The sequence below is a fragment of the Indicator indicator genome, chromosome Z (genome assembly GCF_027791375.1).
Source record: "Indicator indicator isolate 239-I01 chromosome Z, UM_Iind_1.1, whole genome shotgun sequence".
In the NCBI taxonomy this organism is placed as follows: Eukaryota; Metazoa; Chordata; class Aves; order Piciformes; family Indicatoridae; genus Indicator; species Indicator indicator.
The window spans coordinates 36,541,408-36,653,361 of record NC_072053.1 but is presented as its reverse complement, the minus strand read 5'-3'; the positions used below and the strand labels follow the sequence as shown (position 1 = coordinate 36,653,361).

Sequence of the window (111,954 nt, the reverse complement as noted above, 5' to 3'; positions counted from 1 at the left end):
TTCATTTTTCATTACTAAGAAGGACTTTTTTTTATTTCTGGGTCTTATTGTCCACGCAGTATGATATCTGTTTCAATGCACAAAGTGCTATTGCTTTCAAACCAGCTCTGTGCATTAGACTATTTTTTAAAATAAAAATAATAATTTTAATCAAATTGTTGTAATGTAACAGCATCTGTATCCCAGTAGATGCAAAGGCTCCATTACATAATTGTAATTGCTAAGGCAGGAGAAGACAACTCTGTCATGGAGCAGTGTACTTGGGAAACCAACATGTTTAAATATTAACACAGATGTAATCGTTTAACTAAGCAGTCAGGACAAATACAACATAAGTATCTCATTGTTCTTTTTTACTATACGGCTAGTGGAGAGTGTCCACTTAGGTAGATTTACGAGTCTCATTTAAGAAGTGTGGTACATTGCCACAGAAGTCACGTATTAAGGGCCATGTCAGATGTGACACAATGGTAAATTTGTGATTGCAGGATCTGTTGCAGTACAACAAATGAGTGCAATGCTATTTATAGTTACATATACACCAGCATATTATTTTATATATGTGTATATGTAATCATATTTGCAAAGAAAAGTGCCAGCGTCTTAATCTCTCGATAAGAAACAATAAAGCTAAGACAGTCCACTGACATGGAAGGGATTTGCCAAAAAATAAAAAGCAGAATCCTGATCTGGTTTCCTAAATGGCAACAATCATATGCTGAGCTATTTTGAAAACTGGACCCCATTACATAAGATCTATGCTTGCAGGCTGGAGGAGCCTTAGCTACACAGTGTACTCAGCACAGTTAGTGACAGCTGGCATTTATTTCCCAAGTCATGCAATTCCCTTCAGAGCTGTAAAAGCCAATGCACCTCTGCTGAGTCACAAAATGGTTGAGTTAAGAAGGGGCCTTCTGCTCAAAACAGGGTCACTGAAAGCAGGCTGCTTGGAGCCATGCAGAATTGGGTTTTGATTTTCTCCACAGACGGATGTTCCACAGCCTCCCTGAGCAGCCCATTCCCTGACCTGTGTATTTCATATAGCCTTTATTCACAGGAGAGGTTTCACTGAAGTCACCAGCATATTTACATCTAGTTCCCACCAAGCTGAGAAAGGAAAATGTGCTGACTGGAAGTCATCTGAGATAGTGAACAGCCAGAAAAAAATAGCATAGTCCCCAGGCAGATATATTACTATCTAAACATGGGAACCAATATTAAGTGCTTAATGTTAGGAAGGTTTTTAAAGATGCTGGGTGGAAAGGATCTGTAGTATATAAAAGAAATGTATGTTATTGCTATCATCTCATTTGACTGACAGTTACATTACAGTTGAGGCATAGCACCTGCCTCAGACCTTCAATTTCTGATATTCTGTATCTTTTCATTCCCGGCTGTTTCACTCCCAGATCAGCTAATTCTTGCTTAGAGATCTACAAAACAAAACTGAGAACTATTTTCTACTAAGAAGTAGAAACATACTCAGTGTGTTTCTAAATCTTCAGCTGCTTCAGCTTTTATGGTTACCAAAGCAATCTTCTGGATAGCACAAACAAGACTAAGTTAAACACTCTGTCCTAAAAGCTTTAAAAAAAAACAACATGCTTTTTCTATTATCATTATCTTGGAATTCAATAGTGATTTGAAAAAAGTAGCAACAAACCTCAACTCATATTACTCAGTCCTGGGAAGGGCAGCTTTGTAGCACATCACTATAGCTCCTAATAAAAAGAGCATAGCAGAAAACACCAGTTTTTGCTATGGATAGGTAGTGCTTATTTCGTTAAAAGATAGTTATTTTTAACTGCCATTAAGACTGACATTCTGTTTTTCCTTTAAGCTTTTTGACATTCATTTCTTATGTCTTTATTAGTTATAGCCAGTTTCAGAAATAGAATTCATTGATAATGATATTTTTACATTAAATTAAAACAAAACATTACACACTATGGATGACCAAAAAGGAAACCTTTCACAGTGAAGTAGATTTTTTTTTTTCTCATGAATTGGAAAACCGGTGAGGTTAGTTTTAAGTTTTTTTGCATGAACAATTATATGTGAAAGATTTCCAGAATTTTTTTGGGGAAAAAAAAAAAGAGTATCTAAAATTCTCATATGGCTAAGCTGGTTAAAATTTTCTGCTGATGTTTCTTTCATTCATAAAATTTATATGCTTGGAAGTGACCTTAAGGATCATCTAGTCCAGCCTTTCAGGGTAAGAATAGGGTTTAAATGAGATGGGCCAGCACCCTGTCAAGCTGGGCCTTGAAACTGTATAATATAGGGAAATTCACAACTTCCCTTGGGAGTTTATTCCAATGTTAATAGTTCAAGTGGTGAGAGGATTTTTTTCTGACATCCAGTCCAAACCTCCCCAGTAGCAATTTGTCCCCATTGCCTCTTATCTTTATCATGTGACTGTAAAAAGGAAGTCTCCCTCCTCATGATAGCAGCCCTTTATGTGCTTGTGTATGGTTATGTGTATGTGTAAGGGAGATCTCCCTTAAGCCTTCTCTTCTCAAGGCTGAACAAACCCAGTTCTCTCAGCCTTCTTTCATATGGCAGGTCTGTAAGTCCCCTGATCATTCTTGTGGCCTTTCTGTGGACCCTTTCAAGCCTGCCTGCATCCTTCTTATATCTGAAGAGAATGACAGCACAAGAGACAGCAAATTTCCTTTTGAATCATAAGATGTATCAATGAAATGGTATCTTAAATCCATTACAGATGAGTATGTATACCTGTATCTGGACTGCTGCTCACAGTACTAATGTCACTCTAATGGACGCAAAAAACTTGCGCATGAAACATTTGCAATTGTATTAAAAATAGGTTTAACAGTAGGTCTGCCTTCTGCTGCATACTGTAACAGCTCCCCTGTAAAATGGCTGCTGATGTCTGCAGAGCAGAGCTCTCAGAAGCAGAAAGCAGCAGTATTCCAAAAGCAGAAGCAATCATAACGGCATAAGTCACACTCACTACATTTAAATAGAAGTTTCAGTACATTTGTAGTTCAGTCCAAATTTCTAGCCCTCAAGGTGGAAATAAGAAGTTTTAGAGTATGTATTTATGTGGGCATGATATTCAAACTCAGCTTTTATACCTGAAGTTTCAGTGCTTATGCCCAGTGGAATAATTTATGGCCATTTGCTATAGGTTTAAAAAGCCTTGCAGGTCTTCCTTTTTTGTCAGACATGAAATATGGTAAGGTGTCAAATTTAATTTTTCTCACAGCTCCTACATGCCAGTAGTTTGCTGTTAGAAGAGCTATTGGACTGAATCATCATGCTATTTCCATCAACGAAATGGAAAAAAAAAAAAAAAAGTGCTGTAGGGTATCCTCTTCTTCAAACAGATGGCAAATGTTTCTATGCAATCCAAAATGGAGTGGTTTGGTAGCACAGGGTATAATAGAGTTGGATGGTCATTGTTATGTTTTGTGCTGGCAGTTGTAGTTTAGTGCAACTGCTTACAAGATTTATCAGATGTCAAAATCCTGTTGGAATGAAACAAGAGCATGATGGTCCCAGCAATAGTAACAGTTAAAAAATGTTTAGCATGTGTTTGTATGTGCACTGAAGAGTCTGCATGTGTGCATGCAGGCAGAGAGATCCCTGTTTCAAGAGTCTGCTGAAAGCTGGTTTGGCATCTGCTCACACAGGTTTTGGCAGAACACTGGGCCAGTTCTGTCGCAGCCTGGTAAATGCTGCCATCAGCAGCATTTGGACCTGGCATACCTGCAAGTGAACTGTGCAAACTTGCATCCCTGCTGCTGGCACTGCAGGTAGAAAGCCTCGGGTACAAGGAGAGGTTTAGGCAGCTGAGGGCAGAAACTTCTATTTTTTTTCTGGAGATTATTGCAATGAATCACACCTGCCAGAATCACAGAACATTAGGGGTTGCAAGGGACCTTGAAAGATCGTCTAGTCCAACCCCCCTGCCAGAGGAGGATCACCTAGAGTAGGTCACACAGGAACACTTCCAGCCCCATTTTGAATGTCTCCAGGGAAGTACCTGGGATTGTTCTTTTCCAGATGCAAGACTCTACACTTGCCCTTGTTGAATGTCATTAATTTTCTCTCTGCACAAATCTCCAGCCTGTCTAGGTCCCACAGAATGGCAGCACAGCCTTCAGGTGTGTCACCCACTCCTCCCAGTTTGGTGTCAGCAGCAAACTTGCTGACAGTGCATTTGGTGCCCTCATCCAGGTCATTGATGAATATGTTGAATAGTACTGGTCCCAGTACTGACCCCTGACAGAGCCCTCTAGATACAAGCCTCCAATGAGATTCCATCCCATTGACCACAACTCTCTGAACTCTTTCCTTCAACCAGTTCCCAATCCACCTCACTACCTGATCATCCAGACCATACTTCCTCAGTTTAGCTGCAAGGATGCTGTGGGAGACAGTGTCAAATGCTTTACAGAAATCAAGATAAACCAAATCCACTGCTCTACCATCATCTATCCACCTGGTTATGTTGTCATAAAAGGCTATCAAGTTGGTCAAACATGACCTGTCCCTGGTAAAACCACGTTGACTGCTCCTAAGGACCCTCTTGTCCTTGTTATACCTTGAGACAGTGCCAAAGATAAGATGTTCCATCACCTTCCCAGGGATGGAGGTGAGGCTGGCCACTCTATACTTACCTGGGTCCTCCTTCTTGCCCTTTTTGAATACTGGGCTGACATTTGCTTTCCTCCAGTGCTCAGACACCTCTCTTGTTCCCCACGACTCAACAAAGATGATGGAGAGTAGCCTAGTAATGACTTCTGCCAGCTTCCTCAGCACCCATGGGTGTGTCTCATCAGGACCTACGGATTTACGGATGTCCATGTTGCTTAATTGCTCCCTAACCTGTTTGCAAACACCCCTTTAGATAAGGAAAACAAAGTCATCAAAGTTTTACAGACATGAGCAACACCTCTTAAAATGCAGGCCCTTGGTTTCACCTTAGGGACAGTCTAGTATGAACAATACTGTTAAAGACAGTTCTTGTTAATACGGGGGTTACATTAATCATTGGAAGTTAAGTAAATACTTAGGAACACATTATATTGAATGGTAAAATGCACATCCTCTGTATCTAAGAGCCTGTGCACTTTCAGCTCATTCTTATCTGTGTGGTCCCATCAAAGCTAGCACATACAAATTCACCTTTGCTCAAGACCAGAGAAAGGGTGAGGAGCAGGAAGAGAAGGTGATGTAAGAAAGAGCAACTAGGAGGGGATCAAGAACGCTGTGATCCTTTTTTAGGCATATTTTAGGTACCTTAAATATATCAATGAGTAATGTTTGATTTGCTCTAACACTACAAATTCAACTGCAGTAACAAAAAAAAAATAATAAAGGGATTGGAAATAGTTTACCTGTCATCACATGCCAAACATACCTTCTGCAATCACTTGAACAGCCAGAAATGAAGATTTCATAAGTTTATGCATCAGGACAGACATAAAGAGAAAAATTTTCGATCCTGATTTTCTCAGTCATATATTTTTTTTTATTAAAAAACTTAGGTACTATTCCCATAGTGCAAATAATTACATATATAAATTCTCTTCCCCCCAACACCCCCCTGCCCAATATAATGGTTTGAGCCTGTGTAACATTGTCAAAAAATACAGACCAGGGTAAGAGAAAGATCATACAGCTATGGGGTCACACCAGGTTTGCTCTTGAAGTGCTGCTGTTTCAAGTGGTTTTTTTATTAGTGCTTTGCAGGCACTAGAAAGACAAGTGAAGTTTACTGGACCAGAAAATAAACAAGAATTAGGAAGGATAAAAATGTACCACAATTTATCCTGAAAGGATATATTAAATACAGTTCCATGTGAAAGTCAAAGCTCATAGGTAAAGAATCTCATCTACCCAAGAAAAATTTCTAAAGTGTGTATCAAAATATGAATGCTTACATACACTCACAGGCACACACGCATATAGTTTACCTGTAGAAGCTGTTTCATGTGACAAGATGCTAACTTAATCTGCTTATCTTGATGAGATAATATGGTGAGCTAGATATGCTCATAGAAAACAACTTGAAAGAACTGGCCTTTCATTACTGACACTGCTACAAAGCATTTTGAAAGTCATTGCTTTTTCATTTTAGTCCTTGTTTTCTGTTTAGATAGCAATGTAAATCCTAAGTTCTTGACAGAGCTTGCTGCAGAATGTTTAGCTCTGCAAGACTGAAAGCTCATTGAAATCTCTTTGCTTTGACATAGTAATAACTGATAAATCTATCACACAGTTTTCATAAATGCAAATAGATTTTCAAGAACTTAACACGTACTTTCCTGCAGATGAAGATTAACTGAAGTTAACCTTTTTCTCAAATTATGAATCCTTGCAAAGCTGTTCCAATATGCAAGACTGCTCTGGTAACATGAAAGGTTGGATCAGACGAACTTTGAGGTCTCTTCCAGCTTGGGCTTTTCTATGATTCCATGAGGAATACATTATATCAGTTCGCAGGTGACTGCAGAAATCAAACCATCTACCAAGCTCATGCCTCAGGTAATCGATTTCAGTGGACATGCAGAACAGGATATGTGGTTCAATGTCTTTTCATGTAACTTTTGCTATTTTGTTTTTCCAGATGTTCAGTGGATCCAACAAGATGATTTTACAGAGTAATGTATCACTTAGAGCAACAATGGGAAGCAGAATAGAGGCCAGGTGAATTGCTTATCAAAACCCAGCTTCTGCATTAATGATATTTCTCCCATTGAGTTTAGTGGGGGTAGTGATAAAAATGAAACGCTGAACAAAATTGTGTGACTTGGGCATTTCAATCTCTGAGTAAATATTGAAGTGGAATTGTCATTTAAAGTGGTTTTTGCCCCTTAATATGTAGCTTGGAGAGACAAAAAAGGCAATGCAATTAAAATTAAGACGCAGTAAAAAGGAACCAAATAAAGTTAACTGATGGAATGAGAGTAAAATAAAACTGTAAGAAAAATTCTGTGCTTGGATGTTGCATACTCTGAGACTAAACTGAGATAAAGATGGTAAAGCCTTAATCACTATCAGGTAGCATCCTCAAAATCTTGAGTAGCTGATGAAAAGCACTCTAAAGAAGACATCCAATACTTTCAAACCCGTAATGTTTAAAAATCAAATCAAGATCCGTAACTTAGTAACTCAACAAATGGATTGCCTTGTATTTCAGGTGTACTTTTTACAAGAGTTAACAGCCATGATAGTCTGAAAAATATTCTTAAGCTTAAGTAAAAGAATCCTCATCAGTGAAGACAGCTTTTAAGTCGTTCATGTTTGCATTGTCTCTTTGCATGTGTTTTCCCTGTGAGAAAAAAGCACTTCACCAAATATTTAAGATGGCTTCAGTTTATAATTTTGTGATCCAGGTGACTACTTCGAAAGCTAAGAATGCCAGGCTTCCTGAGAAAGAAATGCATTTTCACAGCCTACACCAGTGACTACATTTTCATAAGAAACAGGAAGGACTATTGGAGGAATTTGTCCCATATGCTGTCTCCAGTGCCAAACCTCTCTCACATCATCTCTCTATTAGGAAAAACTGAATGTTACTGTCACTGCATCTAGCAGCTTGACACACCATCACTTCTCCATCTTCACCACTAACACTGTACCTACATGAAGACAACAAGAGAGAAGGCTCTTACTGGCTATAAAGAATCTACTGCACATACTGCCTCTATGTTACTTCATAAGGCAAACTTGTTTCATTTACTACTTTGAATAATGCAGGACAGAAGTCTGCCTGCTTGCAAGGACCACAGAAGAGCTGAGAGCATCCTCTGCCTGCAGAACCCCTGAGTCAACGTAAGCTGGGATCTAGCCATTAGTCTGTCCTCCAACCAGGACACTGAGCCTGTGCCACTATTCGACTTTTTTTCTATATTTTTACAGTTTTGCATAGTGCTAAGGCTCATTGCTTTCCACCAGGATGCTGCTCCATTGGGTCTGATTCTGTAAGCAGTGTCTTCCAGGAGCTTTACCTGGTGGATTTGAGCATACACAGCTCAAGCACAAGAAATTTAGTCTTTATGCACAGCTAGCTTAGTATGTGCTTTCTCTGAGGCACATCATTGTGCTTCACTATCCTATCATTGAATTACATGAGACGGAAATGCCCTAAGCACGTCATATGCTGCCCCACAAAGCTTAGGCCAGGAGTTAGTGTAATTAATACATAAATCTCCGGATCTGAGTCACACAGTGGATTTTCTGTTGGCCTCAGAAGTTCAGAGATCCTGAGTAAGCGTACACCTAGGGATTGAGAAACACCAGGCACTGGGAATTTGATTTAGGCTAGGTGAGCAAGGAATTGTTGTCTATCTTAGAGATGGAATTAATCACAGAAAATTTCTTGGTTTGAGTAACTCACAGCTACTTGTAATGATGCCAGCCTCACTGCCACTGCAGTACCAGATAATCGACAGTACCAGATAACTGATCATTTTAGACTGTGAGCAACTGGCTTTTTGAGCCATTCATGCAAGTGGGCAGAAAGACATCTGCTTTGATAGCCATGCTGTAGAATCTGATTTCTAGATCAACATAACACTTCTATGAGCCTATAGTCAGAACATGATGAGCACAATCTGCTTTAAATAAGACCACATTACAAATTCCTTTCTGTTAAATTTTAATTGCAACTCAGCGAAAGTTGCTTCTCTGTGGCACCTTGTTTGGACAGGAGCCTTTCAGTAGGCACAAATAAACTACTGAAGCAAAGATTTAAAAGCAGAATTGTGCACAGGTGTATGTTTTGCTTCTGATGAAATCTGTGATGTTTCCAATCTCAAAGTTCTTCTGAGTTGTGTGTTCTCTTGTTTTGCAACAGTTGGCAAGGCATGGTGTTCACAACAGCATAGAGCACTATAAATGCCAAGTCTGCAGGCTAATTATGGCACTGTTGCTGTTGAATGGTTGCCAAAAAGCCATGTCTCTACAACTACTGCACTGTGGCACACCTGTTATAAGATTTGGGTCTGACTAGACAAACTGTTCATTCGTTTTACTTACGTTACTCAGACTACAGTTTATTCTGCAAGTGCTTTTAATGTTTTCAAGGGGCTACTCAAGGAGCAATTACTACTCGGGATAAGTAACAGCAGTACAGTTTAGTTTCCTATGCTCAGTACTATTCTGCAGCTTTAGGAATTTCTTCTATTAAGATTATGCAGACACTTTGTAGCCAGTTTTAGCATGACTCAGCTGTGTGAGTATTAAAGGATTCAAAATTAATGGGATAATACTGAAAAGTCTCTATTAACATCTTGACTAAGAACTCAGTTCACCTCAAAACTAGAATTTGTTTAGAGTATTCCCAAAGAATGCTTGAAAATTTCATCTTTAGAGAGTCTTACCACATATATTTTGTGATCTACTTCATTCAGCTGCTTCTTGTACTGGTTTTGACAGATATATGATGAAATTTTTGTTTCTGCCCAGAATGCAAAGGGAATCCCAGTTCTCAGACTGGCTTTCTGTCACTCCTTTCACTTTTTTCTCTTCATGACTGCCGTTATAATACTCTACTTTCATGTGTATCTACTGTATATCATAAAGAAGGTTTCAAACCAATTATAATTACATTATTGGTTTGCTTTAATAGAAATTGAACATCTGTTAAACTGTAAAAGGGTGTTTCATATTTTCCTCCGCTCTCAGAAATCGTCTCACTCATTCTTGCTATTATTTTTCTAGACGGTTGTCTATAGCTACACATAAAATGCTACCACTGTAAGTTTCTTGGTATTTAAAAACTACCACAAAAAGAAAACATGTGAGCTGTGACAGGGAGGGAAGTTTTTTTGTTGCTGAACTATAAATAGAGCCACAGAACTATTTTACCTCTACCAAACAGTGCTTTAGCAAACAATTTATTTCACAGATTTTAATTTCTTTATGTAAAACTAACCTATGTAAAACATTTTTAGATTAACTAGTTTCACCAAAAGAAGTTACAAAACTTAGCTGCAGGAAATCAGATTTTTAAAACAACATTTAAAAAATCATTAATAAGCAAAATAGAAAACTGCAGCATGTACATTGACAGACTCAAATTAGTTTTTAGTGTTAGGAGGGAGTATGATCAGAGCCTATTTGGTTGAGCTGCTAAGAGTTAGAGCAATACAAATAAACAAAAGTAGCAGCTGGCACTATCTTCTCTGTGTTTTGGGAATGAACACAATTTTCAGGAAGATTTTATGTGCCAGTAAGATGCCTCACTGTGTCTAGAGTCAGGATGAAAATCATGTTTATCAAAATAATCAGATTGTGGCACCAGAATGTCAGCTTTATTTTCCTGCTAGTAAGAAATAAGTAAGAACTTTCCTTGGTTTCCTCTCAATCTTGTCTGCCTCATCCTGACATTTCAGTTTCAAAATCCATAACTCACAGTCAGAGCTTCTAGGGTGTTTCCCTTTTGAAGAGCCTCATTTAAATTCTCCTACAATTTTAAATAAATCTTCAGTATACACAGTAAGCCAAGAAACCAGGCAATGCTGCAGTCTAGTCTAAGATACTCAAGCACTGTTCCAATAGGTCACTAGACTATGTAGGATGGTTGGATGTGCAGACGTGGCACAGAACAGGGCACTAGGCAGATGGTTAGGAGCCAGGAGTCACTTCCCCAGAGGAGGAAGGGGAGAGTGCCTTCATAAATGTGTATGTAAAATGCTGAACCACAATGCAGAAGAAGTCCCCCCCGGGGGGGGACATTAATAACATCTGGTGTTTTCTGCGTTACGTTTTCATTATATTCCTGTAGGAAAATTATTCTAAATAACTGAAATACTTCCTTTTTTGCTTATGCCACATACGTCACATTAGATTATACCACCCCAGAGACAAACCCTGGCTTTGAATTACCTTTATAATGCACTGAGGGTTTTTTTCAATCTAAATTTGAACATTCCATCTTCTATTCAGCCCCATCCCAGACTGCATCTGATCTTCCCCATAATCAACATGGAGCTGTTAAAGATGCTGTTGTACTTGACTTTTATTTCCTTCTCCAGTTTTACATCTCTGCTTCTGTCCTTGATGCCTTCTTGCTTTCTTTCTATTTAGATCTTTTCCAGAGACCCAGTTTATTTGTGATCTCACCAACACATTAATCATCTGTCTTCGTGACCCACATTTTAAAGATGAATAAAGTGAAAAGAAAAATGGAGTAATTTTCTATGTGTCAGAACCTCCTACCTAGTCGGCCTGTATTTCCTAAATATTTCAGACAGACAGTTGAGTTTGGTATTTTTCTATATAACTTAATGCAGGTAAGTAATGTTAATCAAACTACTGTCTGGTTCAGAACAGTCTAAAAATGTGTCAGTTGTATGCAGTGTGCATGTCTCATTCATATGTTGCATAAAATCATATTCTTTTACATCTTGTTAATACGTAAAGGAATGGTTGTCATGAAAGTCCTGCCTTAGAGAGCTCATAGTGTGAGGCTTTTGGACATTTTTTTCCCTGTTAATTCTTTATTGATACATATAGAAAACCATGGCTTTAACACCAGCTTACCAAGGTTTTTCTGGGAATAGGGTATGTTGAGTCATCTAAGGCAGTGGGAACTTCCCCACCTAAGGTGTTGAAGAGTTTAAAAGCCTCTGGACATTTAAATCCTGTAAGTCCAACTAACTCTCCAGTAGAAGGTGGCATGACTTGACTCTTTCCAGAGAACATTATCACAGTTTCTAAGAACCTGACAGGAAGATTACGATCAGTAAGAACTGATTTACCTACTGGTATTGAGCATCTGTGGGACATAATGCATCTCCCTGAGTCTTTACATTGTTGTTTCATCAGGTCAAGCATCACCATATTTTGCTACCTGCTGGTGATATCATAAACCCTCTGGAGCCAGGTGTTTCTGCTGACAGAAAGATACCTCATGTGTAACACCTCCCTTCTATGGCAACCCCAGTCACCACTGCAAAGTCAAGGCACCCAAAATAGCTGTACATCAAAAGCCGGTAACACAAAGTTGGTAAGACTGTAACTTACTTGGAAAGTTCTGTCCCCTATGCCAAGAACACAATGTTCTCTTCTGGGAGATGGTTGTTTCCCCAAAGTGTTCTTGTTTGCCTGATACATTTACTGAAGGATGGGACATTATCTGCCTACGCATAAAATGCAGAAGCAGTGTTATTTCTCCAATTTGCATTATTCATCCTGAAGAAGAAAGCTTTTTGTTCCAAGAGGAAGCTTGTTGGACTGGCTTGCTCTGCCTATTATAATAAATAACTGAAACATCATTTTAAGTATCTAAACCCAGAACAGCGTAAAATTCAGAGCCAAGTGAATAATCAAAAGCTAATTTTGCTAAAAGAGAATAAATTCTAAAGAGGGGCAAGTTTGTTACAACATGATTTTACCTACAGAAAGGAAAAAAAGTATTAAGGAGGAAAACAGAGTTCTGAATTCTGACAGTTTAGAGTACAGAATCACTACTTTTGGAAAATGCCCTTTGGAAAAGCAGCAGGGCATGAAAGGCAGACAGAAGGCCAGACTCAAGCCAGGACATTGGGCTGCATAATGGTCTGTCAAAGGTTCATTGATACATTCCTTCACGTTGGACTCTAGCAGCAGCTGGATCCTCTGCATTTCAATACATCTTATAGGACTGTGGCATTTGGCATTGATGGGGTTAACACACAAAGTATTATTTCCACATTTTGCAGAAATATAAATATCACTCATCTTGCCACAGAAAATAGCTGTGTCGTATTTTAGCACAATTTTACTATTCTGCCTTACCGAATTAACTCAGAAGTAGAGCTTGAAGGTGAGGGAGGAAACTTTCAAAATTACAAAATGCAATTCTTCTCCAACATTATTTAACTGTAGCTTTTCTGGCACTCAAGAGAGACCAGAAGGACACTTGTGCCCATTTATGTAGTGGTGCAACCTCCCCAGCATAGCTGCAGCAGTCCCATCTATAACACAAACTTATTGAAGCACAGGAAGAACAAAAGTATTTCTGTCTGCGGTGACACTGACTTGTGCTACTTTGGAGTGTTCAGTCTGAACCTAGCTCTGACAATTTCATTTTGGTAGTGTTGAAAAAAATCTTGGTAAAAATGTTTGGTATTTAAAGAAGTTTTGAGAGTTACATTAAGTATTTGTAATTATTATTTGACACTTAAAACATGCAAGTTCAGCATAAACTGCGTTGGCCAAGAATTTTATCCCCAACCTGTATTTTCTATAATCTGGTTTATGTATCTGCTTTTGTAGTTACACTTGTAGTGATATGTTGCAGTGACATTATGCCTATTAAAAACTTGGTGTGGTGCCAGTTTTGCATGACACACATGACAGCAAATGACTGAGTAGATGAGCAGTCCGCCTAAGCCTACTTGCACCAGCTTTCCAGTGGGAAGTCCCTTCTGTTTGGTATTAATGCCACAGTGATGTAATGGGGCTTTGACAATAGCTGTGAATATTCATGTGCTAGTATATATTTGAACTTTGGAAGGTGCTTAACTCAGAGACTAGGAGTATTATAGGTACTTACACTTTGTTTCTTTGGAAATTCAAGCAATAAAAACATGATTTATTCATAGAAACTCTGCAGAATATGACCAACTTAAGCAATGGCTTTAAAAAAGCAAACCTCAGCTCATGTGCATAAATCCAGGAGATACACACTCACCCTGAAAACTAAATACAGACATTTACTTTAAGATGCTATTTGATATTTAATATCTTTTGCTTGTTTTCACTCCCACGGCACATAGATTTATCAATGTAGTGAGTGGAAATTTATCAATGTAGTGAGAAGAAAACAATGGAAAGGGTTATGGTGCAACAGTATCCCAATCTAGATATTCCAACACACACAGTGGCTGAGGATTGTAGTGGTATGTCTAACTCTAAGACACACATAAATTATTACTTCTTAGTGAAAAATTACTAAAATAAAAATGGGCATATCAGAAGTGTTTCTCAAAAGAAAAAAAATTACAAATAATATTCCCATCTCAGAAGAGAAAATACCTTTGCAGGGTCAGTTGCTGTGGCATTCTCATGGTGTTGCCAACCTTCCAGCTGGTAATTGCAGTGGACCACAGCACAGTTACTCTAGGGAAGCCTCTCTGCTCACCAAAAGCAAGTCACCACAGATTCTTTCCAACCTGTGGGGTTTTGATATGGCAAGTAAGATTTCTTCAGGTCCTCATGCCAAAAATTCATCCATGTTCATGTTGTAGACAGAGATTCGTTTTCTGTGTGAGACCTGAGTGAATAAATTTCATCTTTGCAACATCCTCGCAGCTACACTTACTACGTCTGTAGAAAAATTATTACTTTAATTAAAAAAAAAAAAAAAGTGTTTGTCAAATTCCAACAATGTTTTAAAGTGGTGTCAGGAAGTATTAGTCCTACATATCGATTTTTTTTTTTTTAATTATCATTAAAAACATAAGAAAACAAACCTGGACAAAGAGAAACAAAATGCTGGCTGCGAGCCAGATGAGGTTGTCTCTTGTCACTTTATGTCATTTGGGTATTGCTGATCTTTTGCTTCCTTTCTCTTAATGTCTCTCATTTCACAGCCTGTTTTGCATGCGAGCTTTGTAGCTGCTTGACCTACAGCCTTGCCTCTAACCACAGCTTCTACACAAATTCTCGGAAACATACACATTTCTCTGTTTTCTTAACTGGGACTCACCCTGGTATGTAGTAGTTTCTGGAGAGGCACCATATCTTAGCATATCCCTTATTATTGGCCATATCTGCCCATATCTAAATAAATCTTACTGAAATAGGAACTGGGTAATGGTGTTACATCTGCCATGATGAAAATGAAATACTGAAAATGTCATAGCGAGTGTTTTAACTTGTTCCTTTTTCTTATGTAAACTTCCAACTCAGTGCAGCTAAAGGCATCAGCCAGTGGAACACCAGACAAAATGAGGAGTGAAATGTTAGTGTTGACTGACCAAGGAATTGTCTGAATAACCAAGATTTTTAACACACTTTCATACTCTTCAAGACAGAGTGGGAACCTAGATGCCTTTCATCAATATGAAAATCCTAAAATGATCATAGAAAAAGACCCTTTGCTGCCTGCTTCATTACCTTCCACTGGCTCTTCTACTCTTTCAGTCATTTTTAGTGGGAAAGAAACTACCAAAATGGGAAAATAAATTAGGAAAGTTAGTTCTGGCACCAACTAAGCAAGCAGGGTTTCACCGTGCCATGGACACGGACATCTTTAGCAGAATCTTTAGAGTGGAATTAGAGTCTGAGAAATTTCTGAGGGCAACTCTGCATCTCAAATGAATCTTAATGATCAGTTCTCTCATTTTACCTCCTTGCTTTCCTTCACTCAGTTGCACAGATCCTTCTCCATAAGCAGTGGATTCTCGAAGCAGAGGGCTCACTGATATGATAAAATACAGTAAGGGAATACCTTGCAGCATTTCATTATAATAAGTGTAACAGACTGGAGCCTTATGCATTTGATCTTCACCAAGTACCCAAATCTCTCTTCAAAGGAGCATAGCAAGTCCATGCCGGAACAATTACTGGGATCAGAATGGCATTTACCCACCTTGAACCAGATTTGCTTAACTAATGAGATAAACAGCTAGAGCAAGGTTTAGGCTGAATTTTCCTTTCTTCTTTGGAATAAAGAAGAGTTAGGCATCTTGTAAACACTTAGAGCAATCTGGCAGATGGAAGGCTTATAAACCCAGAGACATCTTATAATTTATTAAGAGTCTAACTAAGTCAATTTAATGACAAGAACGGAGTGAAAGCTGCAAAGTAGAAGTCACCTGCTCATCTTGTGTAATGCATCCATATGTACATGCAGAGGAAGAAAAACTTCACACTGTCTGGCAATCTGATATATCATTGATGTGTCATTGTTTATTGATGTCCCTGGAGAAACAATTTTGCTAGGCTGGGTGTGTCAGCAGAACAGAAATAAAATCTGGATTTCCTACTCTTTGTTATTTCTTTTTAGAGGCCAGCCTTCCACATATCTACCATTTGAAGTGACACATCTTTTTTCTTCCACAAACCAGATGGTTTCATATTCTTGAGCATTCTGGTTTGAGATTTCTTTGGATATCACAGGAGGCAGATATTTTGCAAACTCTTTTGGAGCATGGTTATCCCAGTGTTGGGGCTCAGAACTGGTATTTTGAATTTCCAAAATACAGGAAGAAAATATGGTGTATGTGGAGGAGGTATATGGGTATGAGACAAAAGAAAAGAAACTGAAGTAATCTTTTTGATTAATAACGTTACCTGTAGCCCTAGTCTACCCTTGGTGGCTCATTCTTCCAGTAAAGTAAATATATTTTTTTTTTTTTTTGGTGTTCTATTGATTCTAGGTAATTACATACTTCCACTACACACTCTTGTCTAATTTATTCCCAATCATTTATTTTCAGATAGACCTTTCCACAGCTGAATAGTTTATAACTTTAAAATTTTCTCTCTGGTTTCATTTAAACTTCATCAGGATATCTTTGATTGCCCCAAAACCTGAATCCTTCCTTCAGTACATGGCCAATTAAACTTTTATGAAATGCAATGCAAATCTCTTATATTAATGAAATGGTGGTTGTTTCTCTTTCTTTATATTTTTTAATGTGTTGCCATGTCTCTAATTAATGTCTAAAACATTATTTATAAAATGTAAATGCCAGCCATATTACTGTTAGGAGCTAAAAGAAATCTAAGCAATTAGGCAGTTTGTATGTGTTGGTCTAAAACAAGTTAATCTTCAAAACATTAAGCTATTTCCTATCCTGTTACTCAAAAAGTAAAAGAACCAGTAAGCAGGAAAAAAGTACACTATAAGTGTGGCATTCTTCAACTGATCAGATGGGACAGGTGGCCCAATTATAAATTATAAATAAGAGACACCAAAATAGTTATTTTGCTGTCATCTGACCTTCCCGGTTGGCTAGTTTGAGCCTTTATTTAATTATTTCATTAATTTATTATCAGTATTTTTTTTTAATTGGAATGTGGAGCTGTGCCTTCTTATTTATGTGTTTCTTAATCATGTTGTTAAAAATAGCTTCATGAATGAACAGGAGCAGAGAATACAGTGCAGTCCGGGTAAGGGTCATCAACAGATTATCTCCAGATTATCTGGATTATGTGATTACCCCTGTGAAATGTAGGTGTGTTTCAAATTAAAAATTAATCAGATTTTACAAAAACTATTAATAAGTCAAGATAACAACTGTTGGCCTACATGTATTTAAGTCATGATACATTTCACCATGAATTTCCTCATTAAAATAACAAATGACAACAAAATGCAGGATGCAAATTCTTAAACTCATTTTTAAAAGGTCTTGAAGGGACTGTACTAAGTACTCTTGTTGTAGGTTTTGCTGTTTTTTTGCTGTCCACTCCTAAATGAATTTCAAGTATGTCTTTATCTTGACAATTTTCCCCTCCTCCAACATTCCTCCAACATCTTTAACAAAGCCAACTTCATTTTCACTTGGCACGTTGGAGCCTTGATTTTTCATGGAATATAGTGTATAAAAAGGCCCACGCATTTCCCCAGCTGTAGGAAATGCAGTGCAATGGATCAAACTGCAGCAAAGGGAAAGAATTCCACTGGATTTCCTGTCACAAACCAAAATGCCTCTTCCACAAGATCTCATGCTCTGACCAGGTGAAGCAAACCCATTCCAAGGGCATTCACCAAGGAAACCTAGCACAAAAAACAGCCCTACTCACCAGCACACAGATATTAAAAGCCTAAGAGCAGCTAATGATGCTCTGAATGCACACTGTGGGACCCTATCCTACTAGAGAAACTAAATTAAAATGGGGACTAAGAAACGAAGGGTCAAATTTAGTTTGGTCAAATTCACATTAAAACAACTGTCAAATCAATGGAACCACTCAGAAAAGTTGAATGAGATGCAAAATGCATGATAATAGTATCTTTCTGTTCTTAATCATTAAATACTCCATATGAATTGCATTTCTGCTGCCCAAATAATGGCTGTAGGTTTGCAAGGTTAATGCAGAAACACAGTAATAGATCATGAAGGGGATAACTTGACAGCTCTTCTATACAAGCCTAATAACTACTAGCTATTCGTAACTTACCAATGTGTGGTTTAGGATTTCACTGTTTGAGGTGCAGTCTAATTACTATTTACATATCTGCCTTTGAATATCCCCAATTACTCTGTCAAAGATTACACCTGTCAGAGCAACTTCAGAAGTCCTGGGAGAGACTGAGAGGGTCACAAGTGATTCAGGTTGGAGTTGCTCCTGTGACAACCTAGTAAACACAGTCATTATTATGCCCAGTCTTGAAAACCATGTCCTCAATGGGTTTTGTCTCATGGTGTCACAAAAAGCAGGCTACATCCTTCTATTTATTTTAGCCTAGGAGTCCTGTGTAGATATTAACACGGAAAACTGCAACCTGCAGTGTCATAAGCTGCCTTAAGATGCTCAGGTATATAGGAACCAGCTGTTAGGCACTTGTATAGAACTTAGGAATGCCAGCACTTTAGTGAATGTGCACAGAATATTTCATGCTTGCCTCTGTGAATAAAGTCTAAGTGCCTGGCCTTTATTGGCACATTTTTTTATGTTTCAGCTTTTACAGGGAGAAAGACAGTCACTTGTTTCACCATTATCAAATATTAATAACTGGAAATAGAATGTCATTGATATATTTAAAAAATTCTATAATCTCTTACTTTGTTGCTTTCATGATTAGTTTTTTTATTAACAGGAAAAATATTCATAGACTTCCCCTGTGATACTTTAATTGCTACTATGGATAGAATTACTGATACCATTTAATGGCACCAGCATGTATGACTACAGGATTTATTACTCAGTTCATGTCTGCTCTTTTATGGATTTCATCCAAGAGATGCTTGAACACTGAGCTCTTGAAATGTCTCCCTTGTGATGGTTCAACTGTACTGAGCTGCATCAGCAAATAGCATTGACACTCACGAAGGCAGCAACTGTTACATTCCAGTATAGTTTGGTTTAAGTGTGGAATTTTTATAGTTGTATTCTGCTGTAACCCTTCTCTATCCATTACTTGACACAAGCCAGGTCTAGAAATCAGTTTAGTGGAGTTTAGAAGACTCTAGTATTTCTCTGGAATTTTATCTTGCAAATACGGTAAATACTAGCACAGGTGTGGTCCATCACATGAACCAAAATCCAAATGCAGAGTTGCTGGGGGGGTTTAAGTCATGTTTAACCACTTGCAGAAAAAATAGTTAGAGAAATTTGTCTTGATTAGCAAACTACTTGTGAACATATTTCAATATAAAATCAAAGATCATTTGTAGAAGGCATAGCATATCTGCACAGCTAGCACCTATGCCCACATATGTCTACAAATATATATAAACTGTGGAAACAGAAAAACATTCAGTAGGCCTACAGCATGCAAAAAAGATACTTGTGAATGAAAATTTGAGTGTGGAATCACCGAAACATCATTAAATATCTGTCTCTAAGCTTTACACTGGCACGTCAGCATGCAGTGAATATAAAGCAGGTTAAAAGAAGAGGTTGGGATATCGCTAGCTCACTGATCAGCCACCAGCCTCTTGCCAGAAACAGCACTCAAATCTCATTAAACTGCTCTTTATCTGAGTGGGGGAAGAGCATACACCAGCTGCCTTCATTGAAGGACAAATGTCATACAAGTTTTAAGGCTCTTACTGCTCTCAGTGATGAAGGGGATGAATAAAAAATGTAAACATATAATGCATCTGCCAGATGTTATATTGTAACTGTTAAATAATGGACAACACAGGAACTGGAAAAGGCAATGGCTGAAAGCTGGTTCCAGGTAAGAACGAAGAGTCCTTGATTTTGTGGTTATAAAGCACAGGCTTAAGAGCTGATAAAATGAGGTTAGTACCTGTTGCAAAGACTTCCTGGGTGATGCTGCCAGGTCACCAGACATCCATTTTCAAAATTCTTCATTTAGACAAATTTGAAACACATGGGAGATGGAAGTTATTGGCAGCTCAGAATATCTTGCTGTAATTATCTCAAAGAAGGCCTCAAATACAGGCAGATTCTAATGCATTAAATATTAATGGACATCAAGTAGGCATTCTATTGCCTGAGGTTCCCTACCTGCAAACACGAGTCAACAAACATTACGGGGGCTGTCTTCACTATCTTTTACTATAGCACCATTCCACTTGATATGTGTAATTTCAACTTACATTGCCCACCTTCCTTAGAAACATTTATTGAAACCTCAAACAGACAGGTTTTGGTGGCCTCCCCTTGTAATCTCTCCTCTCTGCCAACACTACCACTGTGGGGAATGACAGATGAAATATACAGAGAACTGATGATCCTCTTGGTCCACTATGATTCCACTTTCTGTACCGGCTTGTCCTAACTGAGGACAGGCAATTCTAACTAACACAAATGCAACTGAAAAAAACAACTTGCATTTGCAAAACTCACCCAGAGAAGTGAGAATGTGCACAACTTTGCCTTTAGAACTCCAATATCCATATGAACACCCAAAACCATTTTAGCCCATTTCTGTTTTCTTCAACACTCTTACATTGTCAATGCAATGTGTTCCACCATGGCACAGATTTTCAAAGCACTGTATAAACATCAAGGCACCATCACAATGTGCACGTCAATAACCATTCATTTTTTGAGTTCTGTTATGGGAAGTTGCTGCTTGTGCTGAACGAAAAAAGTGATGCACTAGAGGTGGGCTATTATTTGGAAATTATCTCACGTTATGTACTTCAGGTTAGATAATAAAGTAGGTACTGTCATGGCTGACTTTAGAAAAATTACTGCCATCACATCATGCCTGAAAAAAGCACAGCCACAACAAAATGAATGTCTTTAATGCTGGGGGGGAGGAGGAGGGCGAAAGTTACTTTCTAGATAAAATGTTCTTAATAAAAACAGCAAAAAAACAGTATTGCTGCAAAGAAGGTTAATGCTATCCTAGGCTACATAAGGAGCACTAGGAGAAGTATTGCCAGCAGGTCAAGGGAGGTGATTCTTCACCTCTCCTGCACACAGGAGGAACTACACCAGAGTACTGTGCGAAGTTCTGGGTTGTTCATTGCAAGAGGGATGGGAATACACTGAACAGATCTAAGTGAAGGGCCATGAAGACAAGGATGGGTCTGCCAATACCTCTCTGATAAGGAAAGGCTGAGAGACCAGGGACAGTTCAGCCTGGAGAAGAGAATGCTCACAAATGTATATAAATACCAAAAGGGAGGGTGCATAGAGGACAGATCTGGGCTCTTTCCAATGATGCCCAGTAAAAGGACCAGAGGAAAAAACTCAAACAGTTCTTCCCGAACACAAGGAAACACTTTTAAAAGAATCACAGAATCATTTTGCGTAGAAAAGTTCTTTAAGATCATGGAGTCCACGCATTATCTAACACTCCCTTCCAACGTACTGTCATCTGCACACTTACCCAAACTTACAGCTGCAAACACTCAATCCCCTCATCCAGGTCATTGATAAAGATATTGAAGACAATATTGAAGAGAGTTGACCCAAATACTGAGCCCTGAGGAACACCACTTGTGACCAGCTACCACCACAACACTTTGTGCCCAGCCACCCAGCCAGCCAGATTTTCACTCAAAGTGTCCACCCATCCAAGCCAGTAGCAGCTACTTTCTCCAGGACGATACTGTGGGAAACAGTGCCAAAGGCTTTACCAAAGTCCAGGTAAACAACATCCAAAGCCTTTCCCTCCACCACGAGGTGGGTTACAGTGTCGTAGAAGGAAATACAGTTCATCAAGCACAACTTGCCTTTCATAAACCCATGCTGACTGGGCCTGATCACTTGGTTGCCCTGCATGTGCTGCATAATGGCACTCAAGATCATCTGATCCATGACCCTCCCTGGCACTGAGGTCATACTGACAGGTCTGTAGTTCCCCAGATACTCCTTTTAGCCCTTCTTGTAGATGGGTATCACATTTGCCACTCTCTAATCAACTGGGACTTCCCTGGTTGAACCAGGACTGCAGATAAATGACAGAAAGGGGTTCAGTGAGTACCTCCTACTTGTCTCAGTATCTTCAGGAGTACGCCATCAGGCCCCAGAATTTGACTATAACAGAGCATGAAGCATTTTTGTCAAGAATTTCTCTATGCAGAACCTGTTGTGGCTGGAGACTATAGAACTTGGAGAAAAGAAATAGTTTCACAGCCTTGGTGTCTACATTTTCATGCTTATATTAATTTTTAGACAGAAAAAAATCCATCATTACAAAATTTTGCCCATTGTGGCTGTTTGTTTTTCCCTTCAACAGCCAACATGAGAAAAAAGCTCTGAATGAAGATCACGTTACCTTTTTATTGAAGGCAAAAGAATGAGAGCTACCAACTGTATAAAAATAGATTAAGCATATAGACTTTCTCTGTGTAAATGAAAACATTGTCTAATAACACAGTGCTGCTAAGGTTGGAAGATATAAACAGTTGACTTTCATTCCTTAGAGAGTGCACTGCCTTTCTCAGCTCCCACATCTCCAATGGAAGAGTGTCTGGTGCACTACAAAGCAACTGTCTGAAAGACTCTGTAGGCCTTCCTGGAAGTATGCTTCCCAATGCCTAGGCTTGCAGGAGCAGAAGGGAGAAGATCATGGCTACTATGTTGTCCCCACCTCTCCACCTCAGAGACTGGGGCAAGAACTGACAGAATTCCATGCCCAAAGATAAGCAAAAGGATATTGTGTATTCTCCACTCCTCTTATATCTGCGGTAACATCAGACACTATTTGTTCACAAATAGTGAATTATTCTTGCTTTCAAACTGCAACAGTGAACATAAGAAAGACTGTGCAATAAATGCCTTCAGTAATCTCCAGGATGATTCTAACCAGCAGTCAGAATGTCTCTGGGGATCATGAAGAAGTACATGCTAAAGCAAGAGCTCTGCTGACATTCAACCAAACTTAATGCCTCAAATACTGCAAGTCAACTTAGCTCAGTTAATGATTGTTTTGACTTGGAGATTTTTACAGGGTCATCTCTAATATGCTACAGGGTGATATTTTGTCCAGGAAAAGTCAGTTAATGTCTTTCTAAACATATGAAGAATGTTTACAGCTTGTACTAGAAAACTTTCCAACTCCAATACCTAAGTAAACACAAGTCCAATTGCATATTCTTTCTTTTAGGAAGTTATGGAGAGAGAGTAATTTTTTTCTCTCATGCCTAACAACTTCATAATACTATCTGTTTGGGGGAGTTGTGTGTGTGTGTGCGTGTGTGTGTTTTGGGTTTATGGGGAGTTTTTGGTGGTTTTGGGGTTTTTTGGTTTTGGTTGGTTGGTTTTGTTGGGTTTTGGGGGGCTGGTTTTCATGCACGTGTTTTGGTTTGGGGTTTTGCATATATAGATATATACATATAGATAGCTATAGATATATAGATATATAGATATATATATAAGCTTTGAATTCATTGTTTCAACTGCTATTTTTTATGAGGAGAGAAAAAGAAATACGCTTTTTATAGCTATGATGCCTTGCTCAAAAGATGCTATTGTATTTTTGAAGGATAATTGTCACAGTAGTACTGTAATCACTCAGAGTTCCTTCTGAATATTTTTATCTAAGTTAAACATAAGAATTTTACTAAATATTTGACCCCACAATTATATCTAAGTAGATGTTCCCGTATTTAAAAGTTGGTGCCCTTGACAAATCCAGCTCTTTGGCCTTCTGGTCTCCATCAGGCAACGAGTGAAATCCTAGCACCACATAGAATGTGGAAATGCTGGCAATGCTTTTGATGAAGCTAGAGTTAGTTAGAGTGGATGTCATAATTTCCTATTTACTGTAAAACATTTCTGGCTACCTAGAACTGGATATGACTTGGAGATTGTGATGTATTTTAAACTAGAATCATGAAACGTGTGCAATTTCTTCTTTATATCTTTAAGCGTAACTAAAATTTTAAAACTGATAAAAACATCAGTCTAACTGTGTTAGTAATACTGAGATGTTTCATAGTATAGTTCTTGTACCTCATGAAGTTTACTCTTACTGTGTCATCATTTTGGCTTTTAGTATTAAGAAAATTACGAATATGGCTTGCTGGAGTGCCAATTTCTCTATTTTTTATGCCACCATGGCTGAGCACTTTGGAACTGTGTATCCTAATGAATGAGCAGCTGTATTGCTTCTTAAGCATACCGTATGAGAGTACACAGAAATCACAGCTGTGTCAAAGCTAGCACAAATGTAGCCACCCAGTTACAGATGGAATTTGATGCTTTTTCATTCACTAGATGAGGATTCATTGTCATCTCTGCAAGCAGAGTTGTGAGAAAGAGATGATATTATTACATCATTTGGGTGGAAAAAATTCATTATGTACTTTAATCAGAACATTGTTGGGCACATGCAGGGGTGTCCTTGGCTATTCTTTGTATACAGATTCTTGCGACTTACTGCTGATCTTTTTCTGAAAAGTAATTTCGTCATCACTTCAAACCCCACAGACAGTGCATTCTTTGTGCATGGGACTTTCAGCTGTGACACAAACAAATAATACCTACAATTTCTAGGCCAGACTTTCCCAAAGTCTTTTTAGCCAAAGACACTCTTTGAAAAATCAGTGGTATTCCACAGAGTGCTTGTTCACACCTCCCATACCTGTCACCACCACTCATTTGTCCTGCCAGCATTTCTGCTGGTGCTGCCAAGATTCTCACCCTCCCAGGCTCACCAAGCAGGCAGCAACACAGCCAGCTCTGCCCTGGCTCCCTAGGAGCACCATGCAACAACACCCAGACTACTTCTTCAGGGCCAAGACATCTTCACCAGGTACACTCCATGTCACCACTTCAAAAGTGATACTCTACAACATAGCAATTTGTAAAAAATTCAATGAAAGAGCAACAAAGTAGGTTACATAACACTTCATTTTAGAAATAGCTAGGCAAATTAAAAAGAGGAGAAAGCTGAAAACCTTCCTTCTTTTCTCTTTCTCTGGGTCTTTTTATTCAGCTTAACACAAGGTGGGTGTCAGTCTCTTCTCCCAAATAACAAGTGATAACAGAAGAGGAAATGGCCTTAAATTGCAACAGGGGATATTTAGATTAGTCATTAGGAAAAATTTATTCACTGAAAATGTTGTCAAGCATTGGAGCAGACTGACAAAGGAAGTGGTTGAATTACCATCCCCAGAGGTATTTGAAAGCAATGTAGATGTGGTGCTCAAGGGACATGATTTAGTGGTGGACTTGGCAATGTCAGATTAACGATTGGACTTGATGATCTTTTCCAAACTCAGTGTTTCTATGATCCACCACTCCACTGCTCACATTTCTTGAATATGTGCCTGATGCTCTACTTTTCCCTTTTTTAGTAGCTCTTTCTTCTAGTAGCTTGTCTTTCTCTAGTTGTTTTCCACATTTTTTTTCTTTCTCTAGTGAGACAATCTCTCTTTCAATTTCCTCCAGCACTGGTGTCTAGGCAATAAGACACATACGGTCCTTCACAGCTGGTTCATATAATCTCCTGTCACTGGTCCTGAAAAGAGAGACTTTTTTCATTCCTCTGCTGCTTTTGCTTTCATTCACCATAAAGATATAATTAAGCAGTCAATGTCTGTGTCTCTACCTGACTCTGTACGTTTTGTCATCCCCACATAGTAAACTTTTGCCTCATAGGCGCTTTCATCTTTTCTGATGATTCCTCTACTGTCACTTTTCCACTCGTAGGAAAGGCGTTGAAAACTTTTGCAAAACACAGTGCTGGTAGAAGCTGATTACATTCTCAGTGTAGCTCAAGTAACTCCTTCAGATGATCTCTGCCTATGACAGAGATGAAAATCTGTCATAGACATATTTCTTCTGTCTGTAATTCATACCGCTTCTAGATGGACAGGAATCAAACAAGAACCATTGATACACTGAAAAAACTTAGTTGATCAACCAAGAACAACACAAAGATGATAGAAAATAGTTAGGATGAATTTTCTGTTAAAAATAGTACTGGACAGACGATCATTTTGTTTATTATGTCTGCAACTACCACCAGCTTTGGTTTATATATTGATGGCCTGATTCACACATTTTCACTCTTCATTTATTTGACACATCTTCTTTTAATCTCTCTGACGTTCAGCCTGCTCAGTGAAACTACATCCTGAAAATGTGTATTTTGTTTGTTTTATTTCAAACACACTCTAATCAATACTCTTTTACCTTTACTACAGGGCATTTATGTTTTTAATTCACTCAACATGTACTTAGCATCCTATGACTAATCTCAGAGAAATGACTGGTATAGATTGCTTCAGGCGATAACAGCTTTAGTTACTAGTGCTCAATTTATCTTCAGTTGTGAATCAAAGCCTTTAGGAAGGCAGCTTATTCTTTTGTAGTGATATGAAAGAGAAACTAATGTGAGATGCACCTCAACATCTGACATTAAGCACCATCTTGTCTGTATGTAGCTGAAAAAATATTTTTAGCTTAGAAAAACATTGATCAAATTCTCACAAGCAGTGACCCAGATATAAAAAGTTCATGTCACTTCTGAAAATAGGGAGTTCTTTCCATCCCCAGCTTAGCAGAGACAGTTAATGAACTTCACAGAGAAGCAATATTCTTGAGTTAGGCAAAACAGCAGTGATATTTTCAGGTTCTTGTAAGCCAGGATCTAGTTAAGTAAGTTATTTTGCACATACTGAAGGTCAATGGAAAATTTCATCTATGAAATTAATTAATCTTGTCTACAAAATTAATTAATAAATCCATGATATTTCTGTGTAGGCAACACCCTCAGTTAATCCTGTATTTCTCTGTCATTGACAAGATCTTTGCCAGGTTATTTATCTTGCTTTGTTCTCACATACACTGAGTCCAAAAGATGTGAATTGCATATTCAAATCCTGTTAGATTTCACTAAAGTGATTTACTGTACACAAATATATATTCCATTTACTTAATTTTTTTCCTTCCTTCCTTCTGAATTCCTTCCTTCCAAATTCCTTCCTTCCAAATTCCTTCTTTCCTTGCAACCAAATTACTTCACTCCAAATTCCTTCCTTCTGAATTCTTTCATTCCTTCTGAATTCCTTCCAAATTCCTTCATTCCTTCTGAATTCCTTCCAGATTCCTTCTTTGCTTCCTTTCTTCCAAATTCCTTCTGAATTCCTTCCTTCCTTCAGAATTCCTTCCTCTCAAATTCCTCCTTTCCTTCTGAATTCCTTCCAAATTCCTTCCTTCTTTCCCCTTTATTTTTGGCTTAAAACCATTTTTTTTGCACTTTGATATCCCTTTTTAGGACAGCAGTTTCCTATCAGGTTTCTCATGCTTTTGCTAGGTTTCTCCCGCTCAGTTATTTCTTGGTCAGGGAAAACAATAACCGATAGTACTCTGACATATCCAGTGTTAAGCAAGAATAAACATCCAAGCTACTAGATCATGGAGAATCACAAGTCTTATTTCCCCCTGCCTTTGGTGGGCAATAAAACAGTAATATTAGCATTTAAGTACGGCCCATGATGATTTGACACCTCACTGATATAAGTTGAACAATAACACTTCTTCCACCTCTTGTTTTGAAATTTACAAATTCAGGCAAATATCACACCACCTTTACATTAATTTCATTGTTTTATTCAATCATAATTTTAGACTTATTTACAAAGAGAAGATAAAAAATTGGAGCAATCACAGGACACATCATCAACACTTCAGGTTGTTTCCCATTTCTCTGTTCAACAAACCAAAAATTCTTTTAAGTGATTCTTTGTAAGGCAGAGAACAAATTTGCATGGGAACTGCACTGTTTGCCTCATGACTAAGAAAATCGATCTTGCATCCAGATGACTTATCTCCTCTTCTTGATCCTGCCAAAAAAAATCAGATGCTTGAAAGGTAACTCATTAGGATAACATCACAACATCAACAGACAAGGGGACTGGAATATTTGCGCTGTTTCGTTCAATATAATAAAGTATTAGTAAACAATTTTAACAATTTCTACCAGCATCTTTTACTTCAACCTGTTGAGTTTCTGGGTTTCAATATCAGACTCAACAATTTGGCTCCTACATCCTTTTTCCTGATCACTACAACTGCCACCAAAGGATTTGTATCCTAGCACTGTGGCATCTTGCCTGCTGTAGCTGTAGGACACATGCCTCTGTACTCAAGAAGTCTGAACTAAAGGCTGTCTTGGTTTGAGCTAGAATAGAGTCAATTCTGTTCAGTAGTTTTATTTTTCAGTTAAGTCTCTTCTAAGTGACTGCATTTTCTGAAGACAATGGCATGTTTTTGCAGAGTGTCTCTTTATAGAAGTGATAATGCTTGATCTTTATAGTTTCTCCCACAAATTGGTATGCAGAATATTTTTTGCTTATATATACTATAGAAAACAAGGTCACTGCTAAAATTTGTTTCCCGTGTTTGAATGCCATAAGTGAAGGGGTCGTAATGAAGTGAAAAATATCACAGTTTTGGGGAGAAGCCTTCTCTTCTCCAGGCTGAACAACCACAGCTCTCTCTTCCTTTCTTCTTAGGAGAAGTATTTCATCCCTCTAGTAATTTTTGTGGTCCTCCTCTGGACCCATTCCAAATAAGTCCACATCCTTCCTTGTGTTGTTGGCCAGGCTTCTTTTAATGCTGTTGAGTATATGATTCACTTTCTGGGGCCTGAGTGCATGTTGCCAGCTCATGTCCAATTTTTCACTCACTGGTACTCCCAAGTCCTTCTCTGCAAGGCTGCTGTCAATCCATTTACTCTTACAGGAGTCCATGAAGACACTAGCTATGCACTCATGTTGCCTGCTCGAGATGAAATCCAGGTTACTGTACCTTTGCCTAGTCTTCACATTTAGATGTGTGTGTAAGCCAGCTCTTGTGGAGCACCCACAGCTTTCTGCTGTTGCTGGCATGAGGGAGTTAGGGAGCATGAGGAGAAGAGGCAGAAGAATAACAAAGAGGTGATTTGACACAGTCAACGCAGCTTCACCAAGGGCAGATCGTGTCTGACAAACCTGGTGGCCTTTTATGACAAGGTCACAACATCAATAGACAAGGGGAGAGCAGCCAACATCATCTACCTGGACCTGAGCAAAGCCTTTGACACTGTCCCACACAACATCCTGATCTCCAAGCTGGTAAAACATGGGTTTGATGGAGGGACCACTCAGTGGATAAAGAACTGGCTTAACGGCTGCACCCAAAGAGTGGCTGTCAATGGTTCCATGTCCAAGTGGAGGCCAGTGACAAGTGGAGCCCTTCAAGGGTTAGTACTGGGACTTGTTTAACATCTTTGTCTATGACATGGACAGTGGCTTTGAGTATGCCCTCAGCAGGTTCACTGACGGCACCAAGCTATGTGGTGCAGCAGACACGCTGGAGGGAAGGGATGGCATCCAGAGGGACCTGGTCAGGCTGGAGAGCTGGGCCCAAGCCAGCCTCATGAGGTTCAACAAGACAAAGTGCAGGGTCCTGCATCTGGGTCAGGGCAATCCCAAGCACAAATACAGGCTGGGCAGTGACTGGCTTGAGGGCAGCCCTGAAGAAATGGACTTGGGAGTACTGGTAGATGAGAAGCTCAATATGAGCTGTCAGTGTATGCTTGCAGCCCAGAAAGCCAACTGTATCCTGGGTTGCACCAAGAGAAGTGTGACCAGCAGATCGAGAGAGGTGATTCTCCCCCTCCACACCACTCTCATGAGACCCCACCTGGACTGTACTGTGTCTGGTTCTGGAGCCCCTGTTACAAGAAAGATCTGGATGTCCAGAGAAGGGCCATGAGGATGATCAGAGGGTTGGAGCACCTCTCCTGTGAAGACAGACTGAGACAGTTGGGTTGTTCAGTTTGGAGGTTATGAGGAGACCTTACTGTGGCCTTCCAGTATCTGAAGGGGCCTACAGGAAAGCTGGTGAGGGGTCAGGTGGTAATAGGACTAAGGGGAATGGATCCAAGCTAGAGAAGGGTATATCTAGATTAGACATTAAGAATAAAGTTCTTCACCATATGCTTGGTGAGACACTGGAACAGGTTGCCCAGAGAAGTGGTGGAAGCCCCATCCCTGGATGTTTTTAAGGCCAGGCTGGATGTGACTCTGGGCAACCTGATCTAGCGAAAAGTGTCCCTGCCCATGGCAGAGGTTTGGAACTAGATGGTCCTTAGGGTCTCCTCCAGCCCTGACAATTCTATGATTCTATAACCTTGGTCTAGGAAGCCTGGTGGGGTCCAGAGGGATGGGGGCCTGCATGGAGGAGGAAAGTGAGCTTCCAAGGGCAGGTGTGGGTGCTACTCAAGGGGCTGGTGGCCCTTTGCACTTGTGCCTTTTTGAGAGAGGTGGTGGCGGGTAGGGAGAAAGAGTGCATTTGAGGAGGGTAAATGTACCCCGGGTGTCACTGAGGGAGGCCATGCCTGGGCACAATATTCGCGTGCGTGCTCAGGCAGCGGAGAGCAGGGCGGGAGCTGCGGGGCGGCAGGGGAAGCATCCTTCTGCGTGCGAGCCTAGGACCGAGGGCGGGGGCTACGACCGGGCTTGACAGGCTGGATGAGGCCGGGCGGCCATTTCACTGCCATCTCCATCACACCCGCCACCACGGCCCCCAGACGAGGCCGCCGTTGCCAGGGTGACCGGCCAGTGGCGCCCCCGCCTTCACTCGCCTTCCCCCGCATGACGAGCCCCGCCCCCCGGTCATCGGAGGGGCGGTGGCATCGGAGCGAGGTTCCCTTTGTTCAGCCATTTCAGGAGCCGGAGCGAGCTCAGACGCGGAGGGAGAGGACGGGCCGCTCCCTCGCCACTCCCCTGCCATCGGGCTCTGGGATGGTGTGGGTAGGTATCCGGGCTGCGCGGGGCGGGTTGGGATGTCCCATCTTAGGCAGCCGCTGCCTGCCTACTGGCGGGCGGCCGGACCAGGGCGGCAATCGCCGTCGGGGTGCACCGCTGCCGCGGCCCCGCCCGGTATAGGGGGGCTCCGCGCCGCCGCTGGTATGGGAGCTGTGTCGCCCGGCCGTGGGCTGCCCCTTCCCTTCCTGCCCATCGCCGCGGGCTCTGCTGCCTCGTGCTGGTGGGGGGGGGGCGGGCAGGCGGGACTGGTGGCGGCGGCCTGAGTAGTGGCCGAGGCCTGAGGGGCCTCTGGCCTGAGGGTCGGGCACACATCCCCTCCTTCATCCCTGATCACCTCCAAGGGACCGCCGCGGCCGGATCGCAAACTCTGTCACTGCACTGAGCCGGAAAGTGAAAGATGCCTCAAGCATATAGGAACGTGGCTAGATTTCATGGCTTGGTTTCTGGAGTACGCGGGGTCTCTACTGTACAGATTTGGCTAGGTGGAATCTAATTTCGGGGGTTTCTCCCTACGAAATAGAGAGGGAGGCAATTTAGTACGTGTCTTGTATGTTTTTGTGTTTGTTGGGGAGGTTGTTTATGCAGTGGAGATAACTCGTGAAATTTGTCAAGCTTTTGTGGAGTCTGTTCAAAGTGAAGGAACGCTTTTGTGTTGGTATTAATGTCTTGATTACTCTGCGAGATATTTATCTCCTTGATGTGAAGGTAATAATTCCTCTCGAATTTCTGCTCAAGACCTGAGAGATCCTCTTACTGTGAGGACTGTTCTGTATTCTGGACACCATAACTTCATAACTTGTGTTCCTGACTTTTTATTTAAATCGTCCTTAACATGGCATTCAGATATTTCACAGATGTTGTTCAATCCTTATTAAACAAAAAGTCGGCTTGTGTTCCTTCTTTACGTGTGTAATTGAAGAGGTAAAAATAAAAACGTGCCCAAGATCATACAAGGAGCCTTTGGTAGCACTGGAAACGGAGCCCATATTACTAATCCAGAGTCTCAGCTATGCCTAAAAATGAACATGATCTGTTTCTGAAAGTCCTCATTCTACATCTGCTGTGTGAATTGTAGTTATTTTTGAGTTGTATGTGGGAGAATGGAGGAAAGGTGGCTACAACTGGGAAAAATAGATTTTATATGATCAGAATTACTTTAAAATGCATTTATTCAAAATCTAGTTAGCTTACACTCACAGTAGTGTAATACATAAGGATAATTATGATCCTGCAAAACCAGGGTTAAATAAAGCAGTTTATTGCCTGTCTTGAAGGAGGAAAGTTCTGGTTAGAATTAGTATTGACTACAGACCATGTTTACTGTCAGATGCAGGCAGTGACAAACATTTCAGTGACTTCATAAATTGACACAAATGCAGGCACATCTGCTAAACTGGGCTAAGCAAGCCCTGTGACAGGAAGGTGAAACCATTAATGATGGATTTATGAAGGTAGGCTTTTATTGGATTATCTGCCATGCTTTTCTGTTATATTTATTTAGAATCCAGTTTAGAAGTCCTTGTATGTGGGTATTCAAGAGAACACAAATATGTGTTCCTAATTTTAGGCTCCTGGTGGCATTCCCAGGGATGGAGCTACTGTATGATCAGGTGATAGGTATGCATAGAGCTGTCCAGAAGACTGACAGAACTGAAACAATATAATTCAATTAACTTTCCTTCCTATTCCTGCTTCAGGCACACCAAGATGCTATGGCTACAAAGGAGAATGGCAGAAGGCCATGTATAATCCTCCTTCACTGAACCTGATACTCAGAATCTGTACAGTTTGAAGATTGTGACTGAAACCAAGCTAGATTTTATCTTTGAAATGTCTCATTGGTAGAAATTTCCTTTTGGCAACCCACTGTTATTGCCATTGTCATAAAGAAATCTGTAGTATGGGTTTGTGAAGTTGGTATGTGCTCATCAATGCATTCTTGTCAATGAAGCTGTGACAGTTACATGCAACAGGAAGGGAATTTCTTCTTCACTTATTATGAAATAAACTTCCAAATGTCACTTTTTGCCTCTAGAAAGTTTACTTTTCAAAACAGACTCCAGAGTGGAATTTAACCAAACAAAAAATTCAGTTTTAATTTCCTGTCTACTGAATGCTTTTGAAATTTTTAGTATATATATATCTATAGATATGTAAATATATCTAGATATCTATATATATAGATAAACAGATAGATATAATGTCTGTGAGGTTACATGTGAATCAAATATGAAATAAGGGATAAAATCAAATAAAACTTAAACCTTGAATAGAAAGTTACTGTTAAATTATTTTCTTATTTAATTTTGTAGACCATTTTCTACAAGCAATTTTGAGATATCTTTAAATATTCAAAATGTTGGTATTATGAGCCTGCCATTAAGTGCGTTCATTTAAATAACAGATCAATGCTAAATATAAAGGGAAAGGCAAGACAAATTGGTTTTGGCAGAGACTGGAAAATAGATTGTAGGTGAGGATGTACAAAGGTGCAAGAAAACTGTTACTATATCACTACATTGCAGTATGTTATAAAAAGGACACACTTGCAGAAAATATGGTAAAATAGAACATGGGTTTCCAAACTTATTGGGCTCACCATTATCATCATCAGTAACTTCTGGCATCTGGAGTTAAATGCTTTTCTGACCATCCAAACCAGAGCCCCATCTATGTCTCTTCCCTCAGCTTTCCTACTGCATGTTCCTGTCTTCCAAGCTAGGACTGCAGTACAGTGCTTACACTTAACCTTCCCTATCCATTCATACACCCATGGAAGCTTATTCAAACTTAAAACATCAGCTGTATTCTTTTTCCTACACACACCCACACCCAAATAATGAGCCTTTACTTCCAGCAAAGACATAGCAGAACCTTGGCTTTGCTGTGTGCATGTCATCTCCCTAATGCTTCCAAATTCACCGTGTCTTGTTAACTCTTTCTGTATCCTGAATCAGAAGTGGAGGTCTGCCTGGAGGAAGCAGAGCTATTTGTTATTGTTGAATGCACTTGGTGCCTGCCATACCTAACTGTGCTTTGTACATGTTTTACTGGACCTGGGAGGCAGTTTGCTGCCTGCATAAGAGCAGTGAGAGTTAGAAGCCGTGGCTCACTGTTGAGCATATCATAGGAGCAGACATGACTGGCCTCTTTGCTACAGTTTGGCCACCTCTTTTATGAAGAAATAAGGAAAGTTAGTAGCAGACAAGTGTGGAGAGGCGGGAGTTTAATTCTCATCGGAGACAGAAAAGCGCCGGTCTGCTTTTCATACCAAATATCCTGCATCAAAGCAAAAGCTTAAAAAGGTACCTGCATTTCAGTCTTATACATTACTTGAGCTTGAGTCAATTTCTCAGTAAGAAAAAAATGAGCCAACCTTAAATTAAAATTAATTGTTTTACACAGTATTTTCCAAACTAATGTACCTGAAGTTTCAAGCTAAATTGGTTTAACTTTCTTGTGCAGGCAAGTCCTGAGCTACATGGCTGGAAATCGGGAGTGATTTCACTGCACTCCATTAGGTGTGATGTAAGTAAGTGGAATTGGCGTAAGGTGACAGCTTCAGTTGTAGAATCTGGCCCATAAGAAATAGTTAAAAACAAAACAAGATGAGGTTTGAATGGAGCTTTTGAACAAATGGAAACCAATTGCATTAAGAAGAACACAAGAGTCATGTAATTACATTTTTTACTTGTGTGTAAGAAACCAGTCATCACTAGGCTGAAAACACTGGACTCTGAAGCAGAGATACTTGTGAAGTTGCTTGGAAAAGGAATTCAAGTAGACCAACTTATGATAGGAAATGGTTGGGAGGGGAATAAAGATGTGGTTTCATGATTCTCTCTAAGTGCAAGTATGGGTATGTGTATCATGTCTTTGGATATCTACTTATTTTAAAATCTTTTAAACTTTTCATATGTTTGAGTAATAATCCAATAGGCTATTCTTCCCGAGAAAGAACCCTATTAGATTTCTCAGTCAATGAGTACTTGTGATACATTTTACAACCGATGATGACAATATGTCTTCCATTTTACCAAGGAAGCATATTTTAGGTTAGGCTCTGTCCATTCTAGTGATTTTCTTAATTACTCATTGATTAACAAAATCAAAATAGCAAACAAAAATTAAATAAAGCACAACTGGCAGTATTCACAGCTTCCCTCATTTACAGTGCGTTTTTCAAGGTATGCTTTCTTTTTTTTCATACTTCCATTTGCAGTCTTTTAAACTGTGCTTTGGAAGAGATGATACTGATAAGGGAATTTTATGTGAAAGGTTAATCTAGCAAGTGGCCACCACAGAGCTCAGGGCGGGTTTTGGCTTGGGGTTTGTTTGGTGGCTCTTTTGTTGTTTCTGGTTGGGGTTGGTTTGGGGTTTGTTTGTTTTGTTTTAATTGTTGTACAATGTGTTTGAAAGATCACATATGGTTTTTTTAGATAATAAATGAATATATATGCTTTAATAGCATAGCATAGAATATGGATTTTGTTCAGGTGCATGAGATTGATAATCAGCAGACACTGAGATTACTGCCCTTGCTTTGTTTCTTTTATGATAAATAACAGGGTTAATGGATCATAGTGAGGGTTTGATAACCTCAGCTCCACCGGGGTGAGACTGTCCCTTTTTTTTTTTTTGTGGCTAGTTTTTGCTTTATGTTTGAGGGCTTGTTTTTGTTTTAACAACAAACAAATAAACAAAAACAGATTAATAAAATAGTGGAGGCTGCCTTCTGAGGATCTCCTTGTAGGTGTTGCTTTGGATAAATGTATTTCAGGATGTTTCTGAATTCAGAAATGCAGATTTCATTTGATATAGGATGATTTAGAACTTTACCATAGTTACATCCTGCAGTTTTTGAGAAAGAGCATACCCTTGAAAACAAGTAACAATCCTAAACTATCTGAGGTGATACAAATTGGGTTTTTAGCATGTCAGAAATTTTGAAAGTTGGTTGGTGAATTATTGGTGAGCTGAGTTACACTTTTCACGACTTTAAAAAAAATAGTAATATTTGGGAGAACAATAGTGGAAAATAATATTTATGTTTTTCATTGAGATTTCCTCATGCTCTTATCAGAGGTTATAACAGATATACAGAAATATTAGATCTCATGATAAGAAATTAATACCTCAACTCCTTATTTAAGTTTTGCGGTATAGGAGAATTTTACGTCTTTGATAAAAATATTACATTTGTCAGAAGGTGTTTTAGAAAAGATGCTACAGAATGTGATTTTTACTTCTGCAGTATGGCTTATAGCATCTTCTATGGAGCCTACAAGAGATACCCCAAGTTCACAGGAAATTCAACAGAGTGCTCAAATATAGTGCAGTATTTTCATTGTTGCTTTGTAATCCTTGGGTTCTTCAGAAAATTCCATCAATTTAAGATAAAAATCATGACACTGCTGTGACAGTATTGTATAGATGAATTACTTCAGCCTTGCGTCTAGGAAGACCTGAATGAAGACAAGGAAGTGTATCTTATTATTTGGGTGAAGTTTGTCCTGTCTACATTTTTGGTAAGTGTATGTGAGAAAAACCTTGTTATTATATAGATATCCTTTAAGGTTGTGCTAATACAGCTATAAGTGTGTTTGGGCCTGAACTCTCTTTTCCTCAGTTAGACTTCAATTTTGAAAAAATACTGAAATTCCATGTTGGTCTTACCCATGCTGAGCAACTTTAACACTTGATATTTGTATGCTGTAATGGTAGGACCAATTTTTACCAATGTGGTTTTATTTAATGGTATGTGAGATACTATTTTAAAGTTAGTGCATTGTTAAATATTGTTTGATTAGTGAAAGAAATGTAAAAAAAAACAGAACAAAACCAAACTAAAATTCAACCAAACAACAAAATCTGTGTATTTCTAACAAGTAACTTAAAAAAAGAAGAAAAAAAGAAAGAAAGAAAGAATGAAAGAAAGAAAGAAAGAATAAAAAGCTACATGTTCTAGGCAGATAAAACGAGAATGAAAACTATGAAAGAGAGTTTAACTTGTTGCTGTGGTTTGAACTGTTTATAGCTTTACATTTCATGCAGTGGACACATTGTTTTTTTAAGACAAAGATGCTATGTAGCATGCCAGCAAATATATTTAGTGGAGTTTGCAGTGGATTTTTATTAAAAGTACATTAAAATGGACTCTACGTTACTAAATGATCCATGTGTTTAAGGTAAATTGAATTATTTTTAATTACCATTTATCCACTAAATCTCCTTTACATTTGCCAAGGGAAAAAGAAAAACCTTTAAAACTTTGAAGTATTTGTTTTGTATTGATTGTGTTATTAGTAGCATTTTGAGGGAATTACTTTACATATGTAGCTATTTAGGCTAACAACTAATCTCTGCAGCTAATCTGTGATTCAAATACCATTCTTAAATCCTTTACAAACTGACTTTAAATTATTTAAAAGTCTGAAATATTGAAAACTTACAACTCCAGTAAGAATGACAATTAAATTCCTCATCAAATTACTTAACAGATTGCTTAAGTCTGTCTGGATTTTCTAACCTGAATGTATAATGTAATTTTAATTTAATTTTCAGTTTCAAAAGTTACTTTCTTTGACATGATATGCTGCATTTGAACTAGGGGGAGGTAAAATAATTGCCACAGAATTGGTAGCACTTTAATGTTGATCATTTATTAAGTGTATTAACTCCCCAAGGAATTTTGCCTGATCATTCATCTACACAACAACAATAATCTCTATATGTGTATAAACAGTGATGTAGCCACTTCATTGCACAAGTTTACTCTTAGGAGCATTGCTTGCATTCAGAATTGCTTGCAATTTCCTTTACACTAGTTCAATATTGCTTCAAAGCTGGTCTTACATGTACAGTTGTGAGAATGCTTTTTCAAAAGAACAATGGTAAAAATGAGAGAATACAGTAAGATGATACTGTTATATATTGCTTTTAAATTTGCTTCCTGTATTTGTGATGGGGTTGGTTTGTTGGTTTGTTTTTTAACCAAACAGTGTTAAGTCCACATGTCTACCTGGAATTATTCAGTGATCTTGTAAAAGCTCATTGCCAGAAAGGACCATAATGGTCTCTGCAGAAGAATTATATAGGCTTTCTTTTGTGATGGTGGTTGGCTTCAAGTGGTAGCAGCTTCACTTTCTAGTTTAATTGGGAGGTCCAAGATTTCTCTTAAATCCCACCTTCAGGTACATACCCAAGAGCATTTAGAAGGCAACTGATAATGCTTAAAATGAAAAAGTCAGAGATTTTTTTCCTTGAAGAGTGATACTGGATATTTAATGTGCATCTGTTAATTGAAATAGTCCTCACTGCTCAGATTATGGTGGTTTCATAACTGATTATTTATTGAGTTTTATTGTTCTGGTCAGATTAAAAAATGGAAATTTTCTAAAGGAGTTTTTAATACTGTTGTAATTTCTAAAGATATTACTCTATTCTTTTATATTTGTGTCACATAATTCCTGCTGAGTTAGTGTTACGGCACTTGGATCATACTGGATTTTTATATTAAACTCAACTCATATCATTAATTCAACTCATATTATTAATTGCCATCTAAAAATATTGATACTCAGAAGAGATAAAAACATTATTTTTAATATATCCGCAAATTCAACTGTTTATATAGAGCTTTAGAATGGCTTAGGTTGGAAGGGACCTTAGGTATCATCTGCTCCAACCTCCCTGCCATGGGCAGGGACACCTCTCAACTAGACTTGGCTGATCAAGGCCTCATCCAACCTGGTCTTGAACACCCTATGGAGGGGGCATCCACAGCCTCCCTGGGCAACCCATTCCAGATGGCCAGGACCAAGCTACAGTGGCCTGCATTTTGGTGACTGAAGCTCAGTAGGCTCACAGCAATTCCAATTGGATCTTCATCTTTACTAACAGAACCTGAACTCTCCCACAGGCAAAGCTAGTTCCTGTGATCCAAAGACACATACCTTTTCTAGACCTTGCAGTTGTACAGTCAACGTATACATTGAAATAGATTTGTTTTGGTATTGTAAATGTTCCTTTTAACTAACATTACCCACCAAGATCACACCACTACTGTCAATTACTAATTAAGCAGGAAATTATACAAAGCAAATATCGTAGGTACAAATGCTAAAACATGGTGTGATCCTTCTAATAACTTGGTGCTTGGTATTTAGGAACAATTTCAGGATGATCTGTACTTCTGCCTTTATGCTTTGCTCTATCTTCTTACTCAACTGAGACTTGAAAGACAAAGGAATGTCTGCAGTTGTTCCTTAGTGGTCTCAGTAAGGTTAAATAAGTTCTGTTTGCTTATTCATCTTAAGAGTTTGGCTTCTTTGCTTAAAGTGGTCAGGGTATCATTCCTTTTTTTCATGTGTATGATTTGAGCACTTAATTCCCCTTCACTGATGCTCACATGTTTATTTTTGTCTCTTTTGGAGGGAGCTCCATTCCAGATCAGTAATTATTCCTCACTATCTTCCGAAAGAACATAATTTCAGAATATTTATGTGACACTAGGGATTAGAGAAGGTCTAACAACTGTACTCAGGCTCACAGGGTAAAAATTTCAATTTATAGTATGAAGCTTTTTAAGACTTTTTCCATTTATGTCCCTACCAATTCATATATAATTCCCATTTGCTGATAACTGGCTGGCATTTGGCAATATAAAGCCAAATATTGTCATGTCCTTAAGGTGATAGCATCTTAAGGACCTTAGGTAAGCCTTACTCAAGCTATCTGGGGAACAGTACACTAGCCTTCAGTTACAATGAAAATACAATGGTCTGATTTAAATAGTGTAAATAAAAATAACAATAATTAAAAAAAAATCTCTAGTGAGGCCACATCTGGAGTATGGTGTCCAGTTCTGGGTTCCCCAGTTCAAAACAGACAAGAAACTACTGTAGAGAGTTCAGTGGATGGCTGCAAAGATGATGAGAGAACTGGACCATCTCTCTTACAAAGACAGGTTGAGACACCTGGGGCTCTTTAGCCTGGAGAAAACTGAGAGGGGATCTCACAAATGCTTATCAGTATCTGAAGGGTGGGTGTCAAGAGATTGGGGCTAGGGTCTTTTCAGTGATCCCAGTGATGGAACAGGAGCAATGGGCACAAACTTAGGAGCACAAGAGTTTCCATCTGAATATAAGGAAAAACTTTTCAACTTTGAAAGTTTAATTTTGTGAATTTGGTTTTAATTTTGCTTTACATTTATAGCTTTTCTTTGCTTAATACATTTATAGCTTTTCCTTATTTTCATCTCCTTTATGCATCTAAACAAATATACAAATAAATATACCATTTGTCTTGCATTTGTTGCTTCTTTTCTACTAGTCAAAGGGCCTCAATTCCTTTACATGTTCTGTTTCTTATTTAATGAGATTCCTAATTTTTACATTTTAATGTAAAGTATACCAAAGATATTTTTGTTGCATAATTATTACTTGTGACTGTTAAGGTGGTGTTGTAAAAAAAAAACAAAAACAACAACAAAACCAAACAACCAAAACCAACCAAACAACCCCTGTAAACTGTTTTGTGGGGGATATATACGATTTATGCATATTTTGCATTAAAATTCATTGGTTTATTAAAGTATGTATTGACTGCAGTTAAAGAACTGGTGATATATTTTGCTTGAACTTGGTGCAGATTCTTCAAAAACATCTTAAAAGCAGATCATCACTTAAATTATTTTTTAAAAATAATTGTGAATAACTTGATTTTAAAGAAGCCATTCACTATTTTCAGGGACAGGAGCTTCCCCAGATTTGGCACTACCCCATGATAAGTTGTGGTCTCCTTCACATGTGCTGTGAAGTACTTCTTCCTTATGGTCAGGGCAAGAGATGACTTCCTCTACATAAGCTTTTGGAAAAGACGGAGGGTATGTTTACTGCATGGCTCTGCTACCAGGCTTCCCACAAAGATCCTATCTATCATGGCTGACCCACGTTAGATGAACAGGCACTGTGGAGTGTCTCACTCTGACTTTTCTTCCAAGGTTTGGAGGGGCTCAGACCACTTTCTCAGATACACCGTAATGGAGATAGGAATCTGATGTTTGGTTGGTTGGGTTTTACTAAACTGTCTTCATTGACAAGGATGAGTGCATAACTGAAGGAAAGCAAATGCTATAATTTCAGGGACTACATCTCTTTTCTCACAGACTTACATCATTCTCATCTATGGACCTGCTCAGAACAGATCTAATCTGTTACAGAATGAGTGAGGCTCTTTACCCATGGTAATGCATTCCACTTTTATGTCCCAAACCATAGCTAATCTCTATTTTCCATGCCTTCAAAAATCCTTCTTATGTTACAAAATTGTAGAGGTTCCTATGTTTCATGTAGGAAAGCTAAGCAAACTACTCTAGAATTTGGAGAAAAGCTTGTGTCCTGAAGTAAAAGGGAAAGAAAAAAAAAAGGGTGGGAGGGGAAGGGTTTACTATTCTGGACTTCTATTGATAGATTTGATATCTTCTGTCACAAATTCAGGAGGTAATGATTTCCTCAAACATCCCTCCATTCAGTTTTGGATTGTTTTGTGACTGCGAGCATTAAGAATGTGTAGTACCATGTTAATATCTAGCACATGTGATTTCAGTGGGGCAGATTCACTTGTTACTTCTATCTGTGGAAATGAAATAACAGGAAGTTTGGAAAGGTAATGCCTCCAAATATATCCTTGTCCAGAAGATTAGTTGCTCAAAGGCATTTTAAATACTGAGATCTTTGCAGTTTTTAACTGCTTCTTCAGTGAGGTGGAATTTTAATGATTTATTTTAAGAGTGGTGTTTCATCTTGTCAGTAGAATTCAAAGCATTCCTGGTAAATCCCAAATCATAGAATCATTAAGGTTGGAAAAGACCTTTAAGACTGAGTCCAACTGTAACCCAACTACCATGACCACTAAACTATATTCCAGAGTGTCACATGTACACACTTCCTGAATACCTCCAGGGATGGCAAATCCACCACCTCCCTGGGCAGCCTGTTCCAATGCCTCACCACTTTCTGTAAAGAAGTGTTTCTTAACATCCAGTCTAAATTTTCCCTGGCACAACTTAAGCCGATTTCATCTCATCCTATCACCTGTTATCTGGAAGAAGAAACCATCACCAGGCTCCTTACAACCTCTTTTCAGGTAGTTGTAGAGAGCAATAAGATCTCCCTTGAGGCTTCTCTTCTCCAGGCTAAATAATTCCAGTTCCCTCAGCCACCCTCCAAACCCCTTAACAGCTTTGTTGGTGTTCTCTGGACATGCTCCAAGACCTCAGTGTCTGTGATGCCCAGAATTGAACTCAGTACTGAAGCTGTGGCCTCACCAGGACTGAATACAGGCGCATGATCACTTCCCTTCTGCTGGACACAGTGTTCTTGATGCAGGTCAGGATGGTGATGGGCACACTGCTGGCTCACGTTCAGCCAGCCATCCACCAGCACCCCCAGGGCCTTTTACGCAGGGCTGCTTTCCAGCCGCTCTTCCCACCTCTGTGAGGCTTGGGATTGTTGTGACCAAAGTGCAGGACCCAACACTTAGTTGTGTTAAACCTCATCCCACTGGCCAGATCTCTCTGCAATGCCTTCCTACCCTTGAGCAGGTCAACACTCCTGCTTGATTTAGCGTCATCTGAAAACTTGAAAAGGGTGTACTTGATCCCCTCATCAAAATCATTGATTAAGATGTCAAAGAGAACTGGTTCTGTACTGAGCCCTGGGGGGCACCACTTGTGAGCAGCCACCAACTGGATTTAGCTGTGTTTAGCAGAACTCTTTGGGCCTGGCCATCCAGCCAGTTTTTAATCCAGCAAAGAGTCCACCTGTCTATGCCATGGGCTGCAAGTTTCTCAAGGAGAATGCTATGGGAGATGGTGTTGAAGTCTTTATACTAAAGTCCAGGAAGATAATGTCCACAGCCATTCCCCCATCCCCTAGGCAGCTCACCTGGTCATAGAAGATGAGGCTGGTCAAGCAGGACCAGTCATTCATGAACCCATGCTGGCTGGGCCTGATCCCAGCGTTATCCAAAGCTTGCCACATGAGCACACCCAAGGTGAACTGCTCCATAATCTTTCCTATATCGAGGTCAGACTGACAGGCCTGTAGTTTCTTTTTGGCCCTTTTTGTGGATCAGTGTCACATTGGCAGGCCTCCACTTGTCTGGCACCTCCCCCGTTAACCAGGCCTGCTTATAGGTGATGGAGAATGGCTTGGCAAGCTCCTGTGCCAGCTCCTGCAGCACACTTGGGTGAATCCCATCTGGCCCCATAGACTTGTGAGTGTTCAGGTGGCATAAGAGGTCATTAACTGCTTCCTCCTGGATTATGGGGATACTGCTCTCCATCCCTATCAGGAGGATGAATACCCTGAGGTTAAGAGGTCTATTAAAAACTGAGGAGAAGAAGGCATTAAGTATGTCATCCTTGATAGCATCTGATAAGGGTGAACATTTTCCTTAGCTATTTTTGTTGCTAACAGATTTGTAAAACCCTTTTTGTTATCCCTCATGGCAGCAGCCAGGTTGACTTCTAGCTGGACTTTTGTCTTTCTGATGTTCTCTATGCATGACGTAACTAGATCCCTGTACTCTTCTTCAGTTCTGCCCCTCTTTCTAAAGGTGGTAAACTCTTCTTTTTTCCTGAGCCCCTGCAAGAGCTCTCTGTTCAACCAGGCTGGTTGTCTTCCCCAGAAGTTCATTTTATAAAACATGGGGATAGCCTGCCCCTACACCTCTAAGACTTTTTTCTTGAAGAATCTCCAGCCTTCCTGGACCCCTTTTCCCTACAGGACTGTCTCACAAGGGACACTCTTAACCAGTGTCCTAAACAGTCCAAAGGCTGCCCTCAATAAGTCCATGGTAGTGGTTTACTAACCCCACTCCTTACTTCACCAAGAACTGAGAATTCTAGTATTTCATGGTCACTGAGCCCAGAACAGCTTCTGACTGCCATATCACCCACCTGCCCTTCTCTATTTGTAAACAACAGGTCTGAAATTGGTGAAAGCTTAACAGGTTTTTGGCTCTGCAGCTGACGATGTCATGTGTCTAATTCAATCGATAGCAATAGACTTAGTTTTCAGTTCTGACTTGCACATAAGCCTGTCCTGTGTGTTGATGTTTATAAACCTAATTTATACTGTCTTAAAAATATTTGGTCTACAAAATATCAAATGTTAGTGCATGCTGTGGCCTGTCATCCATTTTATTTGCAGTGGTGTGGTAGTTTTGCACTTTCATAAATACATAAACTATATTGCTGTAGTCTTCCTCTATGCTTATTGGATACATGAGGAGCAGAGGTGTTCATTAGCTAAAGAGGAAACATACTTCTGTCAGAAGAGTGGAATTACAGGATCAGGTTATGCATACTTTTTGTCTGCTCAACAGGACTTCACAGTACAGGTTTTACAGACATTATCTGCAAAAAGAAACACTGCTCTTCACCTTTGGGAAAATAAACAAGAAAATTGTGGAGAGTGATGCCACAACAATGATGAGCCAGAATAGCTCTACCTTTCTCACAGGCAACAGTGTAGCAGATTTCCCAAGCAGGTACATTATCATAACTCTAGGTATTCTAAGAAAAAGACCATCACCATGCTGATACTACATGGAGAGCAAATCATATTACACATTTATTTGTCTCCACCATCAAAATGTCTAGTGTTCCAGGAAATTTGAGTTCATTTTCATTATCAGGTGGTGTACTATGGGATCAACACCTCACACAGTTTCTAGCATTACACTCAACACAAGACAGAGTTGCTTCAAGAGAGTAGGAAGCCCATCATTTCTCTCAGTTTCTTCAGCTTCTTATTCTACTCATAGACCTACCAGCTGCAAGCAGTGGATGACAGTAAGAAATGAAGGTAAATTAACAGCACCCAAATATTATATTATCTGAAAGACCATGTGCGTGCTACTTTGAATGTTGCTATCATATTGCTTCTCCTTACAGAGAGAAGAAATCCTATCCATAGATAGAAGAAAAAAAAAGAAAGAAGAAAAAAGTTAATTTAAAAAATAATCTTAGCCCTACCACTGATGTAAATTCTTAGTTTTGGTACTAGTATAGTCCAAGGCTTACCACTGTATGCTGGATTGCTTTGGATTTGACTTAGCTTCTGTTAGGTGAATTCCCTCTTAGTACTGTTGTAGTCAACCTTTTCATCTCTTGTTTCTGCACAAGGGAACTTAATACCATTCATGCAGATCCTATCATGAAGTCCTGTGCTGAACAGAATTACACTTGCAGCAAACATTAAGTACTGTTGTATTAGCCAGAGAATAGTAAGCTTACAGCCTCTTCTAGCTAATACCTTCGCATGACTCCACAAGTATAAATATTTTTATAATATTAAAAGTATTCTTAAAAAATATTTTTCTAAAGTTTCCTCAGATTTCTGTTTAAAACAATCTTTCCATCACAGTAACCAATCAGCTCTGGAAGAGTAGACAATTAATTTTATAGGCTTTCAGTCAGGACAGAAAATCCTTTCAGACTTTCTGTCTGTTTCCTTAGTAACCACTTTGGTGCTTCACAGGGTCAACTATATTCTTCTAAAGACTATTCAATATTAATCTTGTATCACATGGCTGAACTCAGGAAGACTGGACTTAACGTTTTAAAATGTATTCTCCACTGATATTCTGGATGTGAGGATTTTTTAAAGTATTTTTTAAGTGAAAGCTCAGCACATGTCTCCAGGCATAAGGCAGTGCATAATAATATAGAAGTAGCTATTCTGCATGAGCTCCTTCAGATAGACACATTTATTCTATATTATGAGAACCTTTTTTGGCTTAGCTTAATCCAAATCACTCTTAGCCTAAAATAAGAGTTTACACAGAAAACTATTATCAACTAACAGCTATTTCCTCTGTGCATACAAGTTTGCTATATAGAAAGGACAAAAAGACACTATAAACAGACTGCATGGAAACTTGTAAGCTTTGATTTTAGCAATGGATTGGATTATTTATTAATTCCCATTGTTAAATACCAGGTTTACAAGTAGCAGGTTTTGTGACAAGAAGGTAGCCCATTAGAATTCTCTTTAAAAGAGAAAACAAAACCCCCCAATACACACACACACCCCCCCCACATACACACACACCACACCACACACACACACGCACACAAACCCCCAAACAACCACAAAATCATTACAAATATGTAGTAAATTGTAAATTATAGTAAAATTAAAGACTGGGAATTTTTTTTCTGAGCAGTAAAGTGACTGAAATTGTCTAACGATTCTGAAATTAGGGCAGAATTTTGGTTAGACAATTATTATTTGAAACTAGCTTCACATACGCTAGCAGTGAGAAGTTGTACTTCCCAAAGTACAGCTTGGAGGCTATGGCATCTAAGGGGTGCCATGTTCCTAATAGTACAGACCTGTTTTCTGGGTGGTTGTTGGGAGGGATTTGCATCAGTGTCCTCTTTCTCTTTTTAGTACACTGAGATTGCTGGAGAAGTGAGGAGAATATTCTGTTAAAAATCTCCTATTTGTGCTGTTTGCATTTGTCTTTTAAATGCCAGTTATTATACAGGTTCCTGATTAGAAAATACTTCCTAATCCAAGTTCCTGTTAATATCTGTTTTTAACATAATGAAAAGCAACAGGAGAGAGAAAAAGACCTAGCACCAAGTATATTCTAATGTGATGTTAAGGACACATTAGAGAAAAAAATACCGTAGGAAAAAGCAAGAATTGAAGCCTGCTTTGTGCATTCAAAGCCACTATTCTAGATACTAGATTTTGAATGAATTAGTAGCGCTACACATTGTAGCTGTTCCTTTTGTTTCCTTGTATGGCACATGCCAAGATATGTGTCATTTCAGACCTAATGGGACGTTTTGAGAAAGAAAATTGACATTAAAACCAAAGTTAAAAAAGTTACTTCTGGGCTTTCTGTCAGTGCTTGAGCAGAAGATGGCAGGGTTTGTGAAGAGATACGAATTTAAAATACAGTGTTTGGTGAGGGGTTGTGGGTTTTTTTTTTCTTAATATTACACATTGTTGTGATACCAGTGGATTCTGGCTAGCGCATCATATCTGAAGCTCAGAGAGAAATCAAAGATTACTAGCATTTGTGCAAGGTTCCTATCTTCAGTGAACTTTTGTCTTCTTAACATATATGGGTAAGAGTGTCAAATTTATTTCTAGTGTATTCTACTGATTGAGTGGGGTCAACCAGGCCATCTTATGTTTTGAATCATAGCTTTCACGGGTCTGCCTGGGACTTTGACTCTGATTTCCTTTCTACACAAGAAGACTTGCTTGAGGATAACAGACAGTAGAAAACTAAGAGGCAAAGGATACAGAAACAATTTTCTCTTTTTTTTCACTAATGTCCTTTGCTCTCAACATACTTTTTTTTTTTTTTTCCTTCTTTACTTCTTGACTCAGTTAAATTATTTTCCCCCCTGCTGAATGGTTCCCAGTGACAAAACATCCTGTAATGGAACATAAGGAGGGGTCTGCCTTGGAAGATGATTGTCTAAAGCATTCAGATGTCCCCACTAATTGGAGGAGTTCCCATTCATTTTTGGATTTTTGGCCTTTTGCTCTCCTTTCTAATGCAGAAAGATCACCAGGATTTAATTCTGGTCACACCTATGGAAAAGGAAACAGGCTTTTCTTTATTATGGATGCATGGCCTGCTTCTCTTCCTGCTTTTTCATGTTGCATCTCTCAACTTTTCTTTCTGGTGTCTTCCCATATTTGATGTTATTTTTGTCTAGTCTGGTTTCCTAATAAAATGAGACAAATGTAATCCCTGTGTCATAATTCCTGTATAGTAACTTCTGAAGCCCTAGTGAAATTCAAATAAGCATGAGAGCAGGCCAGAAGTCTCCAAGATAACCAGCACTTTCTTGACTTGTTGGACCTCAGCTTTCTTCTGGTCTAGCTGTGTAAGCATCACTATGGTGAGCCATTAACATGACTTGACTACACACCCTTTATTTTGACACTTTCCTGTACTAGAAGGAAACAAGGAGATTGACCCTGGCCAGAAAAATCTCTTATAAACCTTGTTATCAGTCTTTCCTAGTAACTGGTGGCACGCCTTTACACACCTACCTTGGTGACTCCATCTTGTAGACATTTCAGTACAATAATTTTTGAGTTGAGCTCCTTTAATAGCCTGTCCCCAAAACAGCCCTGAGATAGATATGGCAATTGCTTAAATAGAAGAGCTTACAAAACACATCCCATTTGCTTATTATTTTTCTTCAATATGCTGGTTTTGTTCTGTGCTGTACTACATACTTCTTTGCTATTTATTTAGCCGTTTCCAGCTTTTTATTTCAAGTGTGGATTATTTCCTGATCGATCAAGTACCCTCTTCCACTGTCCTTGCTAAACAAATATGTAGATATTATAAGTATACTGCATGTCTTACTTGTTGCTTCTTATGGTTCCTTTTGCTGTTTTGCTGGAGACTCTGCAGTAGTCATTTTGTCGCCTTCAAGAAGAATGGCTCGTAGTAACAGAAGGAAAGTTGGCTCAGGACACTGAGCCAGAGACTGGACAGCTGACTTAGGGAGGTGAGAGGAAAAGCCACACAACAAATTACTTTGGATGCACTGTTTGGAATCACTCATGTTCCCTATTCTCAATGCCTCTGAAAAATTGTTAAAAGACTGTGATGTGCATACCAAGTTACGTAGTCCATCAGAAAGGGAAACTAGTTTTCATATAGTCAGGCAAGACACAGTGACAAAATAAGATCATTAAAAGCCAAGGAATTAGTTTTTAATTTTCATATTTTAGACCAGGCTTAAGAAGCATGAGTTATTTTTCCATTAGCATATGTATAGTATAGAAAAAAAATTAGAGAATATGTATGTAATGCATATGTATTATGTATATACTTATGTAAATTATATATCTAAATTGCTAATTTTGACCTGAGATCTCCCCTGATAAATTCTGAGGCTAAGGGTAAGACACACTAGTTACTCAGCAAGTTTCTTTTGATTTTTCTTTTTTTACACACACGACGCCCTTCTTGCGTAGCTGGGGACTTCTATTCAGCGTTCAACCAAATCACGTAGAAATACAGCAGACGCCAACGCAGGTACCACGTTCCTTGCTCCTGAGTCTGCTTTCACACCCCTGCTTCTCCTCCGTGGGCGGCAGCCAGCCCACTGGCTGCCAGGCGCTGCGTGTGCGCGGCTGCAGCCGTCCTAAGAGGCCGTGCTCGGGCCAGCGCCGCTTCACCCCTCCTTTGGGGCGGCTGCTGAAGGTTTTCTCTGCTCTCGAGGGGACTGGGGGAGGCGGAGACATCCCTCTTCCCGCCGGCAGGGATTGAAGGGTCCGCGTTTTGTCACCCTCAGGCGTCTGGCGGCGTGGGACGCACCAGGGAAAGGCTGACGGCAGCGCCGGCAGGCCCAACGCGGCCGGAGGCGTGCCCGACGCAGGCGTGCCCGGCGCTAGGACCCAGGAGGACGGGAGGCGGCTCTCCAGGCCAGATTACAAATTCGCCGTGACTCAGTCAGGTCGGTGCGGAGCGCAGCGGGCGGCGGCGGGAGCAGGTCGGTTTTGTTCGAGTCCGTCTAGTGGCGGGGTTGGCAGGCCGGGCGGTGGGGTACTTAGTGGAGTGTGCGCTGTGCGGGGTGAGAGCTAGAGTGATCCGGGCGCCGCGATGTTCCCATCCTCCCTTCGGCCTTCCTTTCTCTCTGCCCTCCCGCCTACCTCGAGCCTGGGCCTTGCCGCGCCGCTAACGGGCCGCCTGTTGTCTGGTGTTTTCTAGCGAGACAAGATGGAGTATGAGTGGAAGCCTGACGAGCAGGGGCTCCAGCAGATACTGCAGCTGCTCAAGGAATCCCAGTCCCCGGACACCACCACGCAGAGAGCTGTGCAACAAGTATCCTTGGTTAAGGTCTGCGCCGCGCGGGCGGAGTGGGGCCGCGGCGGCCCGGGCGGGCGCGGGGAAGGCGGGCGGGGGGAGTGAGGCCTGCGCGGCAGTAGGCCGACACTGCGGCGGCCGAAGCCTGCTGGGCGAGCCGCCACAGCGCGGTGGGCCGAGCCTCCGCAGGAGCGGATGGCTGTGGCGCGGCGTTTGAACCACCGAGGCGGCTTGCGGGCCTCGGGGCCGCCTTCCGTCGCCGGAGGGCCTGGGCACCTGTTGCAGGCCCGGAGTCAAGAGTAATTTTGGGGTTGGTGGTGTTTTTTGTTTGTTTGTGTTGTTTTTATTTTTGGGGGTGTAGCTTTTTGTTGTTTTGTTTGTAGTTTTTGTTCTATTGGTGTGTTTTCTCTGTGTGGGTTTTTCTTGTAGTGGTTTTTTGTTTGGTTGGTTTTTATTTCCCCTTTTAAAGCTCAGCCTCTGGCGCGGCTGAGCTGATATCAGCCGCTTTCCCGGGTTCCCCCACACTGGGTCGCCACGTACGCCTAGCCCTCGACCGTGGCGGGCTAGGAGCGCGGGCCTCGCCCTAGCAGATCTCGTCCAGGGGGCCGCGAGTGTTTCGCGGCCTGCCAAACTGAGCAGGCAGTGTGGGGTACCTGCGGTCTCTGCGACAACGTGGGGGCGAGCAGGGGCTTCCTGTGGTAATTCGGCCCTGAGATTCGAGGTGAAACCCTTGGGTGGTGGGGGAGTGCCTCTGGTGGGGTCTCTGCTTCCACGCCCTCGTTAGCTTGCTGGTTCTGACACTGCGCACGTTGGTACGTAGTGAGAGTGTTTCAACTTGCCTGGAGGCCTGAGCCTGCTGTACTGCTCGTTACTCTCGTTAAAAGTAATAAGAAGGGGGAAATGTGTTATATGTGGCTTCGTGTGCTGTTTTGCTGTGCTTTTGGGGTTACTATTGGGTTTTTTACTCCCCTGAGGCACTTTTCATTGCAGTGATGAAATAAGAAGGCTGTAGGTAACAAAAGATTGAGAGTAAAATTTTAAATTAAGACTAATGGAAGCATAGGTCTTGAAAAATAAAGACCTTATTTACTGTCTGCTGCTCTGTCACACACTAAAACCTGTTGCTTCAGTAAGAAAATTATAAAAACTGTAGATTGTTCATACTCTGTGTATTGTGAGCTTATTTTCACAGATGGTTGAAGTGATGCAGTGATACATAACTCATTTGATAATCTTGGTATCCAGAAAGCTATAAATGCTGTGTGTGAAGGTGCAATTTTCCTCAGCAGTTTCTCTCTTCAGAAACTAGAACAACTCAATCAGTATCCAGATTTCAACAACTACTTGATTTTTGTTTTAACGAAGTTGAAGTCTGAAGGTAAGTTTTTTGAGTTATTTACTCTTTAATTATATACTTTTTCCCCCCTTTAAAAAAAAAAAAGTTAATTTGCTTAAAAGAAATGGAAAGCTGATATTTTCAGTCAGTTTGATTACTTTTGCTCCATAGTCATGTAGAAGTCATTTATCCTCTCTGGAGTCTCTGTAAGCAAAAATCTGATGACTTATTGGTGCTTGTAGTTTCAGCCTTGGAATAGATTCCATTATAAATGTCCTGTTAAATCCTCCAGAAATGTTGGAGCATCATACCTTTATCTGACTGCAGTGAAATGTTGAAATAACTTTGAGTTATGACTATATATGTTATAAAACGTGCTGCTAAATTTGGTTATGATAACGATATTCCTAGTAATTATACTTAAATATTTAGAAAATTGCATACTAGAGTTGACTGAAGATAATGTCTGTCAGAATCTGCATTCAGAAGTCTTGATTCTAGTAAAAGACAGTTAGAAATCAACTGGCTTTTGTGGACAAGAGTACAAACTACCCATGGCATATTATGTATTCTCTACCAGTTGGTAAATTCAGACAATCTCTTGGTGATGAACAGTGCATGTGAAAGACTCTTTCCAGTGTACTGCACCTGCTGATTTGTGAGGTCTTCAGTCATGAAAGACATTTTGTTTCAAGATCTGCTTTAGCACATCTGCTTTCTTTACATTTGTAATCAGTATGTTTGATTCTTCAACTTTTTTTCTGTCTTTTGTTTTTTTCCTTAGTGTTCTGCTTTCTCTGCCTTGTAGTATTTCACCTCAAGGTTTCTGGATGCTTGGTTGTTGGTTTGTTTTTTTCCCTTTGAATTAGGTTTTACTCATGTGTGACCCTGTAATGTTGGAAGATCTGTCAATAACATGTTATACAAAGTTTTAACTAGTGTTTAGGGTTTGGTGTCACCTTCAAGAGGAAGGAAACACAGAGAAGGAAGAAAATATATTTTAATATTTGAGGATATCCAAACATATCCCAATGTTCTGTATATTCTATATAGGAGGCTTCTTGGTCATCTGTAAGGCCTTGGAGGAATATCTCAAGTTTGAGAGCCTTAGAGACTTGAATCAGCCATCATATTAAAGTTTTGAGCAAGATGCCAGTGTAGATACACCTTGTGCTTTATACCATTAACAGAAAAAGGAGAGATGGGAGAGTGCAGTAGTGGAATCTGGAGTAGAAAATGTGATGAGAGAGTAGTATTTCACATTTCCCCTCCCCCATTTGTTTTCTATCATTGCCTTACTTGCTAATTTCTCCTTCATTCATCACTTGAACTTTAGGTTCTGCACACTAATGTGTGTTTAGAGTCAGAATCTCCTGCTGAATATGGCTAATGAGGATTTGCTTTGAAAAATCCAACTCAACAGCTTTTCATCGTTAGTTCTGCCCAAGTGAGGTAAAGAAACAATATATTAGAACTGTTACTCAGTAACTACAATACTCTTGCATCCTCCTTGTGACCCAACAAGCAAGTAATTGTTTTGATTACAACTATGAAAGTATTCTTTCCCTTCCCCTCTTGAGGAGAGTTCTGTTGGGCATTTCTTGTGCAGCCATGTCAAGTTTGTAGGCTAGGGGAAAGAAGCAGTGTGCTTTACAACCACAGACCAAATAAGATAAGAAGCAGCGTGCTTTACAACCGCAGACCAAATAAGATACTCATGCTTTTGGGAAGTAAACCATTTGTTACCGCCATACCACCCCAGCAGAAGAAGCTATGATAAGAAGCTTTCAACATCACTTATTTTTTATTCAATAAAAGTTAAGGTCTTTTGATAGTGCATGGGAGAAAGAGCTTGGTTTGATAGCAGATGTGACTGACCTTTGAATAATGTTTTGCCACTTCGAACTTCTTGGCTTGGCAGGTATAAAACCTTGCAGATAATCTAGTGGCCCGGCCCTGCCTTAGTTTTGGATTTGTGCTGTTTGATTTTTTTTTTTTTTTTTTTTTTCTCCTTGTGTCCCAAGCTGAGCTCAGCATCCTATAGACTTCTGTATTCTTTTAATGAGTTGTGTTCTGGATCATGTGCATGTTGTTGCTGCTTCCTGGATCACTTTCTCTATTTTATGTGTGATTTTAACTGAAACAGTCCAGTGCTGCAAGGAAGTATCAGCTTTGCCTTTGTTCCATTCTTTGGTTATCTGCAGCTTCCTTTCTTTGTTCCAGGTTATGCATTTAAATCCTCCTTTCCTTGTTAGTATGTTTGCTTCTGTAGCCTAAGTCTATTTCCTTGAAGGAAAACATGAGAAAGTATTGTCCTAATCTCAACCTCCTTGCTGTCTTGTTCAGCCCAGTTCTAGCCTCTAGTTAAGGCACATTGAGGCAGCTGTCCAAGAGCTCTTAAGTATGAGGCAGGTCAGAAGAAGAACCTCCAGGTGTCATAACACAGAGAATTTGTACTGTAAATGGAAGTTCTGAGTTTGTTTCAGATCTGATTGACCATAATAATGAAGTTCTTGGTTATCTGTACCAAAGCCTGCCTTTGCTTGCACCTTCTAAAAAAGAATGCGTATAAGGTCACAGGATCACAGGATGTTAATGGTTGGAAGGGACCTCTGGAGATCCTCAAGTCCAACCCCCCTCCCAGAGCATGACCGTATAATCCAGTGTAGGTTGCACAGGAATGCATCCAGATGGGTTTTGCAAGTCTCCAGAGAAGGAGATTCCACATCCTCTCTGGGAAGCCTGTTCCAGTGCTCTGTGACCCTTACAGTAAAGAAGTTCCTCCCTATGTTGAGGTGGAACTTCCTGTGCTGTAGTTTACATTTTTTTGTCCCTTGTCCTATCACAGGATGCAAGTGAGAAGAGGCTGTCCCTTCCTTCTTGACACCCAGCCCTCATCTATTTATATACATTTATTAGATCCCCTCTCAGTCTTCTCCTCTCCCGACTAAACAGCCCCAGGTCTCGCAGCCTTTCCTCATAAGGCACATGCTCCAGTCCCTTAATCATCCTTGTACCCCTTCGTTGGACTCTCCCAAGTAGATCCATGTCCCTCTTGAACCCCAAAGTGGGGGCAATATTCTAGGTGGGGCCTCACCAGGGCAGAGTAGATGGGAGGAGAACCTCCCTTGATCTGCTGGACACATTCTTAATGCACCTCAGGATACCATTAGACTTCTTGGCCACAAGGGCACATTGCTGTCCCATGGGTAATTTGTTGTCCACCAGGACTCCCAGGTCCTTCTCCACGTGGCTGTTCTCTAGCAGATCACCTCCTAACCTGTACTGGTGCAGTTTATTATTCCTTCCCAGGTGCAGGACTCTGCATTTATCCTTGTTGAACCTCCTTAGGTTCTTTTCCCAGCCCTCCCATCTGTCTGTTCTCACCGAATGGCCTTTTCCCCCTATCTAAAACAGACTGGAAAAATTGGCATCCTTCTCAATTCATCTGTCTTGTCTTTTTGTATGACAACTTCATCAATTACCTGTTATTTTCTTCTTACTATTTTTAACTTGAAATTACGCCATGCTTAATCTTGCACAGCATCCTGAATTTTGAGTGATGGGAAAATTTGGATTGTGCTAAATTAACAAAAGATTATGTGCATTTTCATTCACTAAGAATGCTCTCTAGTGTTCGTAAATCCAGTTTCTGAGTTTGGGAGCATTGGGTGTGATGTCATAATCCTGCAGTAGTATTTTTTGGGTGCAAAGTTGTATCAATATACTATGATAGGACATGGCCTATGTGCTTTAGCAAAAGACTACTATGTTGCTTTCTGGTAACATTCTCTTTCAACTTTAAAAAGAAAATAAATTGAGACTTTGTAATCTCTGCAGACTCTATTTCTGCTGTGTTTCTGCATGTTTGCCGTTCTTGGACTTGAGTTTTAGCACATATCAGTGAAAAAGGGAAGCTGTCTTTGTATGGGGTCAGAATTAATGTCACATTCTGCTTGGCCTGATATGGCCTGATGTCAAAGCTTACCACTTCTTAGGTAAAATTTGACATGCCTAATGCCTCTTTGTGTGATGAAAAAAGAATGGAACTACTGATATACCTAATTCTAGTGAAGACTCAGGTTGCACATCCTTATTCTCAAAACATATTTGTCCTTTGTACCTTATATTCTTCTAAGACAAGAGTCAGAGGACATGTCCAGTGGGCTCTTGGCAAGACTTACACTAATAGGTGTGGTAGCTTTGTACTGGCCTGAAATTGGCCTATAGTTACGTATCCTGCAGCTATACAAATCAGTTGTGATTCTGATACTGGATTGTGTTTTAGTGGCTGATTCTTCAACTCATCCTAATGTGGAAACTAGTCTTTTTTTCCTCACTAGTGTTATCTCAGTGAATTTATCGTGGCCTGCTGTAAAGCTATAGCAATCAAGGATCAGAATCCTTGAGATGATCATTCACCTTGAAGGTGAATGAGCTGGGATTGAGAACATTGCTTTTGTACTTTGTCTTAGGCTTTGAGGATGGTCTTCTATGTTTTATTTCTAAAATATTTTTGCATTTCCATAAACTAGTTGAAGATAGTGGAGTGTTTTTGCAACTCCTGATCTCATTGATGTGGTAACTTAGTCATTCAGAGCACTTTACTTTATCATTGAACATTACTGTGGGGGAAGGTCCTGTCCTCACTTACTGTTGTTGAAAGGCCTTTGGTCTTTTTCATGTTCAGCTTCATTGTGCGATGTCAGATGCTACTTTGACAGCTACCAGTTTCAGAAAGGTGTCTTTGATCAGGATTAATCCAGAAAAGCAGATGCCCCTTTACCTCTTCTCTCCCCCCATGCCGTAGTCCAGGAGTTAATCTGATTGCATTACAATTCAGAAGTCCAAGTCAGATTAATTTACCGTTACAGTTTAAACTGCTGCATAACGTATGTAGTGTCCTACTCTAACAGCAAAGTACTTTTTTCCTTAAGTTCAGATACATTAAGAATTGCAGAAGGAGATTAGCCTGACTGAGTTTTAGTAGTCAATGTGTAAAGTAATTGAAATGTGTAAATATCTTAGAGGAAACCAAGTTAAGAGATGTGAATTTTTGTCAGATCAACAAAAAAATTACTTTTTTCTGTGTATAGTGGCTAATTCATCTTTTCCATACCTTTAAATAGTAATGCAAATTTTGAAGAAAAGGTTTCTAAGTAGTGTGTGCCACATTTAAGTAACTTATTACTTAAGAAGTAAAATAAGTAATTAACTAATTAAGTAACTTCTAATTAAGTAACTTCTAGAAGTTACTTAATTAGTTAATTACTTATTTTAGAGTATTGACAGAAATGTCTAAGTTACCCAGTTGATTGTTACATGATTCAGTGCTGGAACTGAATCATAGTTACAGAACTCCTTATTCTGAGCATCTGGAATCAGTATAGGTTCTCCATTATTATCTCTTTCCCTGTCCCTGAAGCCCATAAAAGGAAAGCTTTAAAAAAAGAACAGTGTCTGTAAATAACAAGTTTCTTGATCATAGAGAAGATTTCTGAAGAGTTACCAAGCATGAATCCTGCCCCAACACACACAACTGTCTTTGAGGAGTTACCTCAAAAGAGTCTGAGGCTGCTACCTGGTAATTCACTTTTGTCCAGAAGAAATAGAAGTACTCCTGGAGATGCCTATGAGGGATCCTGGGAAGCTAAGAGGAATGTAACTACCTGTAACATTGGTAAAACTCAGGTAGCTCCTTTGGAGTAGTCTAGGGCTCCTACCTACGAATTTATCTATCTCCAGAGGAGGCTTGCGCACTCCAGAAAATGCTTAAGAAAGTACCTAGGGACTTGCGGGGTGTGGATCTTCCCCCAGCATACATAATGCTCTTCAGGTAGATACCTTAGAATAGTCTGGTGCAGCTACAAGGGAGGAGGCCAACACACTTGCAGAGATACTTATTTCCAGGCTCCTGCAAGGAAGCCATTAAAGGAGTTCTGTGTATGTTGAAGGGAGGGCTGTGCTTGGTACCTTCCTGTCAGTCCTCCCAGGAAGCTTTGAGTGTTTTGGCCTATTGACTAGCCTAGTGGCTTCATGTACTTAATCACATTGGTTTAGGTTCTTCAAAAGTGCTCTTAACTGTGTTTTGGAGTTGAGCCTTGTAATATATTTTCTCTCAGGTAGCTTGTGGAGAGAAAGAACAGAAGTTTTCAGTCCTTCCATTTATTCTTAAAGTTATCAAACTTCTGGTTTTGTTTGCTGTGACTTTTTCTGAAATTCGGGTAGCCTTAAGTAAGGTCTGGTTTACCCTCTCAATAAATGTGACTTTTTTAGGGTGAATTGGAGATATTTAGCTATCTATTTGAAGTCTTTCTTTAATGCATTTTACAAGCTAAATGTATTCTACTGCATGTTTGGGGCTTTTTTTGCATTTTTCTAAGTCAAACTATCCTACTCAGTAATGTTTGGTTATTCCTCTTGTCAAATCTAAGTGTACTTGAAATGCCAGGATCAAGGATCCCTATCCCTTTTCTATAGAAAGGGAAAGTGTTGCTGGTGTGATTTCTAAAGGCGTTTTGTCCACCAATCAGTACTTGATTCAGTGCAGTTCTGAGGTGCCTACTATCTGAAAAAAATGGGGTCCCCTATTCATAGGACTACATGCAAGTGTCAGATTTAGGCTGTAAAGGCTTGTAAGAAGCAATGTCACCATGTCTTTCTAGATCTTAAGAAAGCAGACTTGCTGTGAGGCATAGAGATGATATAACAGTTTTTGGCATGTTTGTTACCTTGCATTGCTGGGGCAGGTGCAGTTTGTTAGCTCACCACTTTCATCAAGCCAAATCTCACCTTATAAAGGAATGCCAGTTACCGTTTTTACATGCAAGTAACAATGCATTTCCTTTCATGCTAAAAGGGAGTGGAACCCAGAACAAAACCAAGTATTTTTCAATACCATAAATAATAATGTGTTTGGGCCAACTCTAGAATTGTCTGGGTTTGCTATAAGCAATTGAAGGAATCATAGAATGGCTTAGGTTGGAAGGCACCTTAGAGAATGTACTCCAACCTCCCCACCATGGTCAGGAGCAGCTCTCAGCTAGACTTGGTTGTCCAAGGCCTCATCCAGCCTGGCCTGAAACACCAGCAAGGGGCATCCACAATCATTCTGGGCAACAACCTATTTGAGTCTCGCCACTCTGAAAAAATTCTTCCTAAGATCTAGTCTAAACCTACTCTCCCTCAGCTTGAAACCATGTCCTATTGCTAGACACCCTTATGAGAAGTCCATCTCCGGTTTTCCTGTAGGATCCCTTCAGGTATTGGAAGGCAGCCTTAAGGTCCACCGAGAGTCACCTCCAGGCTAAACAATCTCAGCTCTTTCAGGCTATCCTCACATTAGAGGTGCTCCAGCCCTTGCATCATCTTTGTAGCCCTCCTCTGGGACTTGCTCCAGCAATTTCATGTTGTTCTTATGATGGGACACCAGAACTGGATGCAGTATTCAAGATGGGGTCTCATGAGAACAGAGTAAAGGGGAAGAATCACCTCTCTTAACCTGCTGACCACATTGCCCTTGATGCAGCCCAGGATATGATTTGTCTTCTGAGCTGCATGAGTGCATTGCCTGGTGGTGTTGATTGATGAGAAGCTCAGCATCAACAAGTCTTTTCCTTCAGGGCTACTCTCAACCCACTCTGCACCCAGCCTGTGTTTGTGCCTGAAATTGGCCTGACCTTGCATTTCAATTTGTTGAACCTCATGCAGTTGGCACTGGCCCATTTCTAAAGCCTGTCAAGATCCTTCTGGGTAGCATCCCTTCCATCAAGTGAGTCCACTGCACTACACAGCTTGGTGTTGTTGGCAAACCCGCTGAGAGTGCACTTGGTGCCACTGTTTATCAGTGACAAAGACAAGCACAGGATCCAGCACAGATTCTTGAGGAGCTGCTTGTTACTGGTCTCTACTTGGACATCAAGCATATCTTGATCCTACAGTTTGGTGCTGATGTCCCTAACTGGCTAAGCATTACTAGTGCTTTTGCAAAGCATTTTCAACCCCTTCCTTCTCCTTCTATAGTGACATATTTCTCCATTCTTCAGAACTACATAAAGATTTTGCTGTGACTTCTGCTTTCAAAAGATACTGAGGAACAGCAGTGTCTTGACAGTCATAAGTACCAGTAATGACTCTAGTCTGCTTTCAGCACAGTATAGGCAGCTTATAACAGCTTAGCCCTGCAGCACTGAACTGGACAACACCATTCCTTCCAAATGTGGTTGTTTGCTTCTGAAGTGGAATACCCTGGCTGTTAAAGCAAATGCAGATTGAACGGTATAACATTTGGGGGGGGGGAGGTGTCTCCAAGGAAAAAGTATTAACTTTAAAAAATAATGGTTTTTTATAAATGAGATCTACTACTGAACAGAGGTAATTTTGACTGACAAGCTTTGTCTTAGGTGCTCGAATTATTCCAAAATGGCAAGCACTCACAGTTTCCCCTGATTTTCCTCCCTCCCCAAAGGAAGAAGGCTGATAAAATTGTGGGTAGAAACTGAAAACAGACTGCAGATGGTTTTCAAATGTCTTGGAAGAGAAGGACCAGCATGGCCACACATCAAAGCTGCTTCAATATAATCTCATTTTCACAAGTATTCTGAGTAGCAGAGGATCAGTCACTTTGTTCCTAGTATAAGAGTGCTTGTCTAGCTAGATACTAGTAAAAAAAAAAGTTTATAAAATAAGAGGAAGTTGTATGCAGGGATATTAAACTAAAAAGTACTTGTCATCCACCCCTTGACCCCAATAAATAAACACCAAAGAGTTTATGTTGCTTTTTAGATACTCTCAAACTACACCAATGTCCTGCTTTTGTTACATAGCTTGGGATCTTGTAATGAGCATAGCATTATCACACTGAGTCTCCATTTCTTAAGGATTATTCTACTCTTGATAGAATTCAAGTGCTAATTTAACTGCAGGATCAGGAGGTGACACACAAAATTATGTTAGAGTGGGGAAAAATGCTGAGATGGTTGATTTGTGGGGATATGATAGTGAAACCGAAAGTAGAGTGAAACCAGAGGCTTAGTTCTTTACACTTCCGTTTTTGCAAGACTGCATAGATGTACTAATTTTGGCATTCTGGTATGACCTATGGTCATTATTTGTTAGCATGCAGAAACTTCTCTAACTAAACAATAAGCCAATTATTTGTCAGCAGATGTGTCGATGTGAGCTGAAATTCCCCCCCCACCAACAATAACCAGGCTAGCTCAGTCTGGAAGCAAATGAAAAGCTGTATTTACAAGCAGAGTCTAAAATCTACAATGAAATGCAATGAATATGTACAAATATACAAAATTCACAACATTCATAAATATATACAATCAACAGAAAAAGCACAACCGATCTCCCTTTGCTTCCCCCCAAGGGGACCCTCCCAAAGGGGCCTCTCTCTCCCAGGAGCTTCCCCCCCAGACCCCCCTGGACAGAGAAGCAGAGTTTAGTTAGAGCAGAAAGTTGTTAACTTAGCTGCCAAGGTCAGTATGTGTTATCTTCAGCCAGAAGAGAAGAAGAAAACAGCAGCCAGACAGCCCAGCAACTGCCCCCACTGCAGAACGCAGAATGTGCAGAGTGCCCACTTTGTTTTGGGTAATAGCTCTTAAACATTTCTATCTATCCAATGGAAGTGTTTAGAACAATCGTTATTTTGCTTTCTTACACCCAATAGTGACTTATTTACATTCTTTCACTTTCTCTGTTCTGAACTTTGCAAGGAAAAATTAAAAAGACAGTTTCAAACCATCACAGCAGATCAACGCCCTTCCCGCACTGTCCACAGCTCAGTTCTATTTATGACACCATCTTTAGAAGCATAGCTGTTGCCACTAATTATTCAATCAATATGCAACACTCAGCATCAGTGCAACATTTGCAGCTTTGTTTTGGTGTCTTACAGAGGTTCCTAAACTTAGGCTGTTGTGTCAGATTATTTTCCATGACTTGCATGAGTCAATCAAGCGCTGATTAATTTCAGGCTAACAACTATGTTTCAAGGTCACTTGTATTCACATGCAGTGCATGTTTTGAAACATCATTAGTCCTGCTTCTGACACAGGAGTAAACTACAACATTTTTAACCGGAATTCTTATGGTTACTCAAAAGTCCAACATCAAAAAAAATAGGGTCTTTTTCTGCTGGTAAGTGCCCAAAGGTGTCCACACTGTAGTTTTTATACATTCGGACAGAAGCTATTCATAGAATAATAGAATTGTTTAGGTTGGAAGAGACCTTTAAGATCATTAAGTCCAGCCTTCAACCTAAGACCACTATGGCCATTAAACAATATTCTGAAGCATCATCTTGCACTTGACCAGCATAGAGGCAAGAAACTTAGTTTAATTTATGACCAGTTGCAATAGAATGACTTAGTTGCAATAAAATCACAGGAACAAAGAATTGTCAGGGTTGGAAGGGACCTCAAGGATCATCTAGTTCCATCCCCCCTGCCATAAGCAGGGGGAGACCTTTCACTAGATCAGGTTGCCTAGAGGCACATCCAGCCTAGCTTTAAAAACATCTAGGGAATAGCACATCCCATTCTTCCTAACAATAACAAAACTGTCAGCCACTTTTTTGCGCAGCCAGAGAGAGAGGGAAGCAAGACTATGGTCTTTTTTGATGGCTGAAGCATATAGCTGACAGAATTTATCACAGAACCTACGAACATTGAGTGTCTTACTGAGCTTGTAGGCCATCTGTCTGTAATTGTGGTGATACAGCAAGAACCCCATCCAGACCTATATTACTGTCTTCTGATAGCATAGCTGTTAAGGTGATGAAAACTCAGCATTCCATAAACAGCTTTGTGCAGTCAGAATTTTTCTTTTCTCAAACTAAGGTTTTCACTGTGGCATGGTATGGGTTTGGGTGTGTTTTTGTTTTTTAAATGCCTGAGGATCACATTTTTTGCTGCTTAAGTGATTGGTGTTTAGCATTAAGACCATCTTTGTGATTTCTGCCTGTCACCTCTTGGTATGGTTATAATTTTTTGTTACTGTTCTTTTTTGTGGCTTTGTTAATTGTTTTTTCATTTGTCAGAAATGTGACTTTCACAATGAATCCCGTGGAATCTTTGTTGCAGTGCCGTGGGATAGGCACTTACTATGAAGATTTAAGATATTTTGTGCCGCTGTATGCCTTAGAATATAAAGAAAAAAATAATGGTCAAGTTTCACTTTAATGTGACCTTGATTTTTATCTAAGCCACCTAGCTAACCTGACTATTTCTGTCAGAATTTACTGGTATCTGTCTCTGCTTCATTATGAATTCTTGCTCAGAGGAACTTCAAACATTATTATTTCTTGAAAAATCAGGGCTTCATACAAAATATTTCAAATAAAATGCTAGTTAAAATTAGCTTCCTGTGCTGATTAGAGTTGCTGTGAATTGTAAATATAAAATTTCTTACACTATAAGTAATCCTTTCTATGTGGAACATCTAGATCTCGCTTGCAACATACTTCACAAGTAATATCTAGCTACTCATGCCCTTGTTTGAAGAACCAAGCATGAGTTTGCTCCAATGTAAATGAAAAATCTTCCTTCTTGTCCCAGAAATAGAGAAATTTGCTGGCAAAGAGGGCTCAGTGAAGAGAATTTGGAGCTGTTGCCTCAACTTAAGTTCTTACTCAGTTCAGGTCACTTCTGGCCACTATTTTCTTACGGTTCACGCTGACTAACACTTGTTACCATTGTTCAAACACACTTCCTTTCTTATCCATCTAATTATTAATTTAATAGATCAATAAAACCACTGCTATCTGAAAGGATTACAATACCATGTTTTGTAGAAAAATTGAACAGTGTATTTCTGCAGGAGTAGGGGATGGAGGATTTACTAGATAGTCCCTATATCTTTTCTGTATCTTACTATGGTGAAAGCAGGTTTGTCATCAGTATCTCAAAGTATTAGTGTGGCAACTAGCCTGTCAGTATAATCAGAATGTCTGTTTTTGGCCAATTTTCTTCGAGTCTCCTATATTGTGTGACTTCAGATCTATTCCTGGCCAGTATCTCTATACAAAACTTTCTCTTGAAATGTAGAATCTGTAGTACCAGTATTCTTTTTTTTTTTTTTTTTTTTCAAGAAGGTTGGAAGAGACCTCAAGGATCATCGAGTCCAACCTGTCACCCTACACCTCATGCCTATCTAAACCATGGCACCAAGTGCCACGTCCAATCCCCTCCTGAACACCTCCAGGGATGGTGACTCCACCACCTCCCTGGGCAGCACATTCCAATGGCCAACCACTGTCTCTGTGAAGAACTTTCTCCTCACCTCCAGCCTAAACCTCCCCTGGCGCAGCTTGAGACTGTGTCCCAGGCTGGTTGCCTGGGAGAAGAGACCAACCCCCTCCAGGCTACAACCTCCCTTCAGGTAGTTGTAGACAGCAATGAGGTCTCCCCTGAGCCTTCTCTTCTCCAGGCTAAACAGTCCCAGCTCCGTCAGCCTCTCCTCACAGGGCTTGTGCTCAAGGCCTCTCACCAGCCTCCTTGCCCTTCTCTGGACATGCTCCAGCAATTCAACATCTTTCCTAAACTGAGGGGCCCAGAACTGGACCCAGTACTCAAGGTGTGGCCTAACCAGTGCTGTGTAATATTGAATAGATAGAAACAGCAAGCTCTGAATCTGAAATGCTTTGGTATGTGAAGTGATGGGTGTAGTTGTAAGGAGAGAGAAGGGAATGAAGATTCATATGTCTGTGTAAGCTTTCCTTTTCTCGCATTATTCTGGAAATTTGCCTTATTCCTGAGCTTCCCGAAGGCTGACTGTAAATATTTTCTCTTGCAGATGAACCGACACGTTCCTTGAGTGGTCTTATCTTGAAGAATAATGTAAAAGCACATTTCCACAACTTTCCAAGTGGGGTAGCTGACTTCATTAAAAGTGAATGTCTGAACAATATTGGTGATTCCTCCCCCTTAATCAGAGCTACAGTGGGTAAGTTTGCTTTATTGTGGTCTTGTGTATATTGAAAATGCTACTAATGTAAAAAAATTACTAAATTCCTAAAACTGGTTGCTTCTGTAATTGTCATAGCTTCATGTTTTAATGTCAGTATTTATCTTCATTGTGAATATACAAAAGTCATACTTAATGTTGGCTTCCTATTCAGTTAGAAATGATTTAGCAATTTGGTTCATATCTCTTGAAATGTAACAGAACATAAGTTTATTTGAATATACTAAAATTGATCTTGCTGGCAATTTCTATACCAAAAAAACCCAGGAACAAGGTAAAGGTCAGACTTCAGAACTATTTCAGTACTCTGTCTGCATCAATGAAACACTTCTGCACCCCACACCGCATATGCACGCACATGCACATCCCTTCGGGGAATCATCATACCATGCATAATAAATTCACATAATGAACTTCTAATTTAAAACACCTTCTGCCAAAAAACAGCAGATAAAATGTGGTGTGCAGATCATAGAATTACAGAGTGGCTTGGATTGGAAGGGGCCTCAAAAATACCTAGTTCCAATGAGAAAGTTTTTTTTATGTTGATTTCTGATTTTGTAGATATATTATTTTAGTACACATCTTTCATAAAGTTTGCATTATTTTTACCTAGCTTTTCTGTCTGCTCTTTGAGAATATGATTTCCTCCAATTATCACAGTTGTAGTAATTTTCCTTGTTCACTCAAAAAAAAAAAATATGTATTTGAATACCATAAAGACAATGGGAGTGGATGTCAGTTCAAAAAGTAATTCAGCTTGTACCAGCTGAATACTCTTACAAAATAATCTAAGAGTTACTTCCGTTCTTTTGTAGGATTCCCTCTCTAGACATCTGGGTTCTGAACTAGAGAAAAACGTTCATCCTTAGCTTTTTTCCCTGCTGTCTTCTCACTTGTGAAGCCACTTTACTATGAATTTTATTAATGTTCCACTTTCTTTATGGCAGTAGAAGAAAGTCCTTGGTTGCCAGGTACTTTTGTGATTCCAGTTTGTGGAAGAGTCATGCTTTCTTGTTTGGTTATAGCAATTGTCAGTGGAATACAATGGAACTGACTGAAGAATACATTCCAGCTGATTTGGGTTGTTGTTTGGTAGTGATGGTTTGTCAGGCATAGTTTTTCTTGGCAGAAGGAATGGTTTGTTTTCAAGCAGTTATTCTTTGACTTCTCAAAAAAGGGCTGTGGATTAGTAAATTAATTACTGTTCAGCTTTAAGTGATCTCTGCAGAGATTATTCTAGCATGTATGAACTCTAAAGATGAGTAGCAACTAATGAACTGTATGCTCATGTAAGAGGTGCTATTTAGCACATGCTTTATACCTCTGTTTGAAGTAATTAAATGCTGGATCTTTGTAGCCTTTTGTCTTAACAGTGAGGTTGGACTGCCTTGTTAGCATATGGGCAAAGGTTGGGTATGTTAAGGAACCACAAATTTACCAGGAAATAAAGCCATCTATTTATGGAGTGTCTATAACTCTTCTTAAGTCTTAAGACTCTAGTCCAGGCAGGATGTTAGTATAGCTCCTGTTTAAATGCAAGCAGGGAGAATATTTGGGTGTTTAGTGGTAGGAGTGGAGAGCCTCATTGCAGAAGGAATGAGAAAGTTAAAGATTGCCTTAGGAGCAGGAATTTTGTTAGAAGTTAAGGGTTTTAGTATTAAGGAGTTCAGAAATCAACTTTAGGAGCTACAGAGGCAGCTACAGAATTGATGGTGAAAACGAGTTGCATTTAATTGAAACAGTGATGTAAGAGATGATGTCATGACAACCATGCTTATTTTTCTAACAATTTCTGAGTTCTGAGAGAATGGGAGTCAGTTTTCTCATATATTTACTGCTCTATTAGCCCAATTTGTAAGATTTAACATTTGTGAAATGAAATATTAACAGATTCTGTAATACTGTTTTGAATTTCATTACAATTAAAGACCATCTTTGTAAAGACTTCCAGTTCCCAATTTCGTACCTTACAGCTTAGTATGCTAGTCAGAAGGAAGGGCCTTAATTTTTACTGTCAGCTCTAGCCAAATGTGTCAAAGAGCTGCAAGCTGCTGAATTCATTATTTCTTTACTTTGATTGTTGTTCTTATGCCTACGTTTCTGTCCAAAGTGTTGCAGAGAAAGCCAAAAAGGCTAATCTCTGCTGTCTTCTGTTCTCTGCTGGCCAAAGCAAGCAACATGCGGATGGGAAGAAGTTCACATTTGAAAGAAGATGAAGCTTGCTAGAAGCCCTCAAAGCTTCCTTTTATTATGAACATAGTGCCTAAACCTTAATTTTTGTGTAATTGTTTCCTTATTGTTCTTAAGCTTTTGCAGAACGTCAGATGCTATAGCTTTTGCTTTATGGTTTTGATAGTCTGACACTACTGTTCTATTTGATTTTGTCCACACCAAAGTGTGTCTTTATAATGTAAAAAACACTAGTGCAGCATTAAATGCCTTCTCTGCAGACCTGCACACAATGTTCATAATGAGTTGTGTAGTCAGAACTTCTTATATCCTTGTTGCAAGGGGCAGTGGCCTCACATAATTTCTTGCTGATCTATCTGAAAGTATTTCCTCTTAGGTTATCCTGTTGCTCTGTGGGATAAGCCTTTTGGAAGAATGCCTGAAGTACTTTTGAAATAGTCTTTCCTTTAGCTGTGAAGGTTCACGTTTGTTAAAAGTATAGCCAGACCATTCTGAAACCACTTCTAGGACCTTGGAAAGATCTTCAACCAACTCTTACTCTAAACTACCTACTCCTTTGAGACTTTCTGCTTTTGTCCCATGTTTAGTCAGAGTAGTTCCAGGAATTTCATTCTTATATTTGTTTCTGAACCTTTGACATTTTCAACAGTAAGGCAGGAGGACTTCAGGATAACTGGCCTCCTGAGCTGGTTGATGGGGTCAAGGAGCAGTGTTGTACTCTTGAAATCCATATGGAATTAGTTCGAGACTTGTTGAGTCACTTGGATATTCACAAGTCCATGGGACCTGATGGGATCCATCGTAGGGTGCTGAAAGAGCTGGCAGATGAGCTAGCCAAGCCTCTCTCCATCATCTTCCACCAGTCCTGGCTCACTGGAGAGGTCCCAGAAGACTGGAAACTGGCCAATGTGACGCCCATCCACAAGAAGGGACGAACAGAAGAACCTGGGAACTACAGGCCTGTCAGCCTGACCTCAGTGCCAGGGAAAATCATGGAGCAGATTGTCTTGGGGGCAATCACTGCGCACCTGAAGGATAGCCAAGGAATCAGGCCCAGCCAACATGGATTTAGGAAGGGCAGGTCCTGCCTCACCAACCTGATCTCTTTCTATGATCAGGTAACCAGCCTGGTGGACGTGGGAAAGGCTGTGGATGTAGTCTCCCTGGACTTCAGCAAGGCCTTTGACACTGTCCCCCACAGCAAACTCCTGGCCAAGCTGTCAGCCTGTGGCTTGGACAGCAGCACTCTGTGCTGGGTTAGGAACTGGCTGGATGGCTGAGCCCAGAGAGTGGTGGTGAATGGTGCCACATCCAGCTGGCAGCCTGTCACTAGTGGTGTCCCCCAGGGATCAGTGCTGGGCCCCATCCTGTTCAATATCTTTATTGATGATCTGGATGAGGGGATTGAGTCAGTCATCAGTAAATTTGCAGATGACACCCAGCTGGGAGCAGGTGTTGATCTGTTAGAAGGTAGAAGGGCTCTGCAGAGGGACCTTGACAGGCTGGACAGATGGGCAGAGTCCAACAGGATGGCATTCAACAAATCCAAGTGCCAGGTGCTCCACTTTGGCCACAACAACCCCATGCAGAGCTACAGGCTGGGATCAGAGTGGCTGGAGAGCAGCCAGGCAGAAAGGGACCTGGGAGTGCTGGTTGATAGCAGGCTGAGCATGAGCCAGCAGTGTGCCCAGGTGGCCAAGAGAGCCAATGGCATCCTGACCTGTATCAGGCATAGTGTAGCCAGCAGGAGCAGGGAGGTCATTGTACCCTTGTACACAGCACTGGTTAGGCCACACCTTGAGTACTGGGTCCAGTTCTGGGCCCCTCAGTTTAGGAAAGATGTTGAATTGCTGGAGCATGTCCAGAGAAGGGCAACGAGGCTGGTGAGAGGCCTTGAGCACAAGCCCTGTGAGGAGAGGCTGAGGGAGCTGGGACTGTTTAGCCTGGAGAAGAGAAGGCTCAGGGGAGACCTTATTGCTGTCTACAACTACCTGAAGGGAGGTTGTAGCCAGGAGGGGGTTGGTCTCTTCTCCCAGGCAACCAGCACCAGAACAAGAGGACACAGTCTTAAGCTGTGCCAGGGGAGGTTTAGGCTGGAGGTGAGGAGAAAGTTCTTCAGAGAGTGGTTGGCCATTGGAATAGGCTGCCCAGGGAGGTGGTGGAAGTGTTCATCCCTGGAGGTGTTCAAGAGGGGATTGGACGTGGCACTTGGTGCCATGGTTTAGATAGTCATGAGGTGTAGGGTGACAGGTTGGACTCGATGATCCTTGAGGTCCTTCCAGCCTTCCTGATTCTATGATTCTACAACATGTGCAAACAAATCTGTACTGGATCAAAGTTAGGGAGACAGTTTTACAATTTAAGGACTTTCTTGCTAGGAGGCAAGAACATTCATTTGTTTATTTGTTTTGTGAAGTTCAGGTTTGTTGGTTTGTTTTGTTTTACTTTTATTTTTAAGTGGATCATTAATATCCAGCAAAGCTTAAATAAGTATTTTCTATTAATGTGTCCTTTTAAGACCACAGTATTCAGTAGAAATGCAATCTTTAAGATTACATAGATCTCCACAGGCTTTTGGGAATCTTTTCAGTTGCAGTTATGAAGAGACCTGGATGATGAAAAGTTGTGTTTTACTTTTCTTCTTTTTTGCCCTTTGTGGGTTCTCTGGCCTATTGCATCAAATGAAACACGATGCAAAATACCTTTTAGTTACTGTGTATCTTTTCTAGAATGTCCTTTGCTCTGTAATGTTGTCCTATGTTCTTGTATATTTAACAAGATTTTTAACATTTTATTCCGAATAAAAATTATGCATTGTGATTAGCTCAGTTAAAAAAAGCTTAGGAAAGCTTTTTTTCATCACTTGTCAGTTGGGAGATTGCCAGTTGTAGGAGTGTCATGTTCTTCTGTGCTTATGCTTGTTGGAAGTAACTGTCATCAGCATAATGGGTTGTGTTACCTGTTTCATGTTGGCTTGAATCATAATTGACTCATGCAAAGTCAGTCCTAGTTTATAAGCAGCCTTCCCTGTTCCTGTTAATTAGTTTGTTTTGTTTTTTTTTTTCCTGGGATTTCTGTGTGTATTGGAAACAGAATTAGTGACTCCCTGGGCTGACCTATCTGTTTGCAGGATACTATTTAGCCACCCCCTACAGCTGATCACTGGATAACCTGCCATAGTGTATTAAGCTTTTAATAGGTATCTCAGTCTTAGAATGCATTCATAATGTTTTGTGTAAACAGAGTTGTGAACACAGCTTACCACTGGGTTTTAAGTTTATTGAATGACAGATTGCCACATTCATGCTTTCATATCATAATAAAGGAGAGGTGACTTGAGGTGGATACTGTATGTTTACTGGAGGTCATGGTTTGTACAGTGTTTAGTAAACTTAGAGCCAAAGTTGCCCTGCAGTGCTTGGACATGATTATTTCCTTAACTGGAATTAATTTGTGCTTCATTTCTCACATCTGAGCCCTATGTGGTGACAGGAAGGAACAACTCACCTTTGCAATTAAATGTACTTCCTCTTTTTATGCTTGTAAGTTCTTAACAAAACAAAATACCTCTTACCTCTGTAGATGTTTGAGAGGAGAAAAATTGGTATGAAACATGTGAAGGTGCATGAGAGCTCATTTCTTTGATCCCTCTGATTCCTTTAGGCATTCTGATAACAACCATTGCCTCAAAAGGGGGATTACAGAATTGGCCTGAACTCTTACCAAAGCTTTGCAGCCTGTTGGATTCTGAAGATTACAATACCTGTGAGGTAAGGAGTCTTAAAAAAAACAGATTATCATCTCAATTTTATCATCTTAATCATGCTTCATAGACACCCTGCATGTTTATATATATATTTATAATACTGCATCTATGTATGCGTGCATATATATTGTCCTCTGAGAACCATGGCTCCAATTTGATACTTTCTCTTCTGTCTGCATTCCATGTTCTTACTGTTCATTTGAACAAATTTGTTTTCTTTGTATAAGAGCAGAATATGACTGGTGATGTGTGGTCACAGCATGTCAGCTTAGAAGTGTTCTGAAGTTACTGCTCCGTGATGCCTGATCTTCTAAGTATCATCAGCATAATCAAACTGACCCTGAATTTACTCTCACTTAAAAGTAGAGTTCATTTTTCTTGTAGATTAATCTGGAAAAGCAATCTGTTACTGCTATATCAGGGTTAAATGAGCTGTTTTGTCCAGTGTGTATGGATCAAAAGAAATACCAACTTAGCTGTTTTAAACTATGAGGAGAAAAAAAAGCCTTGTCTGATTTTAAGAAAATAGAAATCTGTGATCACACCATTTTAATTACTTGCTGCTGTCTCCGTGGAAGTGTGTGAAACATGTTGTATAAAGTAATCCTCAAAGACAGGATAATGGTCAAGATGCTGTGCGAGATAGTAGTTTAGTTCTGCTTTCGCAAGGTGTAGAATAAATGAAATTCAAATTGACCATTGTATCTGGAGCTCTGGTTTTGCCCCATAGCAGACCATGAAAGGAAACAGTTATGTATGTAACTAAACTGGATACTTCTGTGCTTAAATTGTTCTCAAAGAACTAGCTTTTAAGCATTTTTAAATCTATGTTTGAACGGGTGAGTGTAGAATGCTGAAATTAACGTTAACACTTGGCCATTACTGACTCACCCAACTTGATAGCTAACAGATGCTGCTATAAAGTGCTTAAATAAAATGCCTTTAAGGATGCTTCAGTTTAACTCTGTAATTAGTTAGCTACGTTTATTGTGTTGTGCTGAAATCACGTGTTCCATTAAAAAAAAAATCTGACATTTTGCTTTCTTCAGAATGTGACAGAAGATACTTTTATTTTAACAGGGTGCATTTGGTGCTCTTCAGAAGATATGTGAAGATTCTGCTGAAATTTTAGATAGTGATATATTGGACCGACCACTCAATATCATGATACCGAAGTTCTTGCAGTTCTTCAAGCACAGCAGCCCAAAAATAAGGTAGGTTTGTATGTTGAACTACAGTTACTGATTCAAATGTTATTAAAATAGGCAGAATGGCTGCCACTTTGTAGAGCTGTTTAAAGTCTGCTTTGTTTTTTTAAATGATCCTGTGGCATCCAGAGATCCCATGCATCAGTAATCTCCATGTTTATCTGCTTAGTTAATTCAATAACCTCACCCCTTTACACATTTTCCAAATGTACAATCAGCCTATGATTTTGAAAGGCTTTTTCTGAAGTTTCTGCGTATTATTATGAAAAATTCTGTGCTGCAATTAGGAGGTAATATTCTGACTAGAAAGAACAATTTTATGTTCCTTTTATAATGATTTTGGCAATGGGACAGTCAATTCCTTTGAGAATAGTTTCTGAGTTCTTGCTGGTGATTTTCTGCTTGAACTGCAGCAAAATGTAGAAAGCTGTATATTTTTCAGCTGAATAAAATGAAACAGGTTTGTAATCTTTTCAGTATAAAACTGGTTTAATCTCTTCAAAGTTACAGAAATATGGGATAGAAGAAAAAATTCCAGAATTAAGTAGTTATTGTTAGTATTAATTACAAAGAATGGTAGCTTCTACCCTGAACTGAGCCAATAGTATGCCCCTGTCACAAAGAAGACTAATGATATTCTGGGGTGGAGCGTTGCCAGCTGGTTAAGGGAGGTGATCCATTCCGCTCATCTTCTAGATAAGGCCATGCGTGGAGTACTGTGTCCAGTTATGGACTGTCCAGTTGTCATGGGTTGTGTTGAATCTCCTATTTATACCATGCTTATGTCATGCCAGCTTCAAAATGAAAGTGCTGGCTGGAGCAAAGTATTATGGGGCTTGAACTTCAGATTGTGACATGAGAGGCTTCCTGTTCTGGTTGCTACTTTCATTTTCTGTGTTTGGGCGTGGTGGGCTCTTTCACTGGGGTTGACACAGGATGGGAGGGGCTGGGACTTACCTTGATGGCTTCTGCTACTACTTTCTGCGGTTTTGCTGCACTTTTTCTGCAAACAAGCTACAGTAATTGTGCATTGTGTTACCTAATTTTTCTCATTAGTGCCCTGTATCTTAACTGCTTGTCTCAACCTGGAGGTTTTCTTTTGTGTTACTTTACCTCACTTCTGTGTTAACCCATTACACCAGTGCAAGAGAGACATGGATATACTGGAGAGAGTCCAGCAAATGGCCATGAAGATGGAGAGACTGGAGCATTTCTCCTGTGAGGAAAGGCTGAGAGAGCAGGGACTAGGGAGCTCGTCAATGTATGTAAATACTGAAGGGAGGGAGCAAAAAAGACATGGCCATGCCCTTTCCAGTGGTGCTCAGTGACAGGACAAAAGGCACTGGGCACAAAATGGAACACTGAAAGTTTCTTCTGAACATCAGGCAATGTTGTTTGTTTGGCTTTGTTTTGTTGGGGTTTTTTTATTGTGAGAGTGACTATGCACTGCCACACGTGGCCCACAAAGGTGATGGAGTCTACCTTTAGAGATAAGCAAAAACTATCTAGACATGGTCCTGGGCAACTGACTGTAGGGGGCCCTGCTTTAGCACAGAGGTTGAACCACATGGTCTCCAGAGGTGCTTTCCAATCTGAACCTTTCTGTGAAATGTGTGTTTTAACGCCTGTTTAAACATTCTATTAAAAGATTCTCCCACTTGGAGGTGGCAGATCTTTATATGCTGAGCTACACTGCTCCATATCTTAGGATCCATATAACATTTAGAAACTCAGGTGAAATACATGTACACTAAGAATAATATGTAGCGAAGCATGAACTGTCTTTTGTGGAAAGATAAATACATTTCTTGAAAGCTGGAAGAGATGGAGAAAAACATTTGTTTTTTTTCTTACTACATAATACAGTCTTTTACTTTTTTTTTTTTTCTGTGCTGTGATATTTGTAGCTGTCAGACTGTTAAACTGAGGACAGGACACCTGTTGATCTGCAGTCTGGTTTTAGTACATAGTATGAAAACTATTAGTTGTGTCAGTTAAAATGCTTCCTATGTAAATCTGCCAAGGGACAACTTTTGAACAATGTTTTATTAGACACTCTTCCAGGAAACATCTGAACAGAGGTTTGGAGTTACCTTAGTAAAAACACTTTAATGGATTTTTCAAAGGCTTCTACAGGTAGTTTTGCCTTGTGCCTTTATTAATAGAATTTGAGTTTCGTACCTCTGAAACAGACCTGTAAATAGTGGCTTTACATGAAATAGAAAAACCAATGCTTTATTTTTCAGTATTTTATTATTTTTTATCAGTATTTATTATTCAGCATGTTTCTACTGCAAGTGTTTCAGTAGGTGTCTTACAAGTGTGTGTTTCTTCTAAGCTTGAGCTTTAGTTGTGTTCTTGGATGCTTTTTGGTCTCACTAAATACTAAAAATACTGCGAAGACAGTTGCATACTTAATGAAAAAGAAGGGCATGCTAAAGTTTCACCGTGCTGACTTGCAGAAAATTGTTTAATATCTGAGATCGGGAATCATGATACAATCAAAAAGAACATCCTTGCATGCTGTTAATAAGATATGCCAGATGTCGTCATCCTGCTCTGCTTTTTATTTACGAATACTTTACTTTTAAGTATTTATTAGCTATATTGAAATATAAAGTGGTGCTTAAACTGTTTTAGTAATTTTGCTTAGTATTACTGTAGATATAGAGATTTGTGCTCTCTAGCCTCTAGAAGGTGTTTGGAAAATGTGTATTTGTATTCTAATGTTTTTGCTGCCTGTATACCATTTAGAAAATGGGTTTAACTCATGAAAAAATATATATTTCAACTTCCATTTTTAGGTCTCATGCTGTTGCATGCGTCAATCAATTTATCATCAGCAGAACTCAAGCTCTTATGTTGCACATAGATTCTTTTATTGAGGTGGGTGTGTGTTCTTGATTGTGGTGTGAAGTAACATTGTGTATCTGATTTATCAAAAGTTTTGAACTATATTCTACAAACACCTCTACTCGCAAACTCTCCATTTCTGGTGTCTGTTGTTAGCTTCAGTCCCTGTGGACTGAAGTTCATTCTGTATGCTTATGCTTAGCATTGATTAGCCTAATTACTCTCCAAGCCCAAAAAATAGCATTTTGAAAGATGCTTCCTCTTCATAAACAGAGGAAATGTTTGTTGCATAAAGGTGTACTGTCACCTGTGATGGAAAGATCAGTGATCACTGAGTCCTGTCTGGGTCTCTCTGGACATGGCTTAGAAGGGTGGTATTTTGGGTTACCTGGAGTATTTGATTAACTGCTGTTTTGTACTGATGGATTTTTTCAGTCTCAGAACTTCTTTTTTGTTTAGGAGAAAAAACACCACAGTGTTTTGGTTATGTGTACAATACACATCAAACCGTATCTCTTCAAGAAATAGTATTCTGAGGTGTAGAGTGGGAGAGTACAGAAGTACATAGGTGCATACCTTATTTTGACAGTAATGCAAATTTAAATACTATTTCAATTAGACGATCTGAGGCTTTTAAACTGATACTACTTTCCAACAGAATCTTTTTGCACTGGCGGGTGATGAGGAGCCTGAAGTACGCAAAAATGTTTGCCGTGCTCTGGTAATGTTGCTGGAAGTTCGAATGGATCTCCTGCTTCCTCATATGATTAGTATAGTTGAGGTGAGTCCTGGGTTTTCTAGAAACCACATGCTGAAAAACCTGTTTGGGGTTGTGGAAATAATACCAAAGAAAAAGTGTTCATCAAAACCTGTATCTTACTCTTGCATTTGCCTAGTCTTCACTTTCCTTTAAGACTGAGATAGCAAAACTTTCTTAGCTAATTACCACTTTGACATTGGTTTTGATAGGCAATGTTTACACCGGTTGTTTATTCTTCATTAAATCAATTGATCCTGAAATGGCTGAGATCAGCTATACTATTGAACAGCCAGGCATTGCTTGAGCCCAGGTGAAAAGATCATGTTAAAAATCTAGTGCTAATGCTGATACTGCTATTTGTTATACATTGAAGGTGTGACTTTTTGGACCTTTTGACCATAGCAAGGATAAGGCATGTTATTCTACATAGCTGATCTTTGTAGATCATACTAGATCTTTGAGCTACTAATGAAGTTGCCTTACATTGCATTCTGTTGTAGGGGTTAATATAATTTGATAGTTCCTTTAACCATTCTAGATTTAGTGCAGACTTGTCTACCAGAGGACCAGTCAGCTCTATTTTTTTCATCTGCTCAACTGTTTGAGCACATTTCTTAGAAATACTGGTAGTTTCTAGTTAGTGTTAACATATGTCACTGGCAGACTGGAAATTCAGCTGCGATCGTAACGTTTCAGCTGCGATCGTAACGTTTCAGCTGCGATCGTAACGTTTCAGCTGCGATCGTAACGTTTCAGCTGCGATCGTAACGTTTCAGCTGCGATCGTAACGTTTCAGCTGCGATCGTAACGAAATTCAGCTGCGATCGTAACGAAATTCAGCTGCGATCGTAACGAAATTCAGCTGCGATCGTAACGAAATTCAGCTGCGATCGTAACGAAATTCAGCTGCGATCGTAACGAAATTCAGCTGCGATCGTAACGAAATTCAGCTGCGATCGTAACGAAATTCAGCTGCGATCGTAACGAAATTCAGCTGCGATCGTAACGAAATTCAGCTGCGATCGTAACGAAATTCAGCTGCGATCGTAACGAAATTCAGCTGCGATCGTAACGAAATTCAGCTGCGATCGTAACGAAATTCAGCTGCGATCGTAACGAAATTCAGCTGCGATCGTAACGAAATTCAGCTGCGATCGTAACGAAATTCAGCTGCGATCGTAACGAAATTCAGCTGCGATCGTAACGAAATTCAGCTGCGATCGTAACGAAATTCAGCTGCGATCGTAACGAAATTCAGCTGCGATCGTAACGAAATTCAGCTGCGATCGTAACGAAATTCAGCTGCGATCGTAACGAAATTCAGCTGCGATCGTAACGAAATTCAGCTGCGATCGTAACGAAATTCAGCTGCGATCGTAACGAAATTCAGCTGCGATCGTAACGAAATTCAGCTGCGATCGTAACGAAATTCAGCTGCGATCGTAACGAAATTCAGCTGCGATCGTAACGAAATTCAGCTGCGATCGTAACGAAATTCAGCTGCGATCGTAACGAAATTCAGCTGCGATCGTAACGAAATTCAGCTGCGATCGTAACGAAATTCAGCTGCGATCGTAACGAAATTCAGCTGCGATCGTAACGAAATTCAGCTGCGATCGTAACGAAATTCAGCTGCGATCGTAACGAAATTCAGCTGCGATCGTAACGAAATTCAGCTGCGATCGTAACGAAATTCAGCTGCGATCGATAGCCCAGTATCAAATTCCAGAAGGACTATGTGCAGACAACCCAAAAAAGGTGTTAAGCTGCGATTTGCATGATATTGTCAAGAAGTGATAACTTCTCTGGCTCTTCAGCCTCCCAAGATCAGTAAGGAACTTCTGGATTTTGTAGGCAGATACCACCAGCCAACCAAAAAAAAAAATTTATTCAAGATTATGTGCACATTGTATCTGGTATCTTGCTGCTGTAAAGCCTATTAGTAAGTAGGCCTCTTCTCTACAAAAAATAGTACTAGTGATTTTCTGTTTCATAACAAAGTTCAGACTTTTTCTGTTTTGGGGACTAGTGTTACAGATTTTCTCAGTTCTGTATACGTCCTGGTATGTGCAAATGTAATATCTGAGAACTGACTATTCAATATTCAAATGAGGCAAGTTTTACATTTTTGATGCTTTAACGCCTCCAAGTAAAATGCTGTTGCTGCTAAGTGAAGAAAGTCTTAAAGAAATTACGATAAGTGGGCATCACGCTTCTGAAGCAGATAGGTTTAAACTTCCATGTCAAATCCCTGGAGCATAAAGGAATGGCTGAATTTGTATTTTATAGTTTTGTGGGTTTTGGGTTTTTTTGGTGTGGTGGGGTTTTTTTGTTTGTTTAGTTGGTTTTTTTGGTGAGCATTTCAGTTACTAAATTGCACTTTAATGCTTGCAGAGTATTATTTATCCAAAGTCATGTCTTCTAAGGTCTTTCTCAAGACCTTAGAAGAAGAAATCCTGACTTCTGCACCCTGTTGCTTTCTTCAGACAAAGGCATCTCTATTACTGCTCAAAAGATACATTCTTCTTAATACTTAGTCTTTTCTTGATGATTTGACTTAAGCAATGTTGTGTCAGCTTTGTTATATTATAGAATACACAAAACTGTACTGAATAGTCTTCCTATTCTGTAATTTAGTGTGGCAAAGCAACTGCTTGCATTCCCTAAAATTAATGTAACTTTATAACTTACAATTAAAAGTACTTACTAAGATTTGGCATGATAATATTTTTTTTAAAAAAGACATCTTTTAATACCCTTCCCACATTTTACTGTTGTTACTAGGGTCACTGTTCTTGCTATAATTTTCAGGCTGCGTATATGGCTATTTTAAACCATTGAGCCTTTTCAGTCTACTGCTGTCTTAACTGCAGTAAGCATGTAGTATGATGCTTAAAACAGATACTTGAAATAACAGTATGAGGGGCATTTTCAAAGAGATTACATTGTCTTCCAAAAAGCAGTGGATTTTCAAGTCCTCTGGGTAAAAATGCTGAATCTTTTAACTTAAAGGTGCTTTAAGGAAGCCTTTCTGCCAATGAGTAGGGCATTCTTCAACTTTTCTGAGCTGTGATATATTGACAGCTCAGAACCCAGCACTATCTCTGTTACTGTGAGTTCTCAAGTAAAATAGTGAATCTTGAGCTTAAGTTTGCATTTTATTGCTGTTCCATAGGAAGGGGCAAGCCTTGTATCACTGAAATGCAGAAGTTTAATAAGGATCTCCACATTCTATTAATTTTCAGAATAAAATGGTATTCTGAAACTACTGTGGTGATTTGGTACTGGCTGCAGGCCAAATGCCCAGCAAATGGGCTCTGTCACTCCCCTTCTTAGATGGACAGGAGAGAGGGGAAAACATAAAAGGCTGGTAATAAGGTAGAAGCAATTGAATAATGCTAAACACAAGCAAAGCCTGCACATGGAAGCAAAACCAGAGATGTTATTCTCTACTTCCCATCAGCATGGTCTGGGGAAGCAGGGCTCTACGCATAGCAATTGCTCTGAAGGACAGACGCTGCAGACAAATAACCCCACACTTCCTTCTTTCACTTAGTTCTTATATCTGAGCTGACATGATATGACATGGAATACCCCTTTGGCCAGTTTGGGTCAGCTGGCCTGTCTGTGTCCCCTCCCAAGATCTTACCCAGCCTTTGGCATACTCTTTGGATGGGGGAATGTTGGAAAAGCGCTGCCTGGGTGCTTGATCAGCAGTAGCCAAAAACAGTGGTGCGTTATCAACACCCAGCTACAGCAGTACAAAGCATAGCACTAGAAAGATGCTTTGAGGAGAGTTAACTCCACTTCAGCCATACCCAATACAGCAACTGAAAAGGAAATTCTCTTGTAAGTCCAAGTATGAGGCAAGGTAGCTGCATGGATTTCCATGATATTTTCCAAAGAAAATGGAGGAACAAGCTGTTACAGAAGAAAGAGCTGGCATGGAAGTAAGCAACAGTCTTCCATTGTCAGGAACTTGTCAAGGAGAGCCCCACAGCGAGGATGGCGAGGGAAGACCCGCACAATCAATATGATTGATAAGCAAGTCTCAACTTTATTGTTCAAAAGCACAGCTTATATAACATCTTTGGCTAAATAAGCACAAGTGGCATAATTCTATTGGTACATTTTAGCTAAGTATGCACGAGTGTCATCATTTAATTGGTTTAAGGTAAAAGCTTGATTATAATGTTACGCCTACTTGCAATTAATTCTATGTGCAGTTCCACAAACCTCTCTCTCATTAGCTCCTTGTTTTCATCCTGTTAAACACAGCTGCAAGGACAACCACAAGGCCATAGTAACCTTGGCACATCCTGTAGTTCGATAACACAGCTGCAACACATCAGCCTAAAAGCTATCTGTGAGCAATAAGCAACAAGATGGAGTACGGCCTACACATTTTGCTCAAACAGTTGTTCCATAGAACCATGTCCCTTAGATTCAAGCCATTCTTCAACATTCCATAAATTGTTTTGGCAGTTGTGTGTAAAATTGCTGACCTGGAATTGGCTTGGGCTTTTTGTTTATGTAGGTGTGTTATGATTTTTGGTGGAAGGAGGATTAAAATTTTAGATATGATGAACTTTGATTTGATACTGAATCTCTGAATTACCATGCATGGTAGAAAAAGGTGAGGCTTTCCCCCCCCTGCCCCATTATCCCCCTCTTACTATGAGTTCTACTTAATTATATCCTGTCAGGTAATCAAGATAAGGTTTGGAAGGGAAACTTTTTTTTTTTATGGTACCAGGCATAAAAAGTATTTCCGTCTTACAAAGGATATAATCGTACCTTTTTATTCAAAAGTGCAAAAGGGGAGTGAAAAATGTATACAAAAAAATTACAGGAAACTGCTGTTTTATTATGTTTGGTTTCTCTAGTTTCTTGGTAATAATGTTCCCACTTTTAAGCAATGAAGAAATCCAGAATCTCAATCATCTAGCATTAAGAAAGAAGTCTCTTAGCTTACTCCCATGATTAGCTGCAAGTAGTCTCTTGATCTGCTTCTTCCCCTTGCCCCAAAGAAAAAAAATTGCTGTGATAAATATAGTCTAATGTTTCTAACACACTTTGCAGTGGTGTTAGATTCTTCTGTGCACTTAAAGCTTCTTTTACAAGTAATTTATTTTTGTATTGTGTAGTACATGCTTGAGAGGACACAGGACCAAGATGAAAATGTTGCTTTGGAGGCTTGTGAGTTTTGGCTGACTTTGGCTGAACAACCAATTTGTAAAGATGTACTATGTCGGCATCTTACGAAGTAAGTATTAGGAATTACAGCTTTCATTTTGAAATAGTCATCTTTAAACTTCAGTTGACTTCTTCCTGGTTACTCATATAGAGAGTGCATCTAATTTTGTTTTTAAATATGCATGGAAGGTAATTTTTAAATATTAGGGCATTTGTCTCAAGATCTGGAGTGGAAGAAAAGAATCACAGACAGAAAAGATTTATTCTTCTCAGCAAAAATAAGCATTAGAGAGTTGAAGCAATTTAAAAATCAGCAAATTTTCAGTTTTCATAAGCAATTGGAAAAAGAATTGAGATGGAAGAACCTCCTGTAGCAGTGGAGGAGCAGGAGTTGAAAACAGATGGACCAGCATTATGAGAAATAACTTCTAAATTTAACAGGTTTATTTTCTACTTTTTTAGCTCAGAAGACTAAGGAGTGATAGGACAATTCCTGAGTTTACCCATGCCTTTCCCAGCACACATCATATTTATTCTGAATATTGAATCTATTTTGGCCTACATGAACAGTGGTGCTACGACAGCATAATACCGAACTTTTATGTTTTGTTGTTTGTTTGGTTTGTTTTTTCCCTGGTGGGGAGGGGTTGGGGTTGTGGATTTTTGTTTGTTGGTTTGGTTGGGTTTTTTAAGATCAAAATTAAAAAACGAAACACAACAAACCACAAGTAGGAGTAGCATTACATTTCTCTCATGATCTTTCAGTGTCGTGTTTGCTGAAAGCAATTCATTTGTGGGTGAGTCCTATTTGATTAGATAGCTATCTGATTTTTATCAACACTTGATAATAATCTTAATATTTTTTATTTTAAATCAGAAGTGAAACAAGATCTCTAAAAACCTGTTCATCTGGTATCTAATATCCTGTTCCATTTTGCTACTGTAGGCTTTCCTATAAAATCCATAGCTTCTGTATCATAAAGTATGCTGCAGAAATGCCAATGAGTTGGCGATAGTGTGCATTCTTAGTATTCCTTCATTCAAAATTCAGAAGGTACTGCAATGTGTAAGTAGTATGCTGGCCGGCTACCTTCAAAAAGAATACTACTCAACTGCAGAACATAGAGAAAATTATTCTGGCTTAGTCCTTGATTTGTCTTGCAATACATATTTTTGTGGTGTGTTTTTTTTTTTTTTTTTTTCCTTTGGTGGAGAACATGTTTTTATGTGAGGTATTTGACTTTAGTACTTTTTTTAGCTATGCATCTATACAGATGGAGTCTCATAGCCTTGACCAGTTTAATAATGAAGTAAATCCTTGTACAGGTTAGTCAAGATCTCTCAATGTTGAGGATTTGTCTTACTGAAGTAATGGACAGGAGAGCTTAATATAGTTAGACTTCCATCTTTAAGAATAGTGAGGTAGTAGTCTTCATCCACAAAGAAATAAAATGATAAACAGAATTAGTGAGAGGCAGCTTATCATGTGTATTACTGGTTTGAATTCTTACTGAAAACCTTTAGACTTAATTTCTGAAAGATGTTTCTTTCGCTATGATGTATTTACTCCAAATACCTGATCTTTAAAGTTTGAAACTCAGTTGTGCCATCTGACTGCCTCTAGTTTAGTTCGTAATTTGAAATGAACAATACTTTCCAATGTATTGTTTCATCTTATGACATGGAGCTTGATTTGGATGCTAGCTTTTGTTCAGGCTAAGTTGTTAGGGGTTTTTTATTTTGATTGGGGGAGTGAGGGTTACAGATAAAATTATGGCCCAAGTAACCCAAAACTGGCTTGCTTTTTTGTGTCATTTTGACATGTATCAATATTTCTTTGTAGGCTGATACCTGTGCTGGTAAATGGTATGAAATACTCAGAGATAGATATTATTCTGTTAAAGGTGAGCATCAATTTTTTTTTTATTCTTTAAAAGTATCTCTAGCTTCTGACCAGTCAGAATGATTCAGATCATAATGGGCAGATCTGGCCTACAACTGTTCAACAGACAATTAACTTTCCAGGGCAAGGTGTGCTATTCCAAATACTAAATGTGACTGTTGCTGTGTTTGTTGGAAAATAATTCACAGGCTTTCCTGCTTTGCCCCAGTTGCTTACCACTCCATTTAGACAAAGCTGTGATACTATTACTCACGAACTGCTGAGCCTAAAAAAATGTTCAGAATCAGTTCTAATGCCTTCCAGAACGAACATGTGGCTTTTTCTGTCACTATACTGCTAGAATATGGCTAGGTACTAGAATTTACTCTATCACATCTTTCTATTTCATTCCCATTGAGAGTGTTTTCTTAACAAGAAGGATACTTTAGAAAGATAATTTGTCTGAAGCTTAACTCTTCTGCTTTTATCTTGCTGTGTTTTCCTGGTAAATGCAGCAGCAGGATGCAGGAACAATGGCATCTTTAGTTAGCTGGGCAGTACAAGTGGGATGTGGATTGGATGTTCCATATGCTTTATGAAATCTTGTACTAACTACATTCTTAACTTCCTTGAGCAATACAGGAAGTTGTTCAAGGAAGAAACCTTGATATGTAGTAAAAGAAAGTGTATCTGATAAAACAGGGGGATGTTGAAGAAGATGAAGCTATTCCAGATAGTGAACAGGACATAAGACCTCGTTTTCATCGTTCACGGACAGTGGCCCAGCAACATGAAGAAGTTGGTATTGAGGACAAGGATGATGATGAACTTGATGATGACGATACTATTTCTGACTGGAATTTAAGTATGTCGAAGTAATGTGTAAACTGTTTTAAAAGAGTTACTTGTGTCACACAAGAACCACAGAAAATACTTTTCAAAAATACTTTGGTTTTTTGAATAGAAGATCTACTAACAATTGGTGAATGGGGTGGGGATGAGGAGTCTGTCAGAAGACTTTCTATAACTGTTTTGATCTGTAAGCTTACTTTATTTTGAATATGCCTGATCAAACTACAGAACTTCTGGACTTTTTTATTATCATGCATAATTAAAATTAAATTATGTATCACATGTTCAGCATTTAAAAAAACCTCTTGAATGTCAGTAGCCTAGGGAGGAAGCTCAATAGTGCTTTGTTTTGGGGTTTTGTTGTTCCCATGTGAACACTCTAGTACTTACAGCCAGCACCAGTGGTCTTTTCTGTGTGAAGGAATTTGCTTCTGACCATAAGACAGTACCTCAGTTCTGAAGAGATAGCTGTGAGAACACCACAGTTTTGAGGGTCTGTGCATGTGTTAGAACAATAGACCATGTGGTAAGGAAACAACATGCCACAAACTGATTTTTTTTTAACCTCAGTAATAGAAAATAGCCAGTGATAATCTGGAAAGTCTGACATAAATATATTTTGCAAGCAGCCTCATTATGGAATACTTAGAGATTCAGGTATATGCACGTATTTTTTTTTCCCCCCTTCCAAGAGCCTTGAGTTTTCACTACTGGTGAATGTACCTTGAAGCTTATGATCAAACAATTTTGAGACTTCTGAATTTTTGAAATTACTATTATTGTTGGAGAAAATACAAGCGCAAATGTGTTTGTTTCCATAAAGCCTCTTTTTAAAAAACATGTAGTTTTAGATTCATAATGCTGTTCTTTTCACTGCTGTATATAGATATTGCAGAGCAAAATATATTTTCAAAAAAAGATAGCTGAAATGACAGAGGGTGCCTTGTGGTCCACAGTTTTGACTGAAGATGAAGAAGCTAGATTTGTCTAGCAATGATGGCCTGAAAGAAGGCAGAACAGTTAAGAAGTCCTTATTGGTATATGCTATCTGGATTTGTATTTGAAAATCAGAATTGTGTGCCCTATTTCTTATCAATTGTTTTATATTTTACTTCAAATTGACACCATCCATTTCCCTTAGGGAAATGTTCTGCCGCTGCTCTAGATGTCCTTGCCAATGTATTCCGTGATGAACTTCTGCCACACATCTTGCCCCTTCTGAAGGAATTGCTCTTCCATCCTGAATGGGTAGTTAAAGAATCTGGTATCCTTGTTCTTGGGGCAATTGCTGAAGGTAAGCAATGGTGCATATCAGGTTGCTTAATTTTTGATTGGTTGTAAAGCATCTCTGTGATTCCTTGCAGGTGTATTTATTTATGTAAATAAGTGCATGTTCTTAGCTGCTTTGATTTCTGTCATTACTCTCCACTTCTTCATTTAATTCCTCATTTTCCAATCTATGTGTGCTTGGGAGGCTAAATAACTTAGATATTTTTCTTTATTTTTCACTTTCTAACTCTGCAGCATGTATTTATTAGTCTCTCATGAATCATGGAATTACAGAATGCTAGGGTGAAATGGACCTCAAGGATCACCTGGTCTGGTCTTTCTAGGTAACAGCATAGTTTAAATGAGATGGCCCAGGACCCTGTCAAGCTGAGCCTTAAAACCTTCCAATGCAGAGGAATTCAGTGCTTCCCCTGACAGATTATTCCAGTGAAATTTTTTTTTATAGAGTCCAATCAGAGTTTTCCCTGGAGTGACTTGTGCCCAATGCCCCTTGTCTTTTCATGTGACTTACTGTAAAAAGTAAGTCTCTGTCTTCCTGGTAGCCACCCTTTTTATGTACTGGTACATGGTAATAAGTTTTTCCCTAAGCCTTCTCTTGTTAAGGCTGAACAAACTCAGTTCTCTCAGCCTTTCTTCATATGGACTTCCAGGCCTCTCATCATTCTGAGGGCCCTTCTCTGGATACTTTTCAGCATGTCTGCATCATTTTTGTCCAATGGGGACCAAAACTGCATGTGGTACTCCAAGTGTGGTCTGACAAGCACTGACCACAGCGGGATAGTGACTTCTTTATCTCTGCTGGTGATGCCCCTGTTGATGCAACCCGATGTCTTGCTGGCTTTCTTTGCCACTGCAGCACACTCTTCAGTCATGTTGACCTTGTTTTCCACCAAGGCCCCTCCACAAGGTCCCTCTTTCCATAGAGCTGCTGTCCAGCCAGTTGGGTCCCAGTCTGAGCTGTGCTCCTGGGTTTTGTATTCCCAGGTGCAAGACTCTATACTTGTCCCCCTTTGAACTTCATAAGGTTCTTGATAGCTCCTTCTGCCTGTCCAGGTTTTCTGGGAGGGTGGCTCTCCCTTCTGGAGTGTCAACCTCCCCATTCATTTTGGTGTAACCTGCAAAATTCATTGATCCCAACATCCAGATCACTTACAAAAGTACTAAACAGCATTGGACCCAATGCTGATCCCAAAAGAACCACAGTTGTGACTGGCTGCCAGGCTGAGGAAAACCCATCTACTACCATTCTCTGGATACAGCCTATGGGCCACTTCCCTACCTATCACACAGACTACTTGTCTAGGCTGTAATGCATCCATTTCTTGAGGAGGAGGCTTTGGAGGACCACGTCAAACACCTTGGAGAAGTCCAGGTAGACTGTCAACTGCTCACCCTGCATGGACCAAGCAAGTTTCTTTGTAGAAGGTGGTTGGGTTTGTCAAGCATGATTTGCTCCTGATGATTCCATGCTGGCTTTTCCCAACCACTTGCTCCAGTTGAATTGTGACACTTCCCAGGAGGATTTGTTCCAGAACTTTCCCAGAGTCTGAAGTGAGGATTATGGGTCTATAATTACCTGGGTCCTGCTTGGAACCAGTCTTACAAATGGGGCAACATCAGCTGTCTTCCAGTCTCCTGATCTCCATGACTTCTTGTAGATATGGAGAGTGGACTCACAACAATGTCAGCCAGCTCTCTTGGCATGCTCAGGTGGATGGCATCCAGGCCAAACAATTTGTACAGCTCAAGCTCCTGTAATAGTTGATACAACAACTCTTCCTTCAGTGAAGACAGGTATGTGTCTGCATCAACCTGCATTTTTGTTCCCGTGGCCTGGGACCTAACAGCATTGGTAAAGAGAGGTGAAGGTGTTAAGGATCTCTACCTTTTCATGCTATTTGTGACCAGTTCACCCCTCCTGTTCAATAGTGGGCCTGTAGTCTCTTCCCATTTCTGCCTGTTGTTAATGTATCTGAAGAACCCTTTCTTGAAGTTTTTGGTATCTCCAGCCAGTTACAGTTCAGAATGAGCTTTTGCTTTCCTAATTACACGTCTGCATACCCTGGCAATGCCCTTGTAATCTTCCAACAGGTGGCATTCTCCTTTTCCATATCTGGTAGATTTCCCTTTTGGTTCTGGCCAGACCCAGAAGCTCACAGTTAAACCAAGGGAGTCTTTTGTTCCACATACTTCCCTTGCCTTTAGCAGGGATGACCTGGTTTCCTGTGTCTAGAAGAGTGCTCTTGAAAAAACTCCCAGCACTTGCTAGCTTCTTTATCCTCTGTGGAGACTTGCCAGGGGATCTCTTGCAACTGAGCCCTGAGAACACTGAAGTTTGCTCTTCTAAAATCTAAAATTGTGTCTTGGAACTGACCTTAGGCATGCTTAGCAGTATCTCAAAATCCGCAATATTGTGATTGCTGCAGCCAAGGCTATCATTAACTGAGACGTTACAAAGCAGTTTTTTTGGGTAGTGAGCAGCAAGTCCAGCAGTGCTGCATTCCTGGTTGGTACATCTAACATTTCTACAAAGGAGTCCTCTATGCATTTCAGGAACCTGACTTCCAGTCAGGTGAACTGCTATGGTGTTTTTCCAACAAATGTCAGGGTGGCTAGTCTCCCATAAGAAGCAGGTGCTGTTGACTTGCTTAAGTGACCCAAGCATCACTTCATTGGTCTTGTCATCCTGGTTTAGGGGTTGGTAACAGATGCCTACTGTGAGGTCTGCCTTAGAGGCAATCCCTCTGATTTTGAGCCAGAGACATTTGGTAGTGCTTCTGCAATTACCTACCATAGCTGACTTCTATACATCCAAGGTTCTCCTTAGAGAGTGCAACCTCCACCTCTTCTACCCCGCCTGTCTTTACAAAACAGCCTATAGCCATTTGTGTTCATCCTCCAGTTGTGTGAGTTGTCCCACCGTGTTTTGGTTATTTCTGGAGCTCCAGTTCATCTCGTTTGTTTCTCAGACTTCATGCATTAGTATACTTACACTTCAAGAGACAGTTGAGGCACATTTTACACAACTGTGGTTGGCCTGGTTAATTCCCCGATTGGTGGCATGAGCATTGCCATTTTGGATCCCTCCTCCCAAGTCCTTCAGTGTAAAGCTGGCCTCACCAAGTTGGACAGCCTGCTGACAGCTCAGATTCCCCTGCCTTTTCTTTTTTTAGACAGGTGCATTCTACTCCTTTGTAACAGGCTGTAGTCCTCTTAGAAGGTCCTGTTATCATAAAAGCCAAAACCCCCGCAGCAACTCCAGCTATGTAAACAGAAGTTCATCTGCATTGTATTCTGTTCCTGTTTTCGCCCAGTCGTTGAACTGGTAATAGGGAAGAAATACCTTGATTTCATACAGGAGGAATATTTAATAAATTTGAGCCTTACATTCTATGCAAGCGTTTTCAGAAACAGGGAAGACCACTTATGTGACTTCATTGCCTTAAGCTGCTTTTTATGGATGGTTCAATATGATAACTTCCATTCCTTTGTATTCCAACAGTCTTGCTTGACCTTTTGCCTGCATTTCCAGCATCTTTAATATTACAGAATCACAGAATTAACCAGGTTAGAAAAGACTTTTGAGGTGTCTAGTCCAGCCTATCACCCAGCACCATCTAATCAACTAAACTATGTCACTAAGTGCTTCATCCAGGCATGTTTTAAACACTTTCAGGGACAGTGACTCCACCACCTCCCTACCATTCCAATAGCCAATCACGCTTTCTTTGAAGAATTTGTTCCTAACAACCAGCCTAAACCTCCCCTGGCACAGCTTGAGACTGTGTCTTCTCATTCTGTCACTGGTTGCCTGGCAGAAGAGACCAACACCCACCTGGCTGCAGCCTCTCTTCAGGCAGCAGTTTCAGACAGCAATAAGGTCTCCCCTGAGCCTCCTTTTCTCCAGACTAAACAACCCCAGCTCCCTCAGCTCGTCACAGTGCTTGTGCTCCAGACACCTCACCAGCTTTGTTGCCCACATTCAAGCAGCTCAACATCTTTGTTGAACTGAGGGTCCCAAAACTGTACTCAAGGTGTGGCCTAACCAGTGCTGAGTACAAGGGTAGAATGAATTCCCTAGTCCTGCTGGCCACATCTCTGCCCCTTTTGCAAGATGAAGAAATACATTTGGGTCCTCACCTGGATTATCTTTCTTTTTCTACACTGCCTAGTGAACATAAGTTTTTCTTTGATACTAGAAAACTTTTCTGTTGGTTTTGATTTCGAGTCAAGTAAGGTAAAAGTTAGTACTTTTGGCAAATCTCAGTGTACTGCTGCTATTGCTGACTTGAAACATGTAGCTGTTACTGCTGGTCAGTAATTCCATATTAGCCAAACCAGGAAGAAATTTAAATTTCTTAGTGAATGCTTGTTTAATGATATAATGGTTTGTGGTCAAGACCAAATCTTTCTCTGTTGTGTTGATCACTGTGAGTAGACTAAGATACGATCTTCAAGCTTTATAAACTCTTTTGGATGCACTTGCCATACTGACCTTTAATACAGCAGGATTTCTGGAGACTGGGGAAGCACTGAGGTTGAAATGAGTGTGTGTTTAATTGGGGATTTAAATTATTCTTACGTTAAGCTTTCTTTCTAGGACTTAATTACCCAGACTTGCTTTGTGTATTGTAAAAATGTATTTCTATGTAATAGAGAATGAAAGTAGGCTCTTTATAGGAACCAGAAAACAAGAGAATTTTCTGTTAATTCTGGTACTGCTAATAGCTATATTTTTTCTTGTAGGCTGCATGCAGGGTATGATTCCATATCTTCCTGAGCTGATCCCTCACCTTATTCAGTGCCTCTCTGACAAAAAGGCTCTTGTGCGCTCCATTACATGCTGGACTCTTAGTCGCTATGCACACTGGGTAGTTAGTCAACCCCCAGACACATACTTGAAGCCATTAATGACTGAGTTGCTAAAGCGTATCCTAGATAGCAACAAGAGAGTACAAGAAGCTGCCTGCAGGTAAGCCAAAGCGAAAGCAAAAAGCTCAATCGGTAACATCCCTTGTTCATGGGAAACTATTTTAATGCCTGTATTTTGTGACGCTTTTTTTATTTTCAATGTGTGACGATTCATTGACCAGAAATCTGGCTTGCTTTTAATATGCTTGTGAACTGGGTCAATAATAATTTCAATTTAACATTATCCTGTCATTGGATTACTGATGTTGTTTTTCTTTAGTTTACGATTACCAAAACATTTGGGTTATGATTGTTTCCAGGGATATTCTTTCTCTTCAAGGGAGATCTTGGGAGATGAGATTCCCTTCTCTCCCTTATTTGCCGGTATTTTTAAAATAAATAAATGTTTTTCATTAATGGAACAGAATGGGAATAAATGCATCTATTGTGCTTGAAGCTCATCAAATAAATCTTTCATGTCAGTTCATGTGGGGCAGGAGTGTCTACAGCAAACTGCCAAAATAAGCAGAGCTGAGTCTACTCTCTGTTGTATTCTCTAAGACTTGCTACTTCAAAATATTTGCATGTTTTATGATGATTATTATAACCTGCTCCCAGATATTGGTTGTGCATAAGGACAAGGCTGAGGTCAAAGCTGTTGTGCTAAGTTTTGCACAAAAGGAGTAGATGTATCCTTGCCTGAGAACAGATACAATGACTTCAATGAAATGTACTTAGTAAGATTTGAGTATTAAGAGCTGTTACCTTTTTGTCTCTAAACCTTTTAAAAAATTTGACTAGCAGATTCATTACGCTTTAACATCTGCTCAGTTCTGTGAAATTCTTTCTTTAGAGCAGAGTCCTTAAAATTACTTCTGCAGCTAAAAATAAACTGTCTTGGAAACTCTAAGAATGATACACCTATTATATAATCCTTAGCTTTCTAAATTGGAAGGCAATACAACAATCCTTCTTGGAGAGGAGCAAAATGCTGCATCCCTACAGTGAATAGTTGCAGATTGTTAAAGTCTACCAAGCTAAAAATCGGTCATAGGATACTTGTATGTTTTCATCAGTAACTTTCGTTAATTTTTGGTGCTGTTGAGGAACTGCACCTTCCGTTGGTAACACCCAAAAAGGTGTGTTACTGGAACATGCTGTCTTGCTTATGTCATATGCCTTTGTGAAAGAATGTCACAATACAATAATATTAAGTAATATTAAACATAGTAAGAAGGCTATCCATTTAGTGTTCAGAGTTGCCTTGTATTGAGAAAAAGGCACTTCTGTGTTTGGCAGCACACTAGCAGAGGATTGTTGACCTCATATGGTGATGCATGCATTTTTAGTGCAGGGACAGGCTAATAATAATCTGTTCATACTACAATAGCTCTTTTTTTTTTTTTTTTTTTTCTTAGCATCTCTCTGAAGCAGTTTTGGGTGGAGTTTTTAATGCTGTCATTCAATTTATCAAGTGTTTGAAAAGTTTTTATGATGCCATGATGTGTGCTTTGACCAAGGCTGCCTAAAATTGTTCATGTCTCTCTTTGCATTGTTTTTTATGGCTTTCTGTATCTGTTTTTCTATGTAGTGAATTTCTGAGAGTACAGATTGATGCCCTAAATGATGACAGCACTAGGGCTTCTAGGCATAGCTACAGCATACAATAGAGTGGGCTGGTTTTAACTTAAATAGCTTTCATTGTAGTTTCTAAAATTTCAGTTAGCATATTGTAGGTTTTCTTGTAGTAATGGTTTTCTTGATAGGAGATTCCTGCATGTGCGTAACAAGGGTTTACAGGAATATGTTTAAATTGTGTCTGTCACAATCTTAAGGAATGAATTTTTCATGTGTTCATTCAAAATCCATCAAGGGTATCTCATAAACACTGTTTTGAAACCATCTCAGATAAATGTGAGGATTTAACACAGTTTTACATTTAAACAGAAATGGGTAGTGTGGGGTATTTTGGTGTCATCTTGGATTTGTGGGGTTTTTTGTTTTGTTGGTTTTTTTCCAAGATGCTAACTGACCTGCATTTTTTTTGTCCCCCAGTGCCTTTGCTACTCTAGAAGAGGAGGCTTGTACAGAACTTGTTCCTTATCTTGCATATATACTTGACACTTTGGTCTTCGCATTTAGTAAATACCAGCATAAAAATCTTCTCATTCTTTATGATGCTATAGGAACTCTAGCAGATTCTGTAGGACATCATCTAAATAAACCAGTAAGTATACTTTATGTTCTGTAGAAGCACTCATCATAAAACTGTCAGTGCTTTTTGTAGTGTGCTTTACTAGTTATAAACCTGAAATGCTGATATTTCTGTGTAGGTTTCAGTACTACTAAATATTTACAAGTAAAATACATAAGCTGCATGTAATTTTTCCACTACACAAGTATTCAACATTTTGAATAAACGTTTTTTTGTGTGATGGCTTGTGAAATGTGCTTGTCATTGTGGTGTTTTGAGGGGGGTGGGGTTGGTGGTTTTTTTTCCTCATGCTCAGAATTTTTAAACTTAGAAATTTAGATATGAAATGTGACTTTAGAGAGACTGCTGGAATGTGTGTTTTAATTTCTAATGGCCATGTTTGGGGGTTGTTGTTTTGTTTTTTTTTTAACCACTTTATAGCTAAAACGTTCTGTATGTCTCTTTCCAATGCATTGGATCATGACTTTAGTAGAAATTGCTTTATCAGAGAGAGACAGGCATTTGTTTTATATATGAAAACACAGTATCAGTTAGAAAAAGCACAGATTGACACAGGCAAATATAGTGAGGTAGGTTTTTTAGTGTGTGCATATTAATGGAAGATGCATACCTGCCATGCATTTCTTGTGTCTATCAGAACTTGTGTTTGGTTTGGTTTTTTTAATAGTGCTTCACTTAACATAGACGCACTAGAATAAAACTAAGTTGTTTCCTTTGCATTTTACTTGCCATCCAAGACTCCACATTGTCAAAGGATTTCTTTTTTAGTCTCTCTCTGGCCCTGGCCTCCTTTGCATTGGAGAGTACCAGGAGGAAACTAACTGGGAGCTCCTGGTGATGGTGGGACTTCCTTCAGTCACTTAAAACTTTCTATCTTTGTACAAAGCATTAGTTGCCAGATCTGCTGGCTCTTTAGATACCTTCTGGAAACACCAGCACTATAGGGATGCTTTTTTCAGTATTCATGTGACTATGGCTGTGCAGTGACAGGGAAGGTACAACAACAGCTCTATACAGAAGCAGTAAGTGTGTCATTCTGGAGAAACAGGAAATTACTTTCGTCATGGATTGTTCATGGCTTGAGGAAGAAGTTTGAAGAACTTTAGGGGATAAGGTCATAGGATCAGGACAATGGTAAATGGTTGAGAAAAACAGGTTACGGTAGATGCACAGCCAAATTGCATTGCTAGAACAAACATTCTCCATAGGCCCTGAGTCAATCACAGATTTGTAATGAGCCAGGCAGGTAGCCTGAAACCAGACTTGAAGAAAAAGATTCCCCTCTGCTAAACAACTTATATAGTTCAGCAAAACATCTCAAGAAAAATTGCAAATTCTGACACTAAACTATTTCTATGTATTACAACAGGGATTGAATTACAGTATATTAGGGTTGTTCTTTTTCTGAAAAATGGAATATATACATACAGTAAATCTTACTACATGCATTTTCTGTCTTTGAAATAAAATAATATGCAGTGAAATGTTTCAACAGCTGATGTATTTTCATCCTAAACAGGAATATATTCAGATGCTAATGCCTCCATTAATCCAGAAGTGGAACGTGTTGAAGGATGAAGATAAAGATCTTTTCCCTTTATTAGAGGTAAATGTTAATACTTGAATGTTTGTAATAAAACGTCAGGAATTGTACTACTTAAATGTGCTCCTTCTAGGAAGTATAGCTATAAAAGCTTACAGTTCTAAGGATCCTCCATCGTGCAGAAAATATTCTGACTAGTAAGAAAATTACATGACTAATGAAATGTCATGATGTTTAGATTTCTGCCATTCTGGAGTGTTTTCTTTGCTCAGATGCTTTTAGGGGGGGAAAAAAAAAAAAAAAGAAACGTCCCATTCTCTATTTATTCTTGATTTCTCTTTCTCTGCTCTACCTTCATCTCTCTTAAAACTATCGGCAGATTACCTGAAAGTATGAGCCAAGATTTAGTCTATTATATGTACTTTCTGAATGTGAAAAAGGTAAATACCTCTAGAAAAACTAGTTTCATAACTGAAGTAACATGTTAGGGCTGATACATGATGGAGATACTGAAGTTTAGTGCTTGTGCTGGCTGAATTATCATAACTATTTTTCATTGAATCATAGGATAGTTTGGGATGGAGGGGATCTTAAAGTTCATCTAGTTCCAGCCCCACTGCTACATGGCAGGGACAACTTCCCTCAGGTTGCTCAAATCCCCATCCACCCTGTCCCTGAACACTTCCAGGGAGGGGGCATCCATAATTTTCATGGGCAGCCTGTGCCAATGTCTCGCCACCTTCAAAAATTTCTTCCTAATATCTTCCTCTTTCAGTTTGAAACCATTGCCACTTGTAGGGGAGAGTAGCAACTTGCTGGAAGTTGGCTTAAGTCAGCGAATGAGACTGCCTTTCTAGGTTGTTCATCAGTTACTAGTGGGTATACTTTAAATGGTAGTATCTTCTAATTTACCTCTTCCAAATAAAAGGTACTTCAGGGGTGTGAGGAAAGGTAGTAACTCTTTTCTGGTTGGTTTGTTGTTGGGTTTTTTTTTTCCTTTTCCTTTTTGTTTTTTCTTTTAATTGCAGTGCCTGTCATCGGTTGCTACTGCCTTGCAATCTGGCTTTCTTCCATACTGTGAACCTGTGTACCAGCGTTGCGTAAATCTGGTGCAGAAAACCCTTGCACAAGCCATGGTATTTTTGTATTGCTATTCTGATGTTTTTGAATATCTGCTTAAACCAGTGTATTAACTATACAAAATTACGAGTTTGCAGGGAAATTTGTAGTGTAACTACAGAATGTATAAATGGTGCTGCAGTTCTGAAAAAAAAAAAGATTATGCATACAGCTAAGAAAATCTAATATTCATTTTAAAAATGTGTACTTATTGTTGCAGTTGCATAATGCTCAGCCAGACCAATATGAGGCTCCAGATAAAGATTTTATGATTGTGGCTCTTGATTTACTCAGTGGTTTAGCTGAAGGACTTGGAGGCAACATTGAACAGCTGGTGGCTCGTAGCAATATCCTGACGTTAATGTACCAATGTATGCAGGTGAGATGAGTAGCTTGTTTGATCCAAGGATTTTTTTTTTTCATCAGAGAATCAGAAACACTTCTAGAACTGCCTTATTTTTATTTCCTCTCTTTAGGATAAAATGCCTGAGGTACGGCAGAGTTCTTTTGCATTGTTAGGTGATCTGACAAAGGCGTGTTTTCAGCATGTTAAACCTTGCATCGGTATGTTTGTTTTACATATTAAACAATTAACTTACTTTACAAATTGGTAAGAGGCTGGTTTAGCCATTGTTAAGCTCTTTATTCTGTGGGGTGCCTTTTCCTGTCATAAGTTTTCATTTTCCTTTATCAGCAAGGAATTGTAGTATTTTTTCCTTTGAACTGTGTATTTAAAAGGCTCTTACATTTGTAGACAGTGTGAAAGTTCCGTTTTGTTTATGATGTTGTTCTGGAATAGAGCAAAACAGATGTACATAGACTCCCATTCTGAACAAATGCTTGCTTTGATAAATTCTTGAATGTATAGTTTTTGTTCTACTAGATTGTAGTGTTACATAGAATTGCATACATATTTATGAAATCAGAAAACTTGGCTAGAGGGTAGGTCTGGGTTTGTTTATTATTTTTTGCTGTTTTTAATTTTGTTAGGGGAGTAGCATCAGTTCCGTACTTCCATGATAATTGCAGCTTCTTGAGATACATTTAACCAAATGAATGCTGGAATAAGCTTTGAATTAAAATATTTGGCTGATCTTCTAATCTATCTTTGAGACTAATTTTTATTTTTTATAATTCAACTAAAGTTAAGAGCTCTTTCTAGGCTTCATTATTTTTTTCAACATAGCTGAATACAGAGTTATTACTCAGGTGATTTGGAGGTTGTTTAACTGTATTATAAGTACTGGTACCTGTGGGTTTTTTTTCATCCCTCTTCCACTCTTTAACCCCTCCCTGGCAAGGGGAGGAAGAAAAGTTTTTGGAGTTACATCAGATAAAGCCTAGTAGAAACACTTTAAAATCATAATTTGCAAAGATTTTCATTGATCTGCTTAGGCTCAGAAATCCAGGTTAGTCTGATATATAACAGAAATAGAGAGCTCTTGTAATTCATCTGTAACACTTTCCAAGCATTTAAATAAGCTTACATGATTTTTTTTTAAAGTCTTTCCTACCTCTCATGACAGTACAGTAATGGGACAAGATGGTTATATTGTGTGATGAGACTGTAAAATGTTGTTCTTTCTAGCTGATTTCATGCCAATTTTGGGAACCAACCTAAATCCTGAATTCATTTCTGTCTGTAACAACGCCACTTGGGCAATTGGAGAAATCTCCATCCAAATGGGTAAGATTCTTTTTTTCTCTTTCAGTGTCTCTTTCAGCATGGTTTAATTGGGACTTTTTTTTAGGTTGTTTGGTTTGTTTTTTTTTAGTGATTCTTTAATGTTAAAATTGAAATTAAATTTGAGATTGTTAGTAAGTACCCAATCTATTTAGATTAACTACATTAATGGATATTTTTTTGATTGTTTCAGGTATAGAGATGCAGCCTTATATTCCAATGGTGTTGCACCAGCTTGTAGAAATAATTAACAGACCCAACACACCAAAGACGTTGTTAGAGAACACAGGTACCCAAAAACTGAACCATACATCATGAAGGAAATGAGAGATTTAATAATAATTTAAATATCTGCATAGGGTAACCACACCAGAACTGGTTTTATAAGTGAAAGCAACTCTGTTTTGCAGAAGCTCTTACAAGTCTCAGTCTTGGAGTAAACCATCTACCATATATCTAGATTCTTAGTTATTGCTCACTTTTATAACATTTATTATATTTATCTATTAAGTACTATGCCAGTTTTATTTATGCTGAATGACAAATGCATGCAGTAACACTTAAAGACTTGGTTCACCCAGATTTTAATATATGCATGTCCTTACCTACGTGTACTGTATATATATGTCTGGTGCCGAAAACAAATGTAATTGGCATATAAAACAAATAATGAACTGAATGTACAAGAAATGCAGTTGTGTTTTTAAAGAAACCTTTAATACTGTACACAAAAATTTAGATCTGTGATGGCAGTTCTACTAGAACACCACTGAAATTACATATAACTTCTATTACCTGGTCACTTCATAACAAATTTCTGAGAATTCTAATAGTTGCATGTTCTATGTTCTGGCCCACAGCTTTGCCTTCCAAATTAGAAGCAATCCCCAAATGCCTTAATGAATCAGAATTTCTGAGGCTTGTTTCTTTTGCATTTATAGAGGACATGTTCTGGTATGAAGACCACTTTCCATACTTAAGCAAAACTTTAGTAATAGGTCAACTGATTTGTGGTTAACTATTTTACTAATTGAAAATTTTTAATTTTTTTCATACTTGAAAACTATTGGAAGAGAATGGTCGTTTAGTCATATCAGATGTGATTGAAAATTATGCAAATTCAGTAGAACAGGTATATTGAAGTGAGCAACAGATAAATTGGAGAGCTCTTCAATTCTTATTTTTGCTCTGGTATTCTCTAAACTTTAAAACTGCCCTTTCTCTGCCCCCCTCCTCCTGTTTAGTATGGAAGGTGAACTTCAAGTCAAAATTGCCTAATTTTCTGGAATGTTATAGGTACTTTTTGAAAATAGAATTTTGGAGCAAGGTACCTACTTGTTGTGAAACATACTGTGGAATAGTATAGCAATATAAATTTTCTTTCTCCCTGCTCCTGCCCTGACACCCTTCTTCTGCACTGGTAGATGTGTAATACCTGTAACTGAGAGGCATCCTTAAGTGTTTGCTTCCATCTTTGTTAGAGAATTTTTGGAAGCATCCAAACACTAACTTTTATTTTTATTTTTAATTTTCTTTTATTTCTTTAATTTTTATTTTTATTCTCTTAATAGTTACTTTAAATGTGAATGCATAACTGCAAATAAATGTTGAATGTGGTGTACTTAGAAGCTTGCTGTGGGATATTGTGCTGTGGCCACTAGTATGTGCAAGAATATTAGTTTTCTGCTTTAGTTTGCTATGTAATGAGCACACTTCACCTGTGAAAATAAGAGACAACACTGAGTGAAAGTAATTGCATAGAAAATAACCAGTAGGTACCAAAAAGTTGAGCTTTGAAAGAGATTACTATACACTGTACACACTGTTGCTGTGAGAATTTTCAGATAAAACTTAAGTGTATTTTTACTTGAAAATATCACTTCAAATGCAGTGTTATGAGTTAGATCTGATGAAAATTATAGTGCAAGTAACATCAGAGCAAAAACTGTACATTAACAGTGAGCTGCAGCTTTCATTGAATGAGTATGTTTGAAACTGCTAGTATATCCTACACCAAACTTTTATTGGAGAAAGCATCATCTGCTTTATTGCATGTTTCATGAAACTGTTCACAAATGCCTGTTAGAGTGTTGCATAGTATGTCCCTTGAATATAGATTTCCTTTCTCTGCTTCATAAATCTGCTGGATTTTAGTATTATTTGTGTATTTTGCTTCAAGTAATCCCAATACATTGTTCCCCACCCTCTCCTCCTTCTAAAGATTAATCTTTTGTGAGTTGAGCAAACACCATTAAAACACATTTGCATGACAATTATTTTCTTCACTCTGTCCCTCAGAACAAAGCAACAAACTACTTAATTGTGTGATTAAGCAATTTTGCTTTTAATGTCATCATGTCTTGGTATCAGAAGTCAGATTGTTCTGTGACTTCTATAAGGAAACCTTTTGTCAACAAGAGAAATATTGGGATTAAAGAATTTTCTGCAGTCAGTTGCTGTGAGCTAGCAACCGTTTGAATCCTCTGCAGGACTATGAAGACGACAAATATTTAGTGCTCTTTCAGAAGTGTTCCTTCTGTTAAGTGTTTTCAGACCTCAATATTTTCCATGTAGAAGTGTTTAGAAATGTATTTTTACTGAAACATATGTTAAAATATTAAATCTAAATCTTGAAAAAATGTTCACTATGTTTGATAGTAAAACTGAAAATTGTCAGCTCCTTTTTATGAAGAGTATCCATAATACTACAATTGAATTAAAAGCTTCACAATTCATGGTAGGCAAATTTGCTGCAAGAAATTACTCTGAAGAGGGCAGAATGACTGTTTACATCAGAAAGCCTTTGGATTTTAAATTGTGTTTGTGGTGTTCTCTCATTTACTTTAATTTTTCTTTTACCCTGGAGAGTATACCATATATGTTGCTGCCTCATATTTAGGGGGTGGTAATAAACAGCACTGGTGAAATCTTATGTTTATTATCATACACAGATTCTGTTGGTTTCTGTTTCTGAGTTATTTGTTGTTTTTTCTTTATTTTTTCTCCTCCCCCCTCATTTGCTCATGTCTTGGTTGGCGTTTGGTGGTGTATAACCGTGATTGCGTTACCTTAGCAATAACAATTGGTCGTCTTGGTTACGTTTGTCCTCAAGAGGTGGCCCCCATGCTACAGCAGTTTATAAGACCCTGGTGTGTATTATTCAATTTTTTTTTTAATTCATTTTTCTTCACTCTTTCTTTCTTTCTTTCTTCTCTCTATCTCACTTTTAGATATATTTTCAGTTGGTTACAAAATCTCAATCCTTAATCATTGCCAACCATGTGACTAATCTTGTCCTATCAGGTTTGTGAGTTTTTAGTAGCACCGTCATGTATTCTTTATGTTGTGGCTAACGACTAATTTATGCATGGGATAAGATTGTCACATGCTTGCTGTGTTAAAGCTTGACTATGAAAGAGCATTTTAAAATCCACCAGAATGATAATAAAATGCATGCAAATACTGTAAAATTTAAACTGCATTACTTTACTTAAAATTCAGTCTGAGGCTTGAATTGCTGTAAGGAGTATATGTTTCTAGATCTGTTATGTATAAAATAGCTTGCTTGCTGCTGTAAAAGTTAAATAACTGTTCTGTAAGTGGTATCTGACATGATTCATACTGTGGTAGTATTATATGTTCTGCTTCTCCTGATAGTTTTTATAGATACTTCAGATACATGTTTTGTTTGTATTTCATGGAATACAGGTCACACTTTCTAACTGTCCATAGCGCAACAGGAGAACGAGATTCTGGAGATGGTGCCGAATAGGAATATGCTAGTAAAAGACTGTGTGCAACAAGTGCCTAAGTGTTCAAAATAGTGTTTCAGATCATATTCTCAGTGTGACTTATTCCATCAAATACTGTCATCTAGTTTCGATGTGGTTGAAGAAAAAGTAATAGAGTTACCTAAGTTTTATTCTCTTCCTTGCTAGGTGCACCTCTCTGCGAAACATAAGAGACAATGAGGAAAAGGATTCAGCATTCCGTGGGATATGTACCATGATCTCGGTCAACCCCAGTGGAGTAGTCCAAGTAAGATATATGAATAGATCTTTTTACTCGTGTGAAGTTTATCAAAAGCTGAAGTATGAGTATGATAGAAGTTTAGCTTGACCATGATTCCATGTAGTAGATGAGGTAGCTTTATTTTGAGGTCAGGGAGGCCAAAATGCTTAGACTGTGAATGATAATATCATGATCACCTAGCAAAGGAAAGGCAAAGAGTATCATTAAATTCAGTTCTTGTCTTCTACTTACAAAGAATATGTAAATAATGAACTTTGATTGAAATAACTGTATTTTGGTACTTCTGTCAGGTCATGGTCCCATTTTCCACATGTAATCTAGGCTTAAAAAAAAAAAAGTGGAACGAGAACAGTAACCACTCCCTTGTTATTGAACCTTGGGCAGGGAAAGATCTCACTCAACTTTGGATATATTGCTTAAATAGTCAATGTGACAGGGAACATGCATCTCTTTAAAATAAATAGTGCATCTGAAAAGCAGAGTATGACTTGGTCTGTAGTCTCTGCACCTCCAAAGTAAAGCTGTACTAATGTAGTATTTTCCAAGAGGAAGATGATTTTCCCCCTACCTGTGATTCTTTATGAAACCCAGAAATTTGCCCTCTACCTTGTTTGGAAATTTTCAGTTTGTCTTCCTCTATACTTAACATTTCCCCCCTCTGCTGTCCATTTGTTCTTTTGTATAAGGGGAGGGGATAATTAAGGAGCTTTTTCATTATCCCATCTCTTGTCTCTAATTGTTACCCTCAATTCCTACCCCAAAACATGTGCATTATCAACTTGATAATTACAGACTTGTGTTTCAATGGTATGGTAGAAGGTATACATGAACTTCTATATATAGGGACTTGGGAGTGGCTTTAGTTTTGAATGTTTGTTAAAAATTCCGTGTCCCAAAAAACCCTTCTGGTTGTGCTTAAAGAAACAAGCCAGCTTGTTTCTCCATCTGGAAATGCATGAGAAGAGAGAGTGTTGTGACTGTGGTCTTGAGCTCATTGCTTGTTATTAAGGTGATGTTCTCAAACTTGGTATGTATACTGAAAGAATGAATGTTAGACAAGTGTGGTGTGGGATGGAATAGTTGTTTATGTTGTTTTGTTAGGTGATTTTTGGTGGGTTTTTTTGTGGTTTTATTTAATCAAACACTCAATTAAGCAAAGATATTCCTGCACTCGGCGACTTCTTTTTCAAAATACTTAGGTATACAGTAACTGTCTGGATTAACTGAAAAATAAATACATAAACCAAGTTGTGGATTAGGATCAGAGACCCTCATGGTTTATAGAAGGAAGATAAAGTGTTGCTTTCAGACCTATAAATTACATACTCTAACCTATGTGATTGTTTAATCTTATAGGACTTTATTTTTTTTTGTGATGCTGTTGCATCATGGATTAGCCCAAAAGATGATCTTCGAGACATGTTCTGTAAGGTAAGGTTTCTAATAAAACAGTATTTCCTTGTGGTGGTTGTTTTGGATCCTTGTGGCTCTTTCATGGCTCTCTTTCCATTGTGAACACTTATGTATTTGGTCATAAAGGCTTCTCTGCAAGGTTGCAAATTTTCAGACAAAGCAACAATAAATTCCTGAGGTTTTCTTAACCTGTACCTTACTCCATGTGTTTGTGCTATTCCAAATAATAGTATTGAAAAGTCCATTTGAGATCTTGTTTGAAGGGATAATCATCCTCCAAAAGCTTTTTATAATGTCCAGCCTACGATGGTTTGCCTGCATTTGGAAGAACAGGGATTCCATACTTTTATTCTAGAAAATGAGATTTTTATGATTCAAGATCTTTTTAAGTTTTGCTGTAAAGATGCCTGCTTTATTTTGCAGAAATATCTAGAAAATTGCAAAGCAAAAATATTCCAGTAGTATCCTGATCTGTTTCTCTTAGTGCTGCTGAAAATAACTTTTTGGGATTACTTAATCCTCCTCAGAGTTCCTGCTGAATGAGCAGGTTTCAAGAAAATAACATACATACCTAGATGAAAGTGTCAACAGAATTTAAGCAAAAGGACTGTTTGCCTTGTGTAAAGCAAGCAACGAATACCCCACTCAAAATGTGATACATTTTGTTTTGCTGCTAGTGTCTTAGATTTAAAAATACGTATTTCAGGTTCCTGAACAGGTGCAGTTAACTGTTCAGCAGTGTGGCTCCCCATATAAATTGTAAAGAGAAACCTCTTTTTTGATGTTTTTGTTTTGGTTTGGTTTTGTTTAAGAAGAATGTACATCTAAAGTTCATGGTACTTCTCTTAAAGCAAAAATTAAGCATATTCCGAAGTACTTACTAGGATCATGCTTCAGTATTGATACTTCAAGTAATGCCATGTGTGAGCATCAGAACAGAAGCCAGAACTTTTCTATCCCACCTTTAAGAGCAAAGACAGAAATCTCATTGTCCCAGCTAGCTTCTTAGAGAAATGGTGTCCTTCAAAGGAACATAAGATCTGGGACATGGACAACGGTTGAGTATTCTAGCGTCAGCAGAAGGAAACAGCCAATTTTTACAAGCTTAAAATTAAGTCCAGGTGCTGTCTATGGTGTTTGTCCAAAGCAGTCTAAATGTGTGTTTCTGCACTGGTCCTTAAGGAGTGAATACTTTCTTTATTAAATTAAGCTCCTCTTTTTCAGCTTCTTTCCAAGTTGTCCATGTAGGATCTACTGAATTAAAACTAGACACAATGGTTCTTAGTCACTTGACATAAGAATATCCTTGCTTTTTAAAGTGCGTTCTTTCGAGTTTTTTACCATGCAGGAGAGGTTCCAAAGCTTTCTTCAAGTGATGGCTTGCATGGTTTTTTCGATTACTTCCTTGTTAATACATAATTCCAGTTAGATATTTTTCCAACAATTATGCCCTTCAGGAACAGTACAAAAAAAGGGATTGTCCAATTTTAGCTTTTTAGCACTGACATAAAACACAACTTGCAAGAATTTTATTACTTCATAAAAGCAAGGTATCTGAAGACTGTATCTGAATTTCAGTTGCTAAAACTCCACTGGAAGATTAGAAAGCATTCTTTTTGTTGTACCTGAATGTTCTTAGATTTTAGTAGTTTCATGGCAGCTGGATAATCTGAGTCTTTGGGCTAGGAAAGAGAGGTGAGCCTGCTTATGAAAGGTCTTGGGGAGAAAAGCAGTAAGATAACTGGTGACATTGTAGTGTCAGTATCAGTACATCATGTCTAAGAACATGTCTGCTTGAGAATGTTGTGTTGAGGATGAACTTTTTGTATGGTGAGGTCGAACTTTGGCAGTGCCTTTTCTGTGAGGATATGTCAGTGACACTGTCCCACAATTCAGTATCATTGAATTTAAAAAGAAAAAAAACAAAAAACAAAAGTTTTAGAGTCTCTTGGCATAATTTTCTACAAGGGCAAGCAATTTCCTCTGCTTTTGTTCTTTTTAATGTTTGTCTTTTAACTTTCTGTTTTCAAGGCTGACAATACTAAGGCTTTTTTTGATAGCTTCATCTCATTTTGTTAGTTTTCATGTATTATTGGAAGGACTGGACTGAAACCTGTAGGCTTGTTATTTGGGTTTTTTCCCTTTCATTGGCTTTTGACTGTCGCTTACTGCAGATTCCTGTTCTTTCAAACATGAAATATTTTAATCTCTTCCTTTTTAGTGACAGTTATCTTAACAGGTTCCATGCTAAAACATAGCTTTCAGAAGATGCTTCTGTGTTTGTGCTAGAAATTGACAGTATTCATTCTGTCAAATGCTGGCTGCAGTTTTGCCTCATCTTTTTCACATGTTATATTACACGTTTTTTGTAAAAGCTGAATATAGGAATCTTAGCCATATATAAACTGTGTCAACTGATAAAATACTCAGCACTTTGAAATGGCCTAAGTTTAGGTTGTAAGTCAATTTACTCATTTAAAAGACACACAGATATGTATATGCACAGGAATTTGCATGAGTAGCTATAATCTGTATGCTACCCTTGAAACACCCTTCAGTTATGAAAGACATTATTGGACTTCCTTTTTTCTTAGTCATATTTCAGTATTAAATTGGAGAATTCAAATGAACATATGTACAATCCAACAATATATGACTTACTGCATAGATTGCTAATAAATAATATATCCTTTGTTTAGTGATTATCTTGACTTTCCCCCTCTCATTTGTAGATTCTTCATGGATTTAAAAATCAAGTTGGGGATGAGAATTGGAGGCGTTTCTCTGACCAGTTCCCTCTTCCCCTAAAAGAGCGCCTTGCAGCTTACTATGGAGTTTAACCCCATGCGTTGTAGCTGCAGTCCCATAATTAGAGGTAAGCATACATCTTCCTTGCCAAACAGAGCTGTTGATCAGACTTCCTCCCTGTTTGCATTCTATGAATTAGACTAGAATTTTTCAGATACCTTTCCTTCCTATAAGAAGGGGAAAACGGGGGATGATAGTATACCTAAACGATCATAGCTGCAGCAAAAGGCTGTTATTTTTACAGTTGAGAGTAAGAAATAAGTGAATGTTTGATACGTAGTGTATCAAGGTAAGATTGGAAGTGTAGGTATAACAAAGTGCCAATTCAAGTCTAATAAACTGAGTGTGATCCTCAAGGCGACATATTAAAGACACGGGTTTCCTTATGTCATATGAATTAGGAGGTTTCACCTTTCAGCCATGAAAAGTCCGATATTCTCCTAACAACATACAAGATGATCTCTGCAGTGAATAAAGGATGTTATGCTAATCTGTTATGCCAATATTCTATAACTGTACAGCTTGATTTGGGGAAGGCTGATGTGTTTATTGCCATGTTCTATTTTGTGCACCAATTCATAATGTTTACAGTTCTGTGCAGAGAATGACTTATCTTCAGCAAAGAACAGTGATAGTGCATTTTGAAATAGTTACAGTATTATACCATCTTACCTTGTATCTCATCTGTGTGTAATATATAAAGCAAATTTCCCATGTATGAGGTAGTTTGATACTACGAAGAGCTTATTATACTACTGAAAAAATAGGATAAATTAATCTTATTCATTCAGTGTATATGTAACCTTGATACTTGCTGTAGAATTTTTGTACTGAAAGTATGGGATTGAGTCGTGCAATTCTGTTTTAGCGTTGAATGAACAACATTTAAGTCAGCCTAAGATTTTTTTTTTTAAGTCTGTGGTGGCATAAGAAATCATGTTTGAATTACATGTTTGATCTGAAAAAATAGATTAAACAAATCGATTTCAAACACGTTCATATTAAGAGAATAATGAGAGCATTTTATTTCTGATGTAACGGTTTTCAAGCTCTTTTTGGTGGCGCACAGTAGTAAGACAAGAAACAACGGGTTCAGACTTGTACACAGAAGATTTCACCTCATCATGAGGAGAAACCTCTTTACAGTGAGGGTGATGAAGCAGGCTGCCCAGGGAGGTAGTGGAGTCTCCTTCTCTGGAGACTTTCAAAACCCACCTGGATGCATTCCTGTGCAGACTACCCTAAGTGATCCTGCTTTGTCATGGGGGTTGGACCTGATGACCTCTTGAGGCCCCTTCCAACCTCTAATACACTGTGATACTGTGAATCCAAAGTGACACAATTTGCCATTATTCTCAGTTTGAACTGAGGAGACACTATGGCTGGCTTGTTTAATCTGCCTAAAACTGAAGTTTTAGATCAGTAGCAGATATGTTGAATACTCTTTCTCAATGTCGTAACCACCTCATAATTCAGTGCAGAATGGAAAAGTTTGTTAACCTTTACAGGATGCTTTTATCTTAAATCTAAGCTTAGCCACAATAGTGGAAATGTTAGTGTAGAATTAAAGGATGCATTGTTGTTTCATGAATAATAATTTACCTCATATAAGTGGGCTTTCTTAACAGACTTGAGGGGGAAAAAATCTAGGCATAAATTCATTTTTAAGTTAAAGATTGGCACCTATTACTTAAAGACAAAAATGCTATTTGCTTATGCACAGATCTGTCAGTTAAGGTTCGAGGTAAGATTTAACTATAGCTTTGATCTTTTCTTTTTACAGGTCCTTCAGTCTGGGAGACTATGGGGGAGCCTCTGCACCCAGGGAAAATGCTACCCTTTACTGGGGGGAAGGGTAAACCAGTAGGGAATACAGTACAATCCCAACCCTACTGGGAGGGGCGGGAGGGAGGTGTTGCCGTCACTGCATTAAGTCGATGTTGGGAAATGTCTTAACATCTGGAGCCTTTGTGGGTGGAAATCTGTCTCCTATTACAACTCTGCACTGGATGTGAAGAAGAATAAAAAATAAATCTAGTCACAAAACAGCACATTCTGGAATATTGTGGGGAATAGTACAAAATAAGAACCGTATAATTGAATCATAGGGATACGTAAAGAGGAATACTATTTTGCGCACAACAAAGGAAATCTAAGGATGGGGGGGGTCACAAACAGTAAAAGGCTTTTTTTTTTTTTTTTTTTTTAGTAAGGGTTTTCTACATTATTTCATCCTGCTTGATGGGATGCCTAGGTATTTGCATGTTAATGAAGAACTACACAATTGAAGTTAGTACAGTTACAATGCAGCTTGTGTCTGTATTAGGAGCAGGCGCTTGCAGTGTCCAGTATAGAAACCCCATTGTAAATTAATAAAGGTTAACTTGGACAAAATGAAGCAACCTGCAAGCTGCCAAATAAGTCACTCCTTTCATTTCTAGGGGCAAGGGGAGGGACACTTCAAAGAAAAGATCGACATCTTAATTTTTACATTAAAAAAAATAAAGTAGTGGATATGATTTGATTATTGTACTTCATTAGATTTAATTTCTAGAGTAAAGCATTATTCTTAACGTGCAGTTTAAGGTTCAGGCATGCGTTCTGGCTCATAGTGATCAGAAGTAATTTAAATTAGTGGGAAAGTAGCATGCTTGCATCACATAGAGTGAAATTGGTATACATTTACCTATGTTGCGCCAGTTCTGTGTTGCAGTTTACCAATTCAATATAGCCCTGCATTTAAAATTACTTTTTAAGATTCTGTGGATTTTATTTTTATTAAGAATATAGATATAAAGTGCTGTAGTTAACAATTAGGCCTTGAAATACCTTTTTAGGATCTGTTAAGAGTAAGATTGATATTGTATTGTGTGTAACCTGCACAACGTGGAAAGCTGATAATAGCTGTGCAAAGTATTTGCCTCTGTGCTGTCAGTGTGATGTGCTTTCTGCATGGTTATATACCTAGTGATTTTCTCAGAATCTCTAAAAATGAGTTACGTGGTAAGACCTGTTAAAGGCTGCATAAATGTTAGTTGGCACGTAAAGGCAATTGTAGAAGTTGATGACATGGTTGCTATACTTATGTTTATTTCCACTCAACGTATTACCTTCTACGCTTTCTTTTTGTTCAAAGCATGATCTTAAAAGAGATGCTTAAGTTACTGGATGTAGTGCAGGGTATCTACACTGTATTGGCGCATGTTGGTGGCCCTTTGTGATGTAGTTAAATGCACAAGGGTGCAAGTTTAAAGCTACGGAGCAAAAGTTGATTTGGATCCTCTTCATTTCATTTGTTACGCTTTTCTGTTGCTTTGTTTTGGGGTTTTTTGTTTGTTTTCTTTTTCTTTTCTGTTTTGTTTTGGGGTTTTTTTGTAGGTTTTTTTTTTTGTTGTTAGTTTGTTTTTTGGGGTTTTTTTGTTTTGTTTTTTTCCTCTACTTACATGTATTCCTGTGAATAAATCCTTGTTAAGTTAACCCTTTGCTTTTCCTTCCATGTGTATTTTCTTATGTACTGTGAATGTGAAATCCTAACTGGTACACTTGATCTCATGTCCATCTGAAAGTGGCGAGTCTAATAATTTAGATTGCCTAAAGAGTATCCCATGATGATAAGGGAAAATGGAGAGATTTTTAACTCTGCTGGTCAGAGGTGAAGCCACACCTTTCCATTTTTCAAGTGCTGCATAATTAATCTGCAAAAGAAAATTAAGCCATAACAGCCTTTTTGTAGATTTAGTTTCTCACCTTCGCATTGCAGAATGAATACTGGATAACAATTTTTGGTTTTATTTGTTTGATTGGGGTTTTTTAAGAACTTGCTTTTCTTTGCATGGTTCTGTTCTTTGACTGTTGAATGATTTAGCCACTGCACTGAAGTCTGAGCTGTGTGAGTGTGAACTTAAAAATGCTGTTTAAAGAGGGGATTTTTATTATTTTAAGTTTTTGTACTGCATGATAGCATGCATGCTTTACATGCCCCCTACTCCTTTCTTTTTTTTCTTTTTCTTTTTTTTTTTTTGCATTTCAAATTGTTGCAGATTATGCCACATTACTAGTTTGGACAAGTACTGTATGCAGTACATTCAGTAATACTTGTGCATAGTACTTATTCAATTTGGCCAAAATTTGCACGTCATGACTTGTTTTCAAATTCCGTTGCTTTGGTAGCAATAAATAAGTTCCTTCTTAATGTAGAAGTAAATTACTCAGTCACTAAAAACAATTAAAAATTCTGGAAAGAAAAAGATAAACCCAAACCTTTAAAAATCTAGTAAGGTGGGATGTTATTTTAGTTCCAAACTAGCTTTCATTTTGAGTGTGTTGAGCATTAGGGAAGCTTTGGATAAATGACATAAAAAAATTTGTAAAGTAGAAGACCTACTCAAATGATACCCTAGCATAACAGCTAGAATCTGAGTTTAACTAAACTTCTTAAATATCAGAAAGCCCCGTTAACCAAATGAAACCACTCCACCTCACCTTAGATTAGCTTAGGGTGCCACTTTTGTACATACATGTTTTAATAGGTATTTGTACAGCTGTGAACAGATCTGGTATAACAGCAAGGAAAATAGTTAAAGCAGAAATAAATAATACTGACAAAAACAGTCTTTTGTCTTAGTTATCTCATGGTGTATTTCAAAGCAAATAAACCATATTTCTAACACATAGTGCAAAGATTTGCAGAAGCCATTTAGGGTGTAATGTGAGGTAAGAAAAGTTCTGAATCAGCATTAACATTTATAATTCAATTATTGCATCATGGGATATGTAAAAATCATCTTGATTCTTGTGTAGTCTTGACAGTTCTTGAATGTTGACTGAATGTTTATACTGGTAGAATTGTGAGTTTGTTACATTCCAGTGTTTCTGCCTCTTGGCATGCTAAAAGCACGGCTTGCTTCATTTGCTCCTTACACACTGAATAAAGTACTGTTAGTGTGCTAAACTACAGAAATGGCCACTGCTAAGTAACAATGTAGATTTTCTACTTGAATATTTTTGTTGTAGGAACCTCAGGAGGTCAGTGTTTACTGTTTTTATATATGCCTTTCCTGTTTTGAGTTTCCCTTCTTGAAGGATTCTGAGAGTGAACAAAAGCTGCTGATCAACCTAAGTTGGTAACAGAAAGTGTGTTTAATCCTTATACCTGCATCTTTTTGGCAGTTCTAAATTGCTGTTAAATTAGTCTTAAGTGAAGCTCAATACTAAATTTTTCTCAATACACATTCAGGAAACAGCTCATTTCACTTAGGGAAAAAGAACAGTTCATTATTGTAATCAATGCAAGCAAAATTCAATTTTGTATATTTTTTCCAAAGCTTGATTATTTTCTAAATCCATGAATATGTATATATTTAAATTGTAATAAGCTAATTCTTATGCTTTAATTCATTGCTCCTTAAAGCTTGTACTCAAAAAAATCACTTCTAGAAGAATGGGGTTAAAATTTGTAATCATTATAATTTTTCAAATTTATGAAGTAGCATAAATTTTGTAACTAACAATATTGATACACACTGTGATTTTTATTTTTGTTAGGACTTTAATGTTGGCATCAATCTTAATTACTTAAACTGCATATATTGTATAATAGTAAAATGTATATTTTAAAACTGCAAGTGGCGAAACCCGTTGCTACTTAGGAATAATCAAAAACTAGCTTTATCTCAGGTGAAGACTCTTGTACCCTTTATGTTCGTAACCCATGCTAATGAAAATGTCTTAGTTACATCGTTTTCCATTTTTGTTTCGGCAGCTCCTCTGTCTTAAACTTACTCTAAATTAACCTTCTACTGTGGGACAATAATGACTTCTGCTTCATCTACTTTATTCATATTGAATGTATTAACAGATAAGGTGCAAAAACATTCTTCCCTTGAGGAGAATGCATCCATATTCAAACAACTGAAATAATTCCTGAAAAATGCTTTAAATGCAACATTGTATCAGAATTTGTCTGTTTCAGATTTTTTCAAGGGATGAAGTTGCAACTTAATGCTAATTGCTTCAATACACGCTCTTTCATAAGGATGATTGACACATAAGGGTCTAAAGAGTAACTTTTTATCTTAGGTAAAGGTTAAGCTCCACAGTGAGATGGCAAAACATCCTGCAGTTATCAGATGCTGATGCAGTTTGCAATACATATTTTTTTATATATTACATAAGTATTTCCAGTAACCTCATCTTGAATAAGTAAAGCTTGATCAGTAGCTGTGTATTTCACTCATACCTATGCACTCTCCAGAATGACTTGCATCCATCAGTCTGCTAAGATACTCTTTTCTGGTAGAGAACTTGGTTTTTGTCTGCCACTGATGCTTGCTCATTGCACTTAATGGTTGGAGCAAGCCAGTTTTAGGGTATTATTTTAAATGGGAAACTGAAGCGAGCACTCTTCTTGCTTGCCTTGTAGAGTATATTCTGCTAAAATAATGGGGATATTTAATCAGTTGAATGTACTTATATAAGGGAAGTTTAAAATGAATCTATAAGATGAATCCCTGTGTGGTGTTACAGTGTACTTTAAGCCAAATCCACATGTCCAAAAGTTCAGCGCTTACCACATAGCATCATTTTTCTATAAGATGGTTCTCTCGTGCTTTCACCTTAAGTATCTGTTTTCTTACTTTAGGTGAGCAACAAAACTGAGAAGGCCTGGGCTTTTTTTGTTTTGTTTTGTTTGTTTGTTGTTTTTTTTTTTTGGAGGATTGGGGATTAACAAAAAAAGGATTGTTATAAGCAGGTTCATTTGGCTATTGAAATCTCCAGCGTAGTACCTTTTTTCATGGGAAGAGATAGGTAGTTATGTTGTACATTGCCTGACTTAAAAACACTAGACACTTCTAAAATTTTAAATTTGATGCAGTTGCAAAATAGTTTAAAATGAAAGATGACTGTATCTTTCTGCTGACAACTTAGGTTGTGTAAGTTCTGCTTGAAAGCTTTAAATCTGATGTTTCTGTATGTACCACAATGTTGGAATGTTTCCTTCAAACATATCCTCCTGCAACCTCTCAAACTGTACTAAATTGAGTGATATTTCTTGAAGTCTGCCTATGTGCTAACAGAACTTCATTTTAAATAGAATATGGTTTTAATTTTTGATAAGCTGCTGAATTTTAAAGAGTTTTTGGGGCCACCAAATATTTTGGATCATGCAGAGAATATATATTGTACTGTAGTAATTTTGTATTTACATTTGTATGTGACATAATAGATGTGAATGTTAATCACTGCTTGACTATGTTAATAAAGTTGTTTAAATATAGATGTGGTATTCCAATTTTTAATGAAATACTAAAATTCCATGTTCAACTTCGTTTTGCCTGACCCAGTAGTGCACTTCTCGGGTTCATACCTGTAAGTTCTGGAGTCTCCTGAATAAGGATTTTCATTTTACCTGAAAGAAAACTTTTTTTATACATTTAGGTCAGTTCCATGTAGATACTTCATGCTCTTTGAGGGCAGGTGGGTGCAGAAATACGAGGTTTACATGAACTGAAATTAATGTTTGTTGGGTGGTAACTGGTAACTACCTTACTACACAGAAATGGTACACTGAATGTGTTTGTTTTGAAACAGCTGATGCTTGCTAAGTCTGACCAAATGGGAAAGGAGGGGAAAAAATACCAGTTGCATTGCTTGTGCTATCCATAACATGAATAAAAAGAGAAATGAATACAATTATTCAAGACCTTGAGCCAAAGCTTGCAGTGGGATCTCAGTCTCATTTATGTAACTTTTATGGGACCAGGGTAATACAAACTACTTGAAGATCTGTCATTCAGTTTATGTAATACAGGAGTCTCTAAAATTAAATTACAAAACTAATTGCAGTAGTTCTCTAGTCAGAATTCACTCGTGTTGATTTGAACATTATATTTTCACTTCCAGTATTTGAGAGGTCGTCAATATCATGTAGACAATTTAGACAATGACATATCTAGTAAAGATAGGTTCTATAGTATAATGATTAAATTCAGTAAAATTGTTATGCTACTTGCTAAAATTGCTTTTATAATAGAAATTAATTGCTTTATACTCACCTGAAAGTCTGCTTAATGAAGGACTTTGATTTCTGCCTCCAGAAAGGGGAGAGGACCATGAAACACCAGGGGGTAGGTGGGAGGGAATGGAACGAAGTTTTGTTTTCATTCCAACTCCTTATTGTTGTGGGGTACCTGATAGAACATCCTTCTGTCGGTCAGATGTT

At 38.9% G+C, this 111,954-nt stretch overlaps 2 protein-coding genes across 2 annotated transcripts in view; both read left to right on the top strand.

Annotated features, from left to right (window-relative positions):
- ENOSF1 (enolase superfamily member 1) overlaps positions 1–6,685 on the top strand; it is a 73,151-nt gene extending 66,466 nt beyond the window's left edge. Inside the window, 1 exon segment of the mRNA XM_054397565.1 lies at positions 6,602–6,685. Coding sequence (XP_054253540.1) covers positions 6,602–6,685 — 84 coding nt within the window.
- A 42,662-nt stretch (positions 6,686–49,347) lies between these two features.
- On the top strand, positions 49,348–105,591 carry TNPO1 (transportin 1). Its single transcript, XM_054398050.1, has 25 exons — positions 49,348–49,386; positions 49,605–49,718; positions 51,003–51,078; positions 63,838–63,987; positions 69,865–69,971; positions 71,048–71,181; positions 73,980–74,061; positions 74,687–74,809; positions 79,936–80,054; positions 81,828–81,888; positions 82,569–82,731; positions 83,860–84,012; positions 88,755–88,980; positions 90,975–91,146; positions 92,654–92,740; positions 93,706–93,813; positions 94,017–94,175; positions 94,273–94,360; positions 95,385–95,483; positions 95,674–95,769; positions 98,554–98,629; positions 99,419–99,518; positions 100,869–100,943; positions 103,658–103,800; positions 105,517–105,591. Exons 2-24 carry the CDS (start codon positions 49,614–49,616, stop codon positions 103,763–103,765), a joined length of 2,667 nt encoding a protein of 888 aa, XP_054254025.1. The 5' UTR covers positions 49,348–49,386; positions 49,605–49,613; the 3' UTR covers positions 103,766–103,800; positions 105,517–105,591.
- The last annotated feature ends 6,363 nt before the right edge of the window (positions 105,592–111,954 follow it).

Coding starts and splice junctions, on each gene's coding strand:
- TNPO1 (XM_054398050.1), top strand. CDS start 49,614: ATGGAGTATGAGTGGAAGCCTGACGAGCAGGGGCTCCAGCAGATACTG. Junction 63,988..69,864: donor CTTAATCAGAGCTACAGTGG/GTAAGTTTGCTT, acceptor TGATTCCTTTAG/GCATTCTGATAACAACCATT. Junction 82,732..83,859: donor TATTTCTGACTGGAATTTAA/GTATGTCGAAGT, acceptor CATTTCCCTTAG/GGAAATGTTCTGCCGCTGCT.